The 144,179-nt window shown below is 46.7% G+C and overlaps 2 long non-coding RNA genes across 2 annotated transcripts; one reads left to right on the top strand and one right to left on the bottom strand.

Moving 5' to 3' along the window:
- Window positions 1–35,222: 35,222 nt before the first annotated feature.
- LOC144770781 (uncharacterized) lies at window positions 35,223–92,321 on the bottom strand. The gene is made up of 4 exons (XR_013599029.1): window positions 92,233–92,321; window positions 73,159–73,218; window positions 38,181–38,231; window positions 35,223–35,268 (listed from the first exon to the last, which is right to left on the bottom strand). It is a non-coding gene; the product is annotated as an uncharacterized LOC144770781 (long non-coding RNA).
- Window positions 92,322–92,378: 57 nt separating this feature from the next.
- On the top strand, window positions 92,379–117,110 carry LOC144770780 (uncharacterized). The gene is made up of 3 exons (XR_013599028.1): window positions 92,379–92,519; window positions 115,557–115,872; window positions 116,644–117,110. It is a non-coding gene; the product is annotated as an uncharacterized LOC144770780 (long non-coding RNA).
- The last annotated feature ends 27,069 nt before the right edge of the window (window positions 117,111–144,179 follow it).

Here is a 144,179-nt window from a genome sequence, read left to right on the forward strand (position 1 = left end):
AAGGAATGCTTCTGTCAGTCTAGGGCAACTCCCTTGGACCAACCAGAACTGCCGACCTAACGTCGCTAGCTGCACCCCAAAGACTTTGGGCAATCGCGGCCCTAGCAGCGGAACCCGGATGGCGGTTCGAAAAACAAAAATAAGCACGTTTCTCAGATGGGAGAGCTGCACTTTCAAAAATAGCACTTGGAGGAAAAAAAAAACACTTTTATTAGTTCGTATTTCTCGGCCTCAGATTATACCGTTGTTTTCCAGGTATGGTGTGATCTCGGAAAAGGAGTTCAGGTTCTGTAGTGTCCAATCGAAATGATGGTGATACAGCTGGTTGCAAAATATTGTCACTCTCTTCTTCAGTAATTGTTCCTTTTACACGTGCATCACTGAAAGGCAGAAAACGTGGCACTGTTTCAGTCTCTGAGTCAGCGACATCCTTCTGAACCCACTGGTCGTACGGCAGAGGTAATGGTACCCTTTTACAATGGACCCCGTGGATCCAGTGCTTCTTCCCTTCCACTCGAACAGCTGATCTTGTGGAAAGAAGGACGAGGTGCGGTCCGGTCCACCTGGGCTGATCGTTCTTGGTGCGCTGGAAGTTTTTCACGAGAACCCAGGATCCAGGGTCGATGGGATGACCTGGAGTTTCAGAGACCAGAGGCAGGGTGTCATGGACCTGTTGGTGTAAAACACGCAATTTAGCCGTCAATTCGTACAGATAATCAAGCAAAACAGGGTGTTCGATTTCACTGAACTTTGTGGGCCTTGGCACTCCCCATATGTTGGCCGGGCGGCCAAAAACAATCTCATATGGACTAAGTCCCACTCGCGAATGCACAGTCATTCTGGTTGATAGGAGTGCTAAGGGTAGAGCATCAGGCCATTTAAGACCAGTGCTCGCTTGAATTTTGGCTAGTTTTAACTTAAGCGTGCCATTGTAGCATTCTACTAGTCCAGCTGATTGGGGGTGATTTGCAGCGTGAATCGTTTGATGAATGCCTAGCCCTTCACATACTTTCTTCATCACACGACCCACAAATTCACTCCCATTGTCGCTCCAGACCATTCTCGGCATTCCAAATCTGGGGAAGAATTCTTTCACAAGGGCTTTCGCTGTGGACAAGGCAGTATTGTCCTTTAGAGGATATGCTTCTACCCATCTTGAGAAGGCACAAACAACAACGAGTACGTAATTTAAGTTGTTGCACCTCTCCATGTGCATGAAATCTAGCTGCAAAACCTCGAACGGATACGTAGGAGGCGCAAAGTGACCAGCTGGAGTTGGGGTTCCCCTACCAGGATTGTATTTCAGACACACCATGCAATTCTTGACCACATTCTCTGCACACTTGGGAATTCCTGAATTTTGCCATACTGGAGCCAACAACTTGCAAATCCCTTTCACGCTGATATGAGCCATTCCATGAGCCATTGTAACCACTGCAAGCACATACGCATCGGGTAGCAACCATCTCTGATGCTCTGACAATTCAACCCAACAACCCTTTGCATCCATTCTACCCGTACTTTCTCTCCACATGTTCAGCTCTTTCTCTGTAGCATCAGCTTGGATAGACTTTACACTCTCTATCGTGTCTTCACACATTCCAACATCACCAATCCATCTTGCAGGGCCTGCAACATACATTCGGCTCATCACATTCCTTGCAGTTTCTTTCGCGATTTCGTCAGCAAATGCATTTCCACGACCAACATCATCAGTCACCTTCTTGTGAGCACTACATTTCACAATCGCCACTTGCAGAGGCAAGGTCAGTGATTCAAGAAGCTCATTCACCAACTGACCATGCTGAATCTTAGCTCCATGCGAAGTCAGGAACCCACGTTCTTCCACAATCGTCCAAAACTGTGAGCCACTCCAAACGCATACTGGCTGTCGGTGTAGATGGTCACTTTCATTCCTTTCGACAACACACATGCTCTTGTAAGTGCAATCAACTCTGCTGCTTGAGCTGAATTATGTGGAATACGTGCAGCTTCAACAATCGTATGCAAAGTCGTGACAGCATATGCTGCAGTCGTGTCACCATTCGGAAGCTTGAAGCATGAACCATCCACCCATAAGGTACCATCACATTCAGCAAGAGGAGTGTCCTGGAGGTCTATTCTCCCTTTCGTTTCTTCTTCTGTTCTAAGAAAACAATCATGCTGTTCTGAAGCATCTAACTCCTCTACAATCGGCAACAACGTAGCTGGGTTTAACGTGTTACATCTTTTTATGTGCACATTACTTGCTAACAAGGTTAATTCGTAACCTGACAATCGAGCACTAGTTAAGTGCTGTGTCTTGGTTCTGTTTAACAACGTGTCTACTGCATGTGGGACCATTACAATTAGCGTGTTATTAATCACTAGACCAGCAGACTGTTGAATAGAAACAGCTGCTGCCGCTGTTGCTCTTAAACAACTTGGCAATGCTTTAGCTACCGGATCCAAAGTCGACAAAAAATATGCACATGGACGCTGCTTGTCTCCAAACAACTGTGTCAACAGGGTCAATGCACAACCTTCTTTCTCATGGACATACAATGTAAAGGGCTTACTGTAGTTGGGGGTACCCAACACAGGAGCCGAACATAATGCTGTACGCAATTCAGAAAAACTTTTCTGACACTCTTCAGACCAAGGAACGGGATTCGGTGTATCTTTACATGTTAATGCCACCAAAGGTTTGGCCAGTAAAGAAAAATTTGGAATCCACTGTCTACAGTACGATGTAATGCCCAAGAAAGCACGCACTTCTCTCTGTGTTCTTGGCACACTTAATTTCGCTATTGCCTGAATTCTTTCTGGGGTCAGTTTCCTTCCCTCCTTCGATAAGAGATGACCTAAGTAGGTCACTTCTTGTCGACAATATTGCAATTTTGAGAGAGACACTTTGTGATGTAACTCACACAAATGACGCAATAAAGACAATGTGGCTTCTTTACATATTTCCTCAGTATCTGCAGCAATAAGCAAATCATCAACATACTGAATGAGGGTAGCACCATCAGGTAAAACAATCGTATCAAGCTGTGTTTTTAAAGCTTGACTATATATTGATGGACTTTCACAGTAGCCCTGGGGAGCGCGTTTAAAGCGGAAGCTTCGTCCTCCTAAACTGAAGCCAAAAATATCCCATCTCTCCTCAGCAATCGGGATGCTGAAAAAAGCATTCTTCAAGTCAATCACTGAAAACCAGGTGGCAGAAGCTGGAATCATAGTCAATAGGGCAGTAATGTCAGGAACAACTGGAAATTGTGGCACAACTATTTTATTCACCTCTCTAAGATCAATCACAAATCTGTACACAGGTGGGTGAGAAGGATCAGTACGTTTCAAAACAGGCAGAACAGGACTATTGCAAACGTTGCCTCTTGTCTCTTCAATCACATCTTTTTCAATCAAATCGTAAATGATTGCTAACAACGCTTTTTCACCTTCACTAGATATTTTGTATTGGGGAATTCGTGGCATTCTAACATTGGCTTTCAATGTCACAACATATGGTGGTATTTCCAAAAGGCCCACATCATTAGGACCAGTAGCCCAAAGAATATCAGGAAGCAACGACAATTCTGTCGGAAGTTTATCCCTTGACAAATACATTGGAGAAACCACTTTCTTACCCAGTGTAAGCTGTACTCCTGAAGGAGAACAGTACAAAGTCGCATATAATCTTTTTAACAGGTCTAATCCTAACAAGTTTTCACCACAACCTGTTGTCAGAATAAGGGGTGCTTCGAATTCACAAGGACCAACAGAAAGAGACAAAGGGTCAGAAATTGGATTTCTAACCGGGGCGCCGGAAAAACCTACAGAAACATTCATTTCGCCAGACAAAGGTGCGCCAGGGAGTTTGGAGTGCATAATAGAACTCTTTGTAGCACCAGTATCCAACAGAAAAGGTTCTGACACACCTGATGTAATCACCTCAACGTATGGTCCACTCTGATCTACTGGAACTGAAACAACTCCCTCTCTTTGTCTATGGCTGTCCTAGCAATCATTACCTTCCATATGCTCATCTTCTGCATAGTAATCATCAGCATAGTACTGAGCTGTCCTACCAGATGCGTTATTCTGTTGATTGAACCTATTCATTGAATTCTGAGGCGGGAGAGACTGTGTTCTGGGGGAAATTTCCACGTCCTCTACCTCTAGACACTTGTTGAACACCTCGACCTCTTACACCAGAAGCACCATTTGTACGCTGTAATAAAATAGGACAACTAGACTTGAAATGACCCTCTTCCTTACAATATGAACACTGATTGGGGCCTACAGGGACACGTGGTTGAGTATACTCGACTGTTTGTGAGTTCCTCTGATACTGTTGAGGCTGCTGATAATTATTCTGATAGTTACTCTGACCACCATTATTCTGGCTACCACCACCACGTGGCGGATACGCTTGCTGTAACAGAACCTTTGTTTTCAACTCTTTAGTTTTCTTTTCTGCTCTATCTTTCTCGTCTTTGTCTCGATTTTCGTAGTACTGTGCAGTAGCCAATATCTGTGCTGAAGAGGAAACTGCCCATGAACTCTCTGAATCCTTCAACTTTTTACACAACTCGGGAAGCAGATTGTGCACAAATTTATCGACGAACAATCGCTGACCACCTTCTGTGCTCATATCTTGACCACTGTGGTCGACAAACGTTTCTTCAAACCTGGTGAAGAAATCAGACACCGTTTCATCTTTCTTCTGCTTACACGCAGACAATTTGCCCCAATTCACACGCATCGCAGGCATTAAAGTTTTCATGTACTCAATGATCCTACCAGGGAGATCTGCTACTAAAGGTTCAGGTTTAGCACCACCAACTTGTCGAGCATCGACAGCAGCAATATTAGCCCATGAGTCACCTAATTCCTGATCATGATCTGCATGACGAATCTTTCCCCATAAAGGCTGTGGAATAACAGATCGATATCGGCTAAATTCATAATGCATGAACCTGCAGTCTGCGACAATTCCTTGTAATACCTTGCAGGATTCTTACGGGGATCAGGCAATGTCTGTTTAAGGGCCAAAACTTCAGCTCGCTTCCATGGCACATGTACCCACACACGCTGAAAATGTGCTGGTACAGCATCAATATGAGGAGCGGCATCAGCCTGCACGGCTTCCTTCCATACCGGAGGAACTTCTCTCATGGGATATTGTCTTCCCTTCTTTTTATCAGAGGAATCAGACTCAAACAACGACTTGGAAACACCTTCAGTCCTAAGTGACAACAATGTCGCAACTGCTTTCCTAACATCTGAACCCACAATTGCGCCTTTTGAAAACTCGAACCGTACATGGCTCAACTCGGGCGGATTAGAGTCCAAATCATTTTCCTCTAAGTCTTCACATAGAAAAACACACATTTTTTCGAAAACGTATCTCTGCTTCGATGCTTCCCACTGGTTGAAGACATCCATAACACATTCTAAATCATATTTTTCCGGGTCAGCAACCCATTTATGTGCCAAACAATTCAACGTTTCCTTCTCCCTAGAATCAGGCAGTTGACTACGCAACTGCTTGCGCTCTGTGTCAGGAGTTACACTCGTTGCACCAAAGAGAGGATGCAAAAAACTAGCGACAGTACTAGCCACTCTCTGACGAACAGAAGGAGAAGTCGATGAAAAGACAAGCGGAAAAGCAGGGTGAGACAAGGCAGATGCAGAGGCAGTGTCAGAAGGAATACCAGGAGTGGGAGTCAATATAGTAGTCAAAGTTGTAGGAAGTATAGGAAGAGCAGATGTAACAGCCGGTGGCCCTTGAGGAGGCTGTACCGGAGGAGCAGGAGCCAGCTGAAGAGTAGCTCGTGGGTGCTGTGGAGGAGCAGGAGGCAATGCAACCACGGGTTGCGCAGCTAAAGGTTGCGGAGGTGCCGTAGCATTCTGCGCATAGGGGGTGGCGAACTTAACAAATGCGCCATTAAGGGATCTTTTTCAAGCTCTTTTGCTGCATCTTGCTAAAGAGGCGGCAAAACTGGATAGCATTTATCGATTACCATTTTACGTTACCTGTGCAACTGCTCACTCATCTGTTCTTCTTCATTGTCTTTATACTGCATGGCAGCTTGCATTATCGAAATACCCCTTTCTCTCTTATTTTTCTTCGCTAATTTAATTTCCTTTTGTTTGGCCTCCTTACGCCATAGGCGGAAAGAGTAAAACATCGCCGGCCGGGCTTTCTTCTTAAAAAGTTTAACTTCAAGGTTATCTAAGATTTCTGTGTCAAAGCTACCGTATTGGGGCCATTTTAAAACACCATCTTTTCTGGTGTATTTGATCCACACTTCATTGTATGTGATGGGGCCTACTCCATGTTTCACATACAGTTCATAAGTTGGAGTTCCAATCAGAGGAACCGGACACGAGTCCTCCAATCGGGAATCACTATTATTACAACCAAGACAAAACAAATTTCCAAGTCTGCTAAGACCAGGCATCTTCGCTCTCTAGTCTAGCTCCAAACTTCAAAGGATTATCGGCTTTGGCACTTGCAAGTTCCAAACAAAGTGATCCCGAGGGATACCCAAAACTAAGAACCAACTAAGGACTGGGAGACGCTCCACTTATACTTAACTGAGGTATGGATGACGTCACCAGAAGACTCGTCTTATCGTTTCGCTCTACCAAACTTCAAGGGTCCAAATCAGGGCGATAGCCAGGGCAGCAGTCCTTCGTAGCCGTCGGGAAGCGGGGAACCTCGCAGCAAAGACTTTCGGACCACGTCGACATGCAGGGGTCGATGAAGTGGTTCGCCTTCCTCCAGAATTTTCACACGAAGCTCCTCACGAACCTCTGGCTGGACCGGTACCGCCGGTATCGCCCCATTTTGGGCGCCAACTGAGGTCAGTGAGTTTTTCAGAACTGGTACCGAACGGGTAACCCAGTGGTGTCAGGGTACACACCCAAAGACCTCGAGTACTTTCCTGATTTAGACCACAGAAACTCAGAGTCTTCTAGGTGAAGTCAAGGATCGATTTTATTGGCTGCAACAAAGTAACAGGCGTCCTAGAAGTACAACAACACGGGATGTATATTCTCAGGAGACTGCTCAATCTTACAAAACCAGGCTTCTCCTTTTATACGAAATATTGTGCTTTAGGTAAACATTCTTCAAATTTTAGTATACCATTCACATGTTTCTACTACAATGGAAAAGCAGAGTCATGATGACAAGCCCACATTTCAGTTCGTCCAGCCCACAACAAATTACCCGGCAAGGCCCAACATTTCCATCAGATACCGGTGGACCCCCAATCAAAACGGGCACCTCCTCATCATAAAGCAAGTGAGAGAGAAAAGAGCAGGGACAGGTGTGAGCAAGATTCGGCAGGGTGTGTGTGAGCGATGAAAAGGGTTTATGGCCTGTTGTGCCTTGATGCTATCTCGTTCGGCCACTGGGAGAGGAACTGACCAAACAGGTTTGGCCTCGGGCAATGGTTCCAGCTTGCCCAGGTCAAAGAAAAGTCAATAAAGGTGTACGTGTCCTTTGGAATCGAATTTGGCTTAATCATCTGCCTATGTGAGGGCAACTCACAAAATGGATGCCGTACACAAAATGGAAGCCAAGGGTTCAGGACGAAAATGACGATTTCAAGGTGAAATCGTTACTCGAGCAAGACGAAAATACTTGTACATAGTGTACTAGCCATTCTCGGTCTTTTGATATCAAATTCGTCATGCTACGACAACGTTTTATTCACGAGTCCAGAATTTTCAGAACCACATATTCCCACACAACTTACATTAGTAAAACACTCTCAGATCACAAATCCTTAGAAGCAACTTTCTCCTGGGAACATGTCCCCACCCGGTCCCCACTTGGAGACCTGTTACTCGCCTGCTAGAGGATGGCGTTTTCCGAGCCACCATGTCATCGACACTTATTTCACAGAAAATGCAGGCACAGTCTACTCCATAATAACAGAAAGGGAGGCATTCAAAGTAGTCATACGCGAAACAGCGAATAGCTCAGTTGTGGGCCTGCGACAAACAGTTATTCCGGATTTGACAAATGTAGAAGGGACCCTGGGTACACTTGAGCGCAAAGTAGCTCAGAGCGCAGATAGTGCAAAGGATCTCTAAGAAGCTTAGTCTTGAAGGAATGTTAAGCAGCTTGTTTACCAGAATGCAACCTTATAGTATTGGTTACATGAAAGGAGAGAAGATGGGGCGTGGCCAAGATGGGGGCGAGGTAGGACTCTCCTCGCTGTCTCTCTCACTTGCCACCGATCTAAAGCACTTTTTCTCTGCATTGCACAGCCCTGAAACGCCGAAACACTGAGATATCCCCGGCGCACTAGTACGGGGTAATGTGGAGACCGGAGACGGCAACCAGCGGCTCCACGATCGTTGGTAGCGGACTGGGGGCCGTGAGGCTGCGGTACTGAGTCATCGGAAGCCGCCCCCCGATCCTGGAGATAGTAGCTGCTGCCGGCGGAGTCAAACAGTGGCCTGGCGGAGGAGCAACATGACACAAGATACAAGCGGCAGAGCCAGTGCTAGCTGGGGTAGCACTGGAAGAGGTACGAGCAGGAAAGACCCTGCCGGACGGCAGAGTGGGCCCAACGTCCGGCCTATGAGGCCTCTTCAGTGGCGTGAGCCTTACCGACCTAAGCCTCAGGAGATGCCTTGGCAACGCTAGCTGGAGGAGCCAATGCTAAACCGGTATGAGAGGTGAGCATCGAATTGAGGGGGCCCCCGGATGGCTGCAAGTCTATGTGGCAGTGAGAGCAGGCATTGCAGTGGGATAAGAGCCACAGAGGCCTAATAAGCCCTAGCACATTGTGAGTGTTGCAGTGAGGAGACAGGAGGCACGGGCGGCGGGAACCTGTGAGCCAGCTTGAGGAGTCCAAACAGAGGCGTGATCAGAGCGGATGACGCTAGAGGGCAGAGTGGGTCCGGTCGCGGGTCGAGAGTCTTCCTAGAAGGCGCTGAATCTACGCTAGAGATGAGCAGCAGGTTGCCGACGCCTTAATATGGCTGGGATTGCATGTTGTGAGAGAGCAAGTGAAGTAGGAGGGCCAGAGTGATAGTGGCCTCACAAGGCCTGGGACACTGAGGCTTCACGCAGGGAGGAGAGCCTGAGTGAGGCTTGAGAACTTTACAGTGCGAGTCCACAAGGAAGCCAGAGGAGAGACTGAACCAGCTTTAGACGTACCAGGCAGTGGGCAGTGGGCAGGAACTGGTTGTAGGAGAGTGGGGTCTACAATCCTATGGTCACCCCAGATTTTTGCTTTTTGCTTCACTGGTTTACGACTTTCCCTGGCTGTGGGCCTGCTGATCAGACCCACAGCCTAGCTGTTCTCTCTCTAAATTGACATCCATGTACTTTAGGTGCATTTACCAATTGGTACTGGGCCACCTTATCAGTCCCTGTACAGTGTACCTTAGGTACCCAGGGCATAGGTGTACCCAAGGCCTACCAGGGGCTGAAGCATGCATTATGTCACCCCTGGCTGGCCATCTAAACAGACACAACTGGCTGGTAAGACAGCTGGGGCAAGGTGGTGTAATCACCCTTTGCTGTAGATATAGTTACCTATATTTTTCTGTGCAGGCCACTAAAACTGCTTCCATCTGCATTGGTCTGTTGAGAATGCTCCGGAAGATTCTCCCATTGCTTCCTTTCCAGGCGAGGAGAATCATGGTTCAGGCCTTGATACTCTCCCGCCTTGATTATGGAAATGCATTATATTTGGGTGCCCCGGTAGCAGTGATCAACAGACTTCAAGTTACACAGAACTGTGCTGCTCGACTCTTGTTTGGCATCCCCCGTGGCCAATCAGCAAGGAAGGCTTTAAAAGAACTCCACTGGCTCCCAATAGCTGCCAGAATGCATTTTAAAGCTATGTGCATTGTGCACAAAGCTTTTCACCGAACAGGCCCAGCCATTCTGCGCCCTCTGGTCGTACCTTACGTTCCATCGAGAACCCTTCGTTCCAGCGCCCTTCATCTTGCCACGACAACTAAAGTCAATAAGGCTCGCTGGGGAGGCCGGGCGTTTTCACACTTAGCAGCTAAGATGTGGAATTCGCTCCCGCCAAATATGCGGGAAATCAGCAATCTGATGGTCTTTAGGAAGACATTAAAAACTTACCTGTTCGCCAAAATGTGTTAACCTTGCTATCTGCTCACCACACTATTCAGTTCAAGCGCTGCGAGGCCTTAGGGTATGTGCGCGCTATATAAATATAATTTTTCATTTCATTTCATTTATATCTAACCCCAAAATGGACACATATATTCCTATCAGTCACTCCTATGGCAGGCCTTATCAATCCTGAAGGCAGAGTGCTTGGAATTATGTGAGATGGTGCTCTAGCATGAGTTGAGCCTGTCTGTCGTGGTTGAATGCTAACTTTGGTATAGCATTATCAAAACATGTCGAGTAAGGTATCATACGAATTGGAATACTACCCCCTCGCCAATTCTGGCGACGGGGGTAGCATTCCACCCTTCTAGAGGGACACGACATGTATGTAACTGTGAACCCCGGTTAAAGTTAACTCGAGCCTCAGCCTCACAAAATGGATGCTGCCACCACAGACACAAGTCTGACCTCCTGCTGCTGGGAGTTCTTCCAGCGAGGGAGGCCTGGACAAAGGGTTTCCTGCCTTGGGAGGTGCTAGCACCACCCCAGACAGGATTTTGTGTATTGAGGTAGGGAGGCCTGAAAGGAATGAGACATGCCTGGGGCACACAAGGTGCCCTGTGCATACACCGGTTCAAACCAGTTGCTGGGGCACTCCAGCCCCAGCTCTGGCGCGAAAACTGGACAAAGGATAGGGGGTGTAACCACCCCCCTTCCTGGTCCCACCCAGGGGAGGGACCTAGTCACCAGTAGAGCCCCATTTAGGAGAATAAAGGTAGGAACTGGTCCCATTCCAAATTAGATTAATCCTGAAATACTCTACAAGAAGAAACTCTGGACTTCGACGTTCTGCTCCACAGAAGACTGAAGAAATCTCCCTTGTGGGCAAGGAGTGTCCACCCTGCACCAGCAGGCACCAGCAGGCACCATCAAGCGTCCAGCGGCTTTACTTTGTCGTCTTCCCTCGAGGATCCAGACTTCAGAGCCCGTCGAGACCCGGATTCCCAGACCTTTCCGACCTCAACTCACATCTGCAGCATAGCTGAGATCCCTGGGTGCGACGAGACACGTGGGACCGGCCATCTTGGAGAAACTGCACTTCGCTTCCAGCACGACTTCTGAGGTAACCTCGACGAAGTGCTATGGGGATTGAGAAGCCCCACCCCGAGCAGCCCCTGCACTGAAGATCAGCCCTCCAGCATCCACGAGATCTGCGTGGGGCCCTTCTGCCTGTTTGCTGCTCGACGCGTTGTCTGGTCACTTGCCGGCTGGCTAGTGACCTCCTAGACGACAATCCTTGAAAACTACACTGCTGGTCTGGTTGCTCCAGACTGGCCCTTGCTTCCTTCCAAAAGAGAAGTACCCCGGACCCTCCTGGTCCGCACCAGACGCCTTTTCCACTCACCGCGAGGGGTTGCCTTTGCCAAGGCATGTTGACCCCGAATCCGGAACCAACACCGCCAACAGCGAGAACCTGCGTGGGACAGCACGTGCCTCCATCCTGGTCGTCGAAGACACCTCCTGGTCCACGTGGCTGCAGAGTCAAGCGTCCACTCTTCACCTGATCGCGACGACAGCATCTGGTTCCTTCCTGGTTCCACTCCAGTCACTGGCTAGTGACTTTAAACATTTTCCCCTCTGCTTTCAGGTCTTCAGCATCCCTGATCCACCCTTGGAACACACCGGACATCTTCCTCCTGGTCGCCTGCAGCATCTTTTCTTTCAGGCTCCATAGACTTCAACGCAGGAACCCGACACGACTTCGCACCTATGCACCCGCAGCCCGTGGGTGAGGTAACAAGAGCATTTCGGTGCTCAAGGGTAGATTGACTCTCCTAGTGTCCAGATTCACAGTCGTTTTAGTACTAACTAGTCAGGATTGTCCGTACTCACCTTTTTCTTGAACTGTACTGTCCATAGACGTTGTTAGGCATCCCGCGTGTGAGTTCACACTCTGCACACGCGTTCCGTGGGCCTCCTATTACTTACGTAAGGTTAGGATAGTGTAGCCCCAGCGATCCTACAGCCTCTGGACAGCTCCATTCCTTCTATCGATTTACTTATACCATTTACTTAGTATATGGTTTGTCGTGCCCCTAGGTCACCATTGTAATTTTGTGCAACTTATCGTATTTTTCGTGAGAGATTGTCATGTGCTTAGCCCTCTGATCTCATAAAGAGTTCAGAGGTGTTTGTTATTAATAAATATATTGTTTATTTTCCTAACAACCTGTGTGGTGTCCTTTCATCTGGTATTCAAGGGGTTATATGTGGTAAAACAGCTGGCTTCACATGCCAAAAGAGTTTAGCCTAAGACTGCTTTGTCCATGCTACCATTAGGATATCTGGTCTATAAGGTTGACTTACAACCAATCACCATAAGGGTTGTTTGGACTGATACAAGGTGATCACTAGAACTAGTGAGCATCATATATCAGGCGAACTTCTCACATTGGTGTGCAGCAGTTGGGATTTGAGCTTGCTGTTGTTTTTACCAAATATAATCTTGAAATATCATTTGAAAGATCACATAAGGTACCATAGGTACATATAACAAGCTTAGAAATACTCTGAGTTCTACTGAACCAGCTGTTGTAGTAGAAAGGACCTAGCAAACCCTGACTACAACTCTTAGCAAGGGATCAGTAGGAAAACCCATAGTGTAGGTAAGTGCACCACTTACACCTCACTAGAAAGCATGTCTACCACAAGAGAGGCCTCAGTGACTCCCCTTGTGGTTAGTGACCCTCCACAGGTCCTTTCCAGATATGCAGCACTCAGTTTCCAGGAGATGAGACAATTGTGTACCTCCAGGGGACTGAAACAGGGTTCTAACCCTACCACCTCCTTTCTGTTAGGTCTCTTAGAGACATATGATGCTAGAAGGGCTTCTAACACAGGCCCCTCTAATCCAGCTGGGAGTATGCCCCCCTTAGAAGGTGATCCAGGTGATCCAGACTCTAACCACCCTGAAACAGAGAATGTAGAGGGTAGGGAAGAGGGAAGCTTATCTGAGGATGAGGCAGAAAATGGCCAACCTTTAGTCAGTAGACTTACAAGGGCCACCTTAGACCTACTTAGGGAAGGAACTGGGGGAGCCCCAGTGCCATCCACTAGCAGGCCTAACTTTGGGGTCAGGAGAGATAGATCTCCTTCTAGGGACTCCAACAGATCTGTTCACTCCCATGCCTCTCATGCATCTGCTCAGAGGAGGATGACTTCCCCTCAGAGGAGAGAGCATGAGGCAAAGAGGAAGGAAGTTAATCTGAGGATTCAAAGGGAAGAACTTGCCCTTGCCAAAGAGAAACTTGCCTTAGCTAGAGAGCAACAGTTGAGTGGGTTAGCACCCACTGGTGGCAGCAATATCCCTAGGGATAAAGACAGGAGTTTTGATAATAGACACCTGAGTAAAATAGTGCCCTCCTATAAGACAGGAGATGATATCCACAAGTGGATAACTACTCTGGAGAGGGCCTGCAAAGTACAGCAGGTACCCCAGAGTCAGTGGGCAGCAATATTGTGGCTCTCCTTTGAAGGTAAAGGTAGAGATAAGCTCCTCACTGTTAGAGATGAGGATGCTAATGATTACCAAGTCCTGAAAACTGCTCTGATTGATGGGTTTGGCTTAACCACTGAACAGTACAGGTTGATGTTCAGGGACACCCAGAAAACTCAGGCTCAGGATTGGACTGACTTTGTTGATTGTGCCACTAAGGCTTTGGAAGGCTGGTTACTGGGAAGTAAGGTTACTGATTACACAGGATTGTATAATCTAATTATGAGAGAACAAATCTTAAATAATTGTCAGAACCAGTTGTTGCATCAGCACCTAATTGACTCAGATCTGACCTCTCCCCAAGAATTGGGAAAGAAGGCAGACAGATGGGTCAGAACCAGGGTCAAGCAGCAGAACCAGAACCAGGGTGGTGGCCAAAAGAAAGCAGACCAGAAGGGTTATAATCAGACTCCACAAAATGACCAGAAGTCTTCAACAGGGCCCAAACAATCCAAGGAGGGTGGGTCCCAGAATTCCCAAAAGAAGAAGAATGATGGTCCAAAGAAACCATGGTGCCAATACTGTAAAAGTAAGACTCACTGGTTTAGTGAGTGCACCAAGAAAGGCCAAACTCCTACCACTACTGTCCCTAAGACACCTGTATCCCCTAGTACAGTTAGTAGTGGTAGTGTACCCCCCAAGGCTATAGTAGGGTAAACCCTGGGAACTGAGGTGGGTTCTGACTTAGTCAGAATACCTACTCAGGCTGTTCTTGTTTGTACTGGGGACATGGATATGACCCCTACTGTAAGTCCTAGTACTCTGGGAAAATACAGGCAAACGCCTTTAATCAATGGAAAAATGGCTCAGGCCTACAGGGACACATGTGCCAGTGTCACTATGGTGACACCAACATTTGTGGACCCTGATGAGATCATGCTAGGTTCAGACTACCTAGTGACCAATGCTAGCAATGTCACTACCAATCACAGTATGGCAGTTGTTAACTTCTCCTGGGGAGGGGTAACTGGCCTCAAAAGGGTTGTAGTTAGTTCAGACCTCCCAGTAGATTGTCTTTTGGGCAATGATTTGGAATCCTCACTGTGGTCAGATGTGGAGTACAGGACTCATGTAGAAATGTTAGGTCTCTCCTCACATGTCCTTGCTGTTACCAGGTCACAGGCCAAGAGATGCCCAGCTGAACAAGTGCTGGATCCTGGAAGAATGGACCAGACACTACCCAAGAGGAAGAACAGTAGGGTTAAGGCAGAGCCTTCCCCCCTGCCTCAGGTTGAGGATCAGCCCTCTCAGGAGGCTGACCCAAAGATACCAGAAGGAACTGTCCTAGAAGAGCTTGAACCTGAACAGTTTGAGTTTCTTGGGACAGGAGGACCTTCCAGGGCAGACTTGAGACAGGCACAGTTAGACTGTTCCTCCCTTGAACCCCTCAGACAGCAGGCTGCTGCTGAGGCTGCAGGGAATGCTACAGGTGCCCACAAGGTATACTGGGATGAAGGAGCTCTATACTCTGAGGCAAGAGACCCCAAGCCAGGTGCTACCAGGAGGCTGGTCATCCCCTTGTCTCTTAGAGGTTTCCTTCTCACCTTAGCCCATGAGATTCCCCTTGCAGGACACTTAGGCCAGAACAAGACTTGGGACAGGCTTGCCCCACACTTTCACTGGCCTCACATGTCTGAAGACACCAAAGAGTTTTGTCGCTCATGTGTCACCTGTCTAGCCAGTGGCAAATCAGGTGGCACAACAAAGGCCCCCCTTATACTACTACCTGTGGTGGGGGTGCCCTTTGAGAGAGTGGGGATAGACATTGTTGGACCAATGGACCCCCCAACAGCATCTGGGCACAGATTTATACTGGTGGTAGTGGATCATGCCACCAGATATCCAGAAGCTAATCCCCTTAGGACCACTACAGCTCCTGTAGTGGCCAGGGCCCTGCTTGGAGTTTTCTCCAGAGTGGGGTTTCCCAAGGAGGTTGTCTCTGACAGAGGTGCCAACTTCATGTCAGGATATTTGACTGCAATGTGGAAGGAGTATGGTGTAAATTACAAATATACCACACCCTATCACCCACAGTGCAATGGGCTTGTGGAGAGATTCAACAAGACCCTAAAAGGGATGATAAAAGGGTGACCTGAAAAGCTTAGGCGAAGATGGGACATCCTTTTACCCTGCCTCCTGTTTGCTTACAGAGAGGTCCCACAGAAGGGGGTTGGCTACAGCCCTTTTGAGCTTCTGTTTGGGCATCCTGTAAGAGGACCCCTATGTCTTGTAAAGGAAGGATGGGAGTTACCTCTCAAAAAGCCTAAACTTGACATAGTGGACTATGTACTTGGTCTCCGCTCCAGGATGGCAGAGTACATGGAGAAGGCATCCAAAAACCTTGAGGCCAGCCAAGAACTTCAAAAAGCTTGGCATGACCAAAAGGCTGTGTTAACTGTTTATCATGCAGGACAGAAGGTGTGGGTGTGGGAGCCAGTGGCCCCAGCAGCTCTCCAAGACAAATGGTCTGGACCCCATACCATCATTGAGCAAAAGGGAGAGGTCACCTACCTGGTAGACCTTGGAACTCCCAGGAGCCCCCACAGGGTGCTTCATGTAAACAGGCTCAAGGCATTTGTCGACAGGGAGGACATGGGCTTGCTCATGGCCACAGATGAGGGACAGGAGGCAGAGAGTGACCCTCTCCCAGACCTGCTCATTCAGAACCCTGATGATGGGTTAGTTGATGGTGTAGTCTTTTCTGACAGCCTCTCTGAGCATCAACAAAAGGATTGCAAACAAGTTCTTCAATCCTTTAGACAAATGTCCTCACTGACACCAAGTCAGACAAACTGGTGCACCCATGAGGTGGACACTGGTGACAGTCTGCCTGTCAAGATTAAAATCTACAGGCAACCTGACCATGTCAGGGACTGCATAAAGAAAGAAGTACAAAAGATGTTGGAATTGGGAGTCATTGAACCCTCAGAAAGCCCTTGGGCTAGTCCTGTAGTTCTAGTGCCAAAACCTGACACCCAGGATTGTAAGAGAGAGATGAGGTTTTGTGTACACTACAGGGGTCTCAATGCTGTCACGAAGACAGATGCCCATCCAATACCTAGGGCAGATGAACTCATAGATAAGTTGGATTCTGCCACCTTCTTGAGTACATTTGACCTAATAGCTGGTTATTGGCAAATCAGGTTAGCTGAGAATGCCAAGGCCAAAACAGCATTTTCTACCCCAAGAGGTCATTACCAATTTGTGGTGATGCCATTTGGTTTGAAAAATGCACCTGCCACTTTTCAAAGGTTGGTGAACCAAGTTCTCACTGGGTTGTATGACTTTTGTGCAGAATATCTAGATGATATTGCTGTCTTCAGCTCCACCTGGGAGGATCACCTGATCCACCTGAGGAAAGTTTTGGAGGCCCTGCAAAAGGCAGGCCTCACTATCAAGGCCACCAAGTGCCAGATAGGGCAGAGTCAGGTTGTGTACCTGGGCCACCTTGTAGGTGGAGGCCAGGTTCAACCCTTGGAGAGCAAGATACAGGCCATAAAGGACTGGGCTCCTCCAACTACCCAGACACAGATCAGAGCTTTCTTGGGCCTGTCTGGTTACTATAGAAAGTTTGTCAAAAATTATGGGTCTATTGTGACACCACTTAATGACTTGACAAGCAAGAAAATGCCAAAGAAAGTTCAGTGGACAGTTAGCTGTCAGAAGGAATTAGATGACCTGAAGCAGGCCATGTGTACTGCACCTATTCTCAAGAGTCCTGACTACTCCAAAACCTTCATTGTCCAAACAGATGCATCTGAGTTGGGTGTGGGAGCTGTTCTATCTCAACTGAATATTGATGGTCATGACCAGCCCATTGCTTTTATAAGTAGAGGGCTGACCCCTAGAGAGAAATGTTGGTCAGCTATTGAGAGGGAGGCCTTTGCTGTGGTTTGGGCCCTGAAGAAGTTGAGGCAAACTTGTTTGGAACTCACTTCAAGATTCCGACCGACCATAAGCCCCTCTTGTGGCTAAATCAAATGAAGGGTGAAAACCCCAAACTTCTTAGGTGGTCCATTTCCCTACAGGGGATGGACTTTACAGTGGAGCACAGACCAGGGACTAACCATGGCAATGCAGATGGTCTTTCCAGGTATTTCCACTTAGAACAGGAAGACTCACCTGGTCAAGGTTAGTTTAATGTCCCTAAGTTTGGGGGGGGGGTTATGTAGGAGAGTGGGGTCTGCAATCCTATGGTCACCCCAGATTTTTGCTTTTTGCTTCACTGGTTTACGACTTTCCCTGGCTGTGGGGCTGCTTATCAGACCCACAGCCTAGCTGTTCTCTCTCTAAATTGACATCCATGTACTTTAGGTGCATTTACCAATTGGTACTGTGCCACCTTATCAGTCCCTGTACAGTGTACCTTAGGTACCCAGGGCATAGGTGTACCCAAGGCCTACCAGGGGCTGAAGCATGTTTTACGCCACCCCTGGCTGGTCATCTAAACAGACCCAACTGGCTGGTAAGACAGCTGGGGCAAGGTGGTGTAATGACCCTTTGCTGTAGATATAGTTACCTATATCTAACCCCAAAATGGACACATATATTCCTATCAGTCACTCCTATGGCAGGCCTTATCAATCCTGAAGGCAGAGTGCTTGGAATTATGTGAGATGGTGCTCTAGCATGAGCTGAGCCTGTCTGCAGCTTGCGGAACCAAGTCCTTATAGCTGTTCCATGATAACGCTATACCATATACTCTTAAGTGCATTATAATCCTCGCGGTTGAATGCTAACTTTGGTATAGCATTATCAAAACATGTCGAGTAAGGTGTCATACGAATTGGAATACTACCCCCTCGCCAATTCTGGCGACGGGGGTAGCATTCCACCCTTCTAGAGGGACACGACATGTATGTAACTGTGAACCCCGGTTAAAGTTAATTCGAGCCTCAGCATCACAAATTGGATGCTGCCACCACAGACACAAGTCTGACCTCCTGCTGCTGGGAGTCCTTCCAGCGAGGGAGGCCTGGACAAAGGGTTTCCTGCCTTGGGAGGTGCTAGCACCACCCCAGACAGGATTTTGTGTATTGAGGTAGTGAGGCCTGAAAGGAATGAGACATGCCTCGGGCACACAAGGTGCCCTGTGCCTACACCGGTTCAAACCAGTTGCTGGGGCACTCCAGCCCCAGCTCTGTCGCGAAAACCGGACAAAGGATAGGGGGTGTAACCACCCCCCTTCCTGGTCCCACCCAGGGGAGGGACCTAGTCACCAGTACAGCCCCCTTTAGGAGAATAAAGGTAGGAGCTGGTCCCATTCCAAATTAGAATAATCCTGAACTACTCTACAAGAAGAAACTCTGGACTTCGACGTTCTGCTCCACAGAAGACTGAAGAAATCTCCCTTGTGGGCAAGGAGTGTCCACCCTGCACCAGCAGGCACCATCAAGCGTCCAGCGGCTTCACTTTGTCGTCTTCCCTCGAGGATCCAGACTTCAGAGCCCGACGAGACCCGGATTCCCAGACCTCTCCGACCTCAACTCACATCTGCAGCACAGCTGAGATCCGTGGGTGCGACGAGACACGTGGGACTGGCCATCTTGGAGAAACTGCACTTCGCTTCCAGCACGACTTCTGAGGTAACATCGATGAAGTGCTTTGGGGATTGAGAAGCGCCAGCCCCGAGCAGCACCTGCACCGAAGATCAGCCCTTCAGCATCCACGAGATCTGCGTGGGGCCCTTCTGCCTGTTTGCTGCTCGACGCGTTGTCTGGTCACTTGCCGGCTGGCTAGTGACCTCCTAGACAACGATCCTTGAAAACTACACTGCTGGTCTGGTTGCTCCAGACTGGCCCTTGCTTCCTTCCAAAAGAGAAGTACCCCAGACCCTCCTGGTCCGCACCAGACGCCTTTTCCACTCACCGCGTGGGTTGCCTTTGCCAAGGCCTGTTGATGCCGAATCCGGAACCAACACCGCCGACAGCGAGAGCCTGCGTGGGACACCTCGTGCCTCCATCCTGGTTGTCCAAGACACCTCCTGGTCCACGTGGCTGCAGAGTCAAGCGTCCACTCTTCACCTGATCGCAACGACAGCATCTGGTTCCTTCCTGGTTCCACTCCAGTCACTGGCTAGTGACTTTGAACATTGTCCCCTCTGCTTTCAGGTCTTCAGCATCCCTGATCCACCCTTGGATCACACCGGACATCTTCCTCCTGGTCGCCTGCAGCATCTTTTCTTTCAGGCTCCATAGACTTCAACGCAGGAACCCGACACGACTTCGCACCTATGCACCCGCAGCCCGTGGGTGAGGTAACAAGAGCATTTTGGTGCTCAAGGGTAGATTGACTCTCCTAGTGTCCAGATTCACAGTCGTTTTAGTCCTAACTAGTCAGGATTGTCTGTACTCACCTTTTTCTTGAACTGTACTGTCCATAGACGTTGTTACGCATCCCGCGTGTGAGTTCACACTCTGCACACGCGTTCCGTGGGCCTCCTATTACTTACCTAAGGTTAGGATAGTGTAGCCCCAGCGATCCTACAGCCTCTGGACAGCTCCATTCCTTCTATCGATCTACTTATACCATTTACTTAGTATATGGTTTGTCGTGCCCCTAGGGCACCATTGTAATTTTGTGCAACTTATCGTATTTTTCCTAAGAGATTGTCATGTGCTTAGCCCTCTGATCTCATAAAGAGTTCAGAGAGGTTTGTTATTAATAAATATATTGTTTATTTTCATAACAACCTGTGTGGTGTCCTTTCATCTGGTATTCAAGGGGTTATATGTGGTAAAACAGCTGGCTTCACATGCCAAAAGAGTTTAGCCTAAGACTGCTTTGTCCATGCTACCATTAGGATAGCTGGTCTATAAGGTTGACTTACAACCAATCACCATAAGGGTTGTTTGGACTGATACAAGGTGATCACTAGAACTAGTGAGCATCATATATCAGGCCAACTTCTCACACTGGTTGCATCAGACACTGCCAGAGCGGCCCCAGCAGATACTAATGGGAGGCCTTGGGATCATAACGGGCAGGCGTTTGCAGCAAGGGGTCTACGTTTGGAGCGCATTAGGCATCAGAACGATTAACCCTCGTGTTGGCGTTAGGGTAGCAGCCTGGATCCCTTAGGTAGGAGGCATTGCTGACTCATAGCTTCATTTCAACGTCACTGTGAGGGAGAGCATGGCTGGTAATAGGCGCCTTACCCTATGCTACTGCCCTAGAAACCCAAGGGACAGTACACCACCACATGGGAAAAGGAGCAGCTGGACTCCAGTTTAGTTTGAAGTGGGTGAAAGTGCAGAGCAATGGCAGCTGGTAAGGGGAAGAAAGATCACTCCCTCAAGGATATGCTTCCGTGGCCCAACCACGGTTGGTGCAATGTCAGAACAGCAATCTATGGAAGAAGCGCTGCACACCTCAGTGACTACCATGTCGGAAGAGCCGGTGACCCGGGCGTTACTGGAGTCCCTCTTCTCGCCGCTCAATGAGGATCTTCAAGTGGTCAAGAAGGACTTAACATCAGAAATCAAGGAGATCAGAAGAGACACAGACGCGCTTGGAGATTGGGTGACGGTGCTGGAAGATAAGGGTGACACTTGAGAGGAAGAGTCAGAGGCCATGAGACAAGAGATCATACACCTCCAAGAGCAACACATCAACTTACAAGCACATTTGGAGGACCTCGAAAATCGTTCTAGCAGGAACAGCGTTCGTATATGAGGAGTGGCGTTGAAGGCAGAGGAAAGTGATCTCTTTGGATTTGTGAGCGCCTCTTCAATCATATACTCAGCAACCCGCAGGACGCTGTTCTCAAAATGGACAGAGCGCATAAAGTGGGCACCCCCTCTCAGACAAAGTCCCTCCAGCAGACATCCTATTCTGCATGCATGATTTTCAAATAAAGGAAGAAATAAAACGCAAATCACATGAGATGCACCTCATCTCATTCCAAGATCAAACCCCCACGCTATTTCAAGATCTATCCATGTTAACACTGTAAAAACGCAGAGACTTTCGCCCAGTGACTACTCATCTGCGGAATCAGAACACTGCTTACTCATGGTGCCATCCCTTTAGAATCATCTTATGTTGGGAGGGAAGACTCCGACAGCTGCGTTCATTGAAAGAGGCGTGCCAGCTGCTGAGAATGGAAATGCCCAGAGAACATGGAGACGGAGATCGAGGATCCCCAGCCCGTGGGGAGCAGCTGCCGCGCTGGTGCAGACAGGGTCGTCGCCTCAGCCTGAGCAAGCCAGACTTAGCCGAAATCTCAAGGGGACAGCAAGATGCTCTAGAATCCATCCCGTCTGCATTGGCAAAAGCTGAGGACACCCGAGTACACATAGTGGGGTTCCCCCATGGTGTTTTCTGCAGCAGCTGACGGGGGAGCAGCAAGAACTTGGCAACAACATGGACCCCATATCCTTTCCCGAATGGCCCGAGTGGTCATTGGACTGACTTCAGACTTTGAGCTGAGTCAACTTGTTCATGTTACTATGGGGACTCTGTTAATATGTTTTGCATTCTTGTTATTCTTAAGTTTTGGGGATAAAATTGGGGACCTCCATCCACCCTGCTACTTGACCACCCAACACACTATACACATACTTGAGAGCACGAGGGTCACAGGCGTAGCTCAATGGAAGTTAGCGAGGAGAAGACAGTCTGGATTGAGGGCAAGTTTTAACTCCGCTTATGCAATCCTCTAAACTTAAAATTCTCTCACTTAATGTGACGGGACTCAATAACCTGATTAAACACTGGGCTGTGCTATTGTATTGTGAACAGACGAAGGCAGATATTTGTCTGTTACAAGAACCCCACCTCCTAGCCAGGGACTGTTACAGACTTAAAACAAAGGCATTTCCCATCCAGATGTTTTCTTCTAATTTAACCAAAACAGCGGGGGTAGCCATCTTGGTATCACAGGCTTTAAAAGGTAGAGTGGTTCAGAAAGAAGCCGAGATCAAAGGCAGAATGCTTACCAATGTGAAATCGGAGGCCAGTGACTAATAGTAGGCATAATTTATGCTCCTAATGGAGGACAGGAGGGTTTCTTACATACCGCACTAATTTAGGTCTTAGCCACGGATGAATGGCACATACTACTAGGGGAGACCTTAACTTAGTATTGACAAAAGGCGCACAGGTCAGCGCAACGGCATAGGCAAACAGGCGCATTGTCCAAGGAAGGGCATTCCCGACTACGGGAACTAGGCCTAATTAACTTCTGGAGGGCATCCCACCCAAAAGCAAGGGATTATTCTTACTATTCCCACGCTCATAAAACATACGCCAGGCTGGACTACCTGCTGAGCACTGGGGAAATATATTCTTTAGCAACATGCACAGAAATACTCACAGTCTGTCTTTCAGACAACACAGTAGTGGTAACAGTATTGTCGCTCCCACCTCAGTCGTCTCCCTGTAAACACTGGAGACTAAGAGACACCTTACTTCAGACCAAATAAAATGCACAGTGGAGGAATATTTCTCCCATAATGACATCCCAGAGACTGACAGATCCAATCTGTGGGGAGCATTTAAAACAGTGATACTCTGCACTTTTATAGCGATGTCGGTGGCAGACAACAGGAAGAGGAGGGAAAAGAGAGGGAGCCTATCCTTACAGGTCAGGGAAATAGAAAGTATATATCAGAGGACTGGGGACCCCAGGGTGTGGCGACAATTATCAGCAGCTCGCACCCAGTTAGCGGCATTGGATCTGAATAGAGCAGAATAGTCAGCTCTCCGATTGCTACACCTCTTTTATGTAGGGGGGGATAAATGTGGAAGCTACTGGCAAATAGACTTCGGGAGAGCCAGCAGCAGCAAAGTATTCACACAATTATGGATTCAAAGGGAGATTCGGTGACGGATGACACTTTGATAGCCGAGATGTTCAGAGACTTTTATGAGCAGCTCTATTCGAGACAAACCTTAGACGATGTAAAGAGCAGTAGATACCTCCAAGATGTACAAACACCCAGACTCAAGTAAAGTGGGTCCGCCGCACTCCGAGTGAACAAATTTGTTGGAGAGAGTAATTAAGGAAAGATAGTTTGTTTAGGGTGATCAGGAAGAAACCCCTGCTGTCCTGGAGGGGTGAGAATTAGATCAGAAGAAACCTTACGGGCGTAAGGTGGATAACCTGAGCGCTCCTATGTGCAGAGATAAGCAATGATATTCAAAAAATTGTGTTTCAAACGAGTCATTCAAATGTTAGAGATGCAAAGTTTTATTCACTTTGTAACATGGTGCAGATTCATCATTGATGCAAAGTCAAAAGTTTAGACGAAATCAATATCGCAGGTCATTTGATATTTATCAAAGTGTTGTCCTAATAGACATTAATCCATGTCCCCATTAATCCAAGTCCCCAATGCATTTCGAGCCGAAGCTCTTCGTCAGGGGGTTCAAAGTGATTCTGTGGACAGAATGGAAAATAGAAATTCATGAGTCAGGAACCAGATGGGAATACGGGGTAAAAAAACGAAAAAACGAAAAGCGTGATTGAGTCAAAAAGAATTACCGAGCCCCAGTGAATGGGTTCAAAATTAGATGTGATAAGTGCCATGCTCTAAAAAATAACTCAATTGGAAGTGCAAAAACGGAAAAACGGAAACTGTGAATAATCAGTAAATCAAGAAAAGCAATTTGAGATCTGTTCAAATTGTGGGTAAATTGAATTCTTTCATTGATGGTGTTCAAGTGATTGAAGGCACTCATGAATTGTTGTTCGGTTCCAGTCCAAATGAGGAAAATATTGTCAATGTAACGATAATAGGTTTTGAGATGGACTTGCCATTGTGGAGAAGTAAGTATGTGTTTGGTTTCAAAATCTTGCATGAAAAGGTTCGCATATGAGGGGGCAGCACAGTTCCCCATGGCTACCCCTGACAGTTGAGCAAAGAATTTGTTTTGGAATTTGAAGTAACTGTGTTGTAAGGTGAATTGGATGAGTTCCATAAGGAAGACTTGTAAATCAGAGGGTTTATTGGTTCTCAGTAAACTCGCTTCCATGGCCTCAATGCCAAGATTATGAGGGATAGATGTATAGAGCGAGTTGACGTCGATGGTACATAGCAATACAGGTGTTTGAGGATCAATGCAGACGGTACTGAGTTTGGATAGGAAGTCTGTGGTATCTTGTAGATAGCTAACCATTTGTCTAACTGAGGGTTGAAGATGCCTGTCAATGTAGGTTCCAATAGGTTCATGAATGGTATTACATGTGCTGACAATGGGTCTGAATGGAGGTTTAACCGGGTCTTTGTGGATTTTGGGAATCATGTAGAAATACGGAACACTGGGGTAGGTTTTGATGAGGTAGTTACGATCTTTGTGGGTGATTGTTCCAAGTGTTACGGCTTTGTCAATGACAGTTTGGAGAATGGCAGCATATTCCTTTGTGGGGTCTGAGTTGATCTCCATGTAAGTATTCACATCTGCAAGATGTGTGTTTGCACTGTTCAAATAGAAGCTGGTATCCAAGATTACCAAAGAACCTCCCTTATCAGTGGGGCAAATTTTGATGTCAGATGGCGTTTCACGGCGTTCTTCACCCTGGATGTTCCTCTTCCCCGCACCTTTTCGGTAAGACTTCACTATCACCGCTCCTTTTAATATCACGCACCCGCTACGCGCATGGACACTCCATTTGGACTACTTGGTTTTCTTGGTTTTCTAGTATTACACTTACGTATACCATTTAAAATCACCAACTGCTGTACTCTCTGGCAATGTTTCACTAACTGGTTCATTAACTTTGGGGTCACCGTTCGGTTTAGTTTTTCTACCGAATTCGATTCACATCGGGCTCTATTTACCGATTATTCACAGTTTCCGTTTTTCCGTTTTTGCACTTCCAATTGAGTTATTTTTTAGAGCATGGCACTGATCACATCTAATTTTGAACCCATTCACTGGGGCTCGGTACTTCTTTTTGACTCAATCACTCTTTTCGTTTTTTCGTTTTTTTACCCCGTATTCCCATCTGGTTCCTGACTCATGAATTTCTACGCCCGTAAGGTTTCTTCTGATCAAACACCCAGACTGACACTAGACCAAGCCGTGATCCTGGAGGAGGAGATTCAAATTGAGGAAGTGATCTTGGCCATATCCCGGTTGAAGCTGGCCAAATCACCTGGCTCCTATGGCTTTACAGCCGCCTTTTATAAAGCCTTTTGCCCAGAAATTGCTCCCATTTCGACCAGGCTTTTCAATTCCTTTGGTACACCAGGCGCTATTCTGGCCTCCATGCTAGAGGCTGTAATAACAGTCATTCCCAAACCAGGGAAAGACAAAACTCACTGCAGCACATATTGGCCCATCTCATTGCGTAATATAGACCTAAAACTAAATACAGGGTCAATACATGCCTGCCCTGATCGACCCCGATCAGGCGGGTTTCATCCCCCAGAGACAGACCAGCTACAACACCAGAAGGGTCCTAAATATAGTGGATAAGGCCTCCAGATTACTGGGTAGTTACATGATGATGGCAATAGACTCTGAAAAAGCATTCAATAGGGTACACAGGCCCTATTTTGAACAAGTTTTGTCTAATTTTGGTCACAGGGAACCATTTCGCCCCAGGTTTTAAATTGCTATCGCTTTCCCAAGGCCACCGTTAGAGTCAACGGTCATAGGTCGGCTCACCTCCCGATAGTCCAAGGCACACTGCAGGGGTGTCCTTTGTCACCCCTGGTATTGGCATTATACATGGAGCCGCTGGCTCACACAGTGCAAGCAAACCCACAGATACTGGGAGTTCCATTTGCGGGGAACATTCATACAATAAGCCTCTATGCAGACGACGTCTTAGTGACCCTTAAAGAACCTGATACATCACTGGGGGCATTCCTACAGGAATTGGAAGACTTAGGCAAGGCTTCTGGGTTCAAAGTAAGTGTGGAGAAATCTGTAGCCCTTAACCTCTCGCTCCCCCCTCAGACAGTGGGACGACTCAAGGGAAAGCACCCATTTCAATGGTCCCAAGACACAATTGCCTACCCGGGAGTTCAAATAGCTGCTTCCACACACTCTACTGCTGTCACTAACTACACCAACTTATACAGGCAAGTGCGCGCCGATATGCGTAGATGGAAACACCATCCGATCTCTTTGTTGGGCAGAGTAGTAGCTATTAAGATGACGGTCCTCCCCAAAATATTGAATCTGTTCCAGACACTTCCATTGCACCCGCCATCAGGTATGATTCCAAACTACAAACAGAGATCATGCAATTCATTTGTCAGGGTCGTAAACCTAGAATGAAAAAGAGCCTCACCTTCTTACCACCAGGCGACGGTGGGCTGGGAATTCCCGACCTCCAGCTGTACAATCAAGCTGCACAGTTAAGGTACTTAGTAGAATGGAATCGGACAGAATAGGGAAAACACTGGCTATTTCAGGATAGAGCGGTAGCGGGCACTTCATTGATGAAAATTCCCTTTTTAAAGAAAGCCCATAGACCTCAGAGCCTCTATGTATCTGACATCACACAGACAACAATGACGACATGGGATCAGACCAACATTAAGCACAGCCTCACGACATTCCCGTCTCCCCTGACCCCATTGTTTGACAACCCAGACTTTGAGCCAGGAGTGGGGGAGACAAAGTTTGTGGCATGGCGTCAGTCCCAGTGTCACTCCCAGTGTCACTCCATGGGCCACTTTTTTCGATATTGAGGGGGTAATTTTGTTCCCAAAAATCAAAGTAGATTATGGCAACCAGGAAACAGAGCGCTTAAGGTACCTACCACCTAGACACTGGGTCCTGCAGCCACACAATAGAGTTACAGCAAGTTGACATCTCACCTTTTATATATATGACTTCTGTCAAAGTCCTCAGATAAGGCATTAATCTCCAACTTATGCAAGATGCAGAACGTGCTAAACACACATACATACAATGCAGGATGAGGTAGATGGGAACAAGATATAGAGAGATCCCTCAGCACAAGGAGTGGGAAGGCATATGTAATAGAGCACACCACACTGCCATTAACATGGCTTTGACAGACACACTCACGAAAGTGATTACTTATTGGTATTACACTCCAAAGAGAGTGCACGAGATCAACCCATCAGTTATCGCAGATTATTGGAGAAATTGCGGTAAGACGGGTACATCTATTATGGAAATGTCCCCAAATTCAAAACTATTGGGCCCAAGCATTGGACATAATCGACAAACATCTCGAGACTCAACTACTTTGATTCCCGGCACACATCTTGTTAGGAGTACCAGACCCAATGGTATACCCACTGAAGTCCAGGATGTGTCGCTTGATAGGAATAGCATTCGGTACTGCCATGCAGAATATCCTTGCACACTGGGGAACCCATCCAACCCCCACACACACAGTTTGATTGACCCACCTACGGCACGTCTTGGGAATGGAAAAAATAATAAAAAACTACCGTAGATTGAGGGTCTATGGGGGAAATTATTTAAGACCACTGAATGTGCGTTCCCCAATTAACATAACACACAAAATGCACAACTGTGGTCAAGGTCATGTGTATATGGTAAATGAGTAAGTTATCCTCTCTAACACCCCTGTGATGTCATGCACCTAGCTTGGGGAGACATCCCTTAAGGATAAGAACCCTCACTCACCCGAAGGTGACATGCTTCATCATATGGGTCCCCCTTACCAGTGTAGAAAACCTAGTCCACACTGGGAGCTACTACTCCGGGATCTTAAAGGAGGAGCTCAGAGATGTTTTATGGGCAAAGGGATGATAATCCCATATGTGAGCAAGATAGGTGTAGTGAGAATAGCAGCGCTGTGTACAACATTAACAAGTGAGTTTAAAACTATCTAAGGGGATACACTAACTATTTTATTGATGTGCTCCGCTTGACAGAGTTAAAAAAGGAACAGCACAGTGGTATAGAGGTAGAACCACTGTCACTAAATGGTCGACATGTTTCAGCCTCTTCATCACAAGGTATCATCGGCTTTCTTCGGGACCAGTTGGAAAAAATGTGATATTGCTGCTGCCAATATGTGACAAAAACAGAATTAAATTGAAATAATACTCCACCGGTATTCCTGTCTTATATTCTGGTGATCAGGTCATACCCAGGTATCTGCAGGGTGAAATAGCAAAACGAAAAGAGAGAAACATATACACATTTGGTCAAAATCACACATGTACCTTAGATATGTATCATCTGTTTTAATGGTGTAATATATTTGGGATTGTTACACTCATAAGGACTTACCCTCAATAAGTAGGAAATCCTGCCTCACCTCTACCTGGCAGGCTGCTCTGGGAGGAGGCCCCGCACTAAGGGGAAAATTTAATACATATTCATGTATCTATACTTTTTAACTGCAAAAGGCAGACTGTCCAACGGGTACATAATACAAATTCCAAATTTAAGGCTCAACTAAAAAGGAGCTTGAAGGCACTCAAAGGGTATTACAAAGCACTGACCCATACAAACACATGAAGGAGCATAGAGGGAGGAAATTCTTATAACTAGGTCTCTTCCCTCAATCTCGCCTCCCAAATCAGAGTTTAAGTCATAGTCCTAACCCCTCAGTCTTACCTGTCCGTCGGTACCTCGTGGCTCGGATAGAGCTAGCCCCGGGAGCTACCGAACGGCAGGAAGGCTCGCTGTTTATGTAGGGTGCTGGATTGTTTGATTGCCCGCAGCTGCTGCAGCGGGGGCCTAATGTTACGAGGGCATCTGATCTAATCGCCTGTTTTTCAAAACGCGCATGCGGTAAAGATCGCTGTCACAAAACCACGCATGCGCATTGTGCACACTTCACTGTGTGTAGCGCGATCGAGCTTCCAAAGCAGTATCCTGGTCCTGCGCATGCGCGAAATGACTTCACTGTGTGTAGCGCGATCGAGCTTCGAAAGCAGTATCTTGGTCCCGCGCATGCGCGCAATGACCATACCTGCCCTGAAGCCGGGATATCCTAGACGACGCTTGCGTCTATCATGCAGAACTACAATACATACCCCGTTTGAGCGATTGGGAGCATAGAAAGATTATGCTCCAGTTAGCCCACGTATAGTAATTAAAGGAAATCAGCCCCTTTACACCAGTGGGGTGCAAAAAAAGGGGGCGGCAGAGAGAACAGGAAATGTCCCAAGAGGAAACAACCACGGGGAAAACTGTATCTTGTGTCAAGTATATACTGTAAGCCTATGTTCAAGACATATACTCAGTGTGAACCCCTGTCCATTTATGATAGACTCAGCTCTTTATGTCATGTGCACAAATATAACAATAGCTCTTCTAAGAACTGTATTCTATGTAAGAAGCGTAAGTGTTATACATGAATAATGATTGAAGTTCACATTTAGATATATGCACAAATTCATAAAGCAACCCATGGAATATCATCATTCAGCCCTCCAGTATCAGTTTTAAGTGTGTAAACCCATTTCTGTTCTCTACGTAGTAAATAATTAGTAGAGTCTGTCAGATGGGGAGGTATAAAAGGTTTATCCAAGACCACCCAATGCAAATCAGTGTCACGATGTCCTTTGTCCAAGAAATGGTTAGTTAGTTTGGTTGAGCGCTTCCCACATCTAATGGTGCTCATATGTTCTTGGATACGTGTTTTAACTTTTCTGGTGGTCATACCAACATACTTGAGTTGGCATGGACACCAGATTAAGTAGACTAAGTGATCACTGTTGCAGTTGGTGTGTTTTTGTATCAACCATGGTCTAGAAGTGCCTATATCGATCTCTAGGGTTTTTTTTGTCTGTGGGCATACAGAGCATGAGCCACATGGGAAATGGCCCACTACCGGAGGCAGATTCCAGAGGGTACTTTGTTGGTGATCACTCTTCATTTTTTGAGGACGGGTATGAACCAGCTTATCACGCAGGTTAGAACTGCGTTTGTAAGCGAACAAGGGGCGAGGAAGAGTATTATGTGTCAAGTTCAAAATATTCCAGTGTTTATTGATACTCTTCTTCACCGAGTTGGAGAAGCTGGAGAAAGTGTTGACAAACGTGATACGTTTGTTGGGTTCCTTAGGAATGCTTTTCTCCAAAAGAGCATCTCTGTTGTTATTTCCAGCCCTTTCTTAGCGGTCATAATGAGACGTTTGGGATAGTTTTTCACTTGAAGATCAAGTGACAAAGCCCTTGCGTGCTTTTCATATTCTGTCATTCCTGTACAATTACGTCTAATGCGTAAAAATTGCCCGAATGGTAGATTTTCGCGAAGGGCTCTGGGGTGGTAGCTGTAAAATGGTAATAAAGAGTTACAAGAGGTGGGTTTTTTATATAACTCAGTTATTAATCCACCGTTGCTGGGTTTGATCAGCAGATCTAGGAATGGAAGACTGGTTTTAGAACATTCCAATGTGAATCTTAGAAAGTCGTACTGCTGATTCAGCCATTCATGGAATAGTTTGAGCGTGTCTTCATTGCCTCGCCAGATGACAAAAATGTCATCTATGTACCATTTCCAGGTACATAGATGATGCAGAAAAGGGTTCGATGGAGCGAGGATGGTCTCTTGCTCAACCTTATCGACATATAGATTAGCCAAGCTGGGGGCACAAACACTCCCCATACATGTCCCCGAAACTTGTAAATACAGCTGTTCCTCAAACTTAAAGAAATTTTCTTTCAGCACCTTCCTCGCACAGAACATCACAAAATTAATCGGTGTGATGCTATTCCAGTCCTGGATTTGCAGCAGCGATTTGATGGTGCTTAAAGTCTGTTCTTGTGGAATACAAGTGTATAGGGATTCCACATCGAACGAGACTAGCCAATCATTGGCTGTATCAAAGTGGAGGTCCTCAATCTCATTAAGAAATTGTTTAGTATCTTGGATAAAGGTGGGCATTAGTTCCACCATGGGTCGAAGAAATGAGTCAACAAACGTTGAGAGTAGTTCTAAAACCGAACCGATGCCTGACACAATCGGTCGTCCTGGAGGCGGTCTAGTGGCTTTATGTATTTTGGGCAGTACGTAGAAGTATGGTGTGATCGGAGTGGTCACAGTTAGATATTGAGCCTCATGGTCTGTGATCCACTTATTAGTCTTGGCCTCTTCCACTTTAACTGCAATCTCCTTAATCAAACGTTTGGTCGGATCCAAGAAAAGTTTACGGAATGATCTAGAATCATTCAGCTGGCGTAAACATTCTTCTCTGTATATGTCTTTATCTAGAAGGACAACTGCTCCACCCTTATCTGCAGGTTTTATCACTAGATCAGGGTTATTTGCCAGACTTTCTAGGGCTGCTTTCTCCATCCTGGAAAGGTTCTGAAATTGATTCTGATTACTCATTTTAATAGTCTCAAAGTCATGTAGAACTGCTTCTTCAAAAGCCACCATTCTGGCTGGAATCAAATGTGTTGGAGGATTGAATGTCGATTTTGGACGTAGACCAGTGTTGACATCTGTGTTGTCAATATAATCTTTATCTTTGAAAAAGGCATTAAGCCGTATTTTCCTAAAGAAGGCTGATCAAACCCAGCAACGGTGGATTAATAACTGAGTTATATAAAAAACCCACCTCTTGTAACTCTTTATTACCATTTTACAGCTACCACCCCAGAGCCCTTCGCGAAAATCTACCATTCGGGCAATTTTTACGCATTAGACGTAATTGTACAGGAATGACAGAATATATAAAGCACGCAAGGGCTTTGTCACTTGATCTTCAAGTGAAAAACTATCCCAAACATCTCATTATGACCGCTAAGAAAAGGGCTGGAAATAACAACAGAGATGCTCTTTTGGAGAAAAGCATTCCTAAGGAACCCAACAAGCGTATCACGTTTGTCCACACTTTCTCCAGCTTCTCCAACTCGGTGAAGAAGAGTATCAATAAACACTGGAATATTTTGAACTTCACACATAATACTCTTCCTCGCCCCTTGTTCGCTTACAAACGCAGTTCTAACCTGCGTGATAAGCTGGTTCATACCCGTCCTCAAAAAATGAAGAGTGATCACCAACAAAGTACCCTCTGGAATCTGCCTCCGGTAGTGGGCCATTTCCCATGTGGCTCATGCTCTGTATGCCCACAGACAAAAAAAAACCCTAGAGATCGATATAGGCACTTCTAGACCATGGTTGATACAAAAACACACCAACTGCAACAGTGATCACTTAGTCTACTTAATCTGGTGTCCATGCCAACTCAAGTATGTTGGTATGACCACCAGAAAAGTTAAAACACGTATCCAAGAACATATGAGCACCATTAGATGTGGGAAGCGCTCAACCAAACTAACTAACCATTTCTTGGACAAAGGACATCGTGACACTGATTTGCATTGGGTGGTCTTGGATAAACCTTTTATACCTCCCCATCTGACAGACTCTACTAATTATTTACTACGTAGAGAACAAAAATGGGTTTACACACTTAAAACTGATACTGGAGGGCTGAATGATGATATTCCATGGGTGGCTTTATGAATTTGTGCATATATCTAAATGTGAACTTCAATCATTATTCATGTATAACACTTACGCTTCTTACATAGAATACAGTTCTTAGAGGAGCTATTGTTATATTTGTGCACATGACATAAAGAGCTGAGTCTATCATAAATGGACAGGGGTTCACACTGAGTATATGTCTTGAACATAGGCTTACAGTATATACTTGACACAAGATACAGTTTTCCCCGTGGTTGTTTCCTCTTGGGACATTTCCTGTTCTCTCTGCCGCCCCCTTTTTTTGCACCCCACTGGTGTAAAGGGGCTGATTTCCTTTAATTACTATACGTGGGCTAACTGGAGCATAATCTTTCTATGCTCCCAATCGCTCAAACGGGGTATGTATTGTAGTTCTGCATGATAGACGCAAGCGTCGTCTAGGATATCCCGGCTTCAGGGCAGGTATGGTCATTGCGCGCATGCGCGGGACCAAGATACTGCTTTCGAAGCTCGATCGCGCTACACACAGTGAAGTCATTTCGCGCATGCGCAGGACCAGGATACTGCTTTGGAAGCTCGATCGCGCTACACACAGTGAAGTGTGCACAATGCGCATGCGTGGTTTTGTGACAGCGATCTTTACCGCATGCGCGTTTTGAAAAACAGGCGATTAGATCAGACGCCCTCGTAACATTAGGCCCCCGCTGCAGCAGCTGCGGGCAATCAAACAATCCGGCACCCTACATAAACAGCGAGCCTTCCTGCCGTTCGGTACCTCCCGGGGCTAGCTCTATCCGAGCCATGAGGTACCGACGGACAGGTAAGACTGAGGGGTTAGGACTATGACTTAAACTCTGATTTGGGAGGCCAGATTGAGGGAAGAGACCAAGTTATATGAATTTCCTCCCTCTATGCTCCTTCATGTGTTTGTATCGGTCAGTGCTTTGTAATACCCTTTGAGTGCCTTCAAGCTCCTTTTTAGTTGAGCCTTAAATTTGGAATTTGTATTATGTACCTGTTGGACAGTCTGCCTTTTGCAGTTAAAAAGTATAGATACATGAATATGTATTAAATATTCCCCTTAGTGCGGGGCCTCCTCCCAGAGCAGCCTGCCAGGTAGAGGTGAGGCAGGATTTCCTACTTATTGAGGGTAAGTCCTTATGAGTGTAACAATCCCAAATATATTACACCATTAAAACAGATGATACATATCTAAGGTACATGTGTGATTTTGACCAAATGTGTATATGTTTCTCTCTTTTCGTTTTGCTATTTCACCCTGCAGATACCTGGGTATGACGTGATCACCAGAATATAAGACAGGAATACCGGTGGAGTATTATTTCAATTTAATTCTGTTTTTGTCACATATTGGCAGCAGCAATATCACATTTTTTCCAACTGGTAATGAAGAAAGCCGATGATACCTTGTGATCAAGAGGCTGAAACATGTCGACCATTTAGTGACAGTGGTTCTACCTCTATACCACTGTGCTGTTCCTTTTTTAACCCTGTCAAGCGGAGCACATCAATAAAATAGTTAGTGTATCCCCTTAGATAGTTTTAAACTCACTTGTTAATGTTGTACACAGCGCTGCTATTCTCACTACACCTATCTTGCTCACATATGGGATTATCATCCCTTTGCCCATAAAACATCTCTGAGCTCCTCCTTTAAGATCCCGGAGTAGTAGCTCCCAGTGTGGACTAGGTTTTCTACACTGGTAAGGGGGACCCATATGATGAAGCATGTCACCTTCGGGTGAGTGAGGGTTCTTATCCTTAAGGGATGTCTCCCCAAGCTAGGTGCATGACATCACAGGGGTGTTAGAGAGGATAACTTACTCATTTACCATATACACATGACCTTGACCACAGTTGTGCATTTGTGTGTTAATGGAAAAAATAACACTTATACTTGCCGGAAAGGGCGCAGACTTTCGTGAAGTCTGGCTCCCCTTTCTGTCCCTATTGATGCATGAGTTTGCAAAGCTAACGTGTCCCAGATACCTATGCTTGTTACGATTGCCAGAGGACGGGGTGCCCCTTGCCCTGGAATCACACAGGTGTATGGAGATTTGAAACTTGCTAAGCTCAGTGCAGCATTGAATGGATGATGGGTGGGGTGGTTGGGTTAGGGGTTAGGTTCCTTTATTTTACTTATGCTGTATGCTTTACTTTACACTTGGGCTCTGCGTAGCCCATAATTGTGCCTTACTGTCTGTCTGCAGTCTTCTTGGCTTTCTTTCTTTTGTTTGCTCTGGAAAACAGAAATAAAACAGAATTAAGCATAAATGAAAGGAGAACCACACAGTAGTTATAAAAATATATATTAATTAATATAACACTCTCTAGTACAACACAGTATATTCTACAGGAAGATACTCACAAATCACACAATACTGTAGCACAGAAACAATAGTAAATGGCAACAATACACACTGGACAACAGGGGGGACCAAACTATATACTAAAATAGTGATACAAGTACCACAACTCGAGTCAAGACCGTGTCTAGAGTACATGGAATCGCTGGGACCCCAAGGAACCACCGAAGGTGAGTCAGTAGGGATCCCACGGAGAACGGGTGCAGTGTTTGAACACGACTGCGTGCTCCGTACATTTGTATGGGAAAGTAGCAGTTGAAGTTTTAGTGTTTAAGGACCCTTCCCAGTGGACTTTGAAGAAACCCTGTGGAAGTTAGGAGGTTAGAGAGCCACCCCACTGGTGGATACAGTAGTACCAGACTTATTTATCACAGGGGAGCCGGGTGCATAGGTCTGAAGTGGTGTCGGAAACCGCAGTCAAATCTAATAGAGGACTTCAAAGAAGAGCCGCTGCTGGAAGAAATAAAAGTGTCAGTTGGAATCCAAAGGTGGATTCTTGTTGAAGGGTACCTGAAAGCAGAGGGGACAAAGTCTGGTTAACTTCAGAGAGACCAGGGGCTCGGTAAACTAATGCCCACCGATGTCGGGTGCTTCAGGTGCGTTGAGGGGATCCTTGACTCAGCAGCTCCGGGGACCAGGAGTCGTTGAGGATGACCTGGAGCCGATTATGAGCTGTCCCATTAAGGATGTCGAGTACTGAGGGGTCAGTGTCCGGCTGGAGCATCACAAGCCTTGGCAACGGCAACCCACGCAGAAGGTCAAGGGAGGTTACTGTTCGGACCAGCAAGGTCCAAGACACTCACCAAGCGCAGGGGAGTCAGAGCAGGCCTGGAGCAGCCAGGAGAGCCCAAAGAAAGCAAGAGTTGACCCTCAAGTGACCCAAAGGCTGGAGACACAGGAGTCGCGAGAGGACCTCAAGCAGTTTTACAAACAAACAGCCCACGGAGCACTCGGTGAAAGGAGGTCAAAGGACTTTGTAGGAAATGGTGCCAGAGTTTGGGGCCACTCATAGCCCAATGCACTTGTTCGGGAAACGCCAACAAGCATATGCAACTGCAAATATACGCGGTGTACAGGGGTTTCGGTATTGCAGCCCCCACGAGGGATTCTGACTTCAAACTTGGTAAGAGGGCAACTTGGGCTTTAAGGGATGTAGAAACCCACCTCCTGTGTTGCTGGAGCCTTCGGAGTCCTTAGGAGCTAAGGATCAGCAGATCGAACAGCAGTGTTGTGGTGCCTGCGAATGCAGGGGAGTGATGACTTCACCCCAAGAGACATATCTTTGATTGTCTTTGATGCTCCATAGATTCTGCATGGATCCTGTATGGGGCACGGGCACAGACGACGCTTCCGACTGAAAGGGGGATGAAGTCAGGCCCAAACCAAGTCCAGGGTGTCCAGAAGGTCGAAGTTCAGTGGTTTCTGGTTCAGAATCTTGTCCACATCGAATCTAGGGTCCTACAGTCAAGTAAGCCCTTAAGCGCCCACAGGAGAGGGTTGGACAGATTCAGGGGACCCTCCTAGGGGAGGGTTTGGAAAATGGGGAAGTTATTCCCATGTCCTTTGTTCAGTTTTGCGCAAGAGCGCGAGCCAACAGCTCCTAGGACTGGTTTCAACTGGATACCAAATGTGACCCTCATGCAGACTTTCAGTCGCTGGCAAGCGCACCCACCCAGGCCTAATACACTAAATCCTGTCTGGGAGGTGGTCACACCTCCCTGTGACAGGATGCGTATTGTTCTGCCTTACCCTGCTTGAGCTTGGCTCAGCAGCAGGAGGGCAGAAATGTGTCTCTGGTCGGCATAAACCATTTTGTGCTGTCCTGGACTAGAAGGCTGGTACCGGGAACACTAGAGACCCCAGAAAGCCTGCTTCTGAGGGGTGTAATCATACCTCCACACCAGTTACCGATGTGGAGGTATGATTCCAACATGTTTGATACCAAACACAATAGGGTTTGATTCAGCTACTTTAGAGTTAGTCAGTACGCTGTCCCTTAATGCTACTCTATATGTCGTATATGGCTCCGTAGGCTGCAGGGGTGTCCAGCTCGTGCTAGGACACCCTCTCACTTAGAACAAAGCACCCTGCCTTCAAGATTGGTAAGGCCTGCTATAGGGCTGACATACGTTTGAAGTGCAGTGACCCTAAGATATAGTAAACCTATATCTAACGTAAGTGGTGCATGCACCATCTTACACAGGCTGCAATGGCAGGCCTGTAGTTCTATTTTGCATGACCTCCCATTGGTGGCGTAATTCATGCTTCAGCCCATGGGACGTCTCTGGGGTACCTATGCCCTGGGTACATGTGTACCATATACTAGGTACTGACAAGGGTACCCCAGTATCCAGTCTGTAGTGTACCTAAGTACATGGCATAGCAGTTTAAGGAGAAAGCAGATAGACTGGGGTCCAGATTAGCAGGGTCCCAGTCAGACTAGTCAAAAACAGTATTACATTTAGCAAAAAGTGGGGGTAACCATAAGAAGCAGAACCTAATGTCCTACAATGCTGTACTCCTCGAACAACTGCGGGTCATAGATTTTCACGCATACACACAGGAAGTTCATACAGAGGCAGACAGGCCGGGCATTCTGTTAGCATTTTTATTTAGAAACGCACCCCACTACACCGATACTGGAAATCATCACCCAGCTCCAGACTTGAGTAACCACTCAGAACAAAATTAACGAGGCCATCTATGAGTACAACAAGACTCTTTACTCTGCCCCATAGAGTAGACCCACAGGCGTTTGAACACTTTCTAGATACAGCCCACTTACCCCAAGTAGATGTGGATGCAAAGTCGTCTTTTGCTGCGCCGATAACAGCTTCTGAAATACGAATAGGAATTAAAGAACTCCCTAATAATAAAACTCCGGGACTAGATGGCATACCACTGGAATTCTATGCTGCCTTCACTTAGAAGCTAGCTCCCCTACTGGAGAAGTTATATTGAGAATCTCTACTGGCAGTGTAACTGCCGCCCACTATTGTGCAGGCCCTAGTAACCTCATTGCCTAATCCCAGCAGACACCATACTGACCTCTCTGCATACAGAACACTCTCTTTACTTAAACTGGAATACAAACTGCTTAGTCAAATACAAGCCAGTCGCCTCCTTCCTCTTCTACTGAAATTAATACAATTTGACCAATGCGGTTTTGTTCCTGCGTGGAGCACATAATAAAAAATACGTAGGCTCATCAACATTATGTCTGCCTGCCCAGTGACTCTTCTTGGTGCGGGGTGCTTATCACTAGATATTCGTCAAGCCTTCAACACACTGATTTGGGAATATATGATGACCACTATACAGAGATTTGGGATTCCTCCCTCCCCCCAAGATCATACAGTGGATCAAACTTTTATACAATTCCCCAACAGCCCGGGTATGCACTGGGGCCCTCATATCGCAAGCGTATCGTGTGCCAAGAGGCACGAGGCAAGGATGCCCCCTCTCATCCAAGTTATTTGTATTAGCAATCGAGCCCCTTGCATATGGACTGCGCGCCAACTTAATAGGTTGAGGTATCCCTATTAACTACACGATTCATGCATCATTATACGCAGATGACATATTAATCTACTATAAGGCCTTATGGGAGAACTTGTATACGGTAGCTCGTACCTTTGCTCAGTGTGAATCCTTCACAGACAGGACTGGCCATAAATTTTGGGAAATTACACACATCCCCCTTCAGGGGTAATCTCCATATGCAAGCCATTGCCGTTGGAGAACATAAGATAACCGTTGCCCCTTCTACTTTCTGAAACCTTGAGATACAAATTTACAGAAACCCATGTAACATACTCAAAGGGAATAAACAGAAGGGAATATGTTCACTGCTTACTCAGGTCGCTTTGGGACATCCCTTCCCCTTTCGGTTGCAGGCTGCCTGGCAATCTCTAAAATGGTTTTGCTCCCAGGAATATGCAATTACTACACACCCCCTTTCTTAATAGACTTTAACATAACAAAAATGAAAAATTTAAAAACTGACAAAATCATCAAATTTCTTTGGAGTAATAATCCGTCCCCCAAGTGAGGGGGAGCGGCCTGGCTCTCTGTTGGCAAGAATCATACGGAATAATAGACGGCCACTGGTGGTCGGCGAGCTGGTGTCGGACTCGGGGATAGTACTTACAGACGAAACGGAAATAATCGCGGACTTCAGAGATTACTATTCTGGACTGTACAAGTCCAGATCCTCCCGAGTGGAGGAGGAAATAGATGATTACCTGAGCTACATTAAAATGCCTCTACTGTCCAACTCTCAGAGAGAATTCCTGATGATGTCCATCCAAAAGGAGGAGATCATGGATGCGTTGGAGGGGATGCGGGCTGGCAGTGTCCCTGGGGCAGATGGCCTCACAGTGAGCTTTTACAAGGCTTTTAAAGATAAACTTATCCCGCTCCTATCCACCCTCTTTGATGACATCTGTGTAGAGGGCAGTATGCCTAACTCTATGAGGGAGGCTCTACTTATCACACTTCTGAAGCCTGGGAAGCCCCCTAATGCGTGTAGTTCCTACAGACCGCTGTCCTTGATAAACGTAGATGCCAAATTGGTTGCTCCAGAGCAGGCGGGATTTATTCCCAACAGAAACCTCACCTATAACATCCGCACGGTCCTAGAGACAATGCAACACGTGCGTCAGGAGAACAAGGCGCTAGCAATTTTCCTCGACATGGAGAAGGCCTTTGACTCTGTGGAGTGGCCCTTCATGCTGCGGGTACTCCGAAAATTGGGGCTGGGTGAACCCTTCTTACAAATGATAGGTGCGTTATATTACAAGCCCACGGCTAGATTGCGGATGGGCGATTGAGTCACAGACGCCTTTGAAATTGGCAGGGGTACTAGGCAGGGCTGCCCCCTTTCGCCCTTGCTATATGCGCTGGTAGCGGAGCCTCTGGCATGCGCGCTGCGAAAGTACCACAGGAACGAGGGTATCAGCTTCCCTACCTACAAGATCGGTATTTCTACATATGCAGACGACACGCTGTTGTATGTCCGGGACCCGGAGACTAATCTCTCTCCTGTGTTAAGGGAGGTGGTGCGATTCGGAGCTCTCTCAGGGCTGAAAGTGAATTGGAATACATCGGTGGCGTTCCCGTTAACACCCGTGACGTTGCCATTCGACACGGAATACCCTTTGCAGTGGACAACGGAACCAGTTCGGTACCTGGGGATCCAGCTTCATACGGATCCCGACCTTTTGGTGCGAGAAAATTATGGGGTTGCGTTTACTAAATTAGTTGATGATGTGGACAGATGGTGTAAGCTTCCACTATCTCTAATGGGACGGATTGCCATCATGAAGATGGTGGTTTTGCCTAGGTTCCTGGTCCTGTTCAATAACATTCCGGTGGTCCTTTCTAAGGCCTTTTTCAAAACCTTGACACAAACTCTGATTCGATTAGCTTGGGGCGGAAAACAGCCCAGAGTCCAATGGAAAGTTCTTAGGCTCACATATGAGTTGGGGGGGCTGGGCGCACCGGATATGGAACGATACTATCATGTTGCTCAGGCGGCTCATCTGCATACGTAGATACATGGTGACCCGAATATTCCTCACGTGATTTTGGAACGGCTGTTCACTGATCGTCGTCCCCCTCCGGCTACAGTGTTCCAACCGCTTTACCGCCGCACAGGCATACTGGACTCGATTAAGGCCACGAACCATGCATGGCACGCGCTGTTACGGGGGCAGGGATGTGTGTTATTGTATTCTCAACTTATGCCGATAGAATGGGCGGTATGGCTTGCCCCACTGACGGAGAAAGGAGTCACGCGAGCGCTGAACCAGTTAGGAATCACGACGATGGGAAACCTATTTAAGGACAGTGTGGCGAAAACCTGGGAGCAGATTGCCTCCTTAGATGTTGTGACCACGCCATTGCTGCGCTTCCAGTTCCACAGAGTACGCGTTGCGTTGCTGGACCTTTTGGGCGCCGACCTTGCGGAGCCCCCCGAAATCCCGGAACTTACATATGTGATCAAAACGCCCTCGCCACGCAAACTGGTCACGAGCTTATTTAAAATAGGAACTCAACATAGGGAACATCAACTCTCGAAGGCCAGACTGGCGTGGCAGTGCGATCTGAAAATGCAGATTGATGATGAAATGTGGAAATACTGTTGCCAGAGCACGAGGAAACTGTCACTTAACGGAAGACACAGACTGATTCATTTCAAATATTTGCAGCGGGTATATTACACACCAGAACGTCTGCATAGATATGGGCTTCGACAATCAGCCGAGTGTGAACGCTGTCGTGCCCTGGTGGCAGACTTTATGCATATGACGTGGAGTTGCCCTGGTGTTAATAACTTTTGGAATGAAGTTTTTTCAGAAATGAGTAAGATATTGGAAACGGAGTTGACGGCTAATCCCGCGCTGGCGCTGCTAGGATATTCCAAGACGCTCCCGGTGGCATTACGTCGCCTGGCAGATATAGGCTTACTTATGGCCAGGAGAGTTGTCGCCATATGCTGCATGAGAGGCCCGTTGCCGACTAAACGTAGATGGGCCAGGAATATGCTTTATTGCTGCACCCAATCACAAACTTACAGCGATCTGCTTCCGCCTGTAAGTAGGCTGAAGAATTTTTGGGGTCTATACCAGACATATCTGAACACTGGGGATAGAGACGAAACGACACAGGATGAGACAGATAATAGCCGGGTAGATCTGGGAGACGTGGTTGGCCCGGATGAAGTAGTTCTTCCCTGAGCCAAATGTATCACATGGTAAGGGGAGGGACCTGGTCGGTGGCGTTCCCGTTAACACCCGTGACGTTGCCATTCGACACGGAATACCCTTTGCAGTGGACAACGGAACCAGTTCGGTACCTGGGGATCCAGCTTCATACGGATCCCGACCTTTTGGTGTGAGTAAATTATGGGGTTGCGTTTACTAAATTAGTTGATGATGTGGACACATGGTGTAAGCTTCCACTATCTCTAATGGGACGGATTGCCATCATGAAGATGGTGGTTTTGCCTAGGTTCCTGGTCCTGTTCAATAAAATTCCGGTGGTCCTTTCTAAGGCCTTTTTCAAAACCTTGACACAAACTCTTATTCAATTAGCTTGGGGCGGAAAACAGCCCAGAGTCCAATGGAAAGTTCTTATGCTCCCATATGAGTTGGGGGGGCTGGGCGCACCGGATATGGAACGATACTATTGTGTTGCTCAGGCGGCTCATCTGCATACGTGGATACATGGTGACCCGAATATTCCTCACGTGATTTTGGAACGGCTGTTCACTGATCGTCGTCCCCCTCCGGCTACAGTGTTCCAACCGCTTGACCGCCGCACAGGCATACTGGACTCGATTAAGGCCACGAACCATGCATGGCACGCGCTGTTACGGGGGCAGGGATGTGTGTTATTGTATTCTCCACTTATGCCGATAGAATGGGCGGTATGGCTTGCCCCACTGACGGAGAAAGGAGTCACGCGAGCGCTGAACCAGTTAGGAATCACGACGATGGGAAACCTATTTAAGGACAGTGTGGCGAAAACCTGGGAGCAGATTGCCTCCTTAGATGTTGTGACCACGCCATTGCTGCGCTTCCAGTTCCACAGAGTACGCGTTGCGTTGCTGGACCTTTTGGGCGCCGACCTTGCGGAGCCCCCCGAAATCCAGGAACTTACATATGTGATCAAAACGCCCTCGCCACGCAAACTGGTCACGAACTTATTTAAAATAGGAACTCAACATAGGGAACATCAACTCTCGAAGGCTAGACTGGCGTGGCAGCGCGATCTGAAAATGCAGATTGATGATGAAATGTGGAAATACTGTTGCCAGAGCACGAGGAAACTGTCACTCAACGGAAGACACAGACTGATTAATTTCAAATATTTGCAGCGGGTATATTACACACCAGAACGTCTGCATAGATATGGGCTTCGACAATCAGCCGAGTGTGAACGCTGTCGTGCCCTGGTGGCAGACTTTATGCATATGGCGTGGAGTTGCCCTGGTGTTAATAACTTTTGGAATGAAGTTTTTTCAGAAATGAGTAAGATATTGGAAACGGAGTTGACGGCTAATCCCGCGCTGGCGCTGCTAGGATATTCCAAGACGCTCCCGGTGGCATTACGTCGCCTGGCAGATATAGGCTTACTTATGGCCAGGAGAGTTGTCGCCATATGCTGGATGAGAGGCCTGTTGCCGACTAAACGTAGATGGGCCAGGAATATGCTTTATTGCTGCACCCAATCACAAACTTACAGCGATCTGCTTCCGCCTGTAAGTAGGCCGAAGAATTTTTGGGGTCTATACCAGACATATCTGAACACTGGGGATAGAGACGAAACGACACAGGATGAGACAGATAATAGCCGGGTAGTTCTGGGAGACGTGGTTGGCCCGGATGAAGTAGTTCTTCCCTGAGCCAAACGTATCACATGGTAAGGGGAGGGACCTGGTCGCATTGGCACTAGACACATAGAGGTGATCAGGGGCTGGGTGCAGCGTTCCAACTAACTGTATCCGAGGGTACACAGAAGTGGTGGGTGTCCTGGGTGGTATTGATCTAGCAGTGGGTAGGGGTAGAATACGAAATGGAGTGTGGGTTGGTTTCTAGAAGGTGATTGGAAGGGCTGTGTGACAGTCATACCCTACGAGCTGACAGGGCGAGGGGCAGGCAAGTTGTACGTTATGGGGGGTGGTTAGTTCGGGATAGTTCATACATTGTTTGGTATGAAGGGATCTTATAGGTCTACTTCCTAGCAGAGTAGCCATAACAGCGATTTAAATAAAGAGGGACTGCCTTCTCCCGTGGGGGGTTTGACCGGGAGTAGAGCAGCGGAACTACATTGGAGCTGGAGATGATTGCATTTATTATTACCACACGCCGCGGGACCTCCGGGTTGTCGGCTAATCGGCTGTGTTCGCCCCAAACGGATAATGTGACCTAACTGCCAATGTTTCACTGCCGGCCCCAGGGTTGTAGGCTGCAAGCTGTGTGAGATATACGATGTCTTAATAAAGGTTTTTGAAAATTAAAAAAATAAAATAAAATAATAATTCGTCTCCCAAATCTACTAAACTTATTTACTACACCATTGTCTTCCATAACAAACCCTTTATACAAACCTGAGTCCCCCACAACCAGCTGATTATGAGAGTCAAAATGTTGCAATTGACTCCCATTATGATTGTCACAACCTTCCTCCCTTACAGGAAACTCAACGCACTCACCAACCGCCGAACTCTGCGCTTCTAATGGAGACTCCAATGAACAAGGATTTTGCACTTGGAGCCCCACTTGAACTCCAGACTCATCCCCCTTTTCAAAACTTGGTAAAACTTCTAACCACCAATAATCTCTTTCCATATCCAGAGCACCTTTTTTTCCATAGAGGTAGCACCAGATAATGCAATACGACTCATATGATGTATACTACCATCATCAAGTTCAACTGTGTTTCTCATGACTTTAATAACCACCCTGTGATCAGAAAATCTAGAATGCAATTTTCCAGATTTTCTTGCCGATTTGACTCTGAGACATTGCCCCACCTTAACAGTCACTTCTTTGGTACCATGCTTTGCGTCAAAATACAATTTATTCTTTTTTTTTTTTACTTTATTTATACCATTTTGCAAAAAAAAAAACACAGGTACATTCTAATACGTTCCATCATGTGCATATAGTCGGGGCAGGAAGATCAACAGGTACATTAAAGAAAAAACATAACATATCTTACAGCCATCTTTTACAATTCGTGAGTTTAGAGAGTGTCATCCAGCAAGGGTAATTTCTACACAAGGACATGTATTATCAGCTCAATACAGGCAAAAGACTGGTCGAGGGGCGATAATGCACTACATCATATTATACTACAACAGACGTGTGTAGTCCTCCACCTTCTACTACATCAGTACCATAGTCTCCTTACGTCCACATTTAATATTCTCACGAGCATCCCCATATGTGTAAATAATACCAGACTACAATGTGGAGGGCTCGCCATCCCCAGTTCTGTCCTCTAAGTCCTCCTCAGACGATTCCGCAGTATTTAACAAGTAGGTTTGTAGCGGCCCCCAAATGTCTCTAGGCCTAAATGCCAAAGGTTGCGTTTCAGCATAGACAGCATTTTGTTCTTGGCAATAAAGGACATCTGTTAGCCAGTCCTTAAATTTTGGGGCCCTTCCCCTCCCCCAGCGACATGCCAATCGATGTTTCGCCAGTAGTAACGTAATGTCGAGGAATTTCCTGCACTGTTTGGGCACTAGCATGGTATAACCCATCAGCATAAGTAGCGGGTCCCTGTCCAACGTAATCCCTATCATGGCCTGAAGGGTTGTGTGTACCTGTGTCCAATAGTCCCATATTCCAGGACATTCCCATGCCAAATGGATAAATCCAGCTCCTTCTACCCAGCATCTGTCACACCTATCGTTATCCGACAGGTGAAATCTGTATTTTTTAGCCGGCGTGTAATAGAGCCTCTGCAAAAACCTATAGTGTATTATCTTAGCCCTGCAGCTCGTTGATATGTTGGCGGTAATTCCACAACATTAACTCCATTGGGCGTCAGTGACTTCCTTACCTATATCCGTGCTCCAATGTGTACAAGCTGTACCCTCTATCCCCTGATGCTGTGTCCTAATACTACTGTAAATACTAGAAACTAGGTTTCGTCCGTCAGTTGACCCCAACATGCCATGCGGTGGTAGCAGGTTTTCCGGTTCCTTGGGATAGTCCGGTAGCACCTCCCGCATGCCCTGTCTCAGTCTCACATAACAAAAAATCTCCAACGGTGTGGGTTGCATACCCCCAAAGAAATGGTCCATAGATCGAAATTGCCCCTCTAGGAATAAATCGCCCCACGTAACTATCTCAAGGCGCCGACACATTAATTGAAATCCCTTTTCTTGTAACAAAACCATTTTGGGATGATATATCAGCGGCAGACGTGGCGAGTATAATAGTGTAATTTGTAGTAATTTCGCGATACGTCTCCAAGCATCAATTGTGGGCGACACTGTTGTGGGCGGCGTCTCTAGGGCCCCAACCGGGCCGTGTATGAGGCCTTTCAAGGGTAGGGGGTGTGCCACCCAGTCCTCCACCGCTATCTGCGGCATGCATGGTGTTTGTGCCATCCAATGATAGGCATTGTGAGCCTGCGCACTCATGTAATATACTTCAAAATCGGGGATATCAAATCCGCCTTTAGTGTAGGGTTGCGTCAGTAGTGACCATTGAAGCCTTGGCTGTTTGCCCCCCCAGAACAAGCAAATCAATTCCGTCCGCAATGTTTTAAGTAAGTGCCCGGATAATAAGGAATGTTCAAGAATGGATATAGAAAGCGTGGCAATACCACCATTTTAATAGGCGAGGCTCTACCCGCCATGGACAGGGGTAGGGAATCGTGTAATATTGTCGGACAATTTGGTAATAGCAGTACCATAATTAAGTCTGAGCGTCTCTTCCCTGTTTCTGGAGATCTGGATCCCCAAATTTTGGCGATCTGAATGACACCATTCTAGGGGGTAATCCAACGGGAACTCCGCCGCTGCCATTGTGAGCGGGAAGAATTGCGACTTACTCCAGTTAATTTTTACACCCAACAGTCTGCCAAATACTAAAAATTCTCGCAATATCGGATTCAGATTCTGTTGAGGGTCCTTAACATATAACGTCAAGTCATCCGCATAGAGCGATATCCCAATTTGACGCTGAAAGCATTTAAATGCGCTGTCCCTATGAAGTTGTTGTATCCGACCCGCTAGTGGCTCTATTGGGATAGCAAAAAGGAGAGGGGAAAGCGGGCACCCCTGCCTGGTTCCCCGTGTGATAGAGAGTGTGGTGGAGAGACGGCCATTTACAAGGACTCGGGCAGTAGGTCGGGTGTAGAGTAGGTGTATCCAGGAAATAAATAATTTAGGAAACCCCATTCTCTGCAGAATTGCAAATAGGTAGTTCCATTCGACCAAATCAAATGCTTTTGTAGCATCTAAAACTACTGCAGCAACTGGGAATTCAGGGGCAACAGTCCGAACCAAGGAAAAGAGCATGCGCAAATTATGGGTAGTGGATCTACCAGGAACGAAACCGGCCTGATCTGGAAGTATAATCGTCGTCAACAGAAGGGACAAGCGAGTAGCCAATACTTTAGCTAAAATGTTTGCGTTGCAATTGATGAGCGACAATGGGCGGTAGGAGTCGCATTCCTTGGGATCTTTCCCAGGCTTTAATAGAGAGGTAATCACCACCTCGCGCATCGAACAGGGGAGCACCCCCACCTCCAATGATTCCTCGAACACCTCCTGCAGTACCAGGGCCTTGATGTCTATGTAGCATTTATAGAATTCTGCGGGCAGTCCATCAAATCCTGGCGCCTTACCATTTTTAAGTGACATTATCGACTCCCTGATCTCATATAATTCTATTGGGGCACTAAGGAATGACCTGTGCACATCACTCTACCAACACAATGCTATCTGCTCTAAAAAATCCCCAAAATGTATCTCTCCTACACTCTGCGTAGTGTACAGTTGCTCGTAGTGTATCATAAACGTGTCCAAAATTCCTTCATTATCTTGACAAGACCCACCTTCCGGTCTTTTGATTTCCAAAATGTTGGTATTGAACCTTGGATTTCTAGTGATTTCTGCCAATGCCTTTCCTGGTCTTTCCCCCTCACAATATCTTCATGCCACCCAGTGTCGCCCCCGGAATTTAGTCTCCCTCGCAGCCTCCTCCTCATATTTTGACAACTTAACCCTGAACTCTTTGTGCACTTCCCCATCCCCTCCCCGCACCATAAGTGTCTCCAACTCCTTCAGTTCTCGGTCCAAGTCCTAATCGTTCTTTGTATGTCGCGCAAGACCCCAAACCTTTTGGAAATGCATTATCCTCTGACCGTAACTTTAAATGCCTCCCACACTACCTCAGCACTGTTTACTGAATCCTTGTTATGGGGGAAATAAATCTGCAATCTCCTCTCCAGTCGCCATGTCGGCTTCGGTCTATCGCAACCGGGCACCCGCACCTTCAGCAGAACGGGGCAGTGATCGGAATACGTTCTGGCAAGGTGCATGACCTTTGAAATATCTGTACTAAGCCCTCGAGATATTAGAATATAATCGAGGCGGGCCCATGTTCCAGTGTATGTTGTGAAGTGTGTACCTTCTCTTTTCAGGGGGTGAACGAAACGCCAGCTATCAATCCATCCCCCCTTTTCCATAATACCCTGAAGGGCTTCTCTAGTACGTCTGTTGTATTGGGTGTGTCCATCTGCCCTGTCCTGCCCAGGCACCATAGCAACATTAAAATCCCCCCCCATATAATGTGCATTGACCCTACATCTACCACCCTCCCCCATTATGCCGTGAAAAATTCCTGTGTATCAACATTAGGGGCGTAGCAGTTCACGATTGTGATAGTGTCAGATCCCAACCTGCCCCACACAATGACATACCTCCCCGATGTATCTATTGCTTCTCCTAACACCGTAAATGGTATGGATTTTTTTATCAATATGGTCGTGCCTCTAGCATATGAGGAGTAAGAGGAGAAAAGTCGTACCTTCGCCCATCTATTCGCATACGTGTTATGTGAGTGAGGATGTAGATACGTCTCTTGCAACAGTGCTATATGCACCTGATGACGATCTAGGTACGTCAAAATATTCATGCCCTTCCTTGCATCATTTAGCCCCCTTATGTTCCAAAACAATATTGTTAAGACCGAGTCACTCCCGTTCCCTCCCATTGTTTGTCAAAATCAGCACAACAAATTCCTGCAACATGATCACTATATTCCTGCCCTTCAGAATGAATGCGTAAACCTGGAACTCACAATGTACCATTTTTGTATCCCTCGGCATGCATTGAACTTCCCCGCCTCTCCCACCTCCCACCCACTGAAGCATCCCAATCATGCTTGCCAAATTCCATCCCACACCCCTCACCCCCCAAACATTCCCCTATCATGAGTCAAAAGGGGTACTCCCATTGGGTTAATCTCACCTGGTGACACACCTTAACCTTGCTTCTGGTCTGGGAGCCGTCTGCTCTTAGTAATCCCCAGGACGAGCAAGGGTGTCCAGTTAGAGTTACTAAATATACTACGTTCTCTCTACCCCAAGATTTGTGGGCATGATATCAATAACATGCAATATCAGCCTAGTGCAACAATCATTATTATACATTACGACATGTTGTGATTCAGAAGATCCATCGTACAACTCTCATCATTAGTCCAATATTCCACACCACTGTAGATTGCGCCACAGTCGTAGAGCATATGTTCATTCGACCTCCGATAGCGGCCCTTCTTCCAGCTCATCCTGGTCCACAGAGGCATTTTTCCACCGTTTCAACGTCTTCAGGAATTTCTCCACCGATTGTGGCGTCATGTGTATGGTTTGCTTCCCCTGATGGGTGATTCGTAGTCGCGCAGGGTAAAGTAAAGCATAGTCCACCTGTTCCTGTCGCAGCTTCTGCTTCACTCCGTTAAACTTTCTCCTCTCCTCCAGCACCCGTAGCGTGAAGTCAGGGAAGATGGTGAAGGGCACTCCGTCATAGTTAAGTTGCTTCTTTTCTCTCGCCACCTTTAGAACTACATCGTGGTCACGATAATTTAGAAGACGTGCGATATTTGGACAAGGAGGCGTACCAGGAGGCGGTCGCGGGCCAAGCGATCTATGCGCTCTTTCCCCTATAAATTGGGCCGAGAGTGCTCCCTCTTCGGTGACCCCCATCAGCATTTTTTCTACGTATTGCTCCAGCCGCCCCGTGTTGGTACTCTCTGGTATTCCCAAAATGCGGACGTTATTGCGGCGGCTGCGAACTTCAATGTCCTCATTCTTGGCGTCTATGAGTCGCATGAGCTTGTCCATTTGGGTCACCCCGATACATTGCCAGGAATCAATCCGCACCCAATATAATGTACACTGTCCTCTTCCACCACACGCTCCGTACCACTAGGCGGGGGCACATCCGCCGCTACTCAGGCCCCAGCAATCTTGTCTTCTGAGCAGCTTAGATCGTGTCTTGCCACCGAGTCAGTGCCGATGTCGTGGGTACCCTCTTAGCCTCTCAGAGCTGTCGCCTAGTTCCCTTGTCACTCTTATAACGCTCAGCATTTCATGGCGATCAGCGCCCGCTCCTTCCTCTTCCAGCCTTCTCACTTACTCATGCGGCCTGGCTGCCGCGTTAGAGCCGCGTCTCTTGCGTGATCGCCGCCTCCCACTTGGTATCATCTGCTTCCTCACTGCCTCTTCGCCAGAGCGCTGCCGTTGTCTGGTGGAGCCTTTTGCATTGCGGGATGTGATGCGATGTCTCCGCAGTTCTGCCTTCAGCACACAGCCTGCATTAAAGGGTAATCTCCCCCGCCGCCCTGAGGCCTCAGTCACATCCAACTCTGAAATGGCAACCGCCAGCGCACCTCAATAAACAGCCGCAACAGCTTTCACGGTCTTTTTCGCACCACTGGTACGCATGAGGCATCCACAGCACTACACAGCTAGCAGCAGCCATGGGGATCTTCGCTGCTATGTCGGCTTTGTATCTCAGCCGCTTCCCCGCGAACGGGCCTCCGCACACCTCTGCACGGCCCACCCACCACGTGGGGACCGCGGCTCTCGCGTACCTATTGCGCCCAGCTCCGGGCTCCACACAGGTTCCGATGTCGCGTCGCGGCCGCTCTTCCAGCCTTTACGGAGATCTCCAGAGCTGCAATACCCACAAATAACTGCCTCCGCGGGGATCTCTACAGTCCGAGCTTTCACGGACTATGTATTGTGAGTCTGTAGTAGAACGTAGTTTCAGGATAAATGTAAAATAAACAACCGGACAGCGGGAGCCTCACAGATTAGCGGCCATTCCGCTCGTGCGCCACCTAGCGTCCCAAATACAATTTATTCTTACATTGGGAATTGATGATGGACTGCTTAACTTGCTCAGAATCCCACTCATACTTCCTGCTTCTACTAATCCATCCTGGATTGATTTTGCATTGAGTGAATCTTCCACGCATCAAACCAAAAGGACTTTCTCCAACAGTATCATGTATAGTAATTCTAAATGACCAAATCAATTTATTAAGTTCATCATCCCAGTTCTTGTTTCCTTTTTTTGCTAATTTTAAAACACCTTTAAGAACTCTGTTCACCCTTTCCACAACAGAATTACCCCAGGATGAAATAATGCTGTAAACTTTTGTTCGATACCGGTATTGACCATAAATGTTTTCATTAAATCAGATTTAAATTGAACTCCATTATCAGTCAAAATGGAAGCCGAAAGCCCTCTCTCAAAAAACATTTATCCAAAAAATGTATGACACTTTGTGTATCTATCTTAGTGACCACCTCTATTTTAAGCCATCTAGAAAAGAGGTCAACAAGGACCAAAATGTACTTAGAGACACCATCCTGCCAAACTACAGGTCCCTTTAAATCTAAGGCAATGTTTTCCCATGGCAAACTCGGACAACCAAGTGATGACATGGGCGGATTAAGTGTCTTTTGAGCTTTATCAGAACTCTCACAATTGATACAGGCATGAACATGTCTTTCTATATCCAAATCAATTTTAGGCCACCAGTACAAAACTTTAATATTTCTTTAGAGGGAGATACACCAGGATGTCCTTCATGACCTATGTTAGCGATTTTCTTCTCTCATGCCTAAGGGAAGTATAATTTTCCCAGCTCTACAAACAAAATCTCCATCCACACTCAACCCATACGAGTCGCCCAAAAAGCCCTCAATTTGGGATCAAGTTTACCATCCTTGGACCGACCATTAATGATCCTATCTTTAACTGAATGTAGAATGTCATCCTTTTTGTTCTCTTCTTCCCAAACACCCTTAGACAACCCAGCAGTGTCACTAAAAACAGCAGCTACACAAAAATCACACCAAGGATCAGGGTCAGTTTCTTTTAGGGGTAAAGAAAGTCTACTGAGGAAATCAGCGATAACATTTTTTGCTCCAGGGACATACTGCACCTCGTATACAAAATCCTGAATCCTCATGGACATCCTGGCAATATTTGCAGAGGCCTTGGAAAGACCCTCAGTGGTGAGTAGTTTGGTTAGAGGTTTATGGTCAGATCTCAACAGAAATGTCTTTCCCCATATGAACTTCCTAAAATTCTCCATGGCCCATACACACGCTAATGTCTCGCGTTCTATAACTGAATATTTCTCTTCTGCTGGATACAGAGAACGAGATGCAAAGGCTATAACATGATACTATTAAGATCTTTGACACCACATCTCCACTGGGTCTCACCCCCTATCTCTCTGTTCCCACGCACAACAAAGGCCATACAGTTGATCAAGTTTTTTCCACCATCCCAATAGGCATTTCCTCCCCGGTACCTGTCCTGTGGTCAGATCATTTTTTAGTGAACTTCCAAATCCCTCTTTCTGACAAATTTTCATCTAGGGTGCAGGGACGTCCTCTTCAGGCCTCTCGAGCATATTATCGAGTATCCCTGACATGATGGCATATGCATTATCATCTCACCCTTGCCAGCTGTCTGGCAGTTTAGAGGCGGACCTCGACCTCCTGCAAACCTGGTTTGCGGAGAGATTCGATGAACTAGCCCCTGCGACGTTTTACCGCAAACTCATTAGTCGGGCCTCTGCCCCTTGGTTCACTGCCGCTCTATCTGAGATGCGACAGATGTGTAAGAAAGCAGGAAGGGCCTGGCATCGCCATTATGACCTTTCAGATAAAACAGCATACAGGGAATCCATCAAATTATACCACAGTAACATCTTGCTAGAGAAGAAAGCCTATTTTGCAAGAAGAATTGAGGCCGCTGTGAATACTAGCAAAGAAATATTTTTAATTGTTAAAGAATTCACCTCTCACACTATGAGTTCGTCCACACATTCCCATTCTGAATCTTGGGTTACCCAACCTGCTGATTTCTTTGCCAATAAAATTAAGTCCATCCAGGACTCTTTCCGGCTCTCTAGCATGGTGATAGCCCCTTGCACCAGTGCCCCCTTGCTCTCGTCCCTGACTAGTGAGGGTCCTATCCTTTCTAATTTTCCTTTTCTTTCCTGCTCTACTTCGCTTGACCTTCTCTCTAAATTAAAATCAGGCTCTCCATTGGATCCTTGTCCAGCCAAATTCCTTGGAAAAATGGCCCCAGTAATTAACTCCCTAATCAACCCTGTGCTTAACCTCTCACTCAGCACGGGAGTGGTCTCTCGGGCCTGGAAGCAGGCTCTTATTCTGCCGCTTCTGAAAAAGCCAAATTTGGACTCACTGGTACATGCCAATTACAGGCCCATTTCTCTCATCCCAGCATTTGCCAAGGTGGTGGAGAAGCATGTCCATTCTTCCCTCTCTAACTTCCTTGAAAGTGATAACATCTTACATGACACTCAGTCGGGCTTTCGTGCTAATATGAGCACGGAGACCGCGCTGTTAGAAGTAACAGAGGCTATTAAGGAGGTTCTTGATTTGGGGGGTAAGGCGATGCGGGTCATGTTGGATCTGTCGGCGGCCTTTGACACCGTTCCCCACGGCGGTATCCTTTTAAGACTCAGGGAGATCGGGCTACGGGGAGCGGTGTTTAGCTGGTTTGAGTCCTTTCTAGCGGTCCGCCGCCCAACGGTCTGGGCCACTCCGTTCTCTGCCGAGGTGCAGCCTTTGGAGGTAGGAGTTCCTCAGGGCTCAATTTTGAGCCCTACTCTTTTTAACATCTATATGGCCCCTTTGGCGGCACTGCCGGAGTCGTATGGTGCCCAGATCATTTCATATGCGGACGACAACCAGCTTCTTTTTACCTGCAAGAAGGGCTCTGACTTTGATGGTGTGATTATCAGAAGCTGTCTTGGGGCTGTGTTTGATTGGTTCCAGCTCAATAGCCTCAAGTGCAACTCTGATAAATCTGAGGTGCTCTTTTTTGGTTGTCCATCTGACCCTAGGTGGCAGTTATGGTGGCCTTCAGCCATGTTCCCTCCTTCAGCTGCCTCATCCATGGCCAAGAATCTTGGTGTGCAGATTGACAACGGCCTCACCTTGAAGCCTCAGATTCTTGGTCTAGTAGGGAAATGTTTTGGCCTTCTCAAAATGCATAGGAAATTTCTTCCTATGCTTTCTCTTGATCACAGGAAAATTGCTGTGTAGGCTTTAATAGGCTCTCGGATTATGCGAATGTGCTTTATCTCGACTTGCCGGAATATCTTCTTTCACGTTTGCAAATAGTGCAAAATTCGGCTGCACAAGCCATTTTTGGCCTCCATCGGAGAGCCAGTGCTACTGATCTTCTGAAAACTCTTCACTGGCTCCCAATCCGAAAACGGATTGTTTTCAAGGCGCTTATGCTTGCTTTCAAAGCGCTCCATGATTCCGGGGCCAAATACATCAGGAAACGGCTAGCTTTCTACCAGCCATCCAGAGCGCTGAGGTCAGCTTCACTGGCCTTGGCGTCTGTCCCGGGCATTAGACGAACACGCATTGGAGGTCGCTCTTTCCGACGTTTGGCGCCCCAACTTTGGAATGCTTTGCCTGTTTCCTTGAGAAGGATTGTCAACTTGTTAGCTTTCAGGAAGGATTTGAAGTCCTGGCTGTTTTTTCAGTAGTACTTGCCATTTGTTCGCCTGTTCCTGTTTCCGCATTGGGTTTGAAGCGCCGGGACACTCCTCGGAGTAGCTGAGCGCTATAGAGATCCCATTTTAACATAACATAACATAACATAACATAACAACCTCTTTACCTTCTTTAGTGACCTGTGACAGAACACCCCTTAGACCAGTACCGCTAGCGTCAGTCGTGACAATGGTGTCCGCTTGTGGATCAAAACCCTGTAATGCAGGAGCATATGCAATGGCTTCTTTAATGCTGTTGAACGATTTTTGACACATATCACTCCATTCAAAAGGGACTTTGTTTTTCATTAACAAACGCATTTCATAAGTCTTTTGTGAGAAATTGTTAATAAACTTCGAATAAAATTCTGCCAACCCTAAGAAGGATCGCAATTCATCTTTTGACTTAGGCGAAGGAGCATGGAGTATAGCTTCAACCGAAGTGCTTTTGGGTTTAATGCCACAGCCCCCAATTTCATGGCCCAAGTATGTGACCGACCTTTCAGAAAATTTGCATTTACTACTCTCAGCAATCAAACCCTTGTTCTTGAGAATAGACAAAACATCTCTTAGTATGACATCGTGTTAAGCTTTGTCGTTTCCCATTATCAAGATGTTGTCCTGAAAGAGAATGACCTCACAAATGTGGCTAAATAGGTTTGACATCAGTCTCTGAAATACCGCAGCGGTTGATGCCAAACCAAACGGCATACATTTAACCCCTTGGATGCTAATGACAAGGGTAACTCGTCATGGAGTTTCCATTGATTTCAATGGAAATTACATGAAGGGGGTACCAGGCCCTTAGCATCCAAGTGGTTAAACCTATAACAACCAAATGGTGTGCAGAAAGATGTGAATTGTCTGCTGCTTTTGTCTAACCCCACTTGGTGACACGCAGCCGAAAGATCCAAAGTGGAGAACCACTTGGCATTGCATGTCAAAGAAAGCATTTCATCAATTCTGGGGAGTGGAAACTGGTCGACTAAATGTTGCTATTAAGGTACCTTAAATCAACACACAAACGGGCTTTTCCATTGGATTTACGGGAAACCCCAGAGAAACCCATTCGGCTGCTTCCACGGGCTCGATTACCTTATTAGCAAGCATTTTTTCCAACTCTCCTTTGACTTCATCTCGGACTATGAAAGGAATGTTCCTTGCTTTATGGATCTTTGGAATAGCTCCCTCCTTTAAGCAAATTTGATGGGTAAAACCCTTTAATTTTCCCATCCGATCCTCAAACACTTCTGGTAACTCCTGTAACACCCATTTCTTAGTGTCCTCACCCTCACAAGAGATTAAGACCTGTTCCTTACTATTCGGATTAAGAATGATGTCCAATAATTTTTGGTCTTTCCATCCCAAAATTGATGGTCCTTCCTTAGCTATGTACAATTTTCCTACAGATTGTCTCTCTTTAAATCGGAAAATTAAAGTCCTAAAACCTAACACGTAAATTTTTTCAACAGTAAAACTTTCAGCAAAGACGTCATTGGGTTCTAACCACTCTCCAATTTTGTTGACAAACTGTTCCTTCCATACCTCTTGTGGCACAATGGTAAAAGGAGACCCTGAGTCTGCTGCTAATGGTACTGTGATTCCACCCAGCGAAACCTGACACAATGGTTTTGAAGAGGACTCATTAGTGATATTTAGTACCACTTTTTTATTTTGGATCAGATTAACCTGTACCTCGTTATCACTCAAAGACGATGAACTAACATCATCCCCATCTTGTATATACGCAACCTTTCCCTTTGACTTTTTCTTAGATTTACGGTTACACACTCTAGAGAAATGTCCAACTAGACCACACTCCATACATTTTGCGGACTTAGCCGGGCACTTTTCATAAGTCGGAGAATGTGAATAACTGCCACACCTGTAACAAATTAAATTGCTAAACTTTTTCTGTTCACTACCATAACATTTTTTCCTTTCAGGAATACTCGATCTCTTTTTTTCAGATTTTGCATTTCTATAATTTTTGTAAGATACCTTCTTTTCAACAATTTTTCCCACGATTTCTTCTGGGCTTTTTTTGTCTTGGGAAAGTGTAATCTTAGCACAACGTTCAGAAAGTTCAGCTTTCTTTACCATGGCAATAATGTCCTTAAGACAGTTATCGCCCTCCACCCACAATTTATCTTGTAAACTTTTATTCTTAGTGTACATGACAACTTGGTCCCAAATGAGTTTGTCATCCAGTTGTGCAAACTTACATTTACTCGCTAACTTCTTTAATGCTGATACATACTCTTCTACTGACTCATGCGTTTCTTGTTTCCTGTGAAAGAAAGAATGTCTAGTGACTGCTATACATACTGAAGGAGAAAAATGGTCATCGAGATCTAACAATGCTGCTTAAATAGAACTAAATCCCCGTCAGATCTTTCATGTTTATGCAATTCATTAAAAATGCGTAAACCTTCAGGACCCAAGGAGTATAAAAGCATTCTTTTTTTTCTTTGAAGAGAAAATGCACCATTAACATCTTCTAAATTTGCTATATAATTGAGAAAATATTCTTTCCAGTCTAGCCATGATACAACCTGTTCCCCAGGGACTGCCAGAAACTCTTTCGGAGAATTGATCTGAAGATTAGATAAATTGACATCTCTTGATGTGTTTGATCTATGTGAATTTGCTTCAGTAGACATATCTCCCTTTAAAAAAAAAAACTAAATATGGGTAAAATTTCCACAAAGGTGAAGTTGTCCTGAAGTAAGAGTCACAACAAGTGAGGTAGAGAAAAAAAGTCAATAAAGGTGAATACACAGCCACTAAAACAAAAATTGCACAGGAACCTCAAGTAAAAGTGCTGTACGGAAATTCAAAATGAGAAACTTCAAGAAAATGGTGCTGCATGCAATTGCCCAAACAGAGTTAAGTACTCTTAAAATAAATACCGTGGTATAATGATGAAATTGGTATCCTGATGAAAATCCCAAGCATTTCATGAGAAAAATGCGTCTTTCGCAATGAAAAACGCTAGATCCGGCACGAAGAAAGCTGTAATTACCGTAGTCATGGAAACAAATATGGCCGTCGTGCGTGACCTCCCAATGTGATGATGTGCGCTGACTCAAGCGTCATGAGCGTCAAACACGTCACACATCCAGTATCTGGCACTCGACACAGAGCGCTCAAGATGCGGGGTTTGAAAGAATGGAGCGCGGAAAGTGCGGCATTCAAAAGTAAAGGGCTCATTGGGATGTCGGGCGGATCGACACCGCCATGCAGGTGGTGTGGATTCACCCGACATCCGTGACCGCCTGCCATCTATTCCCCCCGCCATGTTACAAAGTTGGGGGGGACCGCGGCGGACGGAAACATCGTCCGCCACTTTTCCGCCCGGTCGCCTTGCGGCCGGGGCGGAAAAGGTTTATATGGCTGGCGGTGTCTATCAGACACTGCCAGCCATATTATGATGGCCTCAGTCACATGCCTTTCCACGGCAATGCTGCCACAGAAAGGCATGCGGTCTTTACTTTGGGGGCCCCCTGCGGGCCCCCATGGTGAAGGCGAGGTGGGGGCTGCACATGGGGGGTATCTGTGGTACCCCCCTGCATTTGCATATACAAAGCAGCAGGCACCGCACGGTGCCTGCCGCTTTTTGTATGCAAATGCATCAAAAGCATTTTTAGCATTGCGGCGGGCAGTGCTGAGAGCACAGCCCGCCACAATGTTAAAAATGCATGATGCGCCCGCCACTGTGGCGGGCGCATCATAATACCCCCCATGGGACCCCTGCCCTTATGGCGGGCGGTCCCTTCCCCCGATGGGATGGCGGGCGGACTAAGTCCGCCTATCATCCTAATGGACCCCTTAGTTCGTTGCACAGCAATCAGTGCATGTGGTGCTCGCGAAACTCTACACCTCTCGACCTATAGGCGCTATATATAATAGCTTAATCCATCCACAGAATTTGTGTCCGAAACCCATCTTTTGGAGCACCGCCAATAGAAATGGCCACTCTACAAGGTCAAACGCCATTGTGGCCTCTAAGGATAGAATGGCTGCATCTTCCCGTAGTAGTGGAGTGCGGGGAAGCACCCCATTAAGACGCCTTAGGTTAAGAGAGGTGTTTCGCCCAGGCATAAAGCCGGATTGGTCCGGGTGCACCAATGTCGTGAGGTGAGGTTGCAGTGGGAGCGCCAACAGTTTTGCCAATATTTTTGCAACCGCATTCATTAGGGATATCGCACGATATGAGGATGTCAGTTCCGGCGGCTTTCCAGGTTTGTGAATTGCTACGATAGTAGCTAATATTTGGTTTTTGGATAGTGTGCCTTGTGTTAAACAATCATTATACATGGGGAGTAGGTGGGGGGTGACCTTTTGGGCGACTTTTTTATAGAGTTCCACCGGTAGACCATTTGGTCCCATCGCCTTCCCCGTGTGAAGCGCTGCCAGTGCCTTCCCTACTTCTTCTATCGTTAAGTCTTCCTCGAGTGTGTGCATGTCTTCTGGTGACAGTGTGGTAAGCGGTATGTTGTGTAAAAATTACATGCTATCCTCTTCCGTCATTGTGCCTCGTGGAGTGTACACCTTTTCGTAGTAGGTGGCCAATTCTTCTACTATTAATTGGGGATCCATGGTGACTGAGCCATCCGCTAGTGTTATTTGAGCTATCCACCTGTCTGTCTTATCCCTTCTCTCTAACCATGCAAGCATTTTTCCCGTCTTATCCCCTAGTTCGTAGATCCTATGTAGTGTATCTGTGTGCCTAGTTTTGGCCATATCCTCTGCGTATGCCCTGTATTCTTGAGGTGCTAGTGTTAGGGCTTGTGCTGTGTTATCAGTGGGGTCTAAAGCGTGGGCCGTCTCCGCTGTCTGTACTGCAGCCTTTAGCGATTCAAGTTTCTCTCTATGCTCCCTTTTGTGCCTAGTAATCGTTGAAATGGCTTGTCCTCTAATTACTGTTTTGTATGCCTCCCAGAGGATGGACGGGGATTCCACTGACGATAAATTTTCCTCAAAGTAGTGTACGGTGGAAGTTGTTAATGCTTTCGCTATCTTGTTAATCTTTAGGTAGCCTGGGTACACTGGGTAAAGTCTCTGCCTTCTAGGGAGTTGTGTGGTATAGGTACGCGGAATTGGGGAGTGGTCTGAAATCCCTCTCGGTAAATGTTCTATTGCCGTTTTTCTTTCTGGAGGTATCGTCAGTGTCAATATGTAGTCTATGCGGGAGAGACTAATAGGTGCTCCCGAGTAAAATGTGTAGTGGTGTTCAGTGAGGTGTTTAAGTCTCCACATGTCCGTCAGCCCTATAGCATCCAGAAATTCTCTAAAAGCTTGATTGGGTCTATTTGCCTCCCTGGAAGGCTTACGATCTATAGTCGTGTCAATTACTGCATTGAAATCTCTCCCTATGATCAGTTCTCCCTCGGGGAGACCGAGCAGGAGTTTCCCACGGTCCTGGAAGGCTCCCTGATGTAGTGTTGGGGGGATATACACTGAGATTATGTTATAGTTGAGTCCCTCCCATTGGCAGGTGATTGCAGTAAAATGTTCCTGGTCGTCCGTCCAGGTGTTTTTGATTATTAGTGGAGAACTTTTGTGTATCAGGATACCAAGCCCTCGTGATCCTGAGGAGAACTCTGCATGCGCGGCCAATTTGAATCCCCAGCGGTTTAGTGCCTTACAGGTCGTACCCGTTAAATGTGTTTCTTGGAGTAATACCACTGTGGGGGCCTTTCGCTTTAAATATTGCAGCACCAGTCTCCTTTTGATTTTATACCCCAGCCCATTTACATTCCAGGAGATGACTGTCAGGTGGGGAGAGACCAATTGTGGTGACTGGGAATCATGTCCCGGTATCCCATGTCCTGGCATAGTGTGTGTAGTTTGAGTTTAGCCGTACAACTGCACTCCTTATCTGGATCGAATCTGAGTGTATGTCAGTCCTCAGAGTGCGTACCATCCTTTGTAATAATTGAAAGTGGTAGTGTGGTAGGTGTGCTTGACCACCATAGTTGGCATCTGTCGCACATTGAATGGTATTCACAACAAAACAAGAGCGACCCCTTGCGAACTGGGTATTGCTAATAAGCAAAAACAATGTTCACAAGGAACTCATTTTTTAAAAAGAATTATTTTTTGCAAGAATTAATATATCCTGCTTGATTTAAACAAACAGAAAGATGGAAGATGAAACCTTAGGTCTATAAGGCATACAAGTATTATCACAGAGTTTTATGTAAAGGCCCACAGAACAGAGTATACATAGTTCTCACTTTAACCGAAGTGAGTGTAATTTATTTTGCATAACAATATTTGAGATTCAGAAAGGCATACAAATTCTGTATTAGTGTATTTACAATATATACAGTGTCACATTTGAAAAGTGATTTGTGAACCCAAGTGAAGTGACCATAACCAGCCCAGTGAAATAAATGTAGTACTATTGTAGAACTGAAACAGCAGTTATTGGTAATTATAAAGGGGAGCCGGTAGAAGATATAGTACAATAGATTCTTCCAGGACAACTAAATGATTTATTGGGGCTCTCCCTTTTCCTTTTTTTCGACGACGTTTCAACCCTCTCGCGGTACCGAGTCTCTTCAAGACAGAGATTCTGGGGGCAAGCAACACAATGTGGGTGCCCGAAGGTAGAAGTCCTTCTTTAAAACTTTGGGGGTACTTCTCAAGGCTGACCAGGATACACAGAGCCCCTACCGTGAAAGCCACAGCTTGGCTTCAGGCGTTGTTTGCAGTAACAGCCTCCAAGGGGTTCTTCCCTGGTTTCGGTATAACCATTATGGGGGCCTCTCTCATGGAATCTCGAGGAATTCATCTTTCAAGGGCCTCCTCAAATAAAAGGAGCTACTTACCGATCAGGGTCCCAGGGAAGAATTTAAAGAATTCAGCAGAGAGTTTGTCACCCCCCTTTGCCTTAGCAGTTTTCATTGCAGCCACCATAAGTCCTGTTTAGAGAGGGGGGCTCCCAATGAGAGAGAGGCCCTCATAATGGTTATACCAAAACCAGGGAAGAACCCCCTGGAGGCTGGTTCTTACCAACTGATCTCCATGTTAAATGTAGACTTAAAGCATCTTAGCCAAGTACTGGCGGCGTGATTGTTGCCACACCTCCCTACTCTGATCCATATTGACCAGTCGGGATTTATCCCCCTAAGGAACACCTTATGCAACCTGCGTCAGTTAGCCCATGTTCTGCATGCATCAGTTTTATAAGAAGACCAATATGCTCTTGCCTTTCTTGACATTAAGCAAGCAATGGGACTATCTCTGGCAGGTACTCGATTGGATGAGATTCGGAAACACCTAAATTAAGTGGGTTAAACTGCTTTACTCAAACCGCAGACTAGGGTGAGGACTGGATGGTACGTCTTGGTCAAAATTGTCCTACAGCTTGGCACACGCACGGGATGTCTGCTGTCTCGCCTAATTATTGCTATTGCCATGAAAACGCTTGCATGCTGGCTCCAGCAGGTTCTCCATGGATTGGGTATAGAGGTTGGTAATACTGATCACGTTGTCCCTCTAAATGCCAACGATGCCATGATCTACCTGTGTTGGCCAGAACTCTTTGGGCACATAATACTTAACATTATGCACAACTTCTGGGAATTCTCAGTACTACAGGTTAATACTCCAAGGTCTGCCCTACACCCATTAGGGCGCCTAAAGGGTCTTTCCGTTGACAGTTTTCCAGAAACAGGGCTACCCTGGAAGGTAGATAGTGTCAAATAACTTGGCATACAGGTCGTAAACGGTGAGCATCAGTTCTATGATATGAATCTGGACTGAATTCTTCGCAACCTACGCCTTTTGATTATATTTTGAAATACACTTAGACTGTCACTCGTGGGGAAAATAGCATTCATTAAAATGGTTATAGTGCCATGATATCTCTACATGCTACAAGGTACAAAGTACGAAAGTTCCCAACGGTATTTAGGGATTTAGATAAGACACTCATAGAGCTTCTCTGGGTAGGCAAGAGGTGTAGAGTGAGCCTCAGTACCCTGAAATTACCATGGAATAGGGGTGGAATGGAAGTCCCCGATGTAGAACTGTATTATCTGGCAGCACAACTACAACACCCTGGTCACTGGTTAGATGGGGAGCCTAATTAGGAACGGTCCATATTGGATGGCACAGATGACGGACACCAGCTTTGGGCCCTGCTGATGAGTGGTCTGCTGATTTCTCCTGAATTAACTCATGTGATCTGGATGACGGACAGTCTCTGGGAGCGACCGGTGCAATGAATAATTCGGCAAGCGCCTAATGCTCCTGATTTAGGTATTTAGATATCCTTAGCACAAATGGCCAGCGTGATGACGATAGTAAATGGCAAATGTGTGGATGCTTGCTGCTGTATGCCAAAATAGCGGCCCTGGCCATCCTTCCTATGAGGCCCCTGCCCCCACACAAACATATATGTTATATCTGAGGTTAAATTGACTTTATTTCTGTGTGGATTTTCAAATTGGACGTCCCTGTTAATTGAACGGATATGGTCTACCACTATGTCATATGTATTCGGAATACCTGTTTCTATTACCCCCAATATGTGGGTGTGACCTCTGTCTTTTTGGTGTTGCTCAACTATTTTATACTATGAACCATAATACACTGTCATTTGAAATCTCAATAAATAAATATACATTTTTTAAATAAGAATTTCTGCTTTCACTTGACTGTGTGTTAATCCTATCTTTATCATCTACATTCTACTTACTAAAAATCCAACCCAATTTCAAGAAATTTAAAATAATATTAGAAATATGATTTATTTCTCTGAGACACTTTGGCCCATGATTAATAGTTTGCAGTCAACATGAACCATTTATTTTTATTTTTCCATGACATCCTACTTGTGTTCATAACTATTTAATTTGTTTGAAATATAACAATCACATTAATAAATCCAGTCCATTTTAATGCCAGAGAATAATTGATGTTCAGTGCAAGGATGCCCAATATAATCAATGTACATACATATTGATTATGTTTGTCCAGTCATGTTGCTGCATGCTCTTATTTATTGAAAGGATTTGTAGAGCGCGCAGCTACCCAACAGGGTCTCCCGGCACATTTATACACAATTTCACTTTTTTGCTCTAGCTGCACGCAAATCTAGTGTATATTCAGACCTGTACATTTGTCATTTAAAATGAGTGACATCTTGTTCTGTCCTAACCTGAAGGGGCACTTCAAGTGTGCCCTTAATTGTCTGGCATCCTCAATTTTTGGTGATTTGGAGAAGATAAGGTTGAGGATGTGGTAGTTGGAGTTTGTTGGCTGTGTGACATATCATGCGAAGTGTATCCATGAAGTGAAGGAAGGTGTCTCTTGTGTTTATTTTAGCTTGATTTTTCTCTGGGAGGTTGAAGTTACCCAGGACGGTGGTGTGAGCATGTACAATGGACAAGGTGTAGAGAAAATCAGAGAATTCCTCAATAAAGTCTTTGTTGTGCCCGAGAGGCCTGTAGCTGGGATGGAAGAAGGCGATCTGAGTTTCAAAGACTGTGAAATGTCAGCTACTCCAATGATTTGAGTGTTACTCACTTGGCTAGACTGCAGGACCAGGAAGACTTATGGATGACCGCAAGGCCTCCGCCCATTTTATGTGCACAGTTCACACAATGGATACTGTAGTCTGAAGGAAGAAAGACATCTATGATATGTGAATATGTGGGCGTGAATCATGTTCCTATAATAAAGAGTAAATACAAATTGAGACAGATGAAGAGGTCCGTGATGGCTTGTTCATGGAGTTCTGTAGAACAAGTGTTAATGAGCATGATTTGGAATGAGTTTTCTGTAGTTTAAGGGTGTTTGGTAGTTAGTGGGATGTGTACAAGGTTGAGTCTATGGGTTGTGCAATTGCTCCCTGAGTGTCTGGGTCGACTACATCTGGAAGCGATTGTGGGGGTTGGTAGAATGATCTTATCTTACCATGTAAGTTTCTTTTTTTTGGGACAGAAAAGTCTTCTGCATAGTATGAGATGTGTACCCCTGCCCTGAATTCCCAACTGTATGGTTGTGTCTGGATCACTAATGCTGATTTTTTGTCCTAGCCGAACACTGATCATGTGTGTGCACCATGACATAGGCCTGTCTCACGGATTGCAATCTTATTGGACCACCTAAAGCTCTACCTTCATAGTGGTGGAAGCCTACCGCCTGCCCCAGTAGTTAAGCAGCACAAGCACAGCGGTGGTAGCATACCGTGTAGTGGTCATTAGGAGTGGACAGGACCTTTTTACCATATGTCACTGGGCTCACTCACCTTTTGACAGGTTTCCGCTGCTGTGGGCTTAATCCCCGTAGGCCTACATTGGATAGATGTGTGGTACTGCATAGCGCAGGGGTAGTGACTCTGTGTTGGATGTATGTGTCCCTGGGAAGGGTACAGTATAGGGATAGAGCAGTACGGTGTACTGCATGTGTGGCTAATACATGTACCTAGTGTAAGTATGCCTGTGAGTAATACATTACATGAGAGATGTAGTGCTGTGCAGTGCATGCGCAGTGACTGCATGTGCCGGGTGTATGTGTACTTTCGTGAAGTACAACACATGAACATTGAATAGTTCTCCATCGTGCACTTAGTGTGTGTGTGTGTGTATGTGCTGGCAGTGCACGTGTTTTGAAATGTAAGAGTACAATGCATTGAGTTATTCGTGGTGTACAGACAATTTGCTGTGAATGGAGGACCCTGGGTTCCATTTTGGGAAGCCCAGGCCTGCCTGGTGAAGACAGGAAGGGGTGAGGAATCGCCCCAAACAGATTTCTGAATTGCTACATTCCTGTTAAATGGATGGGGAGAGACTTGAGAAACGAGAATAGACTCCCTTTACATCTCAAAAGATTGCCTTCTCATTCAGTGATAGTTTACCAGGAGCGGGCCTAGACACATCTCAGGAAGGGAGTTGGGACTGATCAGATTCTCATAAAGAGTTGTTGATGCACATATCACTTTGGCTGACATCCAACTAGTGATGTCACTTCCTGTACAGATGGATGATGGGAAATGCAGTGATGCTATTTCTTTTGCAGATGGATGATAGGAAATTCAGTGGTGCCACTTACTGTGCAGAAAGATGATGGGAAACAAAGTTGTTTTCCTTTGTTTCTTCTCTTAAAGATGGTTTAAGCAGGAAACCAGTGATGGCATTTCCTGTACAGATGGATGATGGGAAATCCCGTTATGTCACTTCCTGTGCCAAGGTAGTGTCACTCCGTATGCGAATGGATGATGGGATATCATTCATCTGAACATGAACTAATAAAAGTAATCCTGTAGTCTCACTGGCTTGATTCTTACTCTTGATATATAATTTCCAAGTACATCAAGTTGGTAAGTTAGCTTCAGCCTGTGCTTTCCAGAGGATTTTGGATGTCTAAAAGTGGTCCGTAGTTACTGTTGAACATGCAAAAAAGCATCAGGTCAGACAAATGGTACGACACCCTTCTTTATTCATGTGGATCTGTTGGCTGCTTTTGACAGTGTTTCCCATCCACTTGTGTCACTTGCATAAAACAGATTTGGGAGGGGGCTTGTTCAGGTTTTGTCTACAAAGCATATCACAGTCTGTTATTCTCAGTAGGTTAAACTGAACACCTAAAATACATAGTGCCCCACATATGTTGTCCATCAGGCCCACTTTCTGCTTTGCCTATATGAAACCACACACAAAATAAATGTGCTCCTTTGGTTTCACCTTTTATGGTGACACTGATGACACACAACTGTTTGTGAGGCTTGATGGTGATCTAGACCAAATACAGACATATGTTTTAGAACTCTGATTGCTGGTGCAGATTGTGTAGGAGAAGAATGAGTTCCTGTTGAATTCCAGGACAACAGATATTCTGGTAGTTGGCAATAAGCTAAATACCTGGGGGCTTATTTACAAGCCTTTTGCGCCACTTTGTGTCATTCTAACATGGGAAAAGTGATGTATAGGTGGAGCAAGGGGCTTGTAAATAAGCCCCCAGGTCTATTTTCTGGTGGCCAAACCATCTGAAAAAAAATGCACGGGTTGCATCAAGTATGGTTAAAATCCGGGGGGGCACAATCAAAATACAGGGGGAGATAGAGATATCAGTTAGGTTCACCCTCCTTACTCAATTATGAAAAGCAAAAAAATCGGAATACCGGTATAAGAACCTAGCCATGGGAGAGAATAGGGCTTCCACTCTTATGAAGTAGGAAAACCTCCTTTCCAGAAAGAAGCAGAACTTTTCGTTCTAGAGTCCCCACACCCACCAGGTTTTCCCCTTGGTGGCATCCTTCATCATAGGGGTCCTCTCAATCAGCTGCAAATTGAGGCATTCTGCGACTTGCAAAATTACGTAGGAGCACTTTTGGAAAAATGTGTAGTGCAGTTATGTGGAGTGGGAAAGAAAAATGGGTTAAAAAGACCTAACTAGTGGGCCAATAATTTATTCCTGCTCCTAGTTGGTATATTTAAAAACGGGTGAATACTGGCGAATACAACATAACAGTGATGAGTCAGGTGTCCCTAGTATTGTCGACATGTTTCGAGTCTCCCCAAACGCTCTTCCTCAGGACCACACAGGGGCCAGCCCTGTGCGTATCACTCCTAAGTAACCTATAAATATGGCTACTAGAGAAAATAAAATAAAAAGTGCCACACTTATTGTGTGTGCACTATTAGTTAACTACATACACAACGGTAGGTAGTATCTGTGGGAAATAAAACAGAAAACAGTTAGAGAAACACTGGTCTACCAGGTGATCTGGCAGGCATTTTAAATATAGGCGACATTCTATCCATATAAATGCTCCTCTATAGTGCGTGTAGTTTATCTACTACCTTGTGTTTCCGTCGTGCTTTGCAGGAGATAAAACATTCAGCACGTGTCTCCGGTGGAGAAAGTGGGTAAGTGCTATTTAAAAGCAAAACAAAAGTGACAAAGATAGTACGTGACACACAACACCTATTATGAACATATAGGTACATATAAAGTCACATACTTTTTATAAGGCTGAAATGAGCCCCTTGGTCTGGAGAGGTTGAGGGGCTCGTAGTCATACTCTGCAATAGTAATGGTAACAAGGGTTTTAAGTTAGTGACCCTGTAAAAAAACGGGGGAAACCGGGGATTGCACGACGCCACCAGAGACTCAAAATCCGTTAGGCAGGGTACGAGAGAATCAGCTGTTATGAGAGAATCACCTATTATGAACATATATGTACATATAAAGTCACATACTTTTTATAAGGCTGAAATGAGCCCCATGGTCTGGAGGGGTTGAGGGGTTCATAGTCATACTCTGCAATAGTAATGGTAACAAGGGTTTTAAGTTAGTGACCCTGTAAAAAAATTAGGGAAACCGGGGATTGCACGACGCCACCAGAGACTCAAAATCCGTTAGTCAGGGTACGGAGAGAATCAGCTGTAAGGAAAAGAGTCAATGAACTTACTTGATCAGAGCTCACCTCAGGGATAATCACCTATTGGCTCCCCCAGAGACCTCATACTAATGCGTATCTCCTCGGGTACTGACTAAAATACTTCTGGATCCGCCTAGTCATTGATGAATCGACTAGACCATCTACCTTTCAAAATGGCCGACAGCCATATTCAGAGTGTGCCTCCGAGGCTTGCCAAGGCTTAATTTAAAATGGGGCTCATTGTAGTTCCTCGTGCATACCTTATTCTAAAACAGCGCAACCAGAAAGGGGGGGTTGGTAGTTGGTGATTTTGGCAAGGCAATGCAGTATTTGCCTGGATTGCCGAGACTACAAAAGTAATTCGACGGAACCAAAGGGGGTTGCGATTCCAACGAGGAAAGAGACATATCCTCTGCAGAATATTGTTGCTTCTCTGAAATTAGACGCTATATTCGGTGGGCAAAAAAGCCTTTTATATGCCAGTAGGTGTTTTCAGGTATAGGGTGTAATGAAAAATATCCTCTGCAAAATACGTTGCTTCTTTCAAAATGGGGCTCTATATGCGGTGGGCAGAATTTCTCTGGTGCGCCATTAGTGATTTTCACATATACGGTGTAATGTTCATGTAAAATCAGAGTTCCAGTAAAGTTTTTTCCTGCTTAGTTAGTGGTTTACATATAGATTTTGGTGTTCATGAAACCAAAGAGTACTAACACTCGCTGGTAAAAATCAACAGTGAGTATGCAGACGTTACTAAGGACTTATGTAGGCGAGATGACAAACAACTATCATTACAGGAAGGAGGAAGCTGTGTCCAGTGTGATAAGCTTAGCTATGGCTTGGTGGTACTGTCGGGCCCTCTTGTTACTTGATGAACTGGCCCCATGGGATATTATCATTCAAATCTTTAGTGTCTGTGCAGGATTTGAAAACCCAGCGTTGCTCCTTTTTTAGTTCGAGGTTATCAGGGTGTCAGGGTGTTCTAACACTACCCATGTTAGATCATTGGGGATGTGTTGCTTCTAATTGAAATGTTAGTGGTGGCCTGTTTGCACCTGATGTTGCTATGGTGTTCTACTATTCTCGTGCTGACCTTTCTAGTAGTCATGCCCATGTAATGTAGGTTACATGTACAGGTGATCATGTGAACTACCCCTGTGGTGTTGCAAATTGTGAATTTACACAATTCCCAAGTCATGCTGATATTGAAGATTGCTTTCTTTGTAATGGAGGTCAGGTGACACATGCTGCAGTTGCTGCCAGGATTGTGGCCCCCTGGTAGCGTGCTTAGTACTTTTTGGGCCCACTCATTGCCAGTTGATGGTTTAGGGCGGGTATGTACCAGAATATCTCGAAGGTTCTTCCCCTTCCTGTGGGAGAAGGTCTCGGTATGTTCAGGTTGCCACTGTTCAGGGTGCGCCAGTGTTTATTTATTATCTTTCTGACGCGATCAGACGCTATGTTAAAGGTGGTGATACATATAGGTCTCTTGTCTTTCTCAGTCTCCTCTTTTTGGTATGTTTCCAGAAGCGCCTCCCTGTGGTGATTTACAGCTCTCTTCCTGGCTTTGGACACCAGATGTGAATGATATTTCCTAGCAATCAGTTTCTCGGACAGTTCTTTTGATTGGATTTTGTAATATTCTTTCTCTGTGCAGTTTCTCCTAAGTCAGAGGAATTGTCCAAATGGAAGGTTCTCCTTTAGTTGTCTTGGCTGGAAACTGTCATATATTATCAGACAGTTTTCTGCAGTGGGCTTGAAGTGTGTAGTGGTCTTGAGTAAGCCATCAACTGCATAGATGTTCAGGTCCAGAAATACCAGCTGCGTCTTCCTAATGGAATGTGTTCATTTTAAAAACGGATCCGGTTGGTTCAGCCAGGTGATGAATTTGTTTGCTTCAGACTCGTCGCCTTCCCACATTAGTAACACATCATCGATGTATCTCTTCCACAGTTGCATATGATGGGCGTGTGGGTTGGTGTTATTCAATATTTTATGCTTCCCAAGGTGGTGTACATAAAGCCCTGCCACACTAGGGACAAAGGTGCTGCCCATGCTGGTCCCGTGTTGTTGGCGGACCTCGGGGGTCTTGCTTGAATTCAAATAACAACATTGAAGAAAATGCTCCCGCATGTGAATATAAAGGGAGTCAATGAGGGTGGAAAATGTTTTTTGAAACAAATCTGGGTTTGCAAATTTGCTGATTTCACGTGTGTGAACAGATTAATAACAAAACGTACATGAAAGGTATGTGTTGTAATGCATCATTTAAAATATAAACAAATAAATAGACTTAGAGCAATGCGTTTGTAAGGTGCCCAGATCCATGATACAGAATTCACATATGATGCATGACATATTTTCAATATAGGACGAGTAAGGGCGGGTGACATAGGAGCTATAAAGTAATTTCTCTAATCAAAAGAGTTCTTGGAAAACCTGTGCTCTCTCCTAATGTCTGCAAAAAATCACACATTTTTTAGGAACACAAGAATCTTAAAAAAAAGTTAACTAAGTCAGATATGAATAGAAAGTGGGTCTTCAAAGAATTCAGGTGAGTGGATGTGAACCGGGTTTGGCAACAGTCAAGTTCCGGCTTCAAGCCTAGAAGCCGGCAAGCTAATGCCAGGGGCATCAGCTAGTGCATGCATTGGTACTTGTGCAAGCTAAGGCTGAATGCTGCAGGTGTTGGGAGAGCAGGTGGTTGGGTGCAGGGCTCTCTGCATGCCAGTGACTAACCGTGCCCTGGCATGTGCATCTGAGTAGTTGGCTGCCAAAGGCTGGCTGGCTCAAAATGTGTTGGGCGCAACAGCTGTAGAAGCAGTACATCATCAAAATAGCCTCTTAGCTCAACTGCAAAAACCTGGGGTATGTTTAGAAAATAAACAAATAAAAAAGCTCAGACACTCACTGGTATGGTATGCAACCCATAACTCACTCCTCGCCATGTTCTGCTCATTATCTCACTACTACATCATTGATGATGCCCTCCAAAAATTGACACGGGTGGCAGGGCCATCCTCATCCTACTTGACCTATCAGCCGCGTTTGATACGGTTAATCACGCTGTACTTGCGCGACGGCTGGAGGCAGTAGGTGTCGGAGACACCGCGCTCACCCTTCTCACCTCCTTCCTCTCTGCTAGAGAACAGAGGGTATGCTGGGACACCCTAGAATCATGGAAATCGTATCTCCCTGGGGAAGTGCCACAAGGATCAGCACTCTCTCCAAAGCTGTTCAACTTTTGTGTGACTACCATGGGCCAAACTAATTAGGGACCATGGTTTCTTGCTAGTATCGTATGTTGATGATACTCAAATCATTATCTCCATTTCATCAACAGCAGACTCGGTGGCTGACAGATTCCATAGCTCTCTTTGCCACATTATGAAATGGATGCATAAGAACTACTTAAAATTAAACACAGACAAGACTGAGGTCATGGAATTTGGAAATGGCCCCCCTATCTGGACCCAAGCATGGTGGCCAGCAGTGGCTGGGGCCTGTCCTGTCCCTGCTACCTAAGTGAAAAACCTTGGCTTTGTATGTGATGTTCAGCTCAATTTCTCAGGGCAGATCAATCAACTGACATGAGCCTGTTACTTTCTTTTAAAAATGCTTTGTAAAATCCTACCTTTTCTACCCGCGGAACTAAGGAAAACGGTTGCAGTGGCTCTTATTCTCTCCCGCCTAGACTACTGCAACATCTTGTACTTAGGCGTTGAAAAACACCAGCTGATGAAGCTTGAATTCCTAGAGAATGCGGCTGCACATACTCTGCTAGACATCCCAAAATATAGTCATATCTCGGGCGCAATCAGAACCTTGCACTGGCTCCCAGTCAAGCAGAGAACTCAGTTTAAGACACTGTGCCTGGTTCATAAAGCCCTTTATGGGGCAGGGGAGGAGGGGATGGTGCAATGACTACCACAAACTATTCCAATGGCATGACCCCTGTAGGATGCTAAGATTTGCCAATAAAGCCCTAGTTAATGTCCCTAGAGTCAGAAAGACCAGATGGGGAGGCAGTTGTCTCTCTTTCTTGGAATCTAATCCCTGGAATGAACTCCCACTTAATATTATGCTGTTATCGTCCAGATCTCAGTTCAGGAGTCAGTTTAAAACCTGGCTTTTCCATCCCCAACAGTGATCAAGCCTCTTCTGACTTCGCCACCGTCTGTCACAATTCTATTCAATCAAGGGCAAACCTCTATCAGGACAAACGTAGAGTCTGTACAAAACATGGTTCCCTATTTCTTATGAACAGTACATTACCCAATTAAAACCCACCCCTGTCCCGTGCATCCAGCACTCCAAAGTGTATTATGTATAAATGTGTATGATTCAAACTTATGTGTGACTCTTTTCATACTCAATAGTATAGGATAATCTGGTTACTTAAATGTATTTCAATAACTGTTGAAGTTACCAATGCTTGTTGTCAGGCATATGAAACCTTATCATGTCTAATATCTTAAATTTACATTGGTATTTGTAAAAGTCTCTTTCATGCTGCAAAAACAATAATGTTTTTTGTAACTGTTTTCAAAGAACTTTCCAATGGTGAAGAGGAGAGTTTTTTAAATACTCACTTTCACCCGCATTCACTAGTTCTTCCGATTCCAATGGCACAACGTAGCGCGTAGGAACGCACATGACTCAGCGGAGGTCTTGGGTGTTGCATGAGTATATAATGCCACACCCAAGTTCTAGAAGGTGCTTAGCTTTCTGGTTTTCTACGCGGCAGCAGCTGTTCTTTGTTCAGTGCTTACCTGATTACAACAAAGCCTCCTTTATCTTCAATCCTGATCTTCACATCGGATCAACGATTCCTGAAAGAGAGAAAAGGAAAGCTAAATGACATTCTTTTAATGTAAAGGCGCCCATCGCAAGAAAATAACAAAGTAGCGCACAGCTATAGAATTTAAAGGACAATGTTTGGAAACACTTTTCTATTTCTTGAAAAGACATTTTTAGCTTGAAGAAAATTTCCGCAGGATAAGAAATGCAAAGTTATTTGTGCATATATTCCGCATTCTTTCCTTTTAATTTTAGCATGACGTGAGGAGATGTACATCATACAGCAACATTTTGGAATTGGAGGTGTCAGGGGTCCACTTTCCCTTTCAATCTGACCTTCTGGGATTTTCTTGATTTCTCCAGAGTTGAGCTAGTTATTCTGACTACTCATTCAAGTTTCCACTTGAGGCATTACTGCATTGCTTAATCATTAAACCATACAGTGTTCGTTAAATTACATTTTTCCCAGATAGCCCAATATGCATATCTCCTATCCCTTTGTCTGCTTGTGTCAAGTTTATATGTTCTTTGTATTGAGTCTAGCCACTCGTTATGTGTTGGTGGTACATTTTTTACCCACTTTATGCATATATCTCTCCTTGCCAATAAAATCAGAATAAAAAGAATGCTCTCTTGACCTTTACTCAATTTTGGATTTTTTCCCTTGTCATTTCTTATCCCAAAAATAACCAAATCTATACTCACCTCCATCTGCCGACCTAGTACCTTAGACAAAGTCTCATGTTGTAAGTAAATAAGGTAGGCAGCAGGACACGTCTTCAGGTTATTAAGATATATTTATTAAGTTACACAGCAGAGCAGTTAACCTCACAGCTGACCAGACCATCAACTGCCAGGGCTGGAATCTTCACATACTGGATAGAACACTCTTAGGTACTATGGGAGGTTGGGAAGATAGGAACACTAAGAAAGGACTACTGACACTGAGTAGCCATGTTGAATGAAGTATAAATATACAACATATCTTCTCCCTTTACAGATAAAACAAAATAAAAGACTCAAACACATTGTAAAAGTTAAAGCATGGAAAACACGAAGAAGAAAACATATAACATGTAGAAGATCAGCGACCTCATGGACTTCCAGAACACGAAGAAAGAGAATCAGGATCAAGATGAGAATGATCATGATGACCACCTTCTCCCCTTCGATTGACAAAACATGAAGAGCCAGTCTACTCTCTACAATCCGTCATTGTGGCCATCAAAAACGGAATTAGACAATTTACTTTCTCCGATCAATGTTTGTCCGCTGCGGCTTCTCGCTCATTGTTGAAGATAGAACAGTTCAACAAGTGCCTCCAAGGCTCAAAAAGTTCTGAAAGAATGTTCCCGTAGAAAAAGTTTGGAGCCAGTTCTCTTACAGTCCAAGATGAAGTTCTGGACCCGGTGTCTTGGTTCTGCTTTTTTTTTCTCGGGTTGTGGGCCTCTAGTTGTGATTCAGGCCTCTGAGTTACCTTTAAATTTGTATTTCTTTTGTGGGCAAATTGTCTCAGTACTGTGGGTTTTACAGCCCGGTTCAAATCGCGGAATATTTATCCCCGTTCAAAGAACCACCTTGTCACAACTTTGTTGTGGACTGTCTAGTCAGATCACTATCTCATCCAATTTTCTCTCCATCTCCAATCAGGGCCAAACTATAGGGTAAATCCCACATACAATAAGGGCAAATACAAAAGATCATGGCAAAAACTAACAATGGACAGCTTTGCCAAACCTTATATCGAACAAGCCATGAAAATTAAAATGACGGATCTTGATCCCTCTGCTATGCTGGCAAGTTTTAATGGAGCATTAACGAAAACACTGGACGCAGTGATCCCCCCAAAAAAGGCAACTTTAGTACAAAGAGGCCCATCAACCCCCTGGTACTCGAGTGAATTAAAAGCCTTGAAAAACACTTGTAAAGCACTGGAGAGGAAATGGAGGAAGAGAAAGCTCACGGAAGACAGGGAAACATATAAAACAGCGCTATCCCACTATCATCACCAAATTGAGAACGCTCGGTGCTGCTATATTCAAACCCAAATAGAAAAGTAAACAAGCATTGGAAATGCAACTGGTCTCGCATTAGAAAAGTTGGATCTATTGGTCTTGTAAATGACAAATATTTTATTTATGTGTTGGTTTTTAAAATAGCTAAATTGATAGCTTCGTCATTTACAATGCCAATAGTTATAACTTTCGCGAATGTGACACTGTTGGAACTGGGGTCACCAGTCCCCTAGGGTAGCATGGCACGAGCGGGTAGGCATCCGAAAGCACATGTGTTAAGCGACCATGCAGCACACGCAACCACTGAATCAGAAACATGAGCACGCAATTAGTGACACCACTCCAGTGAGCTTGTGTAAAAACTCAAGTCAACTTTATTAAGATAGAGCAGGATCAGGGTATTAGGAATTCATCATAAAATTAGCTTATTAGCTTTCCACTAAAATACATGTGTGAGAACACTTAGCATTAAATACTGGATGAATAACTCATAAATATTAAATATTCCATAAATATTAAATATTGAATAAATACATTTTTAGTATAACACAGGCCTGACCTATGCCTTGCTCCTGGTCAGCACCTGCATCAAATATATTAAGAAGTTATAACAGAAAGCATTTCAATAAATAACAGTAGATTTCTACTTTTTACTCCCCCACAAAGCTGAGCATTTCAGAACAGCAACATGTAAATAAATCACTGTAGGCTTCTAGTAAATTTAGCACTACGTGGAAGAAAACATTTCATTTAACCAGCATTACCCATGTCATCAGGTAAGAATAAACCTTTCTTTTAATAGGAGTAACCATCTCCTTATATACCTAGAGGTCTTTGGGAACCATTGCATTAGGCAGGAGTATGCATGACATATGACCCAGGAACCAGGTAATTATGTAGTATAAACATTTCCTGAGGTAGCAACAGCATTCAGATAACAGTGCCTTAGGCAGTAATATACATGTCATTAGAGTAAAGGCAGAACATTTCATTAGTCATAAACTAACCAGACAGTTAATTACCAGTTTCACTTGGGAGGAATAACCATTCCTTTACCTAGAGCATTACGCAAAGCGTATTTGAATGAACCTTACATTGGGCATTCACTAAGGCATTTAGCTAGTAATAACAGTTCTCTAGGCAGAAGTTAGGACATTTCTAAAGGCATTGCCCTAGGCAGGAGTGACATTTAATTAGCCAGTACCCAGTATTTCAATAGGTCCCAAGTATTTCCTTAGCACCCTATAAGCCCTGCATCAGGCTTCAAATAGGCATTACATCACTTCCAACCTGGCATTAGGCAAACTACACATAGGCTGGTGCATAAATGAGCAGTAAATTGCTCCTATTAATCAGGGAACATTCCCATAAGGCAAGGGAAAAACATCCATCAACAATGCAGCCCAATTTAATAATTAACTCACTGCAGGAGTACAAGGTTCCTACTGCAGGGGACCCACAGTGACCTTCGTGGGCCCAGTCTTTCCAGCAATTAAGTGCTTCTGTAATTAATTAGGGCCAACAGGACCCAGTCACCAGTTTTCCCCAGGGAGGGGCAAACTCGAGGTCTCATGCGACCTTCCGCCCTCCTCCCCGGGGGTTTACCTGCCTTCTTCGGCCCTTCCTGGGCCCTTGCGTAGGTTCTGGAGGCAAGGGAGGGGTTCCAACCCACCCGTGAGCTTCATTCGGCCCAGTGCGTTGCACAGGGGCCGGATCCGTGATGCGGGGCAATCGGAGGGGGCTCTGGTGCACGTCGGCCCTCCCTCCGCGACGAGTGCTGGCAGTGAGGGGGGGGCTCTGACACTCTCTCGGAGCCCTCCCCGTCGATGACAAGCGGTTCCCGGGCCTTCCAAAGCCTCACCGGCTCGGGAACCAATCAGTGCGCGGCGGGGCCGGGGCTTGATGTGTCTTCGTCAGCCCGCATGCCCTCCCCTCCGCTGACTACATCCTCCTGGGAGACCTCAACTTCCATCTGGAGAACAACAACGACCGCAACACCAGCACCCTGCTCGACAACCTCGCCAACCTGGGACTCAAGCAACTGGTGTCCACCTCCACCCACCGCGCCGGACACACACTCGACGCCGTCTTCTCATCCAGCACAGACATCGACTTCAGCCACGCCACAGAGCTTCAATGGACGGACCACAGCTGCGTCCACTTCACCTTCAAGAGAACGACGACCCACCAACACCAGCAACAGGCCGCCCGCAGAAGCTGGAACAAGATCACAGCAGACCAGCTCGCCACCTCCCTGAGCCAGCACCCTCCTGCCAGCTCAGCGAACCCCAGCCAGGCCGCCGACAACCTCACAAAGTGGATCAGCAACTGCGCGGACTAACTCGCCCCACTGAGGACCCCGCCTAGCAGACACGGCAGCAAGAAGACCCCATGGTTCACCGACGAACTCAAGAGCTCCAAGAAGAACTGCCGAGCCCTCGAGAAAGTCTGGAAAAGGGAACCGACACCGGACAACAGGACCTCCTACAAACTTGCCACCCGGAAACACCACCAGCTGATCCGCGCCGCCAAGAAAACAGCATTCAAGGACCGGCTGGACAACAACGCACACAACTGCAAGGAACTCTTCAACATCGTGAAAGAGCTTTCCAACCCCAGCGCAGGAAACAACGACATCACCCCATCGCAAGACCTCTGCAACTCCCTCGCTTCATACTTCCACAACAAGATCACGGACATACACAGCAGCTTCAACAACCAACCAACGCACACCATGACCGAACAACCACCCCCCACCACCACCCTCCACGCCTGGACCCCGATCAGCACCGAAGACACCATCCGCACGATGAACTCCATCCACTCCGGATCACCGACCGACCCCTGCCCTCACCACGTCTTCAACAAGGCCGACGCTGTCATCGCACCCCACCTACGAGACATCATCAACACATCCTTCGACACCACCATCTTCCCTGAGAGCTGGAAACACGCCGAACTCAGCGCCCTACTCAAGAAACCAACAGCGGACCCCACCGACCTCAAGAACTACCGCCCCATCTCGCTTCTCCCGTTTCCAGCCAAAGTCATCGAGAAGACCGTCAACAAGCAGATGGCCGCCTTCCTCGAGACGAACGGATCCCTCGACCCCTCACAGTCCGGCTTCCGAGCCAACCACAGCTCCGAGACCGCCCTCATCGCCGCCACCGATGACATCCGAGCCCTGATGGACAATGGAGAAACAGTGGCCCTCATCCTCCTAGACCTCTCCGCGGCATTCGACACTGTCTGCCACCGCACCCTAGTGCAGCGCCTCAGCGACGTCGGAATTCAGGAGAAGGCACTGGAATGGATCATCTCCTTCCTCGACGGAAGAACACAGAGAGTCCGCCTGCCACCGTACAAGTCAGAGGCCTCCGAAGTCATCTGCGGCGTCCCCCAAGGATCATCTCTGAGCCCCACCCTCTTCAACGTCTACATGAGCCCCCTCGCGGCCATCGTACGCAAACACAACCTCAGAATAATCTCCTACGCCGACGACACCCAGCTGATCCTCTCCCTGACCAACGACCCCGCAGCCGCCAGAGCCAACCTGCACGAAGGGATGAAAGAGGTAGCCGAGTGGATGACGACCAGCCGCCTGAAACTGAACTCAGACAAGACGGAGGTCCTCATCCTGGGCTCTTCACCCTCCGCCTGGGACGACTCCTGGTGGCCACCCGCCCTGGGCACCGCACCCAAACCGACAGACCACGCACGCAACCTGGGCTTCATCCTGGACTCCTCCCTCTCCATGACCAGACAAGTCAACGCCGTCTCCTCGTCGTGCTTCAACATCCTGCGCATGCTACGAAAGATCTTCTGGTGGATCCCCACCGAGACCAGGAAGACCGTCACCCAAGCCCTCGTCACCAGCCGTCTGGACTACGGCAACGCCCTATACGCCGGTACCACCGCCAAGCTCCAGAAGAGACTCCAGCGGAGCCAGAACGCCTCGGCCAGACTCATCCTCGACATCCCACGAACCAGCCACATCTCCGGACATCTGAGAGACCTTCACTGGCTCCCCGTCAACAAAAGAATCACCTTCCGCCTCCTCACCCACGCACACAAAGCCCTACACGACCAAGGCCCGAGCTACCTCAACAGCCGAGTCAACTTCTACGCTCCCAAACGCCACCTCCGATCAGCCAACCACGCCCTCGCCGCCGTCCCCCGCATCCGAAGAGCGACTACAGGAGGAAGGTCCTTCTCCTACCTGGCCGCCAAGACCTGGAACTCCCTCCCGACCGACCTGCGCCTGATCCAAGACCACCTCTCCTTCAGGAAGAAGCTGAAGACCTAGCTGTTCGAGCAGTAGCGGCACCCCCCCCCCCAGCGCCTTGAGACCCTACGGGTATGTAGCGCGCTTTATAAGTGTCACTGATTGATTGATTGATTGATTGATACGGGGATTCCTGCCTCAGGGCCTAACGCGGCCTTACTGGAATGGGCGGAGGCCTCCTCAGGCGTACAATGCGGCGGCCCTCTCCTGGGACACGGGGGCCGCCGAGGGGGGTCACGAAGACGGCGCTGGTTCCGCTGGGATCCCTCACTCTCCGGCCGGGCCGCGGCGGTGACAGCGGCCCCAAGTCACGCCGAGACACAGCGCCTTTTCTCCCTCACGCCTCCGGTTGCTGAGGCGGCCCTCTTTTGGCACTGGGGGTCGCCTGGGGCAAAGCACGGCGTTTCACTAGGCGCTACAGGTAGGCGCTTGGCGAGGTTGCGGTCAGTGGCGCTCTTCCACTACTTCCAATCGCTTCACCGGCACAGCTACATAAGAGCGCTTTTCAGGGGTCAGCAGTGGAGCAATTAACAGCGCTTGGCAGGTTACTTCGCAGCGCTTTACCGGGTACAAGTCTCAGTTCACAGCGCTTTTGAGGGGAGCAATTATCAGCGCTTGGTCAGACCAGCAGTTCCCGGGCAGTATAGCGCTTCAGCAGGCAGTCCTAGCACTTGGGGCACTTCACAGCGCTTTACAGGGGGGCAACTTCCACAGCCCTGCAGGCATTTCACAGCGCTCCCACAGGACACAGCAATTCTTCACCAGTCAAGCGCTTGGAGGGCAATGTAGCGCTTAGGCAGTTTCTAGGTTGGCGCTTCATCAGTAGTTGCTTAAAAATAGAGGCAGCTCACAGGACAAGCCACACAGCAGTGGCAGGTTAGCGCAGGAACCCCAGGTGGCGTCAAGGGGGCACAGGGAGCGACACAGCGCCAATACCTGTTGGGTTCCTCAAAAGTCCTGTGGTGATTTGGTTTTCTTCTTGGCGGGATGTTTCTTGCGCCCTTAGTTTAGTTGCTTGGTTTCTTGTTCCTTGAAGGGGGGAATACATTGGTGGCTGGTGTTCCAAGTTCTTCTCAGCCAATCCCTCCAAGTGGTCCCTGGGGGGTTCCCTTCCGCTGGGCTAGGTCAGGGGGGATTTACAGGAGTCCTCAATACTTGTAAGGCAGCACTCCAAGCCCTGTCACTTCCAGTATCATAGTCCCTGACTAGGCCCCTCTGCCTAAACTCCTGCGTAGGTTCCTCCCCCAGGTCTCCCTTCTGTCACCCTTCTCTCCTCAGGAAAGTCTCCCTCCCTTTCCTTATATACTGCCAGTTGACAGTTGGTAGTGTCAGTTGGTGTCAGTTGGTGTCAGTTGGTGTCACCTCACCTCTCCCAGAAGGTTCCAGGTGGTTCTAGTAGGTTCCATCATTCTACCTGTGGACAGGCTGGCAGGCTAAGATGGATACATTGCCTGAGGGTTCCAGCCAGCCTCTGGCTACTAGAATGCGCCCACTAAACCACGCTGCTGCAGCAGTGGTCTGTGGCAGCCATGTTAGGGGTAGGAAGTACCTGTACTTTAACACTAGTTTTACACTACACAGGCCCTTCTCCACCACACAAGGCCTACACCCTGTTGTTTCAATAGGGGCATTCTAAATTAACAGGGGATAAAAAGCGAAAATTTTCTGGGGAAAGGGCCAAGTCTCACACATCTCCCCCCCAGCCTAAAGCCAGGGTAGACTGATCATTCCCTTGACGGGCTTCCCTGCTTGGGGCGGAAAAAGGTGGACGCAGGCCCAATACCACCATGACATCCTCGCTAATCCAACCACCCCACTGGTGTTCCTAGTGGGATGCGGCCAGGACAGACCTCCAATCCAGATGTCTCTGGCCCTTACTCTCTCTCAGAGTGGGGGGCAGTCGCCCCAGGCCCGTGGTACCTTTTTCCACTCTCCTCCTCAACCTAGGGTCTAAACCCTTAAGTTGAATTGGTGACAGGGGCGAGACCTACCTCTCCCTGCACCCCCTCCCAGGGTTCCGCACCCTCCCACCTGGAGTAGTACCCCTGAGAGTCACAACCGGGGGAACTCTGAATACAGAGATTCCTCCCGTCAGGCCAGGCAACCCCTGAACCTGGCCACCCAACCCAGGATCTTTAACCCCGTGGCTGGACCAGTGCCAGAGGAGAGTCCTTCCTCCCTCTGCACCCCCTTCCAGGGTTCCGCACCCTCCTCCCCGGATAGGTACCCCTGGAAGTCACAACTGGGGGAACTCTGAATACAGAGATTCCTCCCGCCAGGTCAGGCAACCCCTGAACCTGAAACCCCAGTCCAGGTTCTACACCCCGTGACTGGTGCAAACCCCGAACCTCGGGTACGCTGCCACCATGGAAGTACCTGGCACACATGATCTCAAGGTCTTCAGCTCTGTCTCTGTTAGCTGAAGCCTGTGCACCAGCTTCCCTTCCTTTGCAAGGCTCACATTATCCCTCTCATGCTCTAACCTCTCTGACGACGCACACCCCCTCTCAGGATTCTCTGGTGTGGCCGCCTCCCTGGGTGTGACCTGCCCCTCCTGTCCCCATCCCCTCTCCCCTCTGGGTGGGCTCCTACCCGTGCCCCCAAAGTGGTACGGAGTTCCTTCTTCCCTCCACCCAACAGGCACCCCCATCCCCTGACACAACACTCCAGTGCCAGGTGAGGACTCAGATAATTCAGGAAAAGGTTCTAGGATGTGGCGACAGAATGAGGTCCAACAGGCCCTGATACACTCACAGGCTAGACAGTGGAGGGGTCAATTCCTAAGGCTTGCACACACAATAATTGTGCAGCCCAATTGCTGTGCACCCTGTCCCAATGGAGGGTGCTGCATGGTCACAGGTCCTGGATCCCACCGCTCGACACCAATATGTTGGAACTGGGGTCACCAGTCCCCTAGGGTAGCATGGCACGAGCGGGTAGGCATCCGAAAGCACATGTGTTAAGCGACCATGCAGCACACGCAACCACTGAATCAGAAACATGAGCACGCAATTAGTGACACCACTCCAGTGAGCTTGTGTAAAAACTCAAGTCAACTTTATTAAGATAGAGCAGGATCAGGGTATTAGGAATTCATCATAAAATTAGCTTATTAGCTTTCCACTAAAATACATGTGTGAGAACACTTAGCATTAAATACTGGATGAATAACTCATAAATATTAAATATTCCATAAATATTAAATATTGAATAAATACATTTTTAGTATAACACAGGCCTGACCTATGCCATGCTCCTGGTCAGCACCTGCATCAAATATATTAAGAAGTTATAACAGAAAGCATTTCAATAAATAACAGTAGATTTCTACTTTTTACTCCCCCACAAAGCTGAGCATTTCAGAACAGCAACATGTAAATAAATCACTGTAGGCTTCTAGTAAATTTAGCACTACGTGGAAGAAAACATTTCATTTAACCAGCATTACCCATGTCATCAGGTAAGAATAAACCTTTCTTTTAATAGGAGTAACCATCTCCTTATATACCTAGAGGTCTTTGGGAACCATTGCATTAGGCAGGAGTATGCATGACATATGACCCAGGAACCAGGTAATTATGTAGTATAAACATTTCCTGAGGTAGCAACAGCATTCAGATAACAGTGCCTTAGGCAGTAATATACATGTCATTAGAGTAAAGGCAGAACATTTCATTAGTCATAAACTAACCAGACAGTTAATTACCAGTTTCACTTGGGAGGAATAACCATTCCTTTACCTAGAGCATTACGCAAAGCGTATTTGAATGAACCTTACATTGGGCATTCACTAAGGCATTTAGCTAGTAATAACAGTTCTCTAGGCAGAAGTTAGGACATTTCTAAAGGCATTGCCCTAGGCAGGAGTGACATTTAATTAGCCAGTACCCAGTATTTCAATAGGTCCCAAGTATTTCCTTAGCACCCTATAAGCCCTGCATCAGGCTTCAAATAGGCATTACATCACTTCCAACCTGGCATTAGGCAAACTACACATAGGCTGGTGCATAAATGAGCAGTAAATTGCTCCTATTAATCAGGGAACATTCCCATAAGGCAAGGGAAAAACATCCATCAACAATGCAGCCCAATTTAATAATTAACTCACTGCAGGAGTACAAGGTTCCTACTGCAGGGGACCCACAGTGACCTTCGTGGGCCCAGTCTTTCCAGCAAGTAAGTGCTTCTGTAATTAATTAGGGCCAACAGGACCCAGTCACCAGTTTTCCCCAGGGAGGGGCAAACTCGAGGTCTCATGCGACCTTCCGCCCTCCTCCCCGGGGGTTTACCTGCCTTCTTCGGCCCTTCCTGGGCCCTTGCGTAGGTTCTGGAGGCAAGGGAGGGGTTCCAACCCACCCGTGAGCTTCATTCGGCCCAGTGCGTTGCACAGGGGCCGGATCCGTGATGCGGGGCAATCGGAGGGGGCTCTGGTGCACGTCGGCCCTCCCTCCGCGACGAGTGCTGGCAGTGAGGGGGGGGCTCTGACACTCTCTCGGAGCCCTCCCCGTCGATGACAAGCGGTTCCCGGGCCTTCCAAAGCCTCACCGGCTCGGGAACCAATCAGTGCGCGGCGGGGCCGGGGCTTGATGTGTCCCCGTCACGTGATACGGGGATTACTGCCTCAGGGCCTAACGCGGCCTTACTGGAATGCGCGGAGGCCTCCTCAGGCGTACAATACGGCGGCCCTCTCCTGGGACACGGGGGCCGCCGAGGGGGGTCACGAAGACGGCGCTGGTTCCGCTGGGATCCCTCACTCTCCGGCCGGGCCGCGGCGGTGACAGCGGCCCCAAGTCACGCCGAGACACAGCGCCTTTTCTCCCTCACGCCTCCGGTTGTTGAGGCGGCCCTCTTTTGGCACTGGGGGTCGCCTGGGGCAAAGCACGGCGTTTCACTAGGCGCTACAGGTAGGCGCTTGGCGAGGTTGCGGTCAGTGGCGCTCTTCCACTACTTCCGATCGCTTCACCGGCACAGCTACATAAGAGCGCTTTTCAGGGGTCAGCAGTGGAGCAATTAACAGCGCTTGGCAGGTTACTTCGCAGCGCTTTACCGGGTACAAGTCTCAGTTCACAGCGCTTTTGAGGGGAGCAATTATCAGCGCTTGGTCAGACCAGCAGTTCCCGGGCAGTATAGCGCTTCAGCAGGCAGTCCTAGCACTTGGGGCACTTCACAGCGCTTTACAGGGGGGCAACTTCCACAGCCCTGCAGGCATTTCACAGCGCTCCCACAGGACACAGCAATTCTTCACCAGTCAAGCGCTTGGAGGGCAAAGTAGCGCTTAGGCAGTTTCTAGGTTGGCGCTTCATCAGTAGTTGCTTAAAAATAGAGGCAGCTCACAGGACAAGCCACACAGCAGTGGCAGGTTAGCGCAGGAACCCCAGGTGGCGTCAAGGGGGCACAGGGAGCGACACAGCGCCAATACCTGTTGGGTTCCTCAAAAGTCCTGTGGTGATTTGGTTTTCTTCTTGGCGGGATATTTCTTGCGCCCTTAGTTTAGTTGCTTGGTTTCTTGTTCCTTGAAGGGGGGAATAAATTGGTGGCTGGTGTTCCAAGTTCTTCTCAGCCAATCCCTCCAAGTGGTCCCTGGGGGGTTCCCTTCCGCTGGGCTAGGTCAGGGGGGATTTACAGGAGTCCTCAATACTTGTAAGGCAGCACTCCAAGCCCTGTCACTTCCAGTATCATAGTCCCTGACTAGGCCCCTCTGCCTAAACTCCTGCGTAGGTTCCTCCCCCAGGTCTCCCTTCTGTCACCCTTCTCTCCTCAGGAAAGTCTCCCTCCCTTTCCTTATATACTGCCAGTTGACAGTTGGTAGTGTCAGTTGGTGTCAGTTGGTGTCAGTTGGTGTCACCTCACCTCTCCCAGAAGGTTCCAGGTGGTTCTAGTAGGTTCCATCATTCTACCTGTGGACAGGCTGGCAGGCTAAGATGGATACATTGCCTGAGGGTTCCAGCCAGCCTCTGGCTACTAGAATGCGCCCACTAAACCACGCTGCTGCAGCAGTGGTCTGTGGCAGCCATGTTAGGGGTAGGAAGTACCTGTACTTTAACACTAGTTTTACACTACACAGGCCCTTCTCCACCACACAAGGCCTACACCCTGTTGTTTCAATAGGGGCATTCTAAATTAACAGGGGATAAAAAGCGAAAAATTTCTGGGGAAAGGGCCAAGTCTCACAGACACCTATAGCATTTGTAATGCAACATGTTTTGTATTTACGTGACTTAGATGGCAGCTCTGGTCATTAGGCCACATCTCTAGAGAGATGTACGAAGTACTGAGGAAGACAAGATAAACTGCACTTCAATAATGATGTCGAAATTAAGTTAGTACCTCTTTGAACGTTCAAAATTGTGAAAATTATGAGACTCTAGTTCAGAACAGTTCGAATTTAGCTGTAGGACAAGGCAACCCAAGAAGTTCCAGTGCAAAGTGTTGGAAGTAACTGTGGCCAAGCATCTACTGTAAACAGAGGCCACGTTGTCAGTAAACTTGGGAAAATATGTAGCCTGGCCCAACATTAAAAGTGTTGCAGTCACTGGGTGTAGGCCATTAAAACAAGCATGAATGAAAATAGAGATTACGCAGAGAAAAAAATGAAAATAAAGGGGTATCTTTAGTAGTAGGAGGAGGGGACTCTAGAATGAGAGAAAAAATTGCAAAAAAAGTTTAAAAGGTAAATGGAGAGGGTCGGTTTAAATAAAAAGGGCTGTAGGAATCCTCTCGGGTAAATTAAAAATGAAAACGTACTCTGCATTTTAAATAACATGCATTTGTAACACACGGACAGAGGGAGAGAGGACGTGAGAGCAAAGCAAACGGGCAGCCTGTGAAAATGTATGGCCCGATGAAGGAGATAAGGTATGCGTGGTGTGGGGATGTTGTGAGGGCTGGAAGGAAGGGGCCCCAGAAGAGAGACTCCGGATGCGAGGGGCTGCATGTTTTTTAAGTAAATGTGCGCTGATGCATTTGGAGCACGGAAGTGAAATGCAGACACCTCCAGTATTAAACGTTTAGTAAAGTGAGCGGTCAAAGGGAAGAGATTAAAAAAGTGTATCTTAACAAAACTGACTCCGAGATGGAAGGCTAGTTCCGCCGCCAGTTGTGAATAAGTGCAGCGAAGACTTGGGGGTGACAGACAGAGGCTGTTTTTTAAGTAGCAGGCGGAAGCAGGGATGCCAGGAAGCAAACAGGGAAAGGTTGTGTGTGTGTTTGTGTGAGATGGCAAAGCAACAGGCTAAAGAAACAAGCAATGCTGCCACCATTGCCAGAAGACCATGTTACATGTACCACGTCATACAGGAGCTAGATGCTGTACAACATGGTAATTTTTTTTAAAATGAGAAGCGATGATGCAACTGATGTGTCAGCATCAGAGAGCATAAAATGAGACACGGCCTGGCGGCCGTGAAACTGAAAGGCCGGCCGGCCGTGAATCATTAGGGGATGAGAAATGCGCTGGGAGGAGAAATGCAGAGCGCACGCTGAGAAGCTTGTGGGAGGGAGGCTGGGCTGCCTTTGATGTGGTAATGCGAGGCAGGCAGGCAGGCGGCTGGTGGCATTGTGCACGCGCTTTTTAGGGCTTGCGCTTGCGCAATGACCTAAAAAGCGCACATGCACTGCATGGAATCGCCAGTGGTTAAACTCTGGATAAGCCACTATAGAGCTTCGCCAGCTATGAGCCCTAAAAAATTCTACTAAAGCCCTGTTTGATATTGTTAGAGACTTTGCTTCCCCCCTGTATGCAAGCAATTGCCATCAGAATCCCAGGAATTATGTGACACTATTGCATACTTTTTTCATGAAAAAATCGCTAAAATCTACGCAAACTTCCCAGTTGTGGATATAAAAAATATCCAATTAAACAATGAGTCGGAACCCCCCGCCCCCACAATGAATAGTGCTATGCTCAGTCAATTCAATCATGTCTCACTGGCAGAGACTAGCAAACTATTATCAGCTGCCAAATCCGGGTCCCCTCAGGATCTATGTCCACCTAGTACGATGGCCCTTGTCTCCCCATTTTGTGCCCCAATGATCCAACGTATGTTTAATGCCTCAATTAAGACTGGTCTCATCCCGAGGCCTTGGAAAGACGCCGTCGTGCGGCCGATCTTGAAGAAGCCATCTGCAGACCCATTGGAATTAAGTAACTATAGGCCGATATCCCTGCTACCCTTATTAGGGAAACTACTGGAAGCAAATATAAATACTCAACTTAGCCAATACCTGGAAGCAAATAACATACTTGACCCGTCCCAATCAGGGTTTCGACGGGGTTTCAGCACTGAAACAGCTACGCTGGCGGTCACCGACTCACTAAGACGTACCCTCGATGCCGGGGGCTCTTCCATCTTGATTCTTTTAGATCTCTCCGCGGCCTTTGATACAATATCGCATCGGAGGCTAGCGGAGAGAATAAGTGAGTGTGGTATCGGTGGCACTGCCCTACAGTGGCTGAGAAACTTCCTAAAGGAATAGATGGCAAACCATCATGCTTGGCCCTTTTGTTTCCAAAAAGAAGTTCCTACAGGATAAGGGGGTACCACAGGGCTCATGTCTCAGCCCCACCCTATTTAATATTTATTTAGCTCCCCTGGCCAAGTTGATTCAATCCTTCGGATTTGAGATCATCTCTTACGCCGACGATACGCAGCTACTATTCCCAATCGGTAAAAACATCACTGAAGAGAAACAACGTTTTATGGGTGGTATGCGGCGATCGCAAATTGGATGAGGGAGCAATGCCTACAACTCAACCCGGGGAAAAGAGAGCTAATGTTGTTAGGGAAGTCCGCAGTCCTTTGGACTCCAGACTGGTGGCCCCCCAACTGGGCTCAGCACCAACACCTTCTACCTCAGTAAAAAGCCTGGGAATCCAACTGGATGCCAAACTAGATATGAAGGAAAATGTGAAAAACATTGCAGGATCATGCTATTACAATCTACGCCTACTACGCAGAATTATTCCCTATCTACCTCTGGAGCACCGCAGAACTATAGTACAGGCAATGATAGGAAGCAGGCTGGATTATGGTAACGCCCTACTGGCAGAGGTAGGAATCACCACCCTATCAAAGCTGCAAGTAATACAAAACACCGCGGCCAGAATGGTCCTGAATTGCCCCCCTGGAAGCCCTTCCCTCCCCTTGCTGAGACAACTGCACTGGCTGCCAATCCAAAAACGCGCCATGTTCAAGATCTGTTGCCTGTCCTTCAAAACTTTAGAGGTGAAGGTCCAGCATATCTTAGGGACAAACTTTTCAAGCACGCAAGCGAGTGCAACCTAAGATCAAATGCTCTTGCCCTCCTGAACAATCCCGGATACGGCTAACCCGCACAGGCGGTAGAGCACTCTCATTTGTAGCACCAAAATACTGGAACTCCCTCCCAGTGACGCTGGGAAAATCCCCAACTTACCTGACCTTTAGGAAACAATTAAACACTTGGTTGTTCTGAACCTTCCTAACCACAGGATATACCCCCTTTCTGGTGAGTGCTGAGATGCCCCTGGGTGATTCATGCGCGATAAAAGAGTCATTAACATAACATAACATAACATACTGGAGCTCTTGTCCGTCACAAATCTTGGTCCTGAACTCTTCCAGTCCAGGAACACACTTTGTCCACTACCAATGCTGATTTTTGGAACATACGTTATCCCCTTCTGGACAGGTTGGAACTTTTTTATGTATATTTTTATTGATTATAACACAAGAAAGAAAATATACATATCAGGTGTCATTTGGTGAAATACATTCCAACTGGGGACAGGCAAATATGTTGAAGAAATACACCACAATCATAGGCATCGAAAAAAAGATCAATACCAGCTTAAAGCTGAAGCAAAACATTAAGATGCAAAGGACCACAAGTACATCGCAACAGCACCCGCCCACCAGGAATACAGGATATACGAAGTGGACATGCGACACCCAGATGTAATGTACAAAAGATCAGGAGAGTATGCCACATTTCTTGTGAAGAAAGGAAAAGGGAATAGAAAGGTCATAGAAAAAAATAAAGGAAAAAAAAAAACACAACCCCCCACCCTACACCCCTGCCGATGGCTACGACCTAACCCCACTAGCAGCGTGCCTGTCGCCCACTAACCTACACCCCAAGGAAGGGAAAAGCTGGAGGAGGAGATATGGTACAAAACGATACGGGCTCCCAGATTCCCATCCCCCCACCAGAAGCAGACATCCCCTACCGCAGCGTTAAGCAAGTTATAGCAGATCAATAAAAATTCAATAGGGGAGCCACAAACAGGGAAAGGACCGTCCCGCCCGGCCCCCGGCACCACAGAGGCAGCACATCCCGTTTCGAACATAGCAGTTACACAATACCCAGACAATCAGAATCCCATCTGGCCCTCGCTCCCACAGACACAACCCGGCAAAGCCAAAAGAAAACATTGCAAAGTCAGCCCTGGCCCTGACGATCCATTACGCAGTCCCCATCAAGTACGACCAGGCCGCTACGATTCTTCATGCGAGCCCTGACCATTCGAACCGCCATCACAACAAGAACATCCAAAGACAGAAACGGCTCAAAGTCGCCACAGAAGGAGTGATACCAGGATAAACGCTGACAAAGTTCAAAAGTCAAACCAGGTCCACTGCCCACCAACGATAAATCAGCAAAGCGTTTTTGAGCATTCTCTGACAGAGGTGCGGTATGAATCCGATAGTCCGTGGAGAAGACACACTGAACTACAGAAATAGTCACATCCATCTCGGGCGGTATCGACAGAGGGCAGAACACACAGCCAGTACTTTCGGGCTCGCTCGCCGCCATCTTAGGGTCGCAACAAATTTCCAAGTCCGACGTCCGCACAGGGTCCTCGGTAGCAATCGGAGCTTGCTCCGCGGGTAAGGCATCTCGGCTCACGACCAACAAAGGGTCGGAGTCCGGTCTTCGGCAGATGTGATCAACCGTTAAGACCATCCTTTGGAAGGTGGCAGTGACTCGTTTGCGGAGCTCCCCAATGGCGGCCATTACATTGCGCAGCGACGGTGTAGTTTCGGCCCGCTCCAACGCCCCTCAGTGAGCGACCGGGCGGGTATCGGAACCCTGGAGGTCGACTTCTCCGGGGCACCAGGCAGAAATAATGTAGATGACAACTGTGGGCGCTACCAAAGCACGATCGCAGTACCGTCGCCGCCAACGAGGAACCAAGCCCATCAACCCCGGGAGCTCAACGGGGCTTCCGGGCAGCGGTTCCCCGGTCAAAGCAGTCGATATGGAAATCCGCCGTAGTTGCAAGAGAAAGCTGCCACCAGGTCACCATCCAAAACGGAAAGGAAAGATGCCACTTCGGGAGACCGGAACCACCCACGTCCCTCGGCCGATGGTGTTCAACTCCAACCCGGCCGGGTTATAACTCGAGGCCCCGGCTTCAACTCTGAGTTAGGCCAAGAATGGCGCACAACATATCTTCGTCGTCTGAGCAGCTAGAAATACCGGGATTGCACCTTTAGAATCAGGAGCACTTCAGCTGCACGGGAGTCCGGTGGAAAATCAGGATGGGAGTCAGGATTCATGAGCCTCCGGCGGAGGTCGGCGGAGCCGGGAGCTTATGCGGCCATCTTGGTTGCTAGCGTAGCTCCTCCCCTTTTCTGGGACCTTTGTCTCCTTTTGGAACCTTCGTACACTTTTTTTTCCCGGGACCTTTGCGCCCTTTTTGGAAACATTTATTCACTTTTTTTCTGAGACCTTTGTCTCCTTTTGGAACCTTTGTTCAGTTTGTTTTTTCCCTGAGACCTTTGTCTCACTTTGGAACCTTTGTTCACTTTTACTTTTTTCTGGGATCTTTGTCTCCTTTTGGAACCTTTGTTCACTATGGACCCTTTGTCTCCTTAGACCACAGGACTCTCCATCTAGGTCACAGGAGACACTGTCGTGGCACTGGAGCGTTTGCCCACTTCCACTTGATGTGGGCTCTCTGTACCAGCTCTCCATCGTGATTCTGTGACTACCACTTAAGACCACTGCCGATTCCGGGACCTTTGTCCCTCCTAGTTCTACCGGTCCTTGGACTTACTACCAATCCTTCATTTTGCCTGAATTGAAGTTTGAGTCCCATTAAATTCCCATTTCACTTGCCATAGTTTTCTCCAGGTCCATGTTGAAAACCACTTTCCAAATTTCCAGTTGCGTTTCTTTTCTAGAGGTGTATATTCTTTTAATCCTTCTGAATGGTGGCATCACTTTTATGACTTCCAGTCTGATTGTATTTATTTATTTTTATATCTCTACACTTACTGCAGAGCAACACTCTCTCAAAAGTTGGAATTAGATAAATTCTGTCGTGATCCTGAGTTAACCACACTAATCTTGTAAGTTTTGCTGTAAAAGATTTTTCTGTAATAATAATACGGTTTCTGCACTCCTCTTTCATGCCTCATGACTGCATGCGCTTCAGCCTGTTCACACATATGTATTTAAATATTGCTTTCACCTCACTCGTACTTTCATATCAGTGTATTAGAAGAAAAGAAGTCTAATTAAATACTTTGAAAATCCACAAGATGGCAATATTGTGCAATATTTAACCCTGTAACAGTCTTTGAAATGTTGCGAAAATTCAATGAGGCTCGTTTTTGGCAATTTGTTTATTTGCGATATCCTAGACAAAACAGCGTTAACAGGAAGCACTCTGTTTGCCCTCACTTTCCCATCGACGCAAACAATTTCATCGGAGCACAGGAGTAATGCAAAGAAAAGGCCGCCACAGAGTAATTACTCACAGATTGAGTTTCTCACATTGTATTCACTGACTTCATGCTCTTGTCATCCTTCAATTTCTCTCCGTAGAGTTCCGGTGACCATACAAAATGGCCGCTCACGTAGCGCGCCATTGCGGAGTGACGCACTAAGAGTCCTTCTCGGGTCATAGGTTGATAGCCTCTGACGCTGTCTGCTGCTGTCGCAGCGCTGTGAGCGCACTGAATTTCCACTAAGGCAGCTGGAGATTCTACGACGTCATCAGTGAAGAGATGACTACGAGGCTAAAGGATCTCTCAGCTTGAAAACGGTAAGCGAACACTAGCACATAAGAACAGGTAAAACAGCATCTTACTCACGGCTGAAGAGAATAATATGAAGAATACTGTGAATAAATTAGTTTTTGTTGCCGATTTTTTCCTCCAAACAGCTGGGCTAATTGTTTTCTGCGAACGTTTCTTTGAGTCTGATTCTTTTGTGGCAGGAGCTTATAAAAAATCACTACTTCCAGGCATTGGCTGACAGATTTCATAGTTCATTGCTGCATTACTTTCAAACACAGCAGTTAAGAAACAAGCAGAACGTCTGGACTCAAGAAAGACAGTTGTTGATGTACTTTCTACAGTTTCAGCTTGTTAGATGTTTTCACAGCAGCTAGTTTCTCACTATAATAGGTTACTTTTTTTTAAAGTCTTTAAGGTCTTCAGGCTTTGCTGCTGTTACACATTTCTTCTTAAGTTACAGGCAGCAGATGTGCTGATTCCATATGCTGTTAGAAGTGTTTTATTTCCCATATATACATATATTTATTGTTTTTACTTGCGGCTAATTCCTTCAGGCTCTCTTGCGTTACGAGGTTTTAAGTTGCTTTCCTTCTTGTTACAGGCCGCAGTTAGGTGGGTTCTTGGTTGTAGGTCTTGCTCGTGCTGCGCTGTTCTTCCGTCTTCCTTTGGGTTTGCTCCTCTGGTCTGGTCAGCTTCAGATGTCGCCAAAATGTTGTAAGTAAATTAGGTAGGCAGCAAGACACGTCTTCTGGTTATTAAGATTTATTTATCAAGTCACTCGCAGAGCAGTAAACCTCACAGCTGACCAGACCATCAACTGCCAAAGCTGGAATCGTCACATACTAGATAGAACACTCTTAGGTACTATGGGTGGTTGGGAAGATAGAAACACTAAGAAAGGACTACTGACACCAAGTAGCCATGTTGAATGAAGTATAAATATACAACATCTCACCCGTTGCCTTCCAGAAAGCCTCAAGTTGAGGGCACTGCCAGAACATGTAGAGATCATCTGCACCCTTCTCTCCACATTTGGGGCAACTTCTCTCCCCTTGGTCTTTGATCTTTGACAGCCTCTTTGGCGCCCAATACTCTCTGTGGATAGTGAATAAGTGGTTTCTTCTTAACGGTGCAGATCTCACAATTTTCCAACATGTAGCTACAGATACTTGCCAATTATGCTGGCTATCTTCCTCCGGCAGTACTCCTCCCCAGATCTCATCTGGAATTTTGTCATCTTCCTCCCCTTCCTGAATCAGGGCCCAGTACAATTGTACTATCTCCTTTTTGAGGATCTTGTTTCCCTGCAGCAGTTCTTCTACTTTTCCCATTCCTTCTTGACTATCCTTTAGATTTCTAACCCAGCTGGCCAATTGGTAATACTTAAATCGCGAGATTGAGGCTTTTGTTCTTTCACTCAGCTCTTCCCATTCTTTGAAAGTATTCCGAGTTTTTAACTCTCCCCATCTTGTGATATTGCTTTCCCTCAAGGTGTTCGCTAGCTTATCTTTTAAATACTCAGGTGTTCCGGGGGAGTATCAAATTGATGCATATTGGCTGTAATATGGGATTTTATGTTATGTTATGTTATGTTAACATTTGGTAAAGCGCGACAGCTGCCCCAGCAAAGAGGCGTCCCGGCGCTAAGAAGACCGTGTCAGCACCTGAGGGGAGAGAGGGAGAGAGCCAGGGGGGCTAGGGAGAGGGGAACAAATGGGTTTTGACGGCTTTGCGGAAGGCAGTCAAGTTATCCAAAGAGCGGATGTGCAGAGGAAGGGTGTTCCAGAGTTTGGCTCCCAACACCTTAAAGGAGCGTTCGCCAGTACGGGCAAGCTTCGTCCGGGGGACAGTCAAAAGGTGTTGACCTAATGAGCGAAGGTTGCGTTGTGGCACATAAGGTGTTAGAAGTAGGCGAAGTAGTTCTGGCCGTCCAGTTTTAAGTATCTTAAAAATCATAGTGAGTGTTTTGAACTGGATACGTGATTCGATGGGTAGCCAGTGCAGTTTTCGGATAGTGGCTCTGGCTGAGCATCTGCAGGGGAGACCAACTAAGGCTCTTGCCGCAGTGTTCTGCACGCGTTGCAGTCGTGCGATTTCCGCTTTGTTTGCGCCCAGTAGCAGTACATTGGCGTAGTCCAAGCGGGAGAGGATTGTGGCGTGGACAATCAGCTGGCGAGTCTTGGGGTCGAAGAATCCAAGTATAGGATTAAGGCTCCTTTTGAAAACTCTTCTCATTTTTTTTACCAAAGCAAGGCTGCTGCCTTCAGTGTTTTTAGTTTTATTTTCTTGAAGTACTTTGGGTGTCCAAACTTATACAGGTAATGACTTCCTTCCTTTTTAACTTTTGCTTTTAAATGCTGAGGAAGTGTTAGAAATGGGATCTCCGGTTGGCTAAGGCTGGCACCAAAACCAGGCAGAGACCACCACTCTACGTCAGGGGGAAGGGAGTTACACACCAAGATAACCCCTGCTCACCCCCTTGGTAACGTGACACGACCAGTAAGGCTAAATGCAGAGGCTTTGTAAGTTAAGTGTTTGTACACGCACCCAGCAACAACACCCAAGGCCCACCACAAAGGAAACTCCACGCAAGGTTATATCTAAAAATAGCCTTTGTATTATACCGAACACATTAGATAATAAACACACACTTTAGAATGTGCCAGAGGCACAGGCAGAATTTACAGGGGATTATGTACATGGGACAGGGCCACATTGACCACTGTCAGGAATAAGCACCTGGTAGTACTAGCACTTTGTGGAAATAGAATACTTGTTGGAATAGCGCTTAGAACATAGAACATATCATAACTGTAGCACCAAATAGCAAATGTAGCACACAACCAGTAACCACTGGTAAAAGGTAAGTACCACCAACCCTAGCCACCTTAGGAAAATATCACGCAGGGAACCATGAACTCACTAGCATAACTATACTAGGAAAAACAACCACCTAAGTATAAAAATACATTTAGGGGTATAGGCCAGAAGCTTTACACATGATGCATGAAGACACATTCAGCGGTGTAGGGAAGAAGGCATTACACATGATGCAGAAATCACATTAGGCAAGTAATCACATTTGCGCAGAAGATCACATAGGGCATAAACATGTACCCCACACAAGGGCACAACACAAACTGTCCCCAGGCCAACTTGGCCTCTCAGGGGCGAGAACGCCCTGTGTCCACAATGTCAGGGCAGCTGCGCAGGCAGCCAAGGAAGATACTCAAGGGCCTAAACGAAGCAGCTGCCCACTAAGTGCTGAGTAGCTGGAGAACTGAGCCTGGCACCAGCGTGCCTCCTGGCTCTCCTTCTGGGGTTCTTGAATAAACAATAGGGCTCAAAATAACTGTGTGCCCGGGAGCCTCGTGGGCTCTGAAGAACAATGCCCCCTTCGTTGGAGTCCCGCTCGGGGGGCTCGAAATCATAAACTGCGCAGTAGCCTCTCGTGGGCTCTAACAACAATATGCCCTGTAAACTGGGGGAGCGGCCCGCTGCCAACCGGGGCCGCTCTACCCCTTAAGATGCCCCCGGAATCGGCGGGGCCTCTCAGGCTCTGAAGAAATGCCCAGAATCGTAGGAGTCCCACTCGGGGGACTCGAAGCACAACTACGCCCGGGTGGAGCCCTCAGGCTCCTAAGATACTCGAGCACCCAGCTCGGGGAGATCTGGCCTTCCCTCTGCACTCATGGAGCCCCCCTTCAGCCCGCTGAACTCACCGGGCTGCTCTGGGGACTCCGCTCTCCGGGTTGCGATGCCGGGGCTAGCTTCCTCCACGTTGGGATGAGGCTTAGACCTGCGGGGCTCTTCCCTAGCACGGGAATCCCGCGGGTCAACCAGCTTACTTCCTGCAGCTTCTGCCGAGGCCCAGTCCACTTCCGGGTCACCTCCGGCAGTGCAGCGGATCCCGCAGGCTTCTCCCCGCGCCTCGCCTCCTTCCTTGGCAGCGCGGGGGGGCGGAAGTGATGCTGCAGGGCCCGCCTGGTTAGGCACGGAGCTTCCTGGTTGTTCTGGCCGGCAGGGAACTTCTCCTGGGTCTTGGCGGCGATACTGGGTGGGCACCCAACCGTTGTTAAAATAAGGGAAGCGGGGTAGGCACCCGCTAGAATATCAACGGGCACCAGTGGCGGAAAAACAACAACCGCAGTGCGGGGTGGGCACCCACTCCGATAAGAAATGAAACAGGCGGCAAGACGAGGGGTAGGCTCCCTCCAGGTGCTCACAAACCCCCAGCAAAAGTCTTTGTCAAGAACAAAAAAAAAAGAAGACCGTCTTGGAAGTAAATCGCAAGGCCCCATAGGGAAGTCCTCCAGAAGGCAACAATAAGAGTTCTTAGGGCTGGGGAGACCCCAGCAAAGGGCAGCCAGGCAGGCCAGCATGCAGGGACTCCCCCAGGAAGCAGCAGCTGGGTCCCGCGGCGGTTCCTGCTGGCAGAGTGCCCTTCCAAAGTAAGCACAAGCACCACCACACACTGGGGTCACAGCCCCTCCTTTTATACACTTATCTACTTTGTCTTTGGCTGCAGGGTGGGGGGGAAACCAGTCACAGCTGGTTTTGGAGCACTCTGGTGTGATCAGCCCCTCTTCTCATTCACTAGCCAGGCTAGGGACATTAGACGCACCACAGGGGGCGGAGCCAGCATTGTGTGGGGAAAGTCCAGCCCTATTCAGGTCCCAGGTGTACTCCTCCCTCACATCACTCATGCAGATCTCTCCACTCACCAGCCAGCTCCAGCCAATTACAAGCCAGACAGCCAATTCACATAAATTACATAGACATGCCAACTTCTAGAAGTGGCACTTCCACACTAGGCACATTAACGCCGCACACATCATCGCGCAGCATTTAATCACACGAGTCCGCACATACCAAACTCGCATCTGCACTCCCCACGCATCAGGAACTACCAGGGACACATACATTCCCTATGCATTCCTATGGGAGGGCAGGCCAACCTCACTACACGCATGCACTTTACCCTGGGACACAGTGGTAAAGTTCACAGAAGCCAAAAATCACTAACACCAGATCACAATTAAAAGCAAAAAGTTTAGGGGTGTACCTGCTAGAAGGGCCAAGTCCAACACAACCCCCTTCCAGCCAAAACGCAGGGTAGACCAATCACCACGTGATGGGCTTTCCTGCTTAGGGCGATAGAACACGGATGCGGGCCCGCAACTGCAGGGACACCCTCCTGTTCTCTTCCAGGGGATACTCATTAATAGTCATAGGCACTGAATTATCTCCGCCCATGAGCGGGAACCCAGAACATATAAACAAAATACATATATATGTGTAAATATATCAAAAAGTACATAGTACTAAACTAATTATACAAATATACATGTATAATAACCATAATATGCAGCCTAACTTATATAAATAGGCTAATAAAGCTAAAATTACACACGTTCTGGAGCATGAAAATATGCTGTATATAAATGCAATAAAGAGGCATGAGCCCAAAATGCATTTCATAACCATGAAGACCTTTTATTTTCATCAAAGAATCTGTTGTAAACAGTTATTAGCCTAAAAGGCTGCATATGAAAAAATATCTGTGTACAGAAAATCAGACTGGCACCCTGCCTTTAAGGCCCCAGAACTCTACCAACTCATCCACACTGTATCTAAACAGACCACAGAAATTAAAAGCAGACTCCATCTTGGCAGGACGCTCATGGACACGTGCAACACAGGGGACCTAACAGTCTGAGCTGAAGCAAGAGTACACAATCTAAAAATGACACTCTTAGGAGAAGAAATAATGGAACTTCAAAAAATAATAACCCCCAAAATGTGATTATCTAAAATGCAGAGTTTTGTGGTGCAGCCAGTTGCTGCTGCGGTACAGCGCAAACGTAAATCCTCATCCCTTCCGCTGCCAACAATGTTAGAAATGGGATCTCCGATTGGCTAAGGCTGGCGCCAAAACCAGGCAGAGACCACCACTCTACGTCAGGGGGAAGGGAGTTACACGCCAAGATAACCTCTGCTCACCCCCTTGGTAACGTGACACGAGCAGTAAGGCTAAACTCGGAGGCTTTGTAAGTTAAGCGTTTGCGCGCGCACCCGGCAACAACACCCAAGGCCCACCACAAAGGAAACTCCACACAAGGTTATATATAAAAATAGCCTTTGTATTATACCAAACACATTAGATAATAAACACACACTTTACAATGTGCCAGAGGCACGGGCAAAACTTACAGGGGATTATGTACATGGGCGACATGGACCACTGTCAGGAATAAGCACTTGGTAGAACTAGCACTTTGTAGAAATAGAATATGTGTAGGAGTAAGTAAGTAAGTCCTTACTTACTTACTTGTTGGAATAGCGCTTAGAACATAGAACATATCATAACTGTAGCACCAAATAGCAAATGTAGCACACAACCAGTAACCACTGGTAAAAGGTAAGTACCACCTTCGCAACCCTAACCACCTTTGGAAAATATCACGCAGGGAACCATGAACTCACTAGCATAACTATTCTAGGAAAAACAACCACCTAAGCATTAAAATACATTTAGGGGTATAGGCCAGAAGCTTTACACATGATGCATGAAGACACATTCAGCGGTGTAGGTAAGAAGGCATTACACATGATGCAGAAATCATATTAGGCAAGTAATCACATTTGCGCAGAAGATCACATAGGGCATAAACGTACCCCACGCAAGAGCACAACACAAACTGTCCCCAGGCCAACTTGTCCTCTCAGGGGCGAGAACGCCATGTGTCCACAATGTCAGGGCGGCTGCGCAGGCAGCCAAGGAAGATACTCAAGGGCCTAAACGAAGCAGCTGCCCACTAAATGCTGGGCAGCTGGAGAACTGAGCCTGGCACCAGCGTGCCTCCTGGCTCTCCTTCTGGGGATCTTGAATAAACAATAGGGCTCAAAATAACTGTGTGCCCGGGACCCTTTCGCAGGAGTCCCGCTCGGGGGGCTCAAAATCATAAACTGGCCAGGAGCCTCTCGTGGGCTCTAACAACAATATGCCCTGTAAACTGGGGGCGCGGCCCGCTGCCAACCGGGGCCGCTCTACCCCTTAGGATGGCCACGGAATTGGCCGAACCTCTCAGGCTCTGAAGAAATGCCCGGAATCGTAGGAGTCCCACTCGGGGGACTCGAAGCACAACTATGCTCGGGTGGAGCCCTCAGGCTCCTAAGATACTCGAGCACCCAGCTAGGGGGAGATATAGCCTTCCCTCTGCACTCACGGAGCCCCCCTTCAGCCCTCTGCACTCACCGGGATGCTCTGAGGACTCCGCTCTCCGGGTTGCGATGCCGGGGCCAGCTTCCTCCACGTCGGGACGAGGCTTAGACCTTCGGGGCTCTTCCCTAGCATGGGAGTCCCACGGGTCAACCAGCTTACTTCCTGCAGCTTCTGCCAAGGCCCTGTCCACTTCCGGGTCACCTCCGGCAGTGCAGCGGCTCCCGCAGGATTCTCCCCGCGCCATGCCTCCTGCAGCGCGGGGGCGAAAGTGACGCTGCAGGGCCCGCCTGGTTAGGCACAGAGCGTCCTGGTTGCTTGGGCCGGCAGGGAACTTCTTCTGGGTCTTTGCGGCGTTAGGAGGTGGGCACCCGACCGTTGTTAAAATAAGGGAAGCGGGGAGGCACCCGCTAGAATATCGACGGGCACCAGTTGCGGTAAAACAACTACCGCAGTACAGGATGGGCACCCGCTCCGATAAGCAATGAAACAGGCGGCAAGACGAGGGGTAGTCTCCCTCCAGGTGCTCACAAACCCCCAGCAAAAGTCTTAGTCAAGAACAAAAAAAAAAAGAGCACCTTCCTGGAAATAAAGCGCAAGGCCCCCAAGGAAGTCCTCCAGAAGGCAACAATAAGGGCAGCCATGCAGGCCAGCACGCAGGGACCCCCCAGGAAGCAGCAGCTGGGTCCCGCGGCGGTTCCTGCTGGCAGAGTGCCCTTCCAAAGTAAGCACAAGCACCACCACACACTGGGGTCCCAGCCCCTCCTTTTATACACATATCCCCTTTGTCTTTGGCTGTAGGGTGGGGGGGGGAAACCAGTCGCAGCTGAAAAGTGCGGAAAGCGGAAGTGCCTTTCGAAGTGCAGCGCGAAGCGGCTGCAGGAGTGGTGCCGGAAAAGCTAGAGCCATAGAGCCACAATCGGAGCATAATTAGAGCGGCGGCAGCTGGGGTGCGTTTGAAGGGCCGAACCCTGGAGGCAGCGAGCCGGCGGTATTTGACAGCCTGAGCTGGAGCCTGAGCTTGCCGTACCCTGAGGCTCTCCGTACCGCGTCCCGCTACGCCGCATCAAACTGCAGGGAGAGAGACGATGTGAGGCAGTGAAGCAGTGAGCGGTGAGCCGGGGGTGAACCGGGGGACGGGTGTCGGGTGCGGGCGAAGGTCAGGCGCGGGTCGGGTGGGAGTAGGCTGAAAGCCCTAAGCCCCTGAAGCCCTGAAGCCCAGAAGCCCAGAAGCCCCTGAAAGCACAGAGAGCCTTGAGACCCCTGAGGTCCTGTAACCCCTGAAGCCCCCCTGAACTATTAAGACAATCTAAACGCCAGAATCACCACCATAATAGTTTAAACGCCAGCAGCCAGCCACTCCCTGCTGCTTAAACACATCTGAAGCCACCCTGAATCACCAAAATAGTCTTGGAAGGTGAAATAAGGTGGCGGACTTGATACAGCTGATAGCGGACAGCCGCGGTTTCTGCGAACACCGCCGCAAACACCACCGTATACCACCACTTTCTTCAGTCCGCCAAAAAGAGGTGAGGCAAAGTCGCATACACATCGGCATAAGGAGCGGGAGCAAGCCGAGACACGAGCCGTGAGCCGAGACGCGAGCAGCCGCGAAGTAAGAGTCGGGGGTGAGACTGGGAGAGGCAATCCGACCAGGTCTGATTCACCTGTGGTCCCCCCGTGAGCTCCGCTCGCTGACCAGACTCTCACAGACTCTCGCAAGCTTGTAAGCTGCCTTCCAACCAGCCTTAGCCTCAGTCTTAAAGGAAAAACTCTGAAAGATAGAGCAAATAGAGCAAATTCTTTGTGGGAGCCCCCAAGTAACAAACAAACAAATCACCCAAGCCAACCACCTTGCCTTTAAAAGCATGAGATCAGGCAGGGTCAGGAGGTCACCAAAGCAGAAAAAAAGAACTTCAAAGGAGAAGAAATCCCCACTAGCCGATCTGCGCAACGTAAACCAGGAACAAATGCCACTCAGCAAAAAGGGTCTAACAACAGTGCTACCCACCCAACTCATTTCTCCAATTGCAACAATGGTCAAAAATAAAAAGCAGGACGGGAGAGAGAAACAAGAGAAATCAGAGATAAACAAAGCGTTCTTTTTCCTGAAAAACCCAGGAGCCACCCTCCTTACGACTCAACAATCTCTCCCAGGTCTCCCCATGCCACTATCCCCCGAGAAGGTCGCCAGCAACAAAGGCTCGTCATCTATAATCGGAAGACCAACTCCTAATGGCACCGGGGGCAAACCTAATTACCTCATCTCGTCGAAGCCAGCATCTCCACAAGATCACAGTAATGGTCCACCAGCAGGAAGAATCAGGGGAGCGCCACGACCGGGAAACCACTTTGCCACACAAGTGCAGCATAGGAGAAATCCCCATCCTGGGCCAGAGTAAAACACAGGCGACTGGAGCTACAATAGAGGCCACCCCAGACAGCAAGAAGACGAAGGAAGAACAGACGGGTGTAGAAAAATCAGCAACCAACGCAACACCAACAACACCCATAACAGCATTGACTTTCTTCACAAAATGTAAAAAAAAAACGAAATCACAGAGTCCTCCCAAAAAAATGCGAACACAGAAATTATTTGGTAAAGAGCCTCAGATAGCTAAAGCCCAGACACAAAGGGAACAAAACACAAACCAAATGGAATCTGCTCATCAGAACTCCTTAGAAACATCATGGCTGAAGCTATTAAACTTCACATCAAGCCCAATATCAAGCCCCACTACAAACAAAGAATTGATGCAAGATACAAGCAAAAACAATCAGAAAAGGGAAGCAAACCCGGAGGAATTAAAGTCACCAAGTTTCATATCAAGCCCAATAACTAACAAAGAAAAATGGCAAGATACAAGTATAACCAATCTCAAAGAGGGAGTAAACCCACAGGAAAAACAGTGCAATAAAAATGAAGAAGGGCAATCTACTCAGCTGCGAAGCCCAAAAAAAACACCGGAAAAAAACAGAGAACAAGGCGATATCTCGCTTCACCAAGAGCACACTGATCTTCCATTCAATCGAAATCCCGAGCAGAGCACAAGTGCAATCCACTCAGGGCTGCTTCTCTCAGTAATAGAAACCCTTCAGTCATCAGCAACGGCTTTAAATTGGCAATCCGACAAAATGGACACCCAAATTGACTTAATGAACACTATAGCTCCTTACATTGCGGGGATTGACAACAAACTTGACAAATTAAACAACTTGATAATAACAGCTCAATCAAAGTACACACTGGAACAAAGTCCCTGCTCGTGCGGCCCAATCATAGACAAACTGAGCCTTCTTCCCAACCTAATAGAACAAATACTGGCTCTAACAAAACCAGACCAGTATCCCACCAAAGGGAAATCAGCCACAAGCACTACAGAGTACAATCTTGTCAAGAATTTAGAAAGAGATACGCAAAAAGGAAAGCACATTCCAGAAGTAAGTTCAACGTTAAACATATTAACTCCGAACAAAAAAATTACCTTAACTAGACGACAAAAAAAACGGGAAAGGACAGCAAGAAATAAACAACTAACAGGGCACACGGAGGAAGGGGTGAGATTGTTCCCCATATTCACCTCAGGCAAAAGCAATGAGGAATCGCTAAACACGACAAGACACTCTGATGACCTAAATGACCAAACATACATTTCATCAAGACATCACCTCTCAACAAAAAAAGGAAGGGATGGTCTACCTGCAGAGGTCACAAGTAACCTCGGCACATGCACTGTAGTAGCACCCACAGGCGAAACAAACAACAGAGAAGCACATTCGAGGTTGAGCAAGGGGACCTCAACACAGACAGATGACACCGCTAAAAAAAATACTCGCACGGAAAGTGGGAGCTCATCACACTCAACCTTCCCCCCAGCGCAACCTACACCCTCGGAGACATCAGCAATATGCAGAGAGGTGGCCGTGAACAAAAAATCAACACCAGCCGGACAAAAAGCTGACGTGAAACTGGAAAAGCGGCCTGAAGGAACTAAATGCTGCCCACAAGGCAAAGAAGAATTAGACCCAGACAAAGCAGGTCTCAAGGTATCCAACGTGGGACCCTTATGCAAGACCAGCCAGCTAACACAACTAACAACCAAGATGTATTACCCAAAATCATTGGAAGAACCCCAAACTGGAAACCCCAGGCTAGGGGAGAAAAAACTCTACCCCTCATCGCAGATATAAAAATCCTACTAAACCGCGGAGGCCGAAGTGTAAAATTGAACTGCATGGAGGACCCGACCTTAGAGAGGGGGACAGAATTGGAGTATATCAGAGCCCCCCAGACCAGCCCAGGCACGCGCGGAGGTTTGATGAAAGAGAGCAACCAGACCAAAAGGATTATGACATCCCAACGTGCACAGGCAATTGGCACACCTGGAACACAAATACCCGCCGGGACAGGGCGTCATTGTGGAACCAGCTTAGACCGTAGACCAGAATCGGGTAAAGGCGGTGGTAATTGGTCTAGCAAAGATGATTTACATCTCAGACAACTCCTCTTCACCCCAGAATACGAAACGCTGGGGAGGCACGACATTCTCAACAGGGGCAATATATTTAAACTCTATGCCAACATTGAAGGGCTACAACATTTAACCAACGCAGACTTACTCTTAGTCAACTTTCAAAAGCTTGATAACAATAACTTATTGGAACAAACATTAACAACATGGCGAACAGCAGAGATCACTCAGTTAATACTATCCTTTAGAGAGAGATTCGACTCATGGGGCATAAGGCTCTCCAGGCTGGCAAAACCACGCTACCCAGGCCCTCTAGAGGAATCACTGGCAGAAATAGGAAAAAAGAAAGAAATCTGCTAGAACAAAAAGCCCAGGCAGTTTCAGTACTACGGAACGCAAGAGGGAACAGCCCACCACCGGCAATCCATCCACTATTCAATACAGGTAAACAACCGAACCCCAAAGATGACGCCAATTACTGGCGCGGTTTAACAGACACATTAAACAAACAGAAGAAAAACTGACCATCCCAAAAATTTGAAAAGGAAAACAGTCAGGAGATCCTCAATCTACTGTCCTGGAATATAGCCAGGTCCAGGAAGTGGCTGGAAGATGGCCTACCCCCCCACAACTGGACCGCATGCAATATCATCGCCCTTCAAGAAACCTGGGCACTCGAGGTGCTACCTCTTGTTGGGTATACACATTTTAGCATTCCTGCGAGAAACAATTTCACCTACGGCCGACCAAAAGGGGGGCTATCAGTTTATATCTCGTCAGAAATCAACATCAAATCAGAACAAATAGCACCGCAAGGGCCAAACACGCAATTAATAAAACTATCTCTACCTGGGAGAGCAGTCCCGGTACTATTGGTTAATTTCTATGCACCTCCAAAGGTGAAAGAGAAACAAGCCCAGCTGGATGAGCTAGTATCCACAATTAGGGACATCGGAACTAACAATCCCACCTGGGAAGTCATCCTAACAGGTGACTTTAACTCAAATTTAATCTTTACACCAGAGGAAGATGAGATGCTAAGTGCTGCCAATGAATTCTGGAATGTTAAACCACAAAGTCAGCTCAAAGCAGAGCGCTTCGATCCAATCGGTCAACAATTAGTAACAACCTTGGAATTTCTTGGGCTGCGGTTCCTCAACGGAAGAACTCCAGGTGATAACCCACCGCAGTGCACCAATTTAGGAACCCTGACCACCTCAAGACTCGATTACACAGCAGTCTCACTTCCATTACTTTAATTCGTCCAGCAATTTTCAATTGAATATACATCAAAAAGTGATCATTCATACCAGCACACTTACTTTAACCTAAACCTCACCAAACATCGTAGCTTCAAGTCAGTGGGAGATAGCTCCTCTACCACTAACCTGAAACAACTCAATTGGACAACGGCCAACATCGACGAGTTGCAGGCAAACGTACAGAGACTAAAAATGGAAAGTGAGACAACCACAGACTACCAAATACAAAAATGGGAGGACTTTACGAAAAAGTTAACAACAACTAAGTACACCACAAAAAAAACAAGGCCCCCAATTCATAAAAACTCACTGCCAAAGAACCTGGTAAAGCTCAAAACAGAAATAAGGAGAAACGCCAGAGCATTAAAAAAGACTACCACGTCCCCAAAGACTGGGCTAAAACCTTAAGAAAGAGTATAAAAAGAAAATTTGGGAACATAAAAGATCACTCAAGGATGACTCTGGGCAAGACTACTCTGCACGACAAAGAACACCAACTCAAACGCATTCTGGAGGATCATAAACAGTTTAAACCATCCCTCAAACCCAATAACATCTAACGTCCAAGAAACGGATTGGGCCGCGCTATTAATACAGAGGTTCTCGCAAGTAACACCGGACCAGCCCAACACAGAAGCAAACCAACAAAATACCAACAAAGGGGACAAACAAAGAAAAGCGAGCACCGTTTCCAGTGGCGAACTCAAAATTTGTCGCAGGCAGACACAACACCCGAAGGAAGAACACAGAATAAACAAATCATCAGAGGGGGATCTCCTTATAACAAGTCTTCATTGTGACATGGTTCAGCCACTGGAGAAGAAGGAGACAACAAACAAGCCCAAACATACAAGGTTCTGTGAAGAGGACATAAGGAAAATTCTAAGGAATACTCGCGTCAGTGGAGCTCCAGGGCCGAACGGGATACCACCGATAATCTTTAAAACTGATCCAGACTTTTGGAGCGGAAAACTAAAAAAACTATTTGACGAGATAGAAAGGGTAAATCAAATTCTATCAAGCTGGCAGGGTTCCATAATCTCACCCATCTTCAAAGGAGGAGACAGAACATCCCCGGCAAATTACAGACTTATCGCCCTCCTGGATGTGGAGGCGAAGTACTTTGCATCCCTAATCCTGGAAGACCTAACAAACTGGTCTGATGCCACAAAGAGAATACCGCCCAATCAAACAGGCTTCAGGAAAGGGACCGGGACGATGACAAACATCCTGTCTCTCTCAGTGTTAGCCAACAAATATCTACGGAAAAAACAGCCCCTCCACCTATGTTTCATCGACTAAAAGGCGGCCTTCGATAGCGTAGATCGTAACATCTTATGGAGAAAACTGCGCAGTTGGAACATCCCGGACAAAACACTGAGAGGAATCTTACTCCTTTATTCCAACACCTGGATGGAAGTAAAATTGGGGAACGGAACACGGCTCTCAAGAAAAATCAACACCAGTAAAGGCCTCAAGCAGGGCTGTGTTCTGGCACCACATCTTTTTAATCTTTTCATGGCAGACTTAGCCCCAACTCTAAACAAGATCTCATCCCACTCACCCAAACTAGGCTCTTTATCCCTAACTCATCTATCCTACGCGGACGACGTGGTATTGTTGAGCCTAACGAAGATTGGCCTTCAAAGGTCACTAGTAGGGCTAGCGGAATTTATAACAAATAATAACCTGGAGATAAATACAACAAAAACAATGGTCATCACCAGACGACGATCAGTCAACCCATACATCCAACTGGAGGGAACAAAAATAGAGGCCGTGACCAACTACAAGTACTTGGGCTTCTACTTTGATAATCGACATAACCACCAGCAACAAAAGACGTACATAGCCCAGAGAGCAAACTCACTGTCATTTGCTTTTAGATCTTTGGCCAAAAAGCTGACGGGGCCATCATACAAACCTCTACTGGCAGCGATAAAAGCAAAAGTGCTTCCCACCCTGTCATACGGCAGCGTGGCACTGCACGGGAAAGACGCGGAGTTGCTTAACAAAATGCAGACAGCCATTTTTAAATCCACCTTCCAAATTCAACTGGGAGCTTCACCAGCTCAGACGAGATTAGAATTTGGAATAATAAATGAATTAGTGGGAAGAAAGTACGCAAATATAAAGTACTGGTACAGCTTGAAACAGAACATGGCAACCTCAAAACTGCACCAAGCACTGTGGGAAGAAATAAAAGACAATGTTAAATCCCCACACAACCAGTACCTTGAGAAGGCCATAACCGAGACAGGAACAAGAAATCTCTGGGAACTCAATCTGCCTTACCCAGCGTTCAAACAAGCCATAAACAAGTCAATAACATTCCATTCTCTTCTACTTGACAAAGCCACGTTCAGTACGAGAAAACACGCTTGGATGAAAACTCTCACTGCAGCCCCATACCTAAAAATTACATTTCCAGCTTACAGAAAACAAAAATGAATGGGGCTCCGTCTGGGAAATCTTCTATCTACCATGGACCAACCAATTTGGGTGCACGATGGACCCAAAATCTGTAGACTATGTGGGAGCAGCAAGGAGGACTTTATCCATCTAGTTTGCATCTGCCCGAATTTAGACCAAGCACGAGCAGTCTTCCTAAAAAAGGCAATGAACGAACGAGGCATAAGAACGTGTAGATCGGCGATTATGTCAACTTTGAACCCAACAGACAACTGTTTGAACTGTTTATTATTAAAGTTCCTCGTGGCTCACGCCCAAGCGTTAAAACAGAACCAGGCACCCTGCCCACATAAGGACAACAAAACTGTGGTAGTTTTGTGAGAGGGCTCTTTTGAACCTAATAATAAATATCAGAACTCTTGGAACTATAAACCACATGGATAGCTCAATTGTTCTTAAAAAACAAAGTTTTGCTCTAGACTCAGAATGTTTTAGAATAAATTAATAGAGAATTTATCCAAACAAAAGGAAATTTTTATGAGTAGTTGATTTTATAAAATGTATTGTTATGGTTTTAATTAACTGAAACAATAAAACTTTTTCACTGATTCAGTCGCAGCTGGTTTTGGAGTACTCTGGTGTGCTCAGCCCCTCTTCTCATTCACTGGCCAGGCTAGGGACATTAGACGCACCACAGGGGGCGGAGCCAGCATTGTGTGGGGAAAGCCCAGCCCTATTCGGGTCCCAGGTGCACTCCTCCCTCACATCACTCATGCTGATCTCTCCACTTACCACCGGGGCAGACCCATCCTGACTCCAGGAGCCAGGCTCACCAGCCAGCTCCAGCCAATTACAAGCCAGACAGCCAATTCACATAAATTACACAGACATGCCAACTTCTAGAAGTGGCACTTCCACACTAGGCACATTAACGCCGCACACATCATCGCGCAGCATTTAATCACACGAGTCCGCACATACCAAACTCGCATCTGCACTCCCCATGCATCAAGAACTACCAGGGACACATACATTCCTCATGCATTCCTATGGGAGGGCAGGCCAACCTCACTACGCACACGCACTTTACCCTGGGACACAGTGGTAAAGTGCACAGAAGCCAAAAATCACTAATACCAGGTCACAATTAAAAGCAAAAAGTTTAGGGGTGAACCTGCCAGAAGGGCCAAGTCCAACAGGAAGTAATTCAAAATCCGCTAGCAATGACCTGGTGTACTTAAACTGGAAGGCTCTACAGTATTGTAGTATGTCAGGGCTAGCGATACCTCCTTGTGCCTTATTCCTCCTTATCTTCCCCCAGGCTATCCTGGCTCCTTTTGCATTCCAGATGAAGCTGCTTAGTCCTCCCTGTAGTTTCTTTAACTTATCCTCTTTGAATTCCACCGGGATAGTACTAAAAAGATAAATGAACTTTGGAAGTATAGCCATCTTTATTATGTTCGATCTTCCCATAAAAGAGAGCAGCAGACCCACTAGGCTGCGAGCCGTTTTACCTCTTTATGGATTCTCTCAAAATTCAGGGTTTTAGTCTCCTCTATATCTGTTGTAAGATCTATGCCCAGATATTTTATTTTATTTATTACTCTAGGATCTTGAGATTTGTTATTCCATTGGCGAATTTCTGTCTTTGATTGATTAACCAGATATCCTGATACTTTCCCAAATGTTTTCACTATTTCTTCAACTTCTGGCAGAGATACCTCAAGATTGCTGGTAAATACCATCAGGTCATCCGCGAACAAAGCAACCTTTTTTTCCCACCCTTGGTGCATAAATGGTACTATTTCCTTTGCTTCCCTCAGTAACACTGCTAGATGTTCTATGTATAGATCGAATAGTAGAGAAATAGTAGAGGAGATAGCGGGCATCCCTGTCTTGTGCCACTTTGTATCATTATTTTTTCTGTTAGTGAGTCATTACTAAGACCTTAGCTGAGGGACTTGCGTAAATTTGATTGATTGCATTCAGAAAGGTCTCTCCTAAGTTAAATTTAGCAAGGGTTGCATTTAAAAAAGGCCAGCTCACTCTATCAAAGGCTTTAGCAGCATCCAGAGTTAAAATTGATAAGGGTGTTTTATAATGTATGGCTAGATCAATTGTGCTTATGAGCCCTTGAGTAAGTTCCTGTATGTGCCTGCCCCTGATGAAGCATTTTTGGTCTGTCAGCACTATGGTCCCCACCACCTTTCCTAACCTTTTAGCTAAAATTTGAGTATATACCGTGTAGTCTGTGTTCAGGAGTGAGATTGGCCTATAGGATTTGCATTTTGAAGGGTTCTTTCCAGGTTTAAGTAGAGACAGATAATTGCTTCATTCCATGAGGCTGAGAGGGATCCTTTCCCTTGAAATACTTCATTAAGAGCCGAAGGTGGCGAGGCCAATACTTTGCGTAGATGAATATATAGCTCATTTGGAAGAGCATCGGGACCTGCTTCCTTACTTTTTTTGAGTCCCTTCCTCTTTACTGATCGTCTGATTTAGTTCCGCTATTTGCCCTTGTGAAAGTTTTGGTATAGGGACTTCCTCCAAAAACGCTTCGATCTGCTCTTCAGTAACCACTGTTTCTTCTGTGTATAAGTTGTTAAAACACTTCTTAAATTCTTTTCTGATTTCTTCCTCCTCTGTGGTGTACTGTTGATCTTCCTTCCTTATTCTGAGTATCCTGTTACGAGTTGTATCCGTCTTTAATTTCTACGCTAGCAGCTTTCCACAACCTTCACCATATTCATAATGAGATATTTTGCTGGCCTCCCATTTTTCCTTGACTATCTGTTCAAGAGTATCGGCCAACTCTGTTTTTTTCATCATTCTCTTTTCCTCTATGTCAATCTTGTGGAGTAAGATTATTTGTGGCAAGCTCCGTCTCTAGTGGAGCAATATCTCTTTGTAGCTCATAAATCTTGTTTCTTTTTACTTTATTATTGTGCGCCAAGAGGCTAATTATTTTCCCCCTGATGACGGCCATATAGGCCTGCCAGGCGATCTGCTCCGTGGTTTCTTCACTGTTCACGCGGAAGAAATCTTCCATCTCATCTGATAACTTTCCAATGCAGGTCATGTCTTGGAATATGGCTCTATTTACTGTTCATCTGGGGCTAGTGTCGGGCATTTTAGCTTAAGGCGCAGTATCACAGCTGAATGATCTGACAGGTGTGCTGGTGTGTGTTCTACTGTTTGCGTAGAATTCAATAACCCTACATCTATCAAAAAATAGTCTACTCTTAAGCGTGTCCCAATGTTTTATTTCGCAGTGAATTTATTTGTTTCATCCCCTTTTTCTCTCCATATATCGATAAGACCTAAGTTTGCGGAGGGGAAAAGATGATGGCCGGATAGGATCTCAACCGTGAGCTCTGTGCTCTTCTCACCAAATTACTACACAAAAGGAGCGCTGAGGAAGTACTCTACCACAGATTAATACCTGGATTAACAATATCGGGAAGCTGAGCAAAAGAATTCATGCAACAATCGGTTCTGGTCTGGTCGGATTTCAATGGGAAGAGGAGCCGTGAGTACAGGGGCAGAGCCTGGAGGCGCGGGCGGAGTCAGGTGAAACTGAGCTAACGCAGTCAGCGCGAGCTTGAAGGTCGGGAAGCCCAGCGAGAGGCAGTAAGGGAAAGCAAAATCACGGTCTGGAGCGGAGCAGAGTGGCCACAGGAGTGCTGAATGAGCCTGGAAGGAGCGGGGGCAAAGGTGGAGGACAAGGGAACACCGCAGCAGTGCAGACATTCACCATGTGGAGTGAGGGCTGTGGTGGTTACAGCGTGTTCGAGCGACAGGAAAGCTTCTGCGAGGGTACCACTCAGAGGTAAGGCACTCTGTCTGACAAGTGTGCCGAAAGAAAAAAGTTGTAAACCTGACTTGGAGAACAGAATAGTGGCTTTTGGTGTAGCCAGCCAGGGAGATTATCGGGTAAGCGAAAGGAGGAACGGGCAGGGAGTTGTTGTGAGGAGGAGGTGAGCTAGAAAGGCTGTTGGAGCTGAGTATTGTGTACACGCTCCTAAGGCTGCTGTGAATCTGTATAAATCTGTAAAGCTGGAAGAGGCAAGGGGGGAGTGAAAAAACCCCAAACAAGCCCGAAACCCCCAAAGTAGTACAGGAAAAGCAAATAGAGAAAAATACTTTAACCTGCCCCACAAGGGTGGATGCTCTGGAGGCTGGGGTAGGGGAAGTACTAAAGGTGGACCAGGCCAAGTCAGATCGACACAAACCTCTGCCCCCTCCCAGGGAGGGGGCAGAGGAGTAAACATCAGCCGCTGGTAGAAGTGGAGGCAGACCATTACCCCGTGACTGGTAAGTTTACTAGGAAGCCCAACACGAAATCTTTCTCATCTACATCAGACATATCGCCTCAAGCAGTTCCAAAGAGCATGAAAAAGAAGAAAAGACACACTGCTGCAGCCAAATTACAGGCTCCTTTGTCTAGAGCTAGACAGGTGAAGTTGAAGACCCTAGAGTCCACAAAGCAGAAAATAATTCCGTCCTTACGGTCATACTTTAAAGTGCAAGAGAAAATTGAGCTCCATTTAGAGAAGGACTCGAATAAGGGCCAGCCAGGAACAAGCAGGGGTAAAGTAGTGGAAGGAGTGTCAAAGGAAAATAACAGGTTTTCTCCCTTGATGGCATCAGATCAGCAGGATCAGGCAGATTGTGATAGTCTTCACCCCCAAGACAGTATGGAAAAAATGATGGGCACCTTGATGAGTGAAATGAGGGCGGATTTTGCAACCTCTGAGAAAAACAGAGTAAAATTCAGGAAGCATGCGAGGTACTTGACCAGAAAATAAACATGCTCATGGAAAGAGTCACTTCGGTAGAACAGGAAATGGTGGTGATAAACAAAAAAGTAGAAGAAAACAGGAAATAAATTGATGTGCTTAAAAATGCGGATAATGAGAAACCAGGCTAGGAAAAACAACTTAAGAATTTTAAATATCCCTGAAAATTTGGAAGGGGAAGCCATTAAAAGCTTCGTGGTAAACCTGCTAGGGGAATCTGTTCCCTGGGCGAAATCAATAGACCTTGCTGAAGATATTCAAAGAGTTCACCGTGACCCCTATGGGAGAAATAAAGTCAGGAAAAATCCTAGGAATATCCTCGTTAACTTCAAAGCGTACACACTTAAAGAACGGATCTTAAGTGAGGGTTTAAAAGCAGGGTCCTTTTCAAAGGGCAACTGGTCATGGAGAATTAGGTCAGACATGTCAAAAACAACGCAAGACAGACAGTGGCAACATGGTCAATACATGCAACTATTGAAAACACTAGGAGCAACGGTGCAAATGCGCTTCCCAGCAGCACTGAGAATAATGTGTGAAAATAAAATGTACAACATCAGAAATCCAAAGGAGGTAGGGTGTTTCATAGATCGAATAAAGGCTCAATCAGATAAATAAGCAAAACTAAAGTCAAATAATGAAGCCAATCTGCTCAAGAACACAGTAGAAGAGTAAGGAGCTTGAATTGAGGGCAAAGAAAATGCCCCAAAGAAAATTGAGGGAGGCTTTTCCCGGGGAGGAAAAAAGGGGAGGAAGGCAGCACGAAAATTTTTGTCAAAATAAAAAAAAATGCACAAGGTGGGGAGCAAAATAGGGGAAAAAAATTAAAATGTCCCAACCAAGCAATACGAGGTTGAGGGAAACTAGACTATACTTGTAAGAACTAGAAGAAGTTTCAAAAAAGGGAGGTGTGCGCAAGAATATGGAGTAAAGGGCAGTTAACATTATGACGTGGAATGTAAATGGGCTACTGATAAGAAAATGTATGACAAAGATTATGGAATAACTGAAAATAATAGATTGTGAAATAATGATACTGCAGGAGATGCATCTATTGAAAGGTGAATGGGAGAAGATTCTGAAAAGTTAGAGATGGATAGAGTCATGTGTATTCACAAATCGAGACTGTACGGTGAAAGGGGTGGCGATTCTGTTTAAGAAATCTCTGGGAGCAAGGGTTGAAGCTGCAGAAGTAGACAAGAAAGGAAGGTTGGTTATAGTGAATGTGAGGATAAATAATGCCTCCTATAGAATCGTTGGGTATTACGGTCCTAATCTGGATGACCCAGAACCACTCCAGAAAGTCTACTTGCAACTTAAGTAAGGGCAACTAAAATAATGGGAGGGGATTTCAATATCATACTAGACCCTAAGAGGGACAGGTTCCCAACTAAGCATGGCCCTAATCTACCAAAAATGAGGGAGTGGGTAAGCCTGCACTTTATAATCCTTTACTTACTTACTTAGGGGCAAACACTCCCTGCTCATGCTTGTACAAGGTGAAGTGTCTTTTAAGCAAAGCCTCTCCCCCCCCCTCCCACATTTCAGCATTGTCGAGGGGGAAATTGTTTAACCACCCCTTTGCCAAGGTGACGTTGGTAAAGAGGCATGTGTGTGCCCTGATATAACTTTGGATTTGCCTCCCACCCTTGGCAGGACAGGATGGCAATGGCAGAGCCTCACACTAGCCAACCTCCACCCTAGTAACTCCCCTGCCCTTGGACAAGACTGTGGAGAATAATATAATTGGTCATCTCGGTCAGGCCAAGGGGAACAGGGATTTAAGGCCTGATGAATCAATCTATTTTGTGATCGCAAACGGTGCGAATCGCAAAAATCTGCCATTTGCGAACGCAAAATGGCCTCATCCAATGTATAAAAGATTTAGTATTCGCAAACTGTGAATCTCAGAAATGTGAATCCTAATTTTGCGATTCCCAATTTTGCAAATCCCAAATTTCATATTCGCAATTTGGGAATCGCAGACCAATGCATGAAGCATTCACAAATTGTGAATGTACAAAAATTCGCAATTTTGCATGTGCAAATTACCACCAATTCAAGTAAGGTGGTAACCAGGTGCAGACTATTTAAACAGGCTCAGAGGGCCTCAAAATGTTTCACAATGGCAGCGCTGTATGTCATAGCAAGGAGGATGCGGATTCAAGCAGCACAGAGAAGGAGGAGGAGACAGGAACTCATTTACAGAGTGCACATAACCCTGTTTCAGCAAACAGAGGAAGAAATCCATGGCAAATATAGACTAGACTCAGCTACAATACTAGACCTGAGAGATGACCTACATCCAACACTGGAGCATCAGACACGCAGGACCCAAGCCATTCTCACTCATGTGCAGGTCCTATGTTCACTGCACCTAATAGCATCAGGGAGCTACCATGGGGTGATAGCTGCAGCAGGAGGGGTGTCCCAAAGTTGTGTTTCATGCTTCTTAATGCTTTCTTGGATGCAATAGTCCAGAAGATACACCATTACATCAGATTTCTCCCAACACAACAGGAATTGCAGCAGGGCAAATTGGATTTCTACCAGATAGCCCAATTCCCACATGTCATTGGGCGCATTGTTGGGACACATGTATCCATCTGTCCCCCCTCAGCTAATGAGCATGTGTTTATGAACAGGAAATCATTTCATTCATTCAACATCCAGGTCATATGTAATGTCTCCCACATAATAACTTACATAGTGGCCAAATTTCCTGGTTGGACGCACGATTCATTCATATTCAGACGCTGTGGAATATATGCACATCTCACTGGGGGGGAATTTGGAGAAGGATACCTGCTAGGTAAATGCATGTAGCACACAATGATAGACTCTTTGGATATGTTGAAAGAGGACAGTGATTAATCTATTGCCTTTCATCCTGTAGGTGACAGCGCATATGCGGTGTGCTCCTTCATACTCACACCATACCTTAATCCTGCAACTCAGAGTACAGGGAAATAAAATGCTGCACATAAGTTGACGCGCAATGTCATTGAGTGGACATTTGGCCTACTGAAGAGTAGGTTCTGCCACCTGTGCCATGCTGTACAACCTAGCAACAAAAAATGGCAGTCCATTGGCCCTCACAGATTCGGAGTCTGATGAAGAGGATGAACCACGTCCACCTCGCAGAGCAGCAGGCAGTCTGAGAGCAGCAGATGGCAGACAGAGATGTGAGGAAAGAACACACAACTTTCTAGGTGAGTAATGATGAGACAATACACCTCATGAATTTTGTTCAACTGTGTTTTTATTTACCTTAACATCAGGTAAATTGTGTGCACATAGAAGTCAACATCTTTATTGTGTGAGAAATTTCTAGGGCAACATGGGATTTATACTGACCATGCACAACATTCTGTACTGAGCATCACATGTAATGCGTTATCTCACCCATTGGCATGCCTCAGTCACATCACTGACTACTTTTTATGGCCATGCACAGCACTGGAGAGGTCAGTGTGTACACTGGCCTCCCTTGAAAAGGCCTTGGATGCGGTACCTTGCCTCGCACTCCGCCGTCTGGGATCAGTCACCGTTGCAGTGATGCTGCTGAGGCTGGAGGCCTCCTCACTGTCCCCTGCACCCAGTATACTTATCCCAGCTATAGTAGCTGTCTGTAGCTGTTCAACAGCAGTGGTGACCTGCACCAATCCCCTGGTGACATCATTGCTGCAGTGGGCCATTTCCACTTGCATGGACACAGTGCATCTGGACAGCAGTGGCATTGCACAGACGGTTAACTGCCTTTGTGTAACCATCCAAACGGCTGAATAGATGGTGGCTTTGTCTGCGTTGGGAGACATGCTTCCTCTGCATGGTTCTACATAGATCTCTAATCACTACTATCATGTCCCTAAGACTTTCAGCATTTGCCCTATGGCCCTTTGCCACTTTGTTGTTCATCTCCCTGATGTTGTGATTCAGACACACCAGCTGCCTTGTATTGACTGCATGCTTTTCAATTGCAGCCGCTGCACCTTCACCATGGTGCCCTCCAGCCAGCAAAGACAGAGGATCCCTCTCCTTCCTCAGCAGCACCGTGTGCTCTTGCTCTGCATCTCCTGCGATAGGTGTTGCTACGCTGCACGTGAAACTGATCACTTTGAGGCTGTGCCTGCTCATCTGGCCTTGACTGTGGCTCTTCTTGGTTGTCTTTCCCTTCTACCTCAAACTCCTGTGGTGGAGCCACAGTGTACCTTAGTGGTCTTGGTGCAGGTGTTGTTGGTGATGTCGTGTCTGTTTCTCTTTCCCCTGCCTACTTGAATTGATATACCAAATTGGTGTTTTTTAATTGGTCACTTACTTGCTGTTCAAAACTGTGCATACGCTGCTTAGAATCATTGTTTTACTATCATGTGTCTGACTACATCTCCCATGATGCAATGCTGGGTGGTAACCAAAAAGTGGACTGGAGTGGGAATTAAATGTTTTGAATATCTAATTTATAAGTGTGCTTTTTTGTGGGATTTGGGGCAAGTGTATTTAGTATGCAGCTAGTGTTGGCTGTGGCTGAGCTGTGGATGTCTGCTACACCACAGATGGATTCAGGATGTAGGATTGACTCCACCAAGTCCTCAAGGGGGGTGGACACAGGCTGTGTTGATTGTCCTTCACCCGTCTTCTGGGCTTCCGTAAGCCTGCTTGCCACCTTCTCTTTTGCCCTTGAGCACAAGTCATACCAGCGCTTAAGTAGATCTGCAATGGAGTGCTGTGTGACCCCTATGGCGTTGACTTTGGCTTGGATGTGAAGCCTGATCTTCCTCTTCTCTGACTAAGGGATGTGTAGGGATTTCTTCCCAAACAGTTGCTCATGGCTCTTCACCATTTCCTCAATTGGGACCTCCAATTCTTTTTCACTGAACTTTTGCTTTCTCTTGCGTCCTGCAACCTCCTTTGCCTTCTCCTGTGAAGCTATGCTGGGCATTTGTGCCGTCTCTGCACTCTGGATGTTCTCCTGAATGGTGTGCTCCTGCTCCCAGCCTCAGGCACTCAGAAACAGCATGGGATTGCTCATTTCCTGGTTATGAGGTCATTTAGCTGTATTGGAATTGCAGATTCACAATTTTGTGATTCTTTATTTAGTGAATTCGCCATTACAGAATCTCTAATTGGGAATCGCAAAATGCTTTTTTGATACATCTGGCCCTTAATCTTCTTTCTCTCTATCCAGTATATCAAAAAGGACATGTTAACAACCATGACGAGGGAGGGGATTGTCCGGAAGCTACTGCAGACCCACTATAATGTCTGCGGCCGTAAAAGAGGAGCCTCTCTGATTAATTGATAACTTCACACGGTCTTCAAATGATCCCTTTACTTTCTCGGATAAAAGTTCACATCTTCTGTCCCCAAAGCATTGGTCTAGAAAACATAACGCTGCCACTAAAGCCTATGAGGAAGGCGAAAACACTGAGGAACCCAATCCCTATGGCCTGGCCCTGACCCTTAAATAAGAAATATGATGAGAAAAATTCCCCACTAGAGGTTTATTTACTCCTTACCTTGGCAATGGTGTAACCACTAACATAAGTATCTCATAAGACGAAGTCTCCCCCAGAGGAGAGGCACTTCTAAGTACAGTGTTCAGCTACAAACGAATGTATGACGTTACAACGCATGCTTTTACCACGCATGCTGTTACAACGCAGGTTTTACTACGCATACCATTACAACGCATTACACTTGGGGGTGCTGGATAGTGAATAGTTTAATTTACTATTCCAACTCCAGTCCCCGTGGATAGTAGGGAAGGTGTTGGATAGTAAATTAAACTTATTCCCTATCCTAGAGCGCCCCCCAGTGTAATGCGTTGTAATGGTATGCATAGTAAAACCTGCGTTGTAACAGCACTGCGTGGTAAAAGTTTCGTTGTAATGGTTGTAAACCGCTACAAACAACAGGTGTAACTAGGGCTCCAGGCCGATTGGTGTAAAGCACAAGGTCATCATTGAGTCACTGTTCAGGAGCCAGGGGTTGGTATGTGAAGGTTCTACAAAGGTAATTGGCTCAACATTCTCTAAAACAGACGAACAGGTTTAGGTTTATTTATAGAAGTTGTATCAGGCAACTTCTTCAAGGCCTTTAGGATTCAAGGACAGTTTTTAAATCCTTGTGTCAAGTATTGCCGCTGTGGTTGCAAACATAGGAACAGGTACTACTGTGTGCTTACTTAATAAGTGAGTAACGCCTGTTCAGGACTGACCTACTGGGCCTAGTGAAGCGGAACAGTCCAGGCTTACTATTGAATGTTGAAATGTGGTAGAACATCTAGGTTAAGCAGCACATATATTGCTTACTCCCTCAAGCTTAAGCAGTTGTATGAGCATTCACAGCACTTGTTTTGGATGTTGTTATCAGCACAGTTGGACACCTGATTCAGTTCTTTTGTTTTTTCTCTGATATGGCTGTAGGGGAGCTGCTCTGTTGGAATCATCCTGATCACAGTGGTGTTAAGTTAAGTTATAGATTTGTAGAGTGTACTATCACCAGGGAAGGTATCCTGGCGCTGAGCAGGTGTGAGTCTAGCCATGCCCATGGTCTAGTGTGACTACTTGAAAAGCCAGGTCTTCAGCTTTTTGTGAAATTCAAGAAGTGAGGAAGAGGCTCTTATCTGTAGCTACAGGTCTCTCCACGCTGTAGGAGCGATGTGGAAATATACTCAACCGCTAGATCTGGTTTTCCATATGCATGGGATCTGTGAAAGTAGGAGTCTGGACGATCTGAGGTGCCTGGAAGGTTTGTTAAAGTTAGTGTGATTGGTAATGCATGCTGGGCCAGTATCATGTAGTGCCTTGAAAGTGTGAGTGAAGAGTTTGAATTATTTGAGTGGGGAGTCAGTGGAGCTCCTTCAGGTGTGGTGTGATGTGAATGTGGAGTGGGAGGTTGAGAGTGGTTCCGGTCGCTGAGTTCAGAATGGTCTGGAGCCTTCTGGGGAGTTTTTGTTGATCCCGGATTAAGGTTGTGCCTGTAGTCCAACTTGCTTGTGACAGGGTGTGTGTGACAGTTTTCTGGGTGCTGATTGGGAGCCATTTAGAAATCTTCCTCCGCATCTCGAGGGAGGTTGTGCTGGCATTGGCTTGTTTTGTTTTGTTCAGTTTGCTATCGATGATGATCCCAAGAATCCTTTCGTGGATGGTGGGGGTTGGTATCAGTACTAATTCTGTTGGCCAATAGGTGGCGTCCCATGGTGATGCGCTCTTTTTAAAGATCACAATTTCAGTCTTCATCCATTGGGTAATTTCAATTATGCAGGCATTGAACTTGATCTGGCTACTGGCTGTATTATCCGTGAGAGATATAATTAGTTGTGTGTCTTCAACTCAGGAGAGGCAGTTGATGTTGTGAGAGTGGATGATACTGGCCAGAGGTATCATGTATGTATTGAAGAGAGTTGGGCTCACGTAGGATCCTTGGGACACTCTGCAGATGAGTTCTTGGGCGTCCGAGCTGTAGAGCGCCAGCTTGACTGACTGGGTCCTTATAGTCAGGAAGGAACAGGCCCATTGGAGTGCGTGTTCTTGGATTCCTATTTCATGTAGGCATTGGATGAGGATGGGGTGGAGGAGTATACCAAATGCTGTGGAGAGGTCCAGGAGGATGAGGGCTGACGTGTCTCCTCTGTCAACAGTCATGTGGATGTCATCCGTGGCAGTGATGAGGGCAATTTTGGTGTTGTTGTTGGATCTGAAACAAGACTGAGTGCTGATGAGGAATTGGTGGTCATTGAGGTTTTCAGTAGGGTGTCAGTTAAAAATTTAAGACGTAGAGTGGGGCTCCCAACTACAGAAACAAGAACAGTCAGTCTCAGAATCCAGCTGTAAGCTTATAGAAAGATGTGTCTTGCACAGGCATCAAATATGCACTCAAATAGTTGTTTGACAATGCTGGGCACAGTAACATGGGCCTCAAGGGAATATCAGTGATGCTGAAAAACAGAGTTCCAGCAATGCAGGGAGCGAGCAAACTGACCTCATACAGACATCAGCACCAGTTGAAGGAAGGTAAACGATAATGCAGTATGCCTGTACATGGGTCTCGCATGGACACAAGTAACTTTTGAAGAAAAGCGGAAGGCAATGCAGGTTGCACGCAATTATTGAGCAGCAGAATGTCATGCCCCTCGCCAAGCAGGCATAAATGTCTGGGCTGTACTTCTGGACACCCCAGACATAGATCCCTGAGGGGTGGTCCCATCACGACAGGAAAAGGATGGTGAAGTGCTAACAGCTAACATGCTTGTTGGAAGAGCAGTGTAACTTGTGTGTTTCTTCGCCCGAGATAATCTGCATCTCCTGCGAGAGTACATATTCTTTCAAAGAGCGGCCATCATGGGGTGGCTCAGTTTGGTGCACACTGATCTCCTAAGGCCTCAATTATCATTAAGGAATCCAATGAGGAAGCTTCTGCTCCTTGGCGCTGCAGCAACTCTCCTTAAGGTACACAGTTTCCACTCTTTCTCATGACTACAGCTCCAACATTCCTCAAAAAAAATATTTTTGACAAGGTAAAGTATAGAGCTTTGCAAACTTCAATACTTACCTAAGAACTTGCTAGCATCTTCTTGGCTACCATCTACAATCCCCTGAAGGAAAGTAAAAGTCATTCCGCACGTTCTTGGATCACATAGCCTAATCGCTACGCTTATGGTTTACGACAGAACAATGAACATATGACTCCCTACTTCAAAAACACAGTGGCAACTGTTCTTTGAGATATAAAAGAACTGCTGTCAGGGAAAGAGCAGGGTACTATGGAGTAAGAAAGTAATACTTTGTGTGCTCTTGGTTCTCTTGCTTGTAATAGGCATTATAAGATCCATAGGAATACAAATATTCCTCCTGTCTTTAAAAAGAGATCGAGAGACGAACTTACAGGTAAATTGGCTAAAATGATGATGATGAGAGGCTGCATTGCAAGTTGGTAAGTAATTTATTCACCAGTAATAAACAGGGAAATGTCACCAGCACATCACACCGCCTCTACTCTGTTTCCAGACTCCTCAACTGTTCCATTCGAAATTCTTCCATCCCTCACTATCTACATTCTATTCCCGCACCACATTCCATCCAGATATAATCCCAACACATCCTGCACCTAAATATTAACAGAAAAATGAAAACAATACATCATAGGACAAGGTAATGTAAAAAAACCAACAAATATATATATGTATATTTACATGTTTATACATACTGTATATATATATATATATCTAGATATATATATCACCTACTGGTGGTCAATCGTTATGCTGGAGTTTCTATCAAAAAGGTGATTTTCAGTTGCCTCTATCTTTGGCGCCCGTTGATGAATCTTCATGAAATTTTCCAAACAAATTTGCCCGGTACTTCCCATGGGGTCTGGGAGATTTTGGGGTGTTTCGTTTAGCGGGCCTGAGAAAAAGAACAGGGTCCCAAAACTTTTTTTTCCCCATGTTAATTCACACACAAGACCTTTCAACATGACCACAGCCCGAACCGCTGGACGGAATTACACCAAATTTGGCAGGAAGCTGGATCTTGGTACAAAGTGGATTAGCCTTTCACAGACCCATATAAATGCTCACACACTAACTCACTGATCCATAGAACCACTTACATATCAAATGAATATGACAGTCTCTGTATTGCTGTATGTATGGGTGTAACAACGTGTCTCTGGTTTATGAATGGGTATGACGGTGTCTGAATGAGTTTGTCAATGGGTGCGACAGTCCCTATATGAGTCTGTGAAGGGTGTCACAGAGTCTCTATGGGTACGTGAATGGGTGTGGCAGTGTCTCTATGGGATTGTGAATGGGTGTGATAGTGTTGTATGGATTTATGAATGGGTGTAACAATGTCTGTATCGTATACAAATGGGTGTGACTCAGTGTTTATGGGTTTTTGAATGGATGTTCCAGTGTCTGAGTTTGTGAATGAGTGTGACAGTGTCTGCATGGGTTTCTAAATGGGTGTCACAGAGTCTCTACTGGTATGTCAATGGGTGTGACAGTGTCTCTATGGGTATGTGAATGGGTGTGACAGAATCTTTATTGGGGCTGTCAATGAGTGTGACAGTGTCTGTATGGGTGTGTCACTGGGTATGATAGTGACTCTATGGGTTTGTAAATGGGTGTCACTAAGTCTCTATGAGTATGTGAGTGGGTGTATCAGTGTCTCAATGGGTATATGAATGAGTGTGACAGAATCTGTATTGGGGTTGTGCATGGGTGTGACCGTGACTGTATGGGTTTGTGAATGGGTGTGAGAGTCTCTATGAGTATGTGAATGGGTGTATCAGTGCCTCAATGGGTATGTGAATGTGTATGACAGAATCTGTATTGGGGTTGTGCATGAGTGTGACCGTGACTGTATGGGTTTGTGAATGGGTGTGAGAGTCTCAAAGGGTATGTGAATGGGTGTGACAGTGTCTCTATGGTCATGTAAATGGGTGTGACATTGTCTTCATTATTTTGTACATAAAAGGGGAGAGGGTCAAAGACTCTACTCTACCACCCCAAACCCCCAAAAATCTCAGTTAAACACACTGTGAGGGGTGGAGAGCACAAAACAACACATACAACTAAACAGAAAAACTCATCTGTTTAGAAAAACTGCCCTCACTCACATACCGAAGTATGTGACATGCTTCATCATTCGGCCTGATTACAATACGCCCTGGTGTAGCCACACTCAGGGTGGAGCATAAGGGAGGGGTAAAAATAATAAAACACACACAACAAAACTTAAGACCACAGAACTCAACACGTAACATACAAAGTGATAGAGCAGTGCATATCACCAAGTGATTGGAACTAGTGATGCGACATGAAGTGCAGTTGAATAAGGATGTGATTTAAAACTGGTTAGAGGATACCAAACCAAACTTTATTACAAGGTTCCCCCACCAGGATTAAAAAGAAAAAGGATGGGTAGTGTCTAGAAGAGAAAGTGAGGTTTCTCAAAACACCCCTCCTGGTACTGCTAGTGTCAACATGTTTCGACCGACTTACTGTGCCTGCACAGGTCAACCCGGTCTTCTTCAGGACTGATGTCGCTCCCAGTACCTCTTAAGGCCCCCGCCCGTATTTCGGTTGGTAAGCCACAGAAAACACGAGCCGGTCTAATTAGATCCTGGCCCCTTTAGTCACGTGTGGAAAGTGCTCCCAATATTGTAGGAGAACATAAACAAGTTTATATAATATATAAACTAGAAATGATGTCCGGCAGGAGGGTATCCCAGGAGCACAACTGTTCCGTAGGCTTGCCCTGTCTCCTCTGCCTGTGAACCGGATCACCGTGAAGACTCTCTGTATTGGCGTAACAGTGGATGTGAGAGTTTCTGTTTGGGTATGTAAGTGTGTGTAGCAGTATCTGTATGGGTATGTGAATAGCTGTGAGAGAAGAGAGAGTATATAAATTTTTTGTTCAGCTGCGCTAAATCCGCAGATCCTCTGTGAGGTTACACCGGGAGGGCTGAACTGAGCCTTGCGAGAAATCTGCTGAGTTTGCGAATGCTAAAGTAAAATTGGGGTCATTTTCATGGTCATAATATACCCTCAGCTCTCAATTTAAGCATTCACCAGGGGTCACGAAGCCTCTCACCTGACCCCATCACTTAATATTGACTCTAGTTTTCAACGCCAGTGACCGTTCCCCAGCTAAACAAAATGGCGCTTGCAACTTTTCTGTCAAGGTGTCGCCAGGCAATCAGGAGTTCGCTAGTGCATGTGAATCCGTGGACTGGCCGTGGGTGGATCTGCAATTAATCTGCACCCCGAGATATACAAATGTGTTTACCAGTAAATATCCCCCATATTACTGAACGGATTTACACAAAATCACAAAAAGCACAAGCTGCATACCAAGATCTAGCTTCCTGCCAAATTTGATGTAATTGGTCCCAGCAGTACGGGCTATAGTTATGTCTAAAGTCCTAGGGGAATTAACATGGGAAAAACTAATTTTGGGTCACCCCGTTTTATCATCCCCCGCTACACGAAACACCCAAAAACTTTCCAGATCCCATGTGAAGTACCAGGTAAATTTGTGGGGAAAATGTTATGAAGATTCATCAACCAGCGCCAAAGATATAGGAAATTGAAAGTCACCTTTTTGATAGACACTTTTTCCTAACTATAACGATAACTATTTATCATTGAACAATTAAGTGTTGTGCCAAACAAGTTTGTACCTCTCATCCCTTCAACTGGTTACACCCGGCTCCCTTATGTACTCTTGCTCTGATGTCTTCCCAAAACGAGTGTACACAGAATCATCTTTACAACAGGAATGACAGCAATCCTGTCTTTATTCCGAGCTTTACTATCTTCTGTGTTCACACTTAAAGATACTTTTACAACCTAAACTGGGAAGAAAACCTATGCTCACCTTTGACAACATCTCCAGGCTTCTGGATTCTGACCCATGTACCCACAGCCAAATTACGTAGTTCATCTCTCTTGCACTCATCCTCGTACCCATTTTGTACCTTTCAACTGAAATCAAGCAAACCAAACAAACATGTGGCATCAATGTGGTGCTGCCCATCCACTCTCTGCTGAGTTTAGAACTGGGATCACGTCTTTGCAATAGAACAAAAGGTGAGACTCCAAAATTGGGAGTTGTCATGTATGCCCATAACATGTCATCCACCACAGTCTTCCAATTAAGATTGGTAACCGTTTCTAACTGCAATTTATCTTTCAATGTGTGACTGTATTGTTCTACTAAACCATCACTTCTAGGATGGTATAAGGAAGTCCTAATATATCTGCACCATGAGATTCCAAAAACACCTTAATTTCTTCCAACTCTAACTGAGTACCATTGTCAGTCACAATTTCAGTAGGATATCCTTCTCTCACAAACACCCTGTGTAAAACTTTAAGGATTGTAGTAGAGCTAATATTGTTAACAAATCCAACTTCTGGCTACTCTGACATGTAATCCATCAAGAAAATTGCAAATTAAGAACCTTCTCCCAAGATTTTTATACGACCAGCATTGTTCAAAGACAATTTTGCCCAAGGTACCAAAGGTGAAACTACAGGATTAACCTGGTATGGTTGGGTCACCTGGGTCTTGTCACTCATGATACAAGGAACACAATTTCTCACAAAGCATTCAAAAGCCTTTACAAACTCAATGCTTCATTGCTCTTATCCCAATGTGACCCCTCAGGCGCCCATTCCAATATCATCATCCTCATACTATCAGGTACAGCCAGTTGCCGTAACCTTGGTAATTGTCCATTTTCACACGCCAACTCAGAGACAACATGAAAATATGGTATTAAATCCTTGTTTATTTCCTTGGAAGTTGGTCATCCTTGAACAACCCACAGCATGACTTTACTGAGTACAGAGGGGCAGATTTACAAACCCCCTGCTGCGTGATCTTTACAAGCATACGTAAAGCCATCCTACATGGTTTTACCTGTGCTTATAAATATTTCCCCTTTTCACGCAACACTTTGCATGTTTTGAAGCGTGATATGGGCGTTGCTGTGGGTGTACAATCTCCCCATGATGCCGGCATCCTTGCACCATGGTGCAATGGTGCCTTCGCTGGCTCATGGCAGCAGTTTGTGCACCAGCACAGGGGGAAGCACAGAGATGCGATATATTGTTGTAAATATGTTATATCACTGTGCTTTGAAACTAACGCAGTGCAGCGTAGCAAAATTACTTGCAGCACCTCACTGCATTAGTTTCTTGTAAATCCGTTCCAGAATCCATTTGTAACTCATCCCTACACTAATTTTCCCTCAATGCACCAACCAACACATCGTTGATCAAATTAGCCAACCAAACACTCTTGTTGTCACCCACAACCGCCACATCAGAAAAATCCAAAGACATTCTTGACATAAAAATCAGCAATTATGTTTTCCCTGCCCGGAACATATTAAACTTTATTGCTGGATTTTTGGAAATTATATTTCCACTTTCCAATTCTGGGTGTAGCTTTAGCATTACCTTTCGTTCTAAGCAACTCAACTCAGTCAAAGGTTTGTGATCCGTTCGGAGAACAAAAGGGACCCCCAAAAACACGTGCAAAAATATTGAGTACCCCATAATAATGCTATGGCTTCCTTCTCTCTGATAGAATAAGTATGCTCTACGCCTGGGCGTGGCCACGGCGGCGATCGGAATGGCTGCTTCTCCGTGAAGCTCCTCCATGCGGGCTCCTATCAGCGGCGCCTAAAATGTAACCCGTCCCTACTGCTCTCCACATCTTTGCAGATCCATACATTGATGCCGCCCCAATCATCTGGGTGACTTTGGAGCTCTCGGTAACGGCCTGAGACGAGTGCTCGGCGGAGGAGAAGCGGGGCCTTTGGACCTCGGCACCATCTTCTCTCACTGCGCCGAACCGCTGGTGAGTGCCGCGCGCTGCCTAGTCGCTGTGCCTTTGCCCCCGTAGGCCTCCTCAGCGGGGTTTCTCGTGCGCGGTCCGGCCGGTTCGGGCTCCCGGGTGGGGGCTGCTGACTCCCGGTGCGATCTCGGCCGAGCGGCCAGGGTGGTACCGGGGCCTCGATTTGCAGGCCTGGGTCGGATGCTGGGCGGCGGGCGGGGACGCTCGCGGGGAGGCATCGGGGGAGTGTGAGCGTGGCGGCTGGGTGGCCGACGAGCGCCGCCACGCGAATATCGGCGGCCCCGCATGAGTAACACTCGTGGGGGTCCTACCCCCTCCATCCCTCCTGCTCTACGTGACGTGAGAGGGCCGTTCCCCGCTCCACTACATACTGAGGGTGCTTTCACCATTTTACACCTGGCACTGGATCTAGACCCCTGCTGGGACTGACCTGATCCTTGTTCCTCTGGGCCACTCACGACCGTTAGCTGATACCATTCTGTTGGTGGAACCTTCTGGAGTTTACCGAAGTTCGGTGTTGTTTTCCCGCTCTTTACCACTGCTGAGCTACACACACCGCCTACTCCAGCTCGCCTACACCAGCCGGGCCGCCGTAGAGATGGTGAAGAAAGACCCTAACCAGAGGAAGCTAACATTCGACAAGACCCCGCTTCTTGCAACGGACCCCCCGCCTGATTTGGCGGCTGGGGCCTCCAGCTCTTCCGACCTGGGCGACGCGACGACTATGGTCGCCACCATGATGGGAGAGATGCGGCTTTAAGGTGCTAGACACCTGCTTCGACAGCCTTGAACAAAAGCTAGCGGATATGGGGTCCAAAGTGCAGGCCCATGACAGAAGGCTCGACGTGGCAGAATCGCGGATTTCCGACATTGAAGATGGCGCCTCGAAATCACTTAAGAGATTAGAGCAAGTGGAGAAAATTCTTAAAGAAGCAGCCATCAAAAACAAAGACTTGGAAGCGCGCAACAGGCGCAACACCATTCGTATACTCGGCGTGGCGGAGACTACCGCCACGGGCCGGTACGACACCTTTGTGGAACATCTCCTGATCGAGCTCTTTGGCAGAGACACCTTCACGGCGGGCTTTGTTGTTGAGCGCGCACACAGATCTCTTGGGCCTACACCTCGCCCCGGCCAACCACCACGGCCCATTATTGCAAGAATCATGAACTTTCGCGACCGTGACGCTACACTGCGTGCGGCACGGGAGGCTGGGGAGGTACAGTGGCAGGGCAGTAAGCTATCCTTTTTCCCAGATTTCACACTGTTGGTCCAAGAGGCACGTCGCAAATACAACGGTGTTAAATCCACTCTCCGGAACGTAGGTCTAAAGTATGGTATGCTGTACCCTGCAAGATTGAAGGTTGACGTGAATGACAGATTCCGTATTTTTGATTCCCCCGCGGAAGCACAAGATTTCTGTCATGGGTACAAGAAAAAGGCTTCACCGGCGGCGACAGGATCACCTCCGGACTCTCCACCCCGTAACGACACGCAATCCATTGCCGACCTTTTTGCCGAAACTGGCCATGGCTGACCACTCGGCGTTGTTGACTGTTGTTCCCTCTGCACTATGCTGTTACTTGGATGTGGTTCTTCCACCAAACACTGTCGGTATGCTGGTTCAAGGACCGCTTGATGGGAAGCCTGCCCAGGGTGGCGTTGCTACCCCCCGATGGCGCGGGCCATGTTGTTTACTTTTTCTGGGGCCCTAACACGTTTTTGTTTGCAGTTATTCTGTTTTTCTGCATGGTTATTGATTTTTGTATTTTGCAATATTATTCAGCAATGGTTCGGGGATTGCCTCTTGTGGGATTATGGGAGGCTGGGTGGCGGGTGGGAGTGGGGATTTGCTCTGTTTTTGTGGTCATACATGATAGACATTAGTTGCGTGTATCATTGGAGCAGTCCGTCGTATGCACTCTTTCTGCGGACCTTCTTGACTGTGGAACTATGGCCAGGATAGGTTTACAGTCTGGTCCTTCCAGACTGACTTTGATGTCGTGGAACGTGCGTGGTTTAAACACCACGAAGAAACTCAAACAAGTACTGGCTTATGCGGCCCGACATGGGGTGGATGTCCTTTTTCTGCAAGAGACTCAGTTGGTGCAGCGGGATGTAACCGCAGTGGCCAGGAGCTGGGGGTCGCATACAGTGTTTTCTTGCTATAGTAGGTATGCTAGAGGGGCTGCGATTCTTGTGCACAAGCGTGTCCCGTTTGTAATGACCGGCAGCAAAACTGATGAGGAGGGCAGATATGCGCTCATTGAGGGGGCGCTGTTTGGACACAGGATCGCGCTGGTGGGGGTCTACGGCCCCAATGTAAACTCCCCTGCATTTTTCCGGGACCTACAGCTGACGTTGCTCCACTCAGATATTGATTTAATGGTCCTAGGGGGTGACTTTAACATGCTGATGAACCCTGATAGAGACAGCACTTCTCCATCTCCTGATTGCAAACCTAAGTCCCACGCAGTACTGGCGGAAATCTGCTCCCCCTTTTCACTAGTGGACATAGAGGCTAGCCTGCACCGCCACACGCCTGATTACACTCACCACTCTAGCTTCCATGACACTAGCACTAGAATTGATTATTGGCTCCTCTCCCCTGGTATTGCGGGGTGGGTAGACGGCCTTTCCACGTTGCCTCGCACCCTGTCAGACCACTCTCCCATTGTTTTGACACTTGCGGTCCCCAGGCTGGGAGGGTACGAAACTCAGTGGCGATCTCCTGGTAGAGCTCTGCTTGACCCGACTTTTAAAGAGGACATACGCACCGCCATAGATGACTACTTTGACATAAACACAGGCTCGGTTTCCTCCTGGTCCATGTTGTGGGAGGGCTTCAAGGCTGCATTACGCGGGGTTTGCATCACCAAGAGAATAGGATCCCTGCGCGAGATTCGCTCCACCTTGTCCCGAATCGAAACAGATATCTCCACATTGGAGGAGGAGACCCTTGTGGATCCATCGGTGGATCGTGAGGCCAAACGCCTTGAGTTACTTGTAGAATTTCAAGACACAGCAGAAAGAGAGGTGAGGTTCATGGGTAAATACCACACAGCGCGACAGTACGGCGAGGGTGACAGGCCAGGTAAACTGTTGGCGCAAATGCTTCAACCACCACACCAAGCCGCTTACATTACTGAGGTAGTTGACGCCCAGGGTACACAACGGCACTCCACTCCTGATATTTCTAACACTTTTCTATCGTACTACAAAACTCTTCACACTTCCACACTCACGGGGGAACACCGCCACCCGGGATCATATTTGGATGAAATAGCCATGGTGTACCTGGAAAAAAACATGCAGGAGTTTTTGGCTATGCCCATAACACCAGATTTTATAATTGAGGCTATCGACTCCTTGCGGAGCTCTTCTTCCCCAGGCCTTGACGGCTACACTGTCGACTTTTACAAGGAGTACAAAGAAGAACTTGTCCCTAAACTGGTCGAGGTGTATGCGGAGGCACTGGAGACGGGCGTTCTTCCGCCTACGCTCCGGGAAGCGGTTATTGTTTTATTACCCAAGCCAGGTCGTGACCCCACTTTGTGCAGCTCTTATAGACCCCTATCCCTCCTAAACCTGGACTACAAAATTCTGGCCAAAGTCCTTGCAATTCGGCTAGCGCTCCTCATGGACACTTTAATTTCACCGGATCAGTCCGGATTTGTTCCCCATAGATCCACCTCTCTAAATCTTCGAACGCTGTTTTCTGTTTTACACAGAATTGAGCCCTCCACACCGGCTGCAGCGGTGTTCTTGGACGCGGAGAAAGTGTTCGACACCCTGGAATGGCCTTTCTTTTTGTCAATCATGCGGAGAATGGGAATACCTGCTATGTTTGTGGCGACGGTAGAGTTGCTGTACTCAGCTCCCACCGCCCGAATACAGCTAAACGGCACCATTACAGACAACTACACATTTTCACGGGGCACCCGCCAGGGGTGTCCACTGTCCCCGCTCCTGTTCATCATTGCAATGGACCCCCTGGTGCGACATTTTCAGGAGAAAAATCTTCATCGTGGGCTCCAGTTTCGCACCGGCCCACTACTGATATCGTTATACGCCGATGACACTGTTTTGTATGTACGGACCCCCCAGTCCAACCTGGAGCCTCTGTTGGCTGAGATTTCCCGCTTTGGAACCTACTCAGGCCTTAAAATAAATTGGCATAAGTCAGTGATTTTTCCGCTCACCCCCTCCACTGTGCAGTGGAACTGCTCGTTCCCTCTGGAATGGAGCGAGGACTCAGTGAAATATTTGGGTATCCACATTCACCTTGACACGGTATCCATTGTCCGTTTGAATTACGGCCGTGCCCTCGATTTTTTGGAGGACAGTACGGAGCGTTGGATCCGCCTCCCGCTGTCTATGGCTGGGCGGATTGCCATCGTTAAAATGATTGTCCTCCCCCGGTTCTTGTATTTATTTAACAATATTCCGATCCCCCTTACCAAGATTTTTTTTACCAAACTTCGCTCCGCTCTTCTGCGTCTGATATGGGGAGGCAAAAACCCACGAGTCTCCTGGCGCACTTTGACACTCCCTTATGAACGGGGCGGCTTTGGAGTGCCAGACTTTTTTCTCTATTACTTGGCCGCACAGAGCTCGTACGCACACCCTTGGTTTCACCCGGATGCGAGGATTCCTCATTTGAGACCGGAGGCGGATTTGGCGCTCCCTGTGGCCCTCTCTTCTGTCCTTCCTAGGGGACTCCCTCGAGACCCGCAAGATATACAGCCTTTGTCCACTACTTGTTGGGCTTGGGATAAACTTAGACGCCTCTTACTCCTCGAGAAACTTTATTCTCAGGCACTGTCGTTGCCCAACCCCCTCTGGCTCCCCATCACTGGTGAATCAGTGGTGCAGCGCACACTATCCAAGTACCAAATACACACTGTAGGGGACCTTTTCCCAGATGGCCATGCCTTTTCCCTCACAGAGGATCACCGCTTCAGGGACAGGACTTTCGTGGACTCGTTCACGCTGACTAGACTTCGCTCTATTCTTAGGGCTGAATTCCCCACGTTCCCACTCCCTCCTGAGGAATCCACTGCACTTACATTCATAATACAGAACCAAACAGGGGTGCATATCGTATCCAGGTTATATAGGCTGTGCCTGGCTTCGGTTCCCTCACTTGATGCTAAGGTGTGCGCTGCTTGGGAGGGCGACCTGGGTACCCCTATCACGGATGATCAATGGGCAGCATGTTGTGCCACCACAAAGGATGTCTCCATTAATACCAGACACAAACTACTACATTTTAAGTTCCTTAGGAGAGCATACCACACTCCCGCACTTGCCCACAGAATAGACCCCAGCAAACCGCACAACTGCCCTAAGTGCAATGGCCCACAAGCTGACTTTGCCCATCTTTCCTGGACTTGCCCGAAACTGCACACCTATTGGCTACAAGTGCACCAGGTTTTGGGGTCAATAATCGGCATGGACCTACATCCGACTCCCGAAATTGCTCTGCTTGGTTATGTCGCTAACTTCCCGCGTAAGATTAGAAAACTGGCTTCCCTCGGCCTCCTTTTAGCTAAACGCGAAGTGGCACTGCTCTGGTGTGCTAGGCGCGCTCCAACGGTCCGCGCTTGGCTTCGTAGTATGGCTTACTGTGACGCCAACAGCGCTGAATACTCCGAGATGGTTCCTAGCGCCTCCAGACCGCTGGATATCTGGGGGCCATTCCGGGCATACCTTGCGAAGCTACCACAGGGGGCACAATCCCAATCAATTAACTCCTTTGTCCCAACGGGGGTGGGTTAACTTGGTGCGTGCTTTGCATACATGCTAGGATACGGACTATGCCGCCCTGGCAACTTGCTGGATGTCTTGCTGTCACCACGCTGACTGTTGCCTTTTTCACTGTGGGGCTCCTGAATTTCCTCTGTTGTGTTTGACAGACGCCTATTCCACACCTGTAGGGTTTGATGATCCAACCTCAAATTGCTCTGCGATGGGTGGCTTTTAATTCTGTGCTGACTGACATGCTTGACTGTGCTCGCAGCATTATTGTCTTGTAGTAATTTTTGGTTCGGGTGTGACCACTTTTCCCTTAGTTGTATTATGATTTTCCCTTTTTCTATCTCCTTTTGTAAAGCCCAAAAAATGCATAAATGTACTATCGTATTGTGTTATGCTGATAGTTTGCAATCTCACGGCGATATGGTCACCTATTGTTTGTTTAACTGATCACTGCCCCTCTCTGCTCACATCGCCACAATTGTATGTACTGATTAGATTGCAGCTCTGTGTAATAAAAAGATATTAAAAAAAAAGTATGCTCTACGCCTCTGAGTGCTCTGGATGCAAGAGCAACTTCATCCTTTCTCCCATTGCTTCTCTTTTTTATGAGAACATCACCCAATTCACAATTGCTAGCATCAGTTACAATGACAAGATCTCAATTGGTCTTTGTTAGCAAGAATAGGAGCTTACTCAACTGCCTTTAGCAATTTTACTTTGGGGCTTATACCATTTTTAGATATGTGATGTCCCTAATAGTCCACCCCAGCCTTCTCAAATGTACACTTGTCACTCCGGTGAGTTATCCCTTTGTCTTGGAAAATGTATAAATGTATACCTTGTAAAGATGCATATTGTATTGATAGAGATCCTGGCAAAAAAACAGCATATAATCCTGAAAAAAAACGGACACTCTCACAGTCCCTAAAAATTCCCTTCATAAGCCTCTGAAACACTGACAAAGCAGGCGCTAATTTGAATGGCATACGCTTAAAGTGCAATGCTCCTTTAGGAGTTACAAATAAGGTAACATGTCTTGATTCTTCACACAAAATCACCTGGTGATATGCTGATGGCATGTCTAAGGTAGTAAAAACTATGGCACCTTCCAATATGCTGAACATTTTGCTAATGTTGGGAAAGGATTCTCTATCAAGCCATATGCTCTGGTTGAGATCTCGTAAATCCACACACAAACGTAAGGAATTGTCACTCTTACGTGCCAAATCCACAGGTTCAAGCCATTCAGAGCTTTCGATAAGCTCAACAACATCCAGTCCACAAAGCATATCTTGTTTCATTAATCCACTCTTAACACCTTAGGAGCTTGTAAATAAACCTCCCCAGTGCTGCGCTGTCCATTATCCAGTGCTGAACTGGACGTCCAGCGGTCGCACGCAGCACTGGGGAGGTAGTGCCCGTGACGACCGTTGGCCGACGGCAGCACTTAAAGGGTTAAAGACATAGGCACTCTACAAATTTGCACACCACAGGAGTGGTTCCTGTTTTTGACACAATAAATCCCCCTTAACATTATGGCAACCCAACAAATTAGAACCCTCTTTTGCCATATATACTACCCCTTGGGAAGATTTCCCAAAAATAGCCCGTCAAATTGACCATGAACAGCGATTTTCTTTTCTCCATACATATATTTTTACAGTGGAATGTTGAAGCACCTGTGGTTTAAATTTCAAGAAAGCTTCAGGACCAATCAAAGTAAAACGCAAGCCTGAATCTGCTATCAAAACACTATTAAACCATTATAACAACATTGCACAAAGGTCGTTTCCTTCTAAGAGGTTTTAACTATTGTACAACATTATCGTTGATAGCCTAAATACTATCACTTCCTTTATCTATGACAACAGTCAAAATCGCATCATTGTCATCACTGGCTACGTGTTCTCTGAGATACCACAGATTGATGCATACTTTGACACACTCTCGCAAAATGCCCCTTATGATTGCACTTAAGACATATTAGAGACAATCACGGGCAATCATTTCTTAGTAGAAACCACATGATTATAACTTCTAAAACATACAGGCGTATCACTTATTTTGTTCTTTTTGCTTTTTGTATAGTCAGCTTTCTTCCCCACCTTGCGTTCATCGTTTGCCTGAAGTGCATTCACCATTTTAGAAGGTTGTGACTTCTAGTATGCATCAGAGTTTTCAGTTGCCCTTGCTATGGTGATGGTTGTAGGAAAGTGCCCCTTTTTTACATGTTCAATTGTGGCTGGAAGTGCAAATTGTTCCTGCTAACCAGGTCCCCCGTGCCAGATCTCTTTCCCTAAAACTATGCAATTGTACACCAATTAGCAATACCTTTAGCGCCCCCTGTAAGACCCTAGTAAATTGAACCCCTGGCCCCTAGGGCAAGGGGTACTAAACAGGGTCCCTAAGGGCTGCAGTACGAATTGTGCCACCTTAAGGGACCCCTCACCAAGCACAGGCAGACTGTCATTGCAGGCTGCGTGCCTTGGTGCAGACAAAAGGGAAAGCACGACATGGCACACATCTCTGTGTGCCATGCCCACATACACTGCATGCAGCCTGGGTAAGTCACCCCTACAGCAGGCCTTACAGCCCAAATGTAGGGTGCACCATTCTGCATGTGTGGACATATCTGCATGAGCAGATATGCCCTTGTGCTGGCCAGTTCAATTACTGCCAGCACAAGAGACCAGGGAAGCAATTTTTAAGTACATGTGCTAGACATTGGTGGAAACCAGTTCCCCAGCTACATAATGGCTTTAATGAAACCCAAGATGTTCGGGGTCAAGCATCTCATATTAATAAACACACACTTATTTCAGTGATGGATTTATTAATACATGCACCCTGAGGGCACCTAGCTAGCCTGCCACCACAGAGGAGTTTCTGACCCGCAGGGTTGGGGGCCTTTGCTCTCAGGAGGTCAGGAAAAAAAGCATACTTGGTCAGACAGTGTTTACACACCCTCCCACAAGATGGCCTGCAAATTAGCATTCCAAGGTAGGGATCTTCAAAGAGCCCGCAGCCTGTTTTATGCAAATCAGGCGTCACTCACAGGAGAGGATGCCAAACCCCCTCCCCCTGTCCAGGGTCCATTTGGCACCTGGACAGGTGGGAACATTAGTTGTCACAGGAGTGTTCACCTTGAGGCTAGATCCACTCCTATGGTGGGCTAACTGAAGTTAATACGAAAACCAGAAATCTGCCATCTTTGTAATGGCAGCCTTAGGAACTCTGGGACAGGGTTATGCTCACTTCCCACAGGAAGTGGTCATATAGGGGGTATAGTGACCCCAGGGGTAAGTAGCCCGTTGGCTACTACCCTACACTCCCCTAACACCTCTAAATCCAGTATTTAGGGAAACCCCTGGCTCCAGGAAATCAGATCCTGCCAATCTGAAATAAAAGGATGCCGAAGAGTCAAAAAAGCAAGAACAGAAGATGAGCAACTAACTTGGCACCAACCCTGTTGGCCTGCCTGCTGTCCTCGACAATTGTGCCAAAGGAGACTCGTCCTGCAGCTGCCTGTGCCTCCAAAAGCCTGGGTGGACTTTCAGCCTTCATCCAAGACCCAGGAACTCCTGTGTAGCAGCATAGCTGCTCCCCTGCATCCTGCAGGTACCAAAGAAAAGCCTGTGAGTACTCTGGAAAGCCAAAGACCTGACACCGGAAAGCACCACTGCACCCGAGCAGCCTAGCTCAAGTTGAAGTGAGCCAATGGTGTCAGCATGGTCCCCAGAAACTCCAGACTCGAAGCCCACCTTGGGTTTCCCAGCTGTGGACTTCCAGCCCCTGCCTGCAGCCTCTGTATGCAGGTCCCCTCTACCGCAAGTGTTTACAGTGCTAGAAACCGAATGCCTCAATGTATATCTGCACCTGGCCGCCCTAGTGCTGCTGGAGGTGACCTGCTAGTGCTGCTTTGGACCTTGATACCTTAATGGTTGGAATAAATAAAAGCCTCAGCTAGACTCCAGGTGGTACAGATCACAGCTGCACACCTCATCCATAATCTTCCACCACGCTCCCCATCCGAACCCCTTCTGCGCTCTCTCCACTGGTTACCAATCAAGTTTCTTTGCCTAGTCTGTAAGACCCTGCATGGTAAAGGTCCTGTCTACCTAAAAAACTGAACAACAGCTATACATCCCAGCTCGCCAGCTTAGATCCAGTGATCTACTACTGCTATCCTCACATTTAGATTTGGGAGTCATTCCTTCTCTTTCTTGGGCACGTATCACTGGAACCAGCTACCCATGTCTGTCCGAGCTACCATGATCTCACTCTCTTCTGAAAACATGGCTGTTAAACGTCTAACTCCGCCAGGAAGTCCCGATCTGCCTACCTCTGATGGGGCGCCGAGAGATCCCCTCTGGGATGATTTGTGCGCCTAATGTAGGAAAGTAGGATCTGCTTTTATGGTTAACCCCACTTTTTGCCTGGTGCTCAGCTGTTATTGATTAGCCGACTGGGATCCTGCTAATAAGGACCCCAGTCTATCTGCTTTCTCCGTTAAATTGTTATGTTCAGTACTTAGATACATCCCAGATTGGATACTGGGGTACCCTTATCAGTCCCTAGTATATGGTACTAGGGTACTAGGGTACCCTGGGCACAGGTATCCCAGAGGTCCCCCATGGGCTGAAGTATGTATTATGCCACCCATGGGAGACCATTCAAAATGGAACTACAGAACGGCCAATGCAGTCTGTGCAACCTGGTTTCTAACACCACTTACTAAAGATATAGATTTCTTATATCTAGGGTCACTGCACTTAAAACCTATGAGTTACCCTTATAGCAGACCTTATCAATCCTGAGGCAGGGTGCTTGGTTCTAAGTGTGAGGTTGCCCCTGCATGAGCAGGACACCCCTACAGTCTACGGAGTTCATGCTCCCGGGTTATAAGTGAAGCAGCCCTATACTATATAGAGGGGCACTGCTTAATTATGCGATTACCATCTTGAAACTGGCTGCAATGTATCCTATTATGTTTGGTATCAAACATGTTGGAATCATACCCCCACACCATAGGAGAGCGGTATGATTCCAATCACTGGAATAGCACTCCGTTTGGCTCTCAGTGTTCCCGGTACCAGCCTTCTGGACCTGGACAGCACAAAATGATTGCATGAGGGGCATATTTGGTTTCCCAAGGCATAGTCCAGTTCAAACCAGCTCTGGGAGCCATTGTTTCCCTGGCGTGAAACTGGACAAAGGACAAGGGAGTAACCTCCCCCTGTCCAGGCCCTCTCCTTGGAGGGTCCCCTGAATCGTCCATACCCTTTCCTTAGGGTTCTTAAGGGCTTACCTGTGGGTGGGTACAAGATTCAGATCAGACACCACTTCTTCTTCTACCATCTGGGCACTCTGGACTTCGTTTGGGCTTGCCTTTGTCTCCATTCTAGTCTGCTGCATCGTCTGTGCCTGTGCACCATACAGGAACCTTCCAAGGCCTGTGGGCATCAAAGACACTTGAAGGAATCTCACTTGAAGTGAAGGAGTCACTTCCCTGCATTCGCAGGTGTCACAATGCGTTCCCTGTGCTCTCGTATCCACCACCAGGGGGCCGCATTGTGGGACTTTCCAGTCTCCTAATAAGCTTCCAGACCCTCCCCTGCATGCATATCCTGACTTCCAGCCATTTCAACACTTATTTGGAATTGACGTCCAGTTCAGTTCAGTAAACTTTATTTCAATGATTAAAAACCATCATAAAAATTAATTATACAAAATCGTCAATTACATTTCTGAACCATGAAATATTAAAAACAAAATTTATACAGTTAAAACATATGATATTATATACATCCTAGTTCAACCTCTTGTGTTTCTTAAGTTTACTGCAACTTTAAAAAAACTCATAATAGAGCATAGGGTGCGCATATCAGATGCTCTTTGCAGAAAAAGTAATGCAGTTTTGGCATGGCGAAATTTTAACTCTTTTAAAATATCTACAAGAAATTTACGACGAGGGATTCGATAAAAAGAACATAAAAGTACAAAATGAAGGGTGGGGGGGCCTGCGGAGACCTATTGTCGCAGCCGCAGGCACCCTTCTGCTCAATTGTTGAAGTAAAACCAGGCGGATAAGCTAAGATATTAGACATTAAAAATCTGTCTTGCTGATTATAGATTAAAAATAAATAGGGTTCCATACCCTCCCCGTTACTTGCTAAGCGGTGTGCAGCTACAGATGTTTTTAGTAAATCAGGATTTTGTCTGCCCAGTTCATATTTTGCTCATAATCATTTTTTGATCAGATATTTACAAGAGGTATCAATCGAGTATCTGGTGATCTCTACTTCCTAGTGTGTCCTTGACATAATTTAGCCATGGGATTTGAAGGCACTTCTCTTTTTGTAAACAGTCTTTGACTATTATCCTGCTTAGCTCCGCCTCCGGATTTACCCAGATTCGGAGCCAAGTCAGCATAGGTCTCATCTTTTTCTGGTCGGTGATATATGGAATCCCAAGCTCAGTGTGTGCAATTGCTGCTGGGATACTCTGCGGTGTCTTCAAAATCATACGTAGGAATTTGTCTTCCTCTACTTGTAAGTGTCTTACATCCCTAAAACCCCAGACCTCTGCCCAGTACATGGCCTTGGCGGTACTTACCGCTCTGTATAAAGTCATTACTTGCTCTGGTGACCAGCGACCCAGCCTATTGGCAAAGTTTAATATAGCACCGTTTGCTGAAACCAATTTTCTACACCTTTCCTCAATTAAGGAATCAAACTTAATCTCCCCATCAAATAGCAGACCCAAATATGAGAAGGTGGTAACGGTTTCTAAAACGTGGGCCCCCACTTATTTCTTATGGGTTTTTTTTCCCGCCACCATTACAAAGGATTTGCTCAGGTTCACGGAAAGATCTAAGTTATCCATGAACTTCACAAATCCATCCACAAGATGTTGCAAGCTCAGTGCGGTTCGTGCAAGCAGGACCGCGTCATCCGCGTACAGCAGTACTGGTGGAGAAGCGTGGCTCAGTGGTTAGAGGCGGCAGACCCGGAAGCTGAGATCAGCCGTGGACCAGGGTTCGATTCCCCGCCTCGGCGGGTCTCGGGCTCAAAAATTCCACATACTCGACAATTCTCGCTCCGGTGCCTACTCGACTCACGGGGTCACACTCTGCGACTCTGGGCAATAGCTTGCTTAATCTTCACTACGGCCCCTCGCGGCGGGATGCCTGGCTTTCACCTTGTGAATACCCTGCTGGGGTATCTCACAGGGGAATACCAGGACGGGTTCCCTAAGCAAGCGCCTTGAGACCCCTGGGTGATTCGTGCGCTATATAAATCGAAATACATTTACATTTACATTTACATATGACGCGATCCTGCTTTGGGGCAGTCAGTCTCCAGAGCAATCAATGTTCTTTCTAGGTCATTTATGTACAGTGAGAATAAAAAGGGGGCCAGGATACACCCCTGCCTCACTCCGATAGTGCACGGGAAGGGATCGGTACTCCCCCCCCCCCGCGCTATAGCGGACCTTAGCAGTGGTGTTCCAATGTAATTCTTTTAGATTGTTTATAAGTTCAGGGTCAATTCACAGGCTGCACATCAAGGCCCAGAGCTTGGTTCTATTTACATTATCAAAGGCCGCAGCCAGGTCCATAAATCCCATATAAACCGTTCCGTTGCTAGCTTTTGTGTATTTGGCAACTAATAGGTAGCGGTTGAGACATTGATCGCTGGTTGATTTACCCGATCTGAATCCGTATTGGGTATCTACTAGGGTGTGGTGCTCTTCTCTCCAAGCGGTGAGGCGGTTTAGAACCGCCCTACCCAGTAGTTTGGCTGATACGTCTATCAGCGATATTGGTCTATAACATTGAGGATTGTCCCTACTACCCTTCTTAAAGATAGGGACAATCAATGCTGTAGACCAAGATCATGGGAGCCCAGATTTTATCGCTACATTTAACACCCTAGTCATAATGGGCGCCCAGAGTTCAATGTTACTTAGGTAAAGATCTGGTGGCGTGCCATCGGGCCCTGGTGCCTTGTTTCGAGTCAGACCTTGAATGGCCACGGTGATTTCTTGTAATGAAAATTCTAATTCCGTAGGCCGGGCCCCAACCCAAACCTCTACCAAAACTGTGTTGCAGTGGTGGTAGTAAAGGCTCTTAAAATGAGTCACCCACTGCTCAGGGAGTATGTTAGTACTAATCACCGGGGTACTGCTGTCTTGAAAACAGGGCCTATTGATGATTTTCCTAAATTCAGTATAGTCCCTGTTTTCCCCTGCTTCCCTCAGGTCAGCCCAGACTTCCTTTTGCAGCGTGATCTTTCTCTGTTTAAGCTGGGTTTTGTAAATACGCCTATACAGGGCCAGTTTCTGCTTGTCCCTTGGGAGAGCCTTAAGGCACAGTTTTAGCTCTCTCAGTGCCCGGGAGCAATTAGTGTCAAACCATCGTGGTTGTATTATTTCTTTTGTGGGACGTTTAGTTTTCAGTAGTCCATCAACCACATTGGTTAAGGACTTGAACGCTGAGACCACATCTCTGCCCTCTACTGTAAGTTCCAAACAGACATGTATTTGATTTTTCCCTCTTTCTATTAAAGTTCTGTAGAATTCCTGAGCGTTGATTTTAGACCATCTTAATCGCCTCCCCTGGTCCGTAGGGCGCACCTCAATGTCTGCCAGATCGCTCCTTGTTGAGAGACCATTATATCGAATTTCAAGAATTAGGGGACTATGGTCACTAAAGGGACTCCAGTCCGTTCTCACCTCTTTAACCTGATCTTTAGCAAAAGTGGATATTATCATAAAATCTATAATGGATGAGCAGCCTCTGCCCTTGAATGTTGGTATGAGAGTTCCATCTTTTCTCGGGGCCAGCAGGTCTATTGTGTGCGTGAGAGCATAATTATCTAACAACTTCATTAGCAATTTCCCCTCCTTATTATGCTCAAAATGTGGACCACTTTCTATTGGGCAAGATGACCAGTCGGGGCTTACGGGGAGGAGTTTTGGGCAAAGGTGACAATTAAAGTCGCCCATGACCAGGATAATTGGTTCCGCACCCCCTTTCCTTTGCTCGGTTTCTTCATTTAGTCTACAGGCCCAGAGTTGTAGAAGTTTAATATCAACAACTTCAACCCTTGTCCTTGGAATACCACTGCCTGTAGAGTATGTGAAGCCCAGGGAGGTTGTGTCCATGTACCTTTTAAATCAAGGTAACATACAAGGCTAGCCCTCCCTTTGCCCTGCCCGATCTGCCTTCTTGTGCCGGCACAAAAAAAGCATTTATAACCATCTAGCTGGTAGGGGGAGGAATCGACTGCCCACATCTCCTGAAGTGCTATTATGTGGGAACCACAGATATACTCCCCCAGTCCCTGTTTTCAAATTTCCCCCACAGTCCCGCTGTATTCCAGGACAGTAGAGCTAGCCCTGCCCTAGATGCTTTTCCTCCCTTTAGATCCTGCTCATTAGGACTGTGCTCAGCCTTCTTGGGCAACTTAACCCCATTGTCGCCCACTCCACTGTATGTTAGGGATTCTTCAGTCCTCTTTACTTCATGACATTCCCTAGCCCTCTTCCCAGTACGTTCAATTCCAACCCTTGTGGTCATCTTTTCTAGCCCATTCCCTACTGGGGGTAGTCAGTCATTTTCATCAAGGGACTGTAGGGGACTGAATCTATTTCTCCACTGTGGGTAGTCTCGTGGTGGTATAAGCTGACCTGGTTGATTGTGCATTCTGTCCCATTGTCTAGGTGGTGCCCTTCCTGTGCTCCACTTGGGATAGGGCGACGTGTAAGTACTCCGTCTCCTCGGGTAAAAATATCCCAGTGGTAAGGTGCGAATGGTACTGGTCTGGTTTCTGTTTGGGTTGCCTAGTATATATTCCACTAGGTTGGTGTCTCTAAAGTTCGCCACAATACAGTCCCCTGTGATGTCTTTCCTTCTGCCACCCAACTAATTTGCTCGTCTTACGTGGAGGATCTCGCCGCATTCCCCAGCGTTCAAGGGCCTATGAATATTCAGCCATTTAGTTATTTTGTTTTTTAGTTCTAAGTGTGATTCTTTTTCAGCAGCCCTGAGTTCAGGTACCCCAGCAAAGACAATGACATAAGGGCATGCTTCAGGAGGCAGGTTTATGTGTGGTGGAGAATTTTCTGGTCTTTCATTCAAAAGGTGACCTATTTGATATGAATTAGTTGGTCCTTGAGTTGTGGGATACCCTTCTTGCCCCATTTGCCTACATATTCGATGTTGAACCTTATCTGCATTCTTAGTTCCCTCCTTCTGGATGTTTCCCCTCTCTGGGTATACTGACGTTTTGGGTGAATCATGTACCTGTGCGATCGAACATTGCATATTACTAACACAGTTGTTTTTATCCTTCATTTGGCCATTTGTCGTTTTAATTATTTGATTGGGGTCTGGAGTACAGTTACTACTTATGGGGCCCTTGGTCTTTCCCTGTTTAATCAGTTTGTTTGCTATTTTGTCTATCCTACTGACAATCAGTTTTAATTGGCTAGTGATAAAGACTTCCAGATGTTTTTTTAGGTCTCCAATTACCTCATCCATCCATCCTGGTGGTCCTGAGTGGGCTGGCACTACTTCTACTGACATTGCCTCTTCGCTATCTTTGGATCGATACACCATTGTGTTTGGTTTATTTTTCCTAGATTGGCCCTTCCTGCGCCCCGTTGTTTGGATCTTTTACATGTAATTATATTACTGTCCCTGGTGTCGTCTGCCCCTGTCTGTACTACCCGCTGTGCACAGGGGATACCCTCGATTGAGTTACCCAATATCTCCGTATGGGAAATTACAGATGTCACAGATGTATTTACATCCCTAGATTGTGTGGGGGTGACTAGTATGGGAATTGGAGAGGAGGACAGACTCCTCTCCATACGGTCAATCTCCCCTGTGGCTTTCCTCAGCATCAGATCAATCGCGGTAGGTTTTGTTTTATGAGACAGTACCCTCCAGCTCCCTGGTTCTCAGATAAGCTAAAAGAGGAAAAAAGCAGATGTAAGAAGTTAGAAAGACAATGGAGGAAAAATTATAATCATGATAATAAATAAAAGTATAAGCTAGCGCTCAATACTTATCACCTATCATGTAAAATCGCCAGGGGAAACTTTACCAAGAACACGATTTTAGAAGCGCAGAATCATTCAGGGACCCTCTTTAAGGTACTTAAAAATTTAGCGGGAGCGGCAACTCTACCTGAACCTCCCTTATTATCACCTACTCAATGCAATAACATTGCTAATTTCTTTCATGAAAAAATAGCTATGATATACACCAATTTTACACCCAATAATGATGATATCAATATCAGCTCCCCTACACCTCTCAAAAAAGATCAATGTGAGCTCCCGAGAAATCAAGAAATTAGTACATGGCAACTAA

The sequence above is a fragment of the Lissotriton helveticus genome, chromosome 7 (assembly GCF_964261635.1).
Source record: "Lissotriton helveticus chromosome 7, aLisHel1.1, whole genome shotgun sequence".
NCBI lineage: Eukaryota > Metazoa > Chordata > Amphibia > Caudata > Salamandridae > Lissotriton > Lissotriton helveticus.